A 144179-nucleotide genomic window follows, 5' to 3' on the forward strand; every position below is an offset into this window, starting at 1 on the left:
GCCAGACACTGTTAAAGGGAAAGCTTCACTCCAAAACAGACGTCGACTAAAATATTTTCGTCATTGTAACGTCAAATGTTTTGGTACGAGAACGAAATAAAATGTTTAATCCTGCTAATGAGCAAAACTATGTAGCTTAGCTGAATAGAAATATATTAAGTACAGATATTTTAAAGGGCCCATATTATCCTATTTTCTTTTCCTTATCAAGAACCTACCCGGTGTGGTTTTGTTTCATTCACACATCTTTAACACACAAACCCTGCATATTTACTGAGTTATCCTCCCAGAAAACACTCTTCCACCTTGTGATGTCATTTGGAAATTGCTGGGTTTCAGATGACTAGGGGTGTAACGATATCCAAGTCTCACGATACGATATCATCACAGTATGAACCTCACGGTACGATATTTATTCCGATATCGTGGGAAAGCTCACGATATGGTGGGGAGGCTCACGATCAGGGGTTGTAACAATATCAAAATATCTTGGTACGATATTTTCATGATATACATCGCACGGTACGATATTTATTGCGATATTTTGTGGAGACTAACAAAACTTTTAATATGCTACTTTTCCCCTTAAAATGCCTTGACAAGACTTAATCCAAAGCACTAAGACTTAAAAGTGCTTAGAAAAGTTATTTCTTCATGTAGTCTACACTGAAATGGAGCAAAGGATCATGGTCTATGTAGTTCCTTCTGTCTTTTTTTAGCTATTGCTGCACTATAACTTAAATTCAATATATTGTGATGGTCCAGGATATTATTGTGAGGACTCTGACGATACGATATCACGATATTTCGGTTGTTGTTACATCCCTACAGATGACATCACAAAATGCTATAAGCCAATAATATTTAATACAGATGGGGGGCAGGTAAACTTATTTATATTGTTCAACTGCAGATTTTTGTTGTAATATAGCATGGTCTTGGGTCTAGTCAATAATAGGAATGATCAGGTCTCACAGTAATAAAAGTCTCACAATAATATCGGGGGCTGTCACAATATATCGAATCACAAGTTCCTTTGCTTAAATGCATGGTTTTATAGTAGCAACAGCTTATAAACATGGGGAACTACATATCCCATGATTCATTTCAGTGCAGATAACATGAAGAGATATGTTTTATACTTGAATTCTTGGGATTATGACGGTAATAATTCTCACCAAAGTCTTGTCAAGGTATTTTAAAAGCAAAAAAAGTGTTCCATCTACATTTATGTCAACCTCTTCAAAATATCGCAATAAATATCGTACCGTGAGATGCATATCGTGATAATATTGTACCAGGAGATTTGAATATTGTTACATTGTTGTTCCCTAGAATTGACCAAAATACAATATAATTAATAGGAACAACTGACTCTTGCCCCCACTCTGGAAGAATGACATCACCACATTCTAGAATCTGCTAACCACCGATACCAGAAGTGCTTCACTGTGCTTTAAAACTCCACACACCTTCACTAGAAACATTAGGATCATTTCAGCATTTCAGGCTTGGAATTGCCAATCTCTGAACAAAAGGTAAAAGGTGCTGTTAACTTGAAAACTACCACTTCACAATATCACAAGATGGAACAATTGGAGTATTTTGAGTTTTGACAATGTAGACAGACTAATAATAATGGTTTGCTCAAACGTGCGTGAATGAAACAAAACACAACTCGAGGTAACAACATTCTAAAATGGCCTTAAGCTCAAGAGTCAATTTTGTGTAATTTGAGCTTTAATAAAAACTAAACATAGACTTAAATGAATGAAAAGAACGAGTGGAGAGACTTGATCCAAATTTCACTTTTCAGTCCCAAAGCCCAAACCAAACCATAACTCCAAATAAGAACTAATCTACATCTTTATATATCAGTAATAAAACAGGCTACAATTTATCACAGTTAAAAAAAAAATCTATTATGGACTTTGTTGACAGGGCTGTAGACTGGACTGAAAAGATCCCACACAGCATCAATGTGAGCCAGATCCAGGATCAGTCTAGTTACGTAGTTGACAAATTTTGATTCTTGTGAAAATGAACACCGCCAAAAACTGCTGGTGTGGTGTTGTGTTATGAAAGGAGTTTCAAGTCTGTCTAAATCAAATACAGTTGCGTTGGTAAGCTAACTCCCAACTATTACAAGTATCCAAGTATCCAGTTAGCTTGTAAACTGAGTATCCGATTTCATGACCAGTAAGATTGACATTTAAACCTGCCATTCTACCTACGGCCACTAGGGTCTGACACCTAAATATCTCACCTGTGTCTCTCATCCTTCTGTACAGGCTCCCAAAATAGCATATATGTACGTGGTGTTCATTTTACTGCCCTAAGATGGAGTCAGTATATAAGAGCCGGAGCAAATGTAGTTACAACACAGGAGGCCTCCACCAGCAAATGTTTAGTGTCAACATGGAAATACTTGCACAAAAAAGATCTTTCATTGATTGTGCTAATCAAAGCTTACAAAATGTCTTCTAGTTATGGATCATACAACTATTACTGAAATTCAGATGACCTCTATGGGTGTACAAAAATCTTGAAATGTCGTATATATCATATCGTTTAATGTGATGATACATTATCGCTGCTGCTGTATCGATATATCACCAAGAGTATTTTTTGGTATATTTTACTAAATTATTTTGTTACAGCTACAGTTTTGTTGCTTGTTTAGCTTAAGGAAACTCATTTGAGCAGCACATTTGACATTTTCACAGTTTTGCTGATTGAAATAGCTGTTTTTCATATGAACTTTGCACAAGAAATGGTTTAACAAGGACTTTTAGTATCACAGTCATGATTTGGCCTTTAGTTTTTATTGAACCATATCAAATCGTTTTGAAATATATCATCTCGAATCTAAAGCTCACTGTATCAAGATATGTATCATATTGTGACTTCTGTATCAAGGTATGTATCGTATCGGCAACTTCTTGATGATACCCAAACCTAATGGCCTCACAAAATTTTTTTTAGATATTTCATGTTTTTTGTTGTAACACAGCCTACTCTAGGAGATCGACTGATGTTTTTCTTTTTTCCTGACTGATACAGATTGATTAAAATCCAGAGAAACTATTGGCCGATACGCTCTGCCGATATTTCTGCATTGATATATAGAGCCAATTTTTATAATTCTCCCAAAGTTAAATTTACTGCTAACCCACTGACCTATTGTCTTTACCAGAAACCTGTGTAGTCACGTTTTGTGCAGTCATCTTTTCGCACTGAAGTGTTAATAATAAAATAGACCTGGAGACAATGTAATCAATAGGGAAAACTGACTCTTGTCCCCCATGTAGTGTAGAAGTGTAACATTATCCCATTCTGAAATCTGAAAACCACAAATAAAAACCCTGATTTCATTTTATTACTAAGAAAGTACAGTTAAAGGTGCACCACATAACTTTTTGGTTTGGTCCATCACCTGCTTGTTACTAGTATAGATATGTTATTGCTTTGCCTGGAATGTTGCACAGTGTGACATTAAACAGCTCTACCTTTCATTTAATCAATTACAGATGGTTTTATAGCTCAAAAATGCCTAGAAAAACAGGCATTCTGACTGTCAGCAGGGTCGCCTCTCCACAATTCTGACCTGTAACTTGGTCTGGTTTGGTCTCCATGATGATAAAAAGGTTTAATACCATACTGTGGAACATTCCAGAAAAAGCAATAACATCTCCATGTAGAAAAAACATTTAACAGACCCTCCATCACAAGTTACACAGTGCATCTTTAACGCAAATAGCTCTAAATCACATCTATTTCTGTGTCTATGATCAACCCAAACATGACCGACTGAGGGCATGCTTGCTTCTCCGGCCTCGTCCCTTGGCAACTGATCCCCGGCATGTTTCGGAAATGGGCACATGAGCCTGGGAAACCCTTTTGGGATGGCAGAAGGCAGCTCAAAGACCACAGGAAAGAGAGGGTCCAAAAGGGTGAAAAACGGATGCTTGGTTTGTTGCCACTCTTAGGCTTCCTGTGCCACCCATATTTACCACTTAAGGATCTTTCTCAGTGTCAGTGTTTAATGTAAATACCACTCAGTTCATACCCTGACAGTTCTGCGTATTGTAAAATAAAAAATGTCTACGAAGATGTGGTGGTCAAACAAGTTGTAAAGAGAAAAAGGTGAGACTTGTAATTGGTGGCATAGAGGTTAGTTCTTTTGCCACACAACTGTAGAATCACTGGTTAAATTTTTGTAATGATTGGAGGAATTGTGTGTGAAAAGTGCAGGGTAATACTCAGTGACAGAGTTAGCATTTGTGGGCCCTAGGGAAACCAGAGTTTGGGCCCTCATTATAATGCACTGTTTTGTTGGGGGGGTTGTATTTTTTTTATAAATAATATATATATATATATATATATATATATATATATATATATATATATATATATATATATATATATATATATATATATATATATATTATATTGTCTGTTTTTCCCATTGTTCATGAGGCACATACATCTTTATTTGAATTAGGGATTGGAAACTTGTCTTATTAGTTAAGGTTACCAGATAACCAGAGCTAAAAGTAGTTTTATTTTTTTGCCAGTACAATTTCATTAAATTTTTGTTTACATCCATTACATTTATGATTATGCTATGATTATCTTCAGATCAGGGTCAAGTTGACTTTCCATTCTAACATGAATGGGGGGAATGCTTTGACTGTTAACATAGATTTGACAATCAGATAATATTTTGATGGTGTTTTTTCTTGTTTAAAAAGTAATGTCATATTGAAAGAAAATCAAATAGATCTGAGGCCTCGGCCATTAGTGGCACTGAGGGCAATTGGTTGGGGGCCCTTCCAGTTTCGGGGGCCCTAGGCAGCCGTCTACTGGAGCCTAATAGTAGCGTCGCCTCTGGTAATACTCCATTTACAGTAAATATACCTATGTCAAAAACGTTAGTGTCTGCTTCGAACAGGTCTTTCAAATTGAATTAAATGTCCTATAATATACAAAATTGACTCTTGTGAGCTTTAAACCATGTTAGAATGTTGTTACTTCATCAAAAACATACCTGGAGTTGCATTTTGTTTCCTTCACACCCTTTATTATTACTCTGTATACATCTCCAAAGCTCTAAATGCTCTGTTCCACCTTGTGATGTCATGAAGCGGTAGTTCTGAAGTTAACAAGTACTTTTACCTTTAGTTCAGTAGAGACTGGCAATTCCAGGGCTGAAATTATATAAATGTTTCTAGTGAAGGTGTGTTTAAAAACATAGTGGAGCACTTCCTATATTACATGACATCACAAGGTGGAACATAGCATTTTCTGAACTCGGGCTAAATATGGAGGGTTTGAGTGTTAAACATGTGTGATTGAAACAGAACACAACTCCATGTATGTTTGTGATGAGGAAACATTATAACAGATCAGAAAATAGTGTAATATGGGCCCTTAAAGGTTGTATAGAGGATTTTCGAAGGAACGAGAAATCCAGCGACTTTGTCCTTTTTCAAATGTTGCGCATGCGTGAAACCACCCCCCCCCCCTCCCCTACAGCTCCCTACGTAGAAACGCCTCCTCCCGCCTCCTCTTTACGCCAGAAACAGGTTTGTTTACAGCCGGTGAACTGCACATGACTTGTAAACAACTAACTACAGTGTTGGTTAGGCAAGACGGAGAAGTGAGGAGCGGGGGGAGCGGGTGTGCGGACATTTCGTGAGCGGACGAGAAGTGAGGAGCAGGGAGAAGAGCGGAGCAGGGAGCAGGGAGAGGAGAGAGGAGAGGAGAGAGGAGAGAGAGGAGAGGGGAGCGGTGCGCGGAGATTCCGTGCCCGGAGAAGTGAGGAGCAGAGGGAAGAGCGGAATGGGCAGCGGGGACAGGAGCAGGAAAGGGGAGCAGAGAAGGTTGCGCGGAGATTCCGTGCGAATGAACTAGCTACAACACGCAGCAGCAAGCGGACTCTTTCTTTGCCTTGAAAATTACGTTTTCAGACATAGGATATCGCTTTCGTGTCCTGAAAAACGTTTGACTAGCTCTTGGAAATAAAGTACGTTTTCATAATAAGCAGAAGTTACCTGTCCAGGAGTAATTTGTGGACCAATGCGTCAGTCTTTAGACCCTGCGTCTGCTTCAGTCGCGCCATCGCTGGAATGAATCTTCAAGAATCACCTTAGTTTGGCTTCCCTGCTTTTCCCCTTGTCTTCTTCTTTCAGCGACCTCAAAAACGGACTTTCTTTTGTGGCTAACTGCTCCTGGATTCTTGTCTGCCATTGCAACAAACTTTGTGCTAACTGCGAGGAAGATATAGGTCAAAAAAAGCCGCTAAGAACTGTTGCGTTGGTGGAGTAAACAGCGTCTGTGCGTCTTGCGTCTGTGGACTGCGTGACAGGCGTACATAAGCCACGTACCGGCAGCGCGCAGGCAGGTCAGTTACGCTAGAAACGTAGGGAGTTTGATTGACAGCCTGTCAGCTAACAGATAACGAGGCAGTGTCGTTATCTATTGGCAAATGTTTAGCCCCACCACGTCCAGAGTTGATGAATTTTTATTCTCTTTTTTTTGGTCATCATAATTACAAGGCTACTGCATCTCTATAATGCTATCACTGACAACAATTGACAACTTGAAACAAAAAAAAAATCCTCCATACAACCTTTAAAAGAATCAAAAAAAGTCAAAATGCAGCAGACATCACCTGGGGTACAGAATACAAACTTATCTAGTATATTATTTTGGGCAACAGTGACTTTATATGCTAAATAAACTGCATAAATAATAAACAACTATCTGAAAAGCTACAAGGGCAAGTGAATTCTATTGTAATGAAATGCTTTTGAGCGATCATTGACTGGACCAGAATACGTAATAAATAAGATTGTGAAAGGAGGCTTTGTATTAAATTGCTGGAAGAATGAATTGTGTTAGCATTTGAAACACCGATATAAATTGGAATGCTGTTTGCACAACGTTTGATCTCAACTCTGAATGTTAAAAAGATGTAAACTAAGGTAAGCAATCCACATCACCTCATTCTGATAAAAGGAGAAAAGCAATATTCCAGTTATGGATCATGAAACTATTGCTGAGTTTCACGCTACATCACAGCATTTTTAGATCTATAATGTTTAATTTTTTTGTAGTAATGCACTGCGTTCCTGGGTTTAGTCTAAAGATTGACTGATATGGGTTTTAGTATTTGAAACAGTGCGATATAAATTAGAATGCCGTTTGCGTAAAGTTTGATCTCGACTTTGAATATTAAAGAGATGTAAACTAAGGTAAGCAATCAGCATCACTCTTCATTTTGATAAAAGGAGAAACAAACACTATTGCATTTGGATTAGGCTGTAAAATGCAAGGTACCACTTATGTTTAAAAGGTGCACTGGGTCACATTACTAGTTGAGGGTCCGCCACCTGCTTATCTCCATGGAAATGTTATCGCTTTGTCTAGAATGTTCCACAGTATAGATCAGGGGTCACCAAACTTTTTCCTCTGGGGGCCACATTATCACTCCTGACTGTGATGGGGGCCGGGGTCGGGTCGGCCGTATAACAGAATTGTTTGACCCTGACGATGCAGATTATATTCTTTGAAAACCGCCACACTTTCTTTACATATCATATAAACTGCATGCTCCTTACACTGAACAAAAAATAATTGGTCATCCACTGTTCTTTGAAAACTTGTCACTCTCTATCAACTTTTCATACTTTAACACTCACCATTTTTCTGTCCTTAACTGTACTACAGAACTCTGCATGTGCGTTAACTCTCACTATTTGATCTCGAGCTTGTCAGGTGATGAAAATTCTGTGGTAAATGCGGTGGCAAATGAATATAATAATTTAAATATAAATATTTCATATAAATAGCATTTTTTATTTTAAAAAATCAACAAAATACAAGATGCAGACGTGTTATTATTTGCCAAAAAGTAATTTAAAAAAATAGGCCATGACAACCTTTGAGGATTGCCTCAAAGGGCCAGTTCAAGTGGTGGGGGGCAGAGGGGCTGGGGGGCCAGTCAAAGGGGCATGGAGGACCGGACTCGGCCCGCATGCCTTAGTTTGATGACCCCTGGTATAGATTAAAGCTATTTATCACGAGAGAAAAGCAGGTTACAGCAATACACTATAAGTCGCCCCTATTCACAGAAGGAATTACTGTAATAAATAAATACCAGATAGATATGTTTAATGTCATATCATGGAACATTCCAGACAAAGCAATAACATCTCCATGGAGACAAGCAGGTAACAGACAACCAAACTCCACCAGAAAAGTTGCTCAGAGCACCTTAGTACAACATGGACACGTTACTTCAAACTTCCCCCAGTCTCTTCAACCACAGCCTACAGTAGATTAATTATTATCCCTATAAAAGTTGAGGCAGACGGGCAAGAATTCGCCAGATCAGCATCGGGGTTAGTGATAATAACAGAACTGGACTCCAAACTTTCACTTGAACCCTCCTGATTTGTAAGCACCAGCATGCATTTGTGAAAGAAACTAATATAGAGTGGATGGACATGGATCGATAATGGATCAATAACACTTTTCACATTAACAGTGACAATCTGGCAAAGAGTAATTGCTATTTCACTGGAATTTAAAAGGCCCATTTGATGCTATTTCCTGATCTGTTAGAATCAAAAACTTACCTGGAGTCATGTTTTGTTTCATTCACACATGTTTAACACACAAACCTGCAGAGTTCTAGTTCTTCTCTTAAACAGAAAACACTCTCTTCCACCTTGAGATGCCATGTGGTAATACAAGTGCTCCTCAGTGTTTTTAAACTCCATACACCCTCAGGAGAATCATTTGGATAATTTCAGCCCTGGAATTACCAATTAACTGAACAAAAAGTAAAAAAAAAAAAACAAAAAAAAAAACTACCACTTCATGACATTTCAAGGTGGAATAGGGCATTTTGAGCTTTAGTTGTAGACAAACTAATCATAAAGGATTACTCAAACATGTGTGAAGGAAACAAAACAAAACTCAAGGTATGTTTTTGATGAGGTAACAGTATTATAACATGGCTTAAAGCTCAGAAGAGTCATTTTTATGTAATATGGAGCTTTAAAACTGCTGAAAATGTACAACAAACAGCCTATATGCACTGATGGTCAAATAATAATGAATTAATAGAGCTGGTCACGACAGTCTCCTTCAATGTGACTCTATGATGATCAGACTCGGTACAGAAAGCACCAGCTGGTCTGTTAAGCTGATCACGTGACACTGTACGCGTGACGCCGCCGGTGATGTGACGCTGCGCCATTGGATGAGACCGTTGGAGCTGTTCAGCGAATATGCCTTCCCAGTGATGAAGATTATTTTGATGATTTTGATGTTAAAGATGCATGACAGATATGCACACGTAGGCTTTCTGATACAGTAAAATTTTTTAATAAAATGATACAAACGGATATAATATTTGACGCGCAAAAACTGATCTAGCCTACCGTTACGCGCGGGTCCTTAATTTAAAATCACAATATGAGCACAACAAAATGTATAAAAGCAGCTCACTACGCCACAATCATTCCCTTTTGTGCATACTACGATTATTAAACCAAAGAAAATACTAAAGAACACTGACATTGATGTGTTTTTGCATGTGAACAACACGACTGCCTTTGGATAAATATAAACCTCTAAATATGATGTCATTCGTAGCCTAAAGCTCCGCGCACGCATCTGTCATTCGATGCCATTTGCTCGGAATAAAACTGTAAACATGTAGGCAATTTGATCGTTGGAAAATAAAGACGATTTCACGATGACCGATATGTCCGTGGCTTGATCCGGGTAAGGATGCACTGTGGGGGAAGTGAGAATTTCCTGAGGTAGCTAGTATTATGTAACAAGCATAACCTTACTACCTGCTTAGATACGAGCCGCTACTTGATAAAACATAAAATAAATGGAAATAATGATGATTTACCGTTCAGAGAGTCTTGGGGCATTCTTCCTTGCGCGGTGGAGAGGATGCGCTTTGAACTCCGGCTTCACGCACAGATAGCGACCTTTGATTTGTCATTCGCTGCCAGTCATAGGTCACGTCGTAAAAAAAAAAGAAAAAAAAAAAAAGGAAGAAAGAAAGAAAGAAAAAACGTCCAACGACACACGCGGTGCTTCTAGGATCCCCCGGTAACTCTCTTTTTACACCTGTGCTTTAATCTCACGCACACACGTCACCGCTATGGGGCACCGTTGCTAAATTATACCAGACGAGCTTCCGTGATGGCGATATGGGGAGGTATAGAAGATGTAGCTGAGTGGATGAGAAGGAGAAGCAATGCATCAGTTGTGGAGGGTCCAACCATGAATCAATCCAAGGGAGCTGCGCGCGTCCCTACTGAGTTTTCCGCCTGCCAGGGAAAACCCGGGGTGGAATTTCCTACAATACCTAGAATCCCGTTTAAAACAACTTTATTAATTGATATTTGTAGATGAGCAATGTTTATTTTTGTTTAACATTTCTACTTTGGGCTAGGGTACACGTTGGGCAGCTTTTTGAAGAGCATGTACTAAACTAATATGCGTGAAATCTGTTGTTGTTGTTAGTATTATTTGCGTAAAAATAAATGAAAATACGCATACGTTATTAGACCTGCAGGCTTTATTTCCCTCCATATTGACGTGATAATAGTTAGTCACATGACAAAATCCCAAAGTGGACTGTAGAGGTCCTCCTAACAATGCATATGACAACTTGAAGCAGTTTACAATTAAAGGTCCTATAGCCTATTACACAAAACGAATTGTGGGATTTTTTAATTTGTTTTTTTCACACGTTTGAGTAACCCTTTATTATTAGTCTGTCTACATCTCCAAAGCTCATAATCCTCTCCTCCACCTTGTGATGTCAAGAAGTTGTAGTTTTCAAGTTAACAGCAACATTTTACCTTTTGTCCAGTAAAGATTGGTCATTCCAGGGCTGAAATCATTCAAGTGATTTCATCCAGATGAAACACAGTGGAGCACTTCCTGTGTTACCATGACATCACAAGGTGGAGTGGAGTGTTTTCAGTTTGAGGGAAGAACATAAATGTACCAAATGACTCAACACTACCGAAGAATTAGGATTCTCTCTTTAACCACTTCCTCAGTTTTCTTGTATTGCTTTCTCTGTTTGATTATCGGCCTCAATTTAAGTTTATATGTATGCCAATTTTTTATTGTTTGGCTTTGTTTTTAAGTTATTACCTGTATTAAATGTGTATTACGTCAATTAAAAAAAGAAAAAAAGTTTAAGGGAGGAACTGAGCCTAAATATGCTGGGTTTGTGCTTTAAACATGAGTAAATGAAACAAAACACAACGCCAGGTATGTTTTTTGACGAGGAAACATTATAACATAGATCAGAAAATAGCGTAATATGGGCCCTTTAAAATCTAAGAATTAATACCTACTATAATTTATCAACAACTTGCAAATGAACATCATAGTTTTTTTAATAGAACCCTTTGCATACACTTAATCCTTATCCCATTAGTTCCTCCATTTACCTGGGTCCCTGGGTTTATTTATATTTCAGCGGATTAGTCGAGGAATTAGGATACAAATTAGCCTTATATCAACTTCACTCTAAAGTAGTTATCACATTACAAGTTGGGGCACTGCACTGGAGGAGCATGCTGTTTTCCCAGTGTTCAGTCAGATGATTTTATTGGCTAAGGTCCACGAGGGGGATGGGCTTACATCACCCCCAGTAACCTTTTAGTTTCATAAAAAGTGGCGCGATTGTTATTACAGCCAAATCGTGCTACATAGGCATTCGCTTGCTTGATTGATGCATGGAGATTATTTCTAACACTACTTAATATTACCAGATCATCACAGTATTCAGTGAAGAATAGGAAAAATACCTTTATTGTGCATTCATTGTGGCAGGTTTAGACAGCATCATATAAAAATAGCCCCAAAACAAACAACCACTGTGGCATTACACAACTGCAGCGGGGTGTGTCAGCTACTTTCTTCACAACACGCCCTTTCAGCAGCACTAAGCAGCTCCAGCCATATCACATTTCACTACAGCGCAGCGAACAGTGCAATCCTTCTGTATACGACAACAATGTGTGTATAGGGACCAAATCCACCATCCAGCAAGGCTCAATTTCTTTGGTCCTACGAGTGCATAAAGCTTCATAAAATAGAATTGCACCGAAAAATTGCTTAAAAATGTTAAAGGTCAGATATTACGCAAAATGGATTCTTGTGATACTTGCTTTAGTCATGTTATAATGTTGTTACTCCTCAAAAACGAACCTGGAGTTGTGTTTTACTTGATTCACATGTTTGAGTTTATTGCTGAAGGTGTATGGAGTTTAAAAATACAATCGGGCAATTTCCTGCACATGACATCGCGAAGGTGGGACAGTATTTTTGCTGTTTGAGAGATGAACTCTGCCTAAATATGCAGGGTTTGTCTGTTAAACATTTGTAAATGAAACAAAACACAACTCCAGGTTTGTTTTTGGTAAGGAAACATTATAACATAGATCAGAATACAGCGTAATATGGGCCCTTTAAAGGAGACACGTTACGCTAAATGTAGTTTTTTGGTCATGATTTCAAGGTAAACCATGTAACTTTTCAACTGAGGGGTTCGCTATATGCTCGTCTTCATGGAAATGTTATTGCTCTGCCTGGAAAGTTCCACAGTATGAGATTAAACGTATCCATCTTCCACTGTTCTTGCTCTTGCTTTTATCATGAATGGGGTCCCCTCTCAAAAATCTCAGGTTACAAATCTGACCTGTAACTTCACATGGCGTCACCTGGTTGTCTTCATGGAGATAGAAATGTTAAAACAATACCGGGAAACTTCCGCAGAACTTAAAACTTAAAAATAGCTCTTGTTCTCATTATGAATGTGGTCCCCTCTATACAAACCTAACTTACAACTTCATGTGGCCTCACCAGCTTGTCTCCATGGAGATAGCGACATTAAAACCATTCAAGAGAAGAAATATCTCCATGTAAACAAGCAAATGACAGACCATCCACCACAAAAGTACATAGAGCATTTTTATTATTGCACATGTTTTTTTATTTGTATATGCGTGCATGATTGTCTTATTATCGCAATGAGTAATCTATGTTGTATTCGCCTGCCATACTCCCTGGGGTTATATTCCATTGCTGCACTGTGGGATTTCTTATAACCCCAAAGGCTTTACAGGACAAGACACATTTAAGTGTGAAATGTGGGGGACAAAAACTTGGGAGGGACATTCAGAAAATTACTAGAGCCATAAATCAAACTCCAGACACTGCAGTTGGCGCAGAGGAAGCCCATGATCATAAGTGTTGCCTACACCAGATTAGACTCTTTTGCAGTACTGCTCCAAATAGTCTTTATTATAGCTTTGCAACTCTAACAGTAGTTGTTTATACTTTGAGCTTCATAAAAACTCCTTTGAAACTCCTTTGAAAATACAGTCTTTTGTGTCGTAAGCTGGTCTTTTGTATAGGGATGCACTAAGCTTTTTCTGTTCCGATACTGATGCCGATACTTTGGCTCTAAAGGTGCATTGTGTAACTTTTCTGGTGGAAGGTCCGTCAAATGCTTTTCTCCATGGAGATGTTATTGCTTTCCCTGGAATGTTCCATGGTGTTACTTTAAACATATCCATCGAGCAGGTGTCATTACAGGTGTTTCTATTGCTCAAAAATACAGTAATTCCTTCTATGAATAGGGGCGATTCTCCACAGATCTGAACTGTAATGTGCATAGTGCTGTAAACGGCTCATCTCCCTTTGTGATAGATAGGTTTTATCTATACTGTGGAACATTCTAGGCATTCTAGGGCAAACTTTTTGACTCATGGGCCACAAAGGGTTCTAAAATTTGAAGGAAGGGCCAGAGCAGGAGCAAATGGATGGAGTTTTTTGGTAATCCACCTCATAACAGAAAAAAAAAAAACATGGGATATGTAGAAAACATATCCGATGTTACTGAAATATCCCATAATTGAAAAGCATTATAAAGCATTACAACAAAATATCTGTCTTTCAAGTCCCATGGTATTTACCATTTACTGAAATTACTTTTAAAACACTGAAAATTATTATTATTACTATTATTCAAGTTCAGTGGGTCGGATTAAAAAGATTAAAAGGGCCGCATATGGTCCCCAAGCCGTAGTTTGCCCACCCCTGTTCTAGACAAAGCAACAGCGTTTCTATGGAAACAAGCAGGTAGCAGACCTTCTACCAGAAAACACAGTGCATCTTTAAAGTAGCTACAGAATAACTGAAAATATTGCAAGGTGTTTTGGGCCTACATTGTCCAGTAAATTGTCTTAATACACCAATTTATAGCCCAAAATGTAAGATCAGCTGAATCGATATCATGGAACCGATATCTGAAACCCTCTAAATTTTTTATGTTGGAGCTGATATAAGTATTGTTTTGGTGCATCTCTACTTTAGTATAACACAATTTTCAAGGCATCTAAGACCTGATTGCATTATTTTGGTAGTAGTACAAAAATACAAAGAGTGTACATTACAAGATTGTTTAAAAAGCCTGATTAAAGCGTAACATGTCTCCTTTAACCATTAAGTGCATATAGGATACTTTGTTGTGCAGTTGTGATATGATGCAGCTGCTAAACAATTTACACATGACTAAAACACATTCAAATATTGACCTTTTATACTATATGACCTGTACCTGTATGAACTTAAACAGAAGTAACATTGTCATCCATAAACAACTGTATTTGACTATTGAATGAAATGTTATTGCATATGCTCTCATAGAAAATGCAACCATTAAACAATGCACCGATCAAGCAAAACATTATGACCATTTACCACTAGAGTAAACTTTAAAGCACCAATAGTCTGAGCTACTAATCGTTTGGATCTTCTGTCTGTCTCAAACTACTATTAAGAAATGGCTGCGTATTGCTTTTCTTTTAATCTAACCACAATCTCTTACAGTTTAAGATGAAACTACAGTCATGTCAACATCACTATCAAACCTCATCAGAAAGTACATATAGAAACTAATGGCAGTGTGTGCAGAGCTGTTGCATTTGTTGCTCAGGGCGTCTGGGGTGGGTGGGATTCTGACCGTTGCCCGGGTAACTTAGTGTCCAGAATAGAATTAATAGGAGATAAGAAATTAGGATATTGAGTGTATCAATAAAATGTGCATTGTGTAACTTTTCTGGTGGAGGGTCCATCAAATACTTCTTCATAGAGATATTATTACTTTGTCTGGAATGTTTCACAGTGTGGCTTTAAACCTCTCTCTCTTTATGAAAAGCAACCCAGGCCAACTTACAGGTCAAATCTGTGCAGAGGCAACCCTGCTCACAGTCAGAATGCTTGTTTTTCTAGGTATTTTTGAGCTAAAAAAACACTTGTAATTGAATAAATGCAAAGTAGAGTTGTTTAATGTCATACTGTGGAACATTACAGGCAAAGCAATGGCATATCCACAGAAACAAGCAGATGACGGACACCCAACCAAGAAGTTACACCTTGGTGTAACTTTGATATATGATTTCATTATTTACAAAAAGCAAAACAAAAACAGAACCCATGTCATGTCAGTATCTTATCATGTGAGAATCTGAGTTTAAACCTAATATAACAATATAAAAACACTGTGCTCCTCCAGTGACGGTGCATCTAAGCCTCATTATTTAACTTAGCTCAACTGAGGGTGTAAGCGGTTTTAAATGAGCTTGCAGTGCACCGTTTTGCAGCCCCGTACAGCCGGGACTGTCAGTTACTCCCACTCCGGAAACAAGATTTGCAGATTTATGCAGAATGGAATTATCTGATGATGCCCTAAAAACACCTAATGCAAGCTAGATAAGTTTAATGCTATACTGTGGGACATTAAGAAGCACTCAATTCGTCTTGGACAGATGGGGGGGTTGTGCATGACTGGGAATGCCTCTGTAAACTGACCTCTGTAGACTAGAATACTGTTTTGGAGACACTCTAAACCAGTTCACGCCCCATACACCAGCCACTAACTATAAAAGAAGAAAAGATATTTTATTACTGTTAAAAGGCACTGTTGGCTACCAGATTTTTACCGTTTTAAAAACATGAAGATTTTTACATTTTTTTGCAGTGGTCCCAAGTATCAGAGCATCCTCAATATTCACCACAATAAGCACAACTTTCAGAGGCAAAAGCAGAGTTTACGATCACAGTAAAGCTAACAAGAATTAGCATGCTAACAGCGCACTTCCTGTTATTCGCACAATAAAACACATTATATTTAGATGCATTTTTATCTCAAGAGCTGCTTATACAATACAGGCAAAAGACATGATTTTGCTCAGATACCTGGAAGAAATCAAGTAAAGGGCCTTTAAGGTGCACTTTGTAACTTTTCGGTTAGGGGTCCGTCACCTTCATGTTTCTATGGATATGCTATTGCTCTGCTTAGAATGTTCCACAGTGTGACATTAAACAGATCTACTTTACAGTTCTTCAATTACAGGTGGTTTTATAGTTCAAAAATACCTAGAAAAACAGGCAGTCTGACTGTAAACGAGGTTGCCCTTCCACAGATCTGACCTGTAACTTGTAACTTGGTCTAGTTTGGTCTCCATGAAGATAAAAAGGTTTACTGTGAAACATTCCAGACAAAGCAATAACATTTCCATGGAGAAAAGCATTTGACGGCTCCTCCACCAGAAAAGTTACACAATGCACCTTTAAAGTCATAATATTGTGCTTAATCGGTGCTAAGCAATCTATACAACACTACACTTCGAAGTTTCCACATGGCGTGTTGCAACGTGAGACAAAAAGGCAGTGAAATTTGATATATCAGCAATTATTTGAGACATGCTTGTATGTTTTTGTAGCCAGTCATGATAATACAGACTTCTCATGTTGCTGTCAGTGAGTTCATGTTAATGTTGTATTTACAATGGAGCAGTGGTGGAAGGTTACGAAGTACAAAAGTAAAAGTACAATACTTCAGTACAATTTTTCACTTAAGTAAATTTTACAGTGAGTACTTTTTACTTTTACTTCACTACATTTCAGAGCAGGTATCTGTACTTTCTAATCTACTAATCTACTACATTTTAGATCTGAACTGAAAAGTAAAAAGTACTTTTCTTTATGGTTTGAGACCTGCTGAAATGGCTGAGACTTTATTTTTTGGCACATTTAATTTGAGTTTCCATCTCAACTTTGAGCAAACCAAATGCACAAAAACGGCAAGAAAAAATAAGTCAACTGAATCACTTAAAATCAGCCAAATTATTTATCAAAATCACAACATTTCATTCTTTAACTGTTCTAAAATCTCTGCAAAATACTTTTACTTTTTACGCTTAAAGTACATTTTTAAACAAGTACTTTAATACTTGTTCTTAAGTAGAATTTTTTTCCTGTGATGCTTTTACTTGAGTAACTTCTTGCCCTTGTATCTGTACTTTTACTTAAGTAACAAAACTGAGTACTTCATCCACCACTGCAATGGAGAAGATGTTTGTGTGTTGTATATGTACTGTATGTAAAATGATATAGCAGAGACTGAAAGATGAAAGATGACAATAGAAAAAATGCTATTCTGTTTGTATATAGATATATATATATATATATATAGTAACAATAAATTCACACTATCAAACCTCATCAGAAAGTAGAAATAGAAACTAAAGGCAGTGTGCAGAGCTGTTGCATTTGTCGCTCAGGGCGTCTGGGGTGGGAGGGACTCTGACTGTTGCCCGGGTAACTTAGCGCTCAGAATGGAGTTCATGTACGGCCAGATGCGGTCGGTGTCTGTGCCAGAAAATGAATGCAGGATGCCTTGAGACCTATAAGACAAAAAGAACAGATTAGAAGAAGATATAAGTGATAGAAATACAATAATACAAACATATCTATGATTTTATTTTTACTTGTATGTATACTTTTAAATAATTATGCTTTATTTGACACCAGTCCCTTGCTACTTGTAGAACTTATTTTGAATTTATTACTACCATTTATATTTTTGCTCTTTGTTTTTATCATTTATTGTGATGTGTGAGTTACTGTATCCAAATAATTTCACTTGTGGATCAATAAAGTTTGTCTAAGTCTTAAAGCTACAGTGTGACATTAAAGGGGCACCATGTAACTTTTTGGTTGGGGGTCCATCACCTGCTTGTTTCTATGGATATGTCATTGCTCTGCCTGGAATATTCCACAGTATGACATTAAACAGCTCTGCATTACATTTGTTCAATTACAGGCGGTTTTATAGCTCAAAAATATCAAGAAAAAAGGCATTCTGACTGTGAGCGGGATCGCCTCTCCACAGATCTAACCTGTAACTGTAATTTGGTCTGGTTTGGTCTCCATGAAGATAGAAAGACTTAACACCATACTGTGAAACACTCCAGACAAAGCAATAACATCTCCATGGACAAACCCTCTACCAGAAAAGTTACACAATCCACCTTTAACAGCTACTCAAATGGTGGTGGTAGAATTTAATGTGGTTTGTGACTAATGTGGTTTTGTGATTTTTCTGACATTGTGGCAGTACAGTTTGATGTATTTCTGCATTTCTGATGTATGTTTTGATAATAAGATTCTGTTCAAAGTTCACATTTTAAATCTGTCTGGAATAACTGACAATGGGTGAATACAAACTGACAAACTGATACAAGAATCACCTTTCTGAACATGCTTACACAGATCTAAACTACAGTATTAGCATCTTTTTATGCTGAAAAAGAGAATATTTAGTTGTCTATAGAGGGAATTACAGTATTTAAACTTTGCAGCCTTTGCAATTTGCTGACTTCCTCCGTTCAAACAGCATTTTTGATACTGTTGAGATAAATTTTGCAGGCCTGTATTCAGTCCGTTTTTTTTTTTTTTTTTTTTTTGAGCGATAGCCCAATATTTCTGACACAGGTAGAATAAAAACAAAACAAAAAACGAACTTGACACAGAAAGGCACAGGTGGGAGTTGAACCCAGAATCTTCTTGCTGTGAGGTGAGAGTGCAAGTATTCCAAAAGGTGTGAGATATTAGGATATAAAAGATATGAAATTATGATATTGAGTATATAGTTAAAGGTGCATTGTGCAACTTTTCTGGTGGAGGACTCTTTTTGGTGGAGCGCCTGTTTTTCTAGGTATTTTTGAGCTATAAAACCGCTTATAATTAAATAAATGTAATGTAGAGCTGTGTCATGCCATATTTTGGAACATTCCAGGCCAAGCAGTGACATCTCGATAGAAACAAGCAGGTGACGGACCCCCAACCAAAAAGTTACAAAGTGCACCTTTTAATATATAATTTAGTTGTTTATTATTATTTTTTAATAGTCTTTCAAATAATGTTAACCAGTGAGATTTCAGTGTTGTTGTGTTTGATTCTCAACTTCTGCTATTTAACCTACAGTATTTTGTGCTGAGTTCTGAGTTTTAAATACCCTTGTGGTTTTGCAGTGTTATGTAAATGTGAGCACTGTTCCCTTTTTTGATGAGTACATAAATCCTTATGAATCTGATTTAGTTCTTAAATTCAGTTTTGTTATTTTTATTTTATTTATTTTTCCACAGTAATCTTAATATATTGGAGAGGTTACCTAAAGGTGCATGATTTTGTGGGGGTTGGGGGTCCGTCACCTGGTTGTTTATAAGAATACGGTATGTCACTGGAATGTTCCACAGTACGACTTTAAACAGCTCTACCATTTATTCAATTACAGGTGGTTTTAAAGCTTGAAAAACAGGCATTCTGACATTGAGTGGGGTCGCCTCTCCGCAGATCTGACCCGCAACTTGTTCTGGTTTGGTCTCCACGAAGATACAAAGGTTTAATACCATACTGTGAAACAAATAACAGCTCCATGAACAAGTATTTGATGGATCCTCCTCCAGAAAAGTTACACAATGCACCTTTTAGTCAGTGGTTTAGTCATTTTTCTGTTTAATACATTTTTCCACAGCAGTCTTAATCCATTCATTAAACACAAGTATGTAATGAGGTATTATTATAAGCCACTCTTTTAGACTTTTTAACCCAAAAGTTGGCAGTTTGAGTTGTGTCCTTGGGCAAGACACATTACCCTCCTTGACCATGTATTAGTGTGTGGTATTATGTAAGAATTAGACATACTTTGGGTAGTGTTCTGTATGCTTTGTTTCCTTACTGAAATACATTTAAACTCCAACTGATTTTACAAATAATCAAACCTACTTGTAGAGGTCTAAGACAGGCTTGGCAACATCTTTATAGTGTCTCAGTCTGGCCATGAGCGCTTCTGGTTTGTCATCTTCACTTTGAACGAGTGGCTCTCCAGTGACGTCATCTTTTCCCTGGGATGGACACAACAAAAGGTGACTCCACAATACGAAACATACAGAACATAACATGAATAGATAGAAAGAAAAGGCATCCGGTTTCAGTTGGTATGAACAAAGGTAAAGACCAATGAATCACTGGTCTTAAAGATCGTATTATGCAAAATTGACTTGTGTGAACTCTTAGTCAAAACACAGCTGGAGTTGTGGTTTGTTTCTTTCAGACATGTTTGAGTGATAATGGTTTATTGGTGTGTTTATACCTTGAAAGCCCAAAATGTGTTCAACCTTGTGATGTCATGAAGCGGTAGTTTTTAAGTTAACAGCTCCTTTTACCTTTAGTTCAGTTGAGATTGGCAATTCCAGGGCTGTTATCCATGTGTCTAGTGACAGTGTATAGGGTTTAAAAACACTTCCTGTATTATCACATGACATTACAAGGTCGAACAGTGTCACAGAGTGTTTTCTGTTTTTGAAAAGAACCTCCTAGAAAGACTAAATATGCAGGTTTGTGTGTTAAACATGTGTGTATGGCATGTTTAACACACCAACATGACTCCAGATATGTCTGTGATGAGGAAACAATATTATAACATGGATCAGAAAATACCCTATAGGCCTGTCAATTGTTTTTTTTTTGTTTTTTTTTTCAATTATTATTAAACAAAAATTATTTCAGTAGAAGTAGTGTCAGTTTTACATTAGAAAAGCTGAAATGTTGAAAGAAAAAACAAAACAAAACAAAGTACAGTTCTAAAAAAACAAACAAAAAACAAACAAATTCCATCCAAAATGCAGGCACATTTTACATGCAAGTAACAATTTTCTGATTGTTTAAACATTCAGTTATCAATATAAGGGTATTATCATATATTTTTATTTGTCCAGTGATAACTATTATGTACATTAGACAAGCTATCAGACATAATAACAATGAAAGTATTTGAAAATTGAAAATCAAATATATTGTTTATAATAAGAAAACTCAGAAAACCACAAAAAGAGCTGAGAAAAAATTGATCTCTGTCTTTGTTCGATACTCAACCAAGACATTAAAGGTGCACTATGTAACTTTTTGTGGTCCATTACCTACTTGTTTCTATGGATATGTCATTGCTCTGCCTGGAATGTTCCACAGTATGACATTAAACAATTGTACTTTACCTTTATTTAATTACAAATGGTTTAATAGCTCAAAAATACCTAGAAAAACAAGCATTGAGACTGTGAGCGGGGTTGCCTCTCCACAGATCTGACCTGTACCTTGGTCTCCATAAAGATAGAAAGGTTTAATGTCATACTGTGAAACATTCCAGCCAAAACAATAACATCTCCACGGAGAAAAGCTTTTGACGGACCCTCTACCTGAAAAATTACACAATGCACCTTCAACAGTCACGCTTTAGCACACAAGTTTCAGCCAATTGTAAGAGAGAAAATGTTTAAAAAGTTCAGATATACATTTTTACGGACCACCTCTATTCCCAGAGTGATCTGATTTGCAATAGTGGGACTGACCGTGACTCTTGGGGGGTTAAAGATCATGTTGTAGACCCTGCCGCTGGCCGGGTGGATCCATTTGTCGCTCAGTCTCTCCTTTAGGGTCTCAAAGGGGATGTTCAGACTGATCACCATGTCCAGCTGGTAGCGCGCATTCAGAGCCTGGGCCTGGCCGATGGTACGAGGGAAACCTAGAGATGAAAAAACACACAATGAATAGAGAGATGGAGAGAGAGCGTGAGAGGGATAGATAGAGAGATAGAGACCTTTATTACAAACCCGTGGTCCAGAATAAAAAAACAGACAATCTAAAAAAACAAAAAATAATAAGAGGCTCCTGACCTCTTAGAAAACAACTGTACCAGTGTTTCCACAGCTGATCACTGTATCCAATATGAATCAACAATAACATCATCACTAGTTATTCAGACGGGATAAACATTTACGGGTATATAATATTGATACCGACAGTTCACTGGCACTTGTCCATCTCTGCCTTTTAAACAGAAGTCTAGTGAAGAGCGAGGTGCAGCACTTTTATAAAACTGGTAAGATGAGAATGTTACAGAGAGAGAGAGACAAAGAGAGCAAGAGAGAGGTAAAGAGAGACAGCTTGCAGTGTATTAACTCTTGAGGATACCAGCAAATCAACGATACTGGTTCATCGGGGAATTTTAAACAGAAGCAACATTTAAAGCCACTGTCAGTCTCTGTAGGTAAATTTTTCTATCGTTCACCCAAAAATGTGCAGTTAAGAGCAAGGTGCAGTACATTTGGAAACACTGGTAACATGAGAATGTTACAGAGAGAGAGGGGAGATAGAGATAAAAACAGAGAGAAAAAGAAATAGAGAGGAGGGATACAGAGAGAGAAGGAGGGGCAGTACATTTCTAAACACTGGTAAAATGAGAATGTTGAGATATTTTTTCTACAGTGTCTTAGGGTGCTCCCTGTTGAGTCCTGGTTCGAGTCCAGTTTAGAGCAGATTGTAGACCTGGTTTCATCCGGTTCTAGTCCTGGTTTAATCTGAAACTAGTTCCAGTTTAGTCCCAATTTTGATGTGTAAGCACGAACGTGACTTCATCCAAATAATTCACTGGTAAAGAATTATACATACATTGTACATACATACACAAGATATATCTAGACTTTTGTTTATCTTTACAAGTTCCACCAGATTATTATTTTGTGTTGAAATTCACAGTCTATTTTCTATTATCATTTTGTATCAAATTTGGTGTTAAGTATCAAGCCTATTCCTTGGAAGAAAGTTTATATTTCAGAATCGTAAAAACAACGATGTAACTTTTTTGGTGGTGGGTCCATCAAATACTTTTCTTCATAGAGATGTTATTGTTTTGTCTGAAAGGTTTCTCAGTATGGCATTAAACCTTTCTATAATCATGGAGACCAAACCAGTCCAAGTTACAGGTCAGATCTGTGGAGAGACAACCCCACTCACAGTTAGAATCCTTGTTTCTTGAGCAATAAAACCACCTGCAATTGAATACATGTCAAGTAGATCTGTTTAATGTCATACTGTGGAACATTCTAAGCAGACCAATGACATATCCATTGAAAAAGATGACAGACCCCCAACCAAAATGTTACACAGTGCACCTTTAATGTAATGTAAAATAAAAGGGAAAATCTTTATCTTTTACAACTTCTGCTATTACTCAACTACTGTTTTGCTCTTCCCATTTCTTACCAAACTCAGTCTCTTAAAGCTGCGTGTCACATGGATAACCACTAAAACCACAAATGCAAGTAATGCATGTATGGCTAAGTGCATTTCTAACACTTTTTGTTTGTTTGTTATGTAGTCTGCAGGGTTGTCAAAAGTATCCTAAATCAGATACTAATCAATACTAAAACTGGATACTCCTTTGAGCAGGTATTGATACTAGAAGACTTTTCTAGTCACAGGAGAGAAATTAACCTTTCCTGAATGTCTTTAGAATGATCTTGAGCTGTATCAGAACAAGTATAAGAGCACATAAACTAGTATACGCCCATGGAACACTGTGGAACCTACCTGGACCACTGAGGGAGTACATGGATATAAAATCTCATTGTAAAAAAATATATATAAGAAAGTCCTATGATTTAATATTGAAAATCACATTCTACTGTCTAATTAAAGAGTGTTTTTTTATTGTCATTGTAGTATCAAAATCAGGCTCAAGTTTATTCCTTAGTATCGAAATCGAGTTTGAAATTTCACTATCATGACAACACTAGTTTGTATGCACCACAACACTGCAAATATTCACCAAAAGTTGTTGCTTTAATGTTATGAGTTATGAGTTTTGGTTGGGATAATACCTGCCCATAATATCGAAGATTTATACAGTAACATGGATTACTTGTAAGTAAGTACAAAAGTAAAGGAGTGCCTACAGAATGGGTGTCTTCTTGCATTCCTAGAAGTTTTAATAATTTGTTTAGACGATAATAGCCAGGCGTGTCTTGGTCATACAACAAACTTGAACTTAAGTAAATGAAAACACCCTTTGTTTAGTGTGTAAATATTGGAATACATGTATATGAGTTTCACTACTGAAAACATTACACTTCGTTTTTGCTCATTTTGTTATTTGAATGCACAGTTGACATATTTCAGAGCTAACAACTGCATAAGTGTGTGTATAAATAAACACACAATAAATGGGACAATGATAAAGTCTGTGATGACATTGTAAGATAACGATGCTGGTGAAGATGGCAAGTCAACACAGGGAGTATTTTGGAGTATTTTTGTTTTGAGTAATGTTTGCTTGTGCTATTTGTATTACTTTTTATAGCTCAGAACTGTTTGCAGATCAATACATCAAGGCTAAGATGTATTTGATAATATTGTGTGTTCAAAATTATCAAAAAAAAAAGAAAGAAAAAAAATCAATTTCTTAAATGCAAAATAAAAAAAATTATTAGACATAGAGTTGCAATAACAAATATTTATGAGCTAGTAGCAGTAGAAAGAGAAAAAACTTGTAACTGTATTGTATGTAGCTTGGGGCAATGGACAAAATTACAAACAGATGTTATGGGCTTATATTTTACTTGCTTAATTAGTCTTTTGTATAAGCCTCGACATGTTGCAAAACTTACCATTTATCTAACTTGCCTCCAGAGATTTGGAGGGTGGTGGCGAGTTGGACCAATCAGATTTGAGCCTGACAATAATTACAACTGGCACAAGATTCTCCTTTGAAGTGAACTCATCCAGTACCACAGCTATGCACGCCGTATGATGCTTATATCGTACGGAGGTATTAGGAATGTAAAAGTCTAACTAATGGTGTAAGAATAGACCGTGTCAAGAGACCTGACCTTCCAACAGCCAGCTGTGTCCACTCAGTTGTTCCAGTCTGGGGAGCATAAGCCTGGTCACTACGTGGTCCGGCACCAGCATTCGTTTGTCTATGTAGGATTTCACCAGGACACCTGCCTCTAATGCACAATAAACAAATCAGTAATGCAAAACAACAGTGTAATCTTTATTAAAAAAAGCCAAAAAACAAAAAAGATTATCAGTACAGTAACATTCCTAACCTCAAACGCCCCTGTCCTTAAATGACCTAAGCTCTAAATATACAGTATAGGCATCCTAAATAGCTGGAATCTGTAATAAGGATTTACTAAAGGTTAGACTGGTTTGCCAAAATTATATTTACACGGATGAATTTGGTCATGTGGTTCTGTTTAATTGATCCCAGTTGGTTTGGTTGCTAGAATAAAAATCTTAAAGGGACCTCATCCATTTTTGACAGGAAATAACACTGGAAAATTATACTGTTTGGCAGGAAGATTGGACATTCCTGGTAAAACTGCTCAACTCATGCTTCTCAAGAAAATTCTAGCAAACATAATCGTCAAAAAAAAAACAGATCACAGCGCGCGTGCCTTCCTGTTTCTGTGCCCCATGTTGACACGAACCGCAGACACCCCTCTTTTTCTGTTTGTATCCTACCTGTTTCATTTGCCGCTACGATTTCCTGCAAAAAATGTGCGCACGATAAATATTGGAGCCCGAAGTTCTGCGCGATCCTCTTTGATATGGTTCCTTTGCCTGATCCGGGTGGACCCATGATAACAGCACGGAATAACTTGGCCATGGTTTCCTCAAAAAAAAAAAAAAAAAAACGATTCCAACTATTGCACGCACGCACAGATTTTCACTATTACCGGATTTGGAGAAAAGGAGACACGTTAATTATGCGTTAATGAATTGGCTGAGCGCAAGGATAGTCAAACATTCGTGGTTTCTCAGAGTCAAACCCGGTTGCAACTCGACTCCACAGTTGATAGTTTCACTGTACTGCCACTGCGCCGCTATGAGTCAGTACAGCACCGTTTTTTTTCTTTCCTTTCTTTCCGCGAAGCTCTTTGGATGTAAAAGCGCTTCTCTACGTCTTTAAGAGCACATCGGGCTTCTCAGCGAATGAATGAGGGAGTCTTCACAACGCCCTATTTCTCTCCGCGCATCATCTAGGAAAAATCCGGATAGGCTGTTGACTGTCTCATGTACAAACGCAGCGCTGCCATCTGGTTAATGTAGTTTTTGTCACGTGATTGCTGTAGTCCCAAAGCAATGTGGGTGAACTGAAATGCCTTTTTAATAACAAAAAAAAAAATAAAAAAAAAATACTTGGGTTCGCTGTAACTAGCCTCAAATATTTAGAAAATCCTCGAGTTCAGTTGGTGTCAAATGTTGTAGTCCAATTTCCCACGTTAAAGTTAAAGCATGGTCTTATATGGCTGTTGTTTTTGTGTTTCTATTTATAGCCAGACTGCTTAATATTTCATTACATTGTGTTTGTTTAAATATTTATGTGTTGTTTGACATACCAGGCATATTCTTTGTTGAAATTCAGTAAAGGAATGTACAATAGGGTGGAAAAAGCGTAGTGATTAATGCTGAATTTCCAATGAGGGACAATGCATTTAATATACAGCTAAATATAGAAATTATGACATAGGCTTACTCTAGATTAGCCAAGTTTAAAATAACTGTACCAGTAGCAGTAATAATATTAGATAGCCTTTGGGATAAGTTGTAATTGAATGTAATTAGATCCCTATTAGCAGGTCGGTTAAAATAAATAACAATAATAACAGTCATTAGAATGCAGTTAAAGATACCACAGACCCTATGTTTACTTCTCACTTGCAATAAGAAATCAAGTTTGATTTGCATAATTTGAATTCAGGAAATACATTTGAAGATTCAATACTCTACTTTTTATGTGAAGGGTCTGTCACCTGCTGTCTCCATGGAGATGTTATTCCTTTACCTGGAATGTTCCACAGCATGGCATTTAACATATCTACCTCCCAAAGACAAATACGGTAAGTGACAGATCATATCAGTGGAGAGGCTACACCACTCACAGTAAAAGTACATGTTTTTCAAGGTAATCAAATATAGCCTGAATAGCAAATAATAAAGCTCATATTGAGGATGATACTAACTTAATGTTGTAATTAAGTAAAACATAAATTACAGTATGTGTATCTGTATTTGAATCTGTATCTGTGTCTGATTGTGGACAAGATGTAAATAAATATATATACTGAAAATGGCTCAATTCTGATGGCAGTGTTTTTTGAAGTTTTGCATCGTAATTTTTTTTTGTATTAAATTCCACTTCTGGACTGTAACGGACAGGCACACTGTGTGTCTGTGTGTGAGAACTGAGAACTGCTCTGAGAATCTTGCAAATGAATTGCCCTCTGGGATCAATAAACATTTCTGAAACTGAACTGAAAAACATACTGGGAGGAATCTTGCAAGTTCATTATAGTTCAATAAATAACACTTTTGCATTGGGCAGAACTATGAAAAATTAACCCCCTGGTGTGACAGGTCAGTGAAAAATAATTATTTACTCCTGTGTAGATTATTGTCAAGAAAAAGGTTTCAACAAATAACTTGTAATACAAACAGAAATGTAATACAAATAGCATATAGCAAGTATTGCTATCTATGTCATCACGTCACAAAGTCGTTGCAGATTTTATCATTGTCCCATTAACTGTGTTTATTTAGTCAGACTTGTGTAAATTTGAGCTGTCCCAAATATGTAAAATGTGCCTTAAGATGACAAAATTAGCAAAGACAAGGTGTAATTTTTCAGCAGCCTAATGCCATATTGTGGAACATTTTAGCAATAGAAACAACTCCATAGAATCAAAGAGGTGATGGGCTCCACTATATTACACAAAACTGACTCTTGTGAGCTTTAAGCCATGTTATAATGTTGTTACCTCATCAAAAACATACCTGGAGTTGTGTTTTGTTTCATTCACACGTTTGAGCAACCCTGTATTATTAGTCTGACTACATCTCCAAAGCTTAAAATGCTTCGTTCCAACTTGTGATGTCATGTAGTAATCAGGTTAACAGTTGCCTTTTACCTCAAGTTCAGTAGAGACTAGCAATTCCAGGTCTGAAATTATCCAAATGATTCTAGTGAAGGTGTATGGAGTTTAAAAACACAGTGGAGTACTTCCTGTATTACCACATGACATCACAAGGTGGAACACAGTGTTTTCTGTTTGAGAGAAGAACCCACCCTTGTGGTGTCAAACATGGATGAAACAAAACACAACTCCAGGTATGTTTTTGATGAAACAACATAAAAACATAGATCAGAAAAGAGAGTAACATGGACTCTTTAAACCTTCTCTAATATTTATGGATAAAAACAAAACGATCATCTGCTCGGGCAAGTCACAACGTGTAACATTATTTGAGTCTTGCGCTTAACTGCTGTTACGTTAGGTTTACCCTTCGTGGACCACTTGTTGACAGCAATTTACACAAGGCTTTCTCTCTTTTTATAGCTGATGTGTTTGTTTCTTGCGAATGTGCCGAGTTTGCATTAGGAGCAGTAGCAGATAGACGCTTATGTTGTCACAGCTCGCACGTTGCTTTGAGAACGGGCGGAATTCATATCGGGAGGACTTGTTGCGAGCCAGAGCTGTCAAACATTGCGCACAGCCGTCTCCAGTCAGTAAGTAACCACGTACCAGACTAATCCATCACACAAACAAGTCGGGCAGATTAACCTTTTTCTTTTACAACAGCGTTCAAACTACGCGTATTCTCCGTGCATGTCCGGAAGCTTGTTTTTGTTAAATCATGTGCATTTTTATGTCACATGGCTTTGGAGATTTCAATAACAACAAAAAATGGCGACAATCACGTTGCTCTGTGTGGTCTTGCTGCGTCATTAAAAATATTCATGTAAACACGAGGATTTCAGCGTCCAAATTTCTGGTAAGTCGTCTTCAGATTTGACTTATGTTCAATGCAAGGTGGAATCCGTGCATACGTACTCTATATGTTTGGATCCATTTCAGCATGCTGTTTGTTTTTGCCCAGAAAAGGGGTGTGTATGCAATGCCAAGCTGGGCGTTAACGTTTGGCTTTGCAATATATTTCAATTCTAAGATTTTAACACGAAATCACGTCCTTGAAGCTTAATTTAGGACACGTCAAGCCTTCTTAAACCGTATATAGGTTATATAATGTAACGGCATGTGCGTAAATAGCCATGCGTTTGAGAATTAGCTAACTTTTCTTTATTTGTAGCAACAAGCGAAGGTGCATTTGACTTCCCAACGTGTTCATTCACAAATAAAAGTTTATTCCTTTCTAATTTAAACGTTAAATCTATATATCAGACCACGCCGTGCATTTTAACCCCATGCGTATGTTGACAGATTACGCATTGAATTTAATCGCTTTTTACACACCACGGCCACGAACTATATCCTCAAATACAAACCTAGCTTTAGCTTTGCCACTGTGATGTGTTTTCTGGTGTTTTACATGTGACATGCTCATTTTGCAGCGGGTCTAATGGAGTTGTTTACATCAAGTGCAGAGGGCGGACTGGGCTGCGAGGGCGGAGGAGCGTCTGCCGTGCCAGCGACGCGCGCAGACTGCTCGAGGAGGGGGCGGGGCTCCAGACAATCATAACAAGTCTGACGTCACTCGATCCAACAGAAAATAGAAAGGCAGTAAGCTTTTTATTAGTGTGTCTGTATTCTTTTTATCTTATTCTAATAGTATTTTATTGAATTTTGGATAGATACAATATATAATAATAATGGGTCTACTTAGCCATGGCTATTTTTATAATTACCAAATAATCACAATAGAGCTAGTTGATCCCATATCATGTGATCAAGTTCATACTGAATATCATAGTAATTAATTTTTTGCAGTAGCAGCCTACATTACCAAAACATGAATTACAGTGTCTAAACTTTATTGATCCCAAAGAAAAATCAGTTTTCATCCGCAGTAACAATGAAACAAACATAGCAATAGCAGTCCATTGATTCATCATTATATAGCACTTTTTATAGATAAAAATCACAAAGTAGGGTTTATGTTAATGTATCTGTATTAGACTTGGAACAAGAAAAAAATTATGAAAAATACTTAATACTGAGTTTGTGCTGCGTGCTGTGTATGTGGAAATCTTTGGCAAATTCCTTATAGGTCAATAAATGGCACTGTTGCATTGGGACAAAATGTGAATAATTAACAGGTATGACATGTCAAGTAAAAATAATGATTTACTCCTTTACAAAAGCAAAAGTTTTCAATAAATAACTTGAGAAATGTTCCAGTCTAGTCTGTACCAGGAATGGAGTAGTTAAAATTGCTCATTCTTGGACAGGCGTATTTAAAAGTTGTGTGTGTTAAGTCTATTGCCGAAGGACACAGTGACAATATGCGCACCATTTTTGGGTCATATTATCACTTGATCTGGTCACTAACAAAGAGGAAATAAAGTTGATAAACATTAAAAACTTCAGTGGTTTTGATACACTTAACTACAACATCTCCACCTGCTGCTTTGTTAAAATATTTATGATGTGATTTGCTCATTTGAAATACGATAAATGTCCTTGAAAATGTAATATTCGTATGTTAAATTGCTTGTATGTATGTATGAGTGACTATAATCCCAGTGTTGAAGATACCGGCCTGCTTTGGTGTGGACTGCGTGGACTTGCGGGCTGCCCTGGTTCAGTTATCACAGTGCTGATGCTGTCCCCATCGAAGGTACAGTACTGTGATAACTGAAGGATGGCTGCCAACTGGACCCAAGAGACCCAGGAACCAAAAGACCCAGGAACCCAAGAACCAAGCAGAAAGGAGAACCTACCAAAACCAAGAACTTCACTCGAATGCCACAATAATTACTATATCGACTTATTGTTCAATATATGATAGATGGAACAATATGTTTGGGGCGTGAGTATTTATCATGGGTATTTTTTCTTTGTAATAGTGGGATATTTTTGGTTATTTGTTTGCAGTATGGTAAGATTTGAGCTGTAGAAGGTTGATTAAATAACTTCTATGACTCATCACAGATACACACTAATTACTAAAGGTGCATTGTGTAACTTTTCTCATGGAGGGTGCGTCGAATGTTTTTCTCCATGGAGATTTTATGGCTTTGTCTGGAATGTTTCACAGTATGATATTAAACCTTTCTATCGTCATGGAGACCAAACCAGACCGAGTTACAAGTCAGATTTGTGGAGAGGTGACCCGACTCACAGTCAGAATGTAAATTTTTCTAAGTATTTTTGAGCTATAAAACCAACTGTAATTTAACAAATGTAATTTAGAGCTGTTTAATGTTACACTCAGGTAGAGCGATGACATCCGTAGAAACAAGGTGACGGGCCCTCCACCAGAAAAGTTACACAGTGCACCTTTAAGTAATTAGTATGTATCTGTAATGAGTCATAGAAGTTATTTATTCAATGTTCAAGTGTTACATTCTACTATTTCAGCTCATGTTTTTTAAATATAGCACAGTATGAATAGTTTTCTGGGGGTTAATTTTGCTTCATGGTGTGGTTTTATTATTATGGCTTATCTTCTGTTTTTACTTCAGCAGTACTTCACTTCAAAATATGTTATCGTGACAGGCCTAACAATGCGTCTACAAGCATTCAGCTATGACTATGCGATGTGGTTTAAGGTTCTTACCACTAGACCTTTCATCATAATACTGCATTGACTATTGCTCAATAAATTCAAGATGAGACAACATTCTTTTGGGTTCAGTATTTATTGTGCGTACATTTTGTTTGTAGTCTTGTAGGGAGCTTTTTGTTATTTTTTTCTTAGTACCATAAGTTTTGAGCTGCAGATTCCTAATTGTGTCACTGTCATAAATCATTTTTATTGCAACAGGCCTTTTTGCCATTGTTTTTTCATGGTTTTAATTAAGAGATTTTTTCTTGTATTCATTTATAATAAGTTATTGCAATAACAACAGACGAGTGTTGCAATAGCTTGTGGTAACACTTCTGTGTGTAGATCCAATAGTAAATAAAAGTTGCTCGCTGAACATTTCTTATTCTTGTTTTGGACATATATTTTAAACTAATAATCATAAGACAATCCAAAATGATTATCACTATTTATAGCCATGGTTAATTTGAAAGAAAAAAATATTCAAATGGACTTTTTTGGTGATTTAACAAATTACAATTGCATAAATAGTTGATTTTATAGCACCGTATCGGATAAAAATAAGTAATAAAAGTGCAATAAAAAATGTAAACACTAAGACAGCAGTAAACAGATAGCAGATAGTAAACTTTAAAAATTACACTGGTCTAAGATGTTGTTTTACGTGTAAGAGCCTGTATGCATTACCGAAAGTTGGCAGTAGATGGAGCCAGAGTATTAAAGTGCCCCTTCAGACCATCTCATATAGCAATCCCAGTTTAAGAATAAAATAACACAAATTCAACCTTTTTATGTTATAATAATTGCCACACTGAAATACAAATGCATTCTGGTCACTCTGGCATATTAATGTTTAAAGAGACAGTATGTAACTTTCTGGAGGTGGAGTGCATATCTCCATGGGAAAAAAAGAAGTTAAAGCCATACTTTAGAACTTTTTCCATGGAAATAGATAAGGCCTTACTGTGGAATATTATAACAAAAGGAACCACATTTCTATAGAGACAAGCAGAAAGACAGACGTTTATAAAGTCAGGTTTATGGAGATGTAAGTGCACGCAGTAGGACGCGTGTTTTTCTCATTATTATTATTTTTTTTCAGTCTTAAACAAAAAAGAAACAAATATATAATAATAACAATTTCAGGTGAAAAATGACATGTTGTGGCTTTAAATAATAGCGTGTTTTGGAACAACACCTCATCTGCTGTCCCTTCATTTGTTACCACTGAGCGAAAATAGTGGAAATCCCCCAACATCCTGAGCACATGATAGCTGTGTTTCAAAGCTGCTCTAACCCCAGATTGTCTTTTTGTTTTTATCAGTGTATTTTTGAACTTTCGGTCTCTTCTGTGAGAACTAAAACCTAACGTGACACGAGACTTGGCCTTTGTATGGTCACTTCAACGGCGCTATGGGGAATTTCTGCTCAATTTCCTTTTAATAAACGAGGCAGCGCACTTTGGGGATGCGCCCTGGGAACTCCCTCCCTTAACTGTTAACGTCCCACGGCTTTTGTTGGACGCAATCTATTATATTTTGTATGCAGATGTATTAGGATATCCTCAAATGAATACTTATGAACATACTTGTACAACCCAGGGATATTACTTCCTTGTAGCGTTTTGGTTCCTTATAAATACGCAAATCTAACAAATCTAACAAAAGAGGCTGGTTATGCAGTATTTGAAATCCCTTCCCTACAAGACAAATAAAGACAAGAGGAACAAAAACACAAAAAACACTGCAAAATGAAGCTATGGGCTGTGCTGCTCTCATTAAATTGTCAAAAAAAAAAAAAAAAAACCTAAAATTTCCAACTTGATATCACTGTAAGGGAAGGACTTGATCTATATCACAATGATGACTGAGCAATGATGTGTTATATGATAGAATGTCACAACATGATACACAAACACAAAACTGTTTCTTTAATATAACCATGTGGCCTTTTACTCGTTCTGATGCAGAGTCCAATAGCAGCTACGTGAAAGGTTGAGTTGTTCAGTTTTGAGTGCGTGTAATGAGTCAGCTATCACGGTAATCAGATTACTTTTTTTTAAGTAACGCAGTAATCTGATGTATGGACAATTTGTGATTAGGCTACAGTTATTAGCCCTATGACTTTTAGCTGTGAACCAAAACAAATACAACTTAATATGGAGCACTGTTTGTGTGCGCTTTGCTGACATTTGAAATAAGGTTAAAAACAAGAAGTGCATTTTAGGCATTAGTAATTTATGGTAATCTGTCATTTAGCTTTTGAAATCAAGTAATCTGAGCAGTAATTACTTTAAAATTAGTCATAAGAACTCATTAGTCATAGGCTAATACAGATTTGTACATTGTCTAATTAAGATTTAATAAAGAGCTGCGATGATGAGTGAGTATTTTCATCTTCTTACATAACCTTAATCCTAACACTAAACCTAAAATAACAATATCTATGGGTTGAGTACCCTATTCAAGAAATTCACTAGAATTTATAATTGAAAAATGAACACCACAAGGAAGGTCTATGCTTATAGAAACCCGAGAGGACATGGGAGTGGGGACAGTCCCCTTAACACAGATATGGTCAGTTCTCTGTGAAGCTGAGACTGCATGAATAGGCTACATGAGCCCACATTATCACTCCTGAGTAAATCCACAACACTATCACTATACTATCTATCTATCACTCAACAACAGCAGTAACAGGCATAAGGCAAATGTCATATGTTTAAAGAAGACATATTATGCATTTTAGCAATAAACCATTACATCATAATGTTACATTTTGTTAATTTGAAACAGCAAATTAATCTAAAATGTCTCAGTATAATAAATTGCATTATTGACTTTCTGTTTAAAATAAATAATTGATAAGCCCCGCCTTTTCATGGTTGCATTTAATCAGTAGATGCTAGCCTATTACTTTTGAAAAATGGTCTACACAACATTTTCAACTCTATATGAATTTTAAATGTTGTTTATATTAGTACAGGGAAGTGGACGAAGATGGGTGGTAGGTGAAAACTTCCTGAGCACTCAAGCCCCAAACACAGGACAATAGGGTACACTCAAGCAATCAAAATCCAAAACTCTGATTAAAAATATGATGAGGAAACAGCATTATAACATGTTTTTTTTTTTTAGAAGATTCATTTAGCATATTTCACATAAAGGCCAGCGGCAAAGACAATCCCATATTAACCTTGAACTTAAGCCAGAAAGAATCATTTTCAACTTCAATGAATTACAGCAGTTGTGACGTCACCTTGACTGACAGGCGTCTCGGCCAATCAGAGGCGACGTCGTACAAAAGGCCACTGCGTTGTTTTCGAGAAGGGGCGGGTACTTGTCAGGAAGGGGATCTGTGGGTCCGTCTGTGAGCGAGAAGCGAACCAGGGACTTGTTTGCGGACTTTTACGGCTATTAAACCTGAAAATACATTGCGTCTATATTATTCTGGATGAAAAAAATTGCTTTACACCTTATCGGTTCACAAAATAACACGACAGATCTCTGCAAATAGCACCAGACTGTCTAATGCAAGATCCGAAAGGGAAGTAAGTTGCCAGCAGCTGTCTGGCTCATCTAGCTAGGTAAGTACATGTCGTTTCTTTTTGTTTTCCTTTTGAAAGTGTGTCCATCAGCTGTTATATTTGCATAAACAGATCCATCGTTCGTGTTTTTATTGTGTTTTGTTATTGTCAAATTCAGGATTAGTCTGAGAATCTGAGTTTTTGACCATATGGTTAACATTACGAGCTAACGCAATCCACTTGATATGACATAGTACTTACGCGGATCTTGCCATTCTCCGCCCTATGGTCAGTACCAAAGAGCTGTTTCGGAAATATTATTAAATAAATCATCTTAAATTACTACTTAAACTTTTAATAGTAATGATCCAGAGCTTGGTAAAATTACATAGTTGTTTCAAGAGAGTATTAAGCCTTAATGATGCGATGTTGGTGCGTAAAATGAAAAAATGTGGAGCCTACGAGGGTCTACGTGACAAAATTGACAAGGAATAGGCACAACTCAGTTATTGTGTGGGAACTGTTGTAAAAGAGTAATTACTGTGACAGATAGCTGTATAAATATTAAATCATGTAAATTAAATCATGTTTTTAAATGCTTGTTGTTTTTTGTGTAAATTTATATTTTGGGATTGATTGTTCACAGATGGTAGTCCCATTTTTATTTCTATTAAAATCAATATAATTTTCCCAAAGGAGGTTTTCAATTTCTCTCACATCCATTAACTTTCAGCCACATTTTGTTGCCAGTTTGAGTATGCAATATTTGTCATATTTGTTGCTGTTTTGTTATTGTCATTTTCAGGTAAAAAGTGGCCTAGCATTTCCTCAAATTGCTGGTTGATAATCCAAATTCTGTGGTTTACTAACAAATGTCATTTGATTTTTGTTCTCCAAAAAAAGACACTGATTTTCACTTTCCTTTCCTGTGTACATTACATTGTAACTATGCAGAGGTGAATATCCCTGTAGTGATACTCAGACTATGTAACGTCAGTCCTGCAAAATTCTGTTGAAAGCATGTCTTTAAATGGGTAAATTGAGGTTTAAGTATCAGACAAATGCAGAAAAAAAAATGCATTTTACAGCAACATTTTTTTTAACAATTTAAATTTGTAATCAAAAGTTTCTATTATAAACTATATACTTGATGTTCAAATCCATAATATTTTGAAAATCTCCCCTCTTTGCACTCACACTATGTAAACAAGGAGCTAAAATAAAAAAAAGATGGGCTTAAACACTATATTACACAAAATGGACTTTTGCGAGGTTTTAACCATGTTATAATGTTACCTCCTCCAAAACGTACCTGGAGTTGTTTTTGTTTCATTCACACGTTTGAGTAACCCTTTATTATTAGTCTGTCTACACCTCCAATGCTCCAAATGCTCTGTTCCAACTTGTGATGTCATGAAGTGAAGGTTTTCAAGTTAACAGATACCTTTAGTTCAGTAGCGATTGGCTATTCCAGTGCTGAAATGATCCAAATGATTCTAATGAAGGTGCATGGCGTTTAAAAACACAGTGGAGCACTTTCTGTATATACCACATGACATCACAAGGTGGAATGGAACAGAGTGTTTTCAGTTTTGAGTCTAAATATGCAGAGTTTGTGTGTTAAACATGTGTAAATGAAACAAAACAAAACTCCAGGTATGTTTGTGATGAGGAAACAACAATATACGATAGATGAGAAAACAGTGTAATATGGGCTCTTTAAGGAAGTATGTCATACAAGTTCATTTAAATACTATTATTATTGTTCTTACTTTATGCGTTACCTCAGTCACCATGACCAAGGATGATCTCACAACAGTTAAGAGAAATTATTTGGACATAGTAGCTCACACATCACAATATATTCTAATAACAATGAACAAAATGGCAATGGTAATAATATGATTCTAAATAAGCAGCAAAATAACGATGTTTGTTATTAAAAGTCCCAAACAAAACATACAAATCAAACTTGTCATATCCTATTATACATACAAACATCTCTCTCAGTGCAATGATTCACAGATTTTCTTTGTAACTTGAAAAAGGGGATTTCTATGATAATTCAAATTACATTGCATTCAACCATCTTTCTCAACTTTTTCCTTTGCTAAATGTATCATAAAAAGGTTATAGTCCTCATTTAGTACTTTAGTAGTGCTTTAGCTGTATTATAGACTGGGTTTAGATCTAATAGCTAAATATTTTCTTCAGGGTACTTGATATAAAAGGTTTGAGAGCTGCTCGTCTATGGGGCTCTACAGTTCCCATCTTTCGGGCTCCAGAAGAAAACCCAAGTTAATTAATTATTTAGACCTTTAGAAAATATAAATGATACAATAATATCTGTTTTAAAGTTTAATAGCGATTAACTGGCTATGAATTAAAGGTGCACTGTGTAACTTTTCTGGTGGAGGCTCCGCTTATTACTTGTCTCCATGGGCATGTTATTGCTTTTCCTAAAATGTGCCACAAACGGTACTAGACTTGTCCATTTCCATAAAAACAAGCATGTGACGCCATCAGGCCAAGTTACACATCAGATCTATGGAGAGATAGTCACGCTCAGTAAGCATGTTTGTATTTCAAGGATTTTTCTAGCAATATTAACAACTTTAATTGAATGAGTGCAAGAGGAATGTCATACTGTGGAATATTTTCGAGAAAATAATAACATTACAGAGAAGCAGGTGACACGCTCTCCTCCAGAAAAGTTACGCAATGCACCTTTAAATATTAGATTGATATGACAGTTGGCAAATATATTGGGCCACTATTTACACTTTTCACTGGACCAGCTCTTGTCTTCGATTCTCCAGTCCAGGCCCATAGTGTTGTTTTGTTTTGACCTGCTGCATAAAGAATACAGAGCTTTATTTTTTTTAGAACACTTGCGTGCAAAGAGGGCACTGCCAAAACGTGACTACACTTTGCTCTTGTAGGCTTGTGGTGAAACAGGACTGTTGGTGTATTTGTAGTACATTTAAAGGTGCATAGTGTAACTTTTCTGATGGAGGCTCCGTCAAATGCTTTTTTCCGTGGAAATTGTATCGTTTTGTCTGGAATGTTTCTCAGTGTTTCCCGTTCACAGTCAGAATGCCTGTTTTTCTAGGTATTTTTGAGCTGTAAAACCAACTGTAAATTAATAAATATAAGGTAGACCTAGGGGTGGGCGATATCTCGATATTTTTAATATATCGAGATTTTTTAAAAACTCGATATGAATTCTGACATATCTTATATATCGATATAATGCTTATATTCAATTTAGATTTCGCCGCTTTGCTTGTTTGTTTCTCTGTCGCCGCCCGCGCGCCCCCGCCTCCCTGATTTTGTTCGCTGTGTCTCCTTCACTCGTCACTATCACCGTGAACGCCGAAAGTTGCTGCCAGTGAAAAGCTTCTAGCGCCACGAAACTTTTCCACCATTTACAGACAAGAACATCAGCAGCACATCCTCATGTTCCACCGAGTCATGTCCTTTAGTCCAAAAGAAGTTGAACGCAAGAGCGGCACGTGGAGTGCGCTGTTTATGCAAATTAGCCATGCGCTTTTTAAGTTTCGTTTCTGTAAAACGTAAACAAGTCTGCGCAAAGCTGCAAAAAAAAATAAATAAATAAATATAAAAATAACATAAAATAAAATAATTAACACTATAATCTCAAACGGGCTGATGTGGCTCTATAGTCGTTATGCTGTATATCTTGTAAAGTTTAGTAATGTAAATTCTATTTATGCAGAAGATTTTAATTAATAATCTGTTGCAGTGTCACTTGTACAAAAGTGTTTGGAATCGTTGGGTTTGATCTGCAGTGGATTGTGGGAAACCTCATAGCTCCTTACTGCTGGATAGGAACATGGATCTGTTAAAATAAGGAACATCCTGAGCTTCTTCTGTTAAAAGAGCTCAGGTTCTGGTTCTGGTCTGGATAACAGAGTTAATGCAAAGATGAGCTTGAGTTGAGTTGAGTTGTTTTATTTATGAATGAAACAAAGGAAATATGTTTTATTTCTTTTATTTGACAGTTAAATTATTATTTATGTAATTAGCGTTTTTTGTAATCTTAAATGTTCCTATATGAACTGCCGACCTCTTACACTTAAATTTTTAAAAAAAGGACCTTGTGGAATTTGGCATATTTGTTTTTGCAGTTTTCCGTTTTAGGGGGTTATTTTTTCCTGTACAGATATCGAGATATATATCGTATATCGAGATATAGCAAAATATATCGAGATATATTTTTTGATCCATATCGCCCAGCCCTAGGTAGACCTGTGTAATGCCATACTGTGGAACATTTCAGGCAGAGCAATGGCATATCCGTAGAAACAAGCAGGTGGTGGACCCTCTAGAAAAGTTACACAATGCGCCTTTAAGTGACGAGGCGAAATTATCAAAATAGTTTCTACATATCGACCCAGAGCTTATTGGCCACCTGTTTCTCTATTCTCTCTTCTAAACAATCATCATTTGCATTGACTGTGGAATAAAAAAAATATTGGTTTGGTTGGTGTGTAGTGGCATCTAGTGTTAAAGGACCTATTTTGCGCTATTTTCTGATCTAGGTGTGTTGTGTCCTCATCACAAACATACCTGGAATTGTGTTTTGTTTCATTCACACATGTTTATCTTGCACATTTTGGTTGAATCTTCTCTCAAACACTCCAACTTGTGATGTCATGTGGTGATACAGGAAGTGCTGTATTGTTTTTTTAAACTCCATACACCCTTAGTAGAATCATGGGTAATTTCATCTCTGGAATTTACAATCTCTACTTAACAAAAGGTAAAACGTACTAGGTTAACTGGAAAACTACCACTACTATGACATCACAAGGAGGAAGCATTTTGAGCATTTGAAATGTAGACAGAGTAATAATAAAGTTACTCAAATGTGCGAATGAAGCAAAACTTCTGGGATGCTTTTAATGAAGTAACATTCTCAGAAGTTGTTGGCAAAGGTTGAATTTGTCCAGTACTATGAGCCCCCTGTATATTTTAACTGTGATGTAGGACAGCTATGAATCATCAGATCAGAACAGTGGATATTGAACCATTGAACCAGGGCCGTGATGAACTTGGGTGCGTTCATCAGGGGCTGGTGAGTCACTCTTCTACAGAACTGTGGATTTCAGCTGAAACAATAGAGCCAACTTGCACCTCAGCTATCACAGATTTAATTACTCTTCATTTACAAGATGAACTATGTAACATTTCTTCGGGGGGTTTGGCATAGGGTGAATGACTTGTCAAAAATATCAAATTGCATTCAGAAAAAGGGGCAAATAGAGATATGAGAAATATGAACTGACAAACTAAAGCAAGAATCACATTTCGGAGCATATTTGTACAGATCAAAACTAAAGATAGCAGGAATAAGACAGGGTATTTGATTGTTTGTGGGAGAATTGTTGTACTTCAAAAATTGCGGCCTTTGTGATTTGAGAATTTTATTGCATAATTTTGATTCTACTGTATGGGATTAGACCTGCATTCTTACTGTGAGCGAGCACGCCTCTCTACACGTCCGCACGTCTGACAGGGGTTTGATTGATTCGCTATAAAGCTGTTTGATTAGTGACAACATTTCAAACTATTATTTTCATTTGCTATGAGCTCTTTACAAGTAAAACTGAGTGACTCTTATCTGCAAAGACAGTTGTGGACAGTATTAGTTTTTTTCTCTCATCGCATTCATTTCTGAGGTAGTTTTAATGTTGACCTATTTTGATTTTACATTTTAAACAAACATGACCTAACAGTGTACCCAGATACAAAGTGTATGTTCAAAATCAAAAACCTGGTAACAGTTCTGATGATGATTTATTCTTACATAAACAATGAACATAATGTCCCATTTATTTATGTTATAACTTGGTGTTTTGGTTCTCAGTACGGTTATCTAATCAGGAAGCACATGCGTCTCTCATTAGGCTTTCAAAGCTGAAATCCAGTTGGTTTAAACCTAAAAGAAGCCTCTCTAATCTGAATCCTTGCTACCTAAACCCCAGCACCTGCAGCCAGGCATTACTCAGTGCTAGTGCTAGTGTATCCTAAATGTAGGTTAAGTTAAAGCACTAGCAACTATCAGTGTAATGATATCCAATTCTCACGATACAATATCATCATGGTATGATATTTATTGTGATATCGTGGGAAAGCTCACAATATGGAGGGGAGGCTCATGATTAGAGATGTAACGATATCCAATTCTCTGTACGATATTTTCACGATATACATCTCACGGTACGATATTTATTGCAATATTTTGTGGAGGTTAACAAAACTGTTAATACGCTACTTTTTCCTCTTAAAATGCCTTGACAAGACTTAATCCAAATAACTAAGGCTTAAAAGTGCTTAGAACTGTTATTTCTTCTTGTAGTCTACCCTGAAATGGTATATGTAGTTCCCTCTTTTCCCTCCCCTCTTTTTAGCTATTGCTGCACCATAACTCTTAATTTAAAAAGAGACTTGTAATTCGATATATTGTGATGGTTCACGATATTATTGTGAGAACTTTGACGATATGATATCACAATATTTCGGTTCTTGTCATATCCCTAGTAGCAACCCATTTTCAGGGCATTACTCCTCTGCCCTTTCCTCTGCTAATCCTTCACTCCTCTGCCCCCTCCTCTGCTCATCCTTCACTCCTGTGACCTCTCTCCCCTGCTCATCTGTCACTCCTCTGCTCATCCTTCACTCCTCTGCCCCCTCCTCTACTCATCCTTCACTCCTCTGCCCCCTCCTCTACTCATCCTTCACTCCTGTGACCTCTCTCCCCTGCTCATCTGTCACTGCTCTGCTCATCCTTCACTCCTCTGCCCCCTCCTCTGCTCATCCTTCACTCCTCTGCCCCCTCCTCTACTCATCCTTCACTCCTGTGACCTCTCTCCCCTGCTCATCCTTCACTCCTCTGCTCATCCTACACTCCTCTGCCCCCTTCTCTGCTCATCCTTCACTGCTCTGCTCTCTTCTCTGCTCATCCTTCACTGCTCTGCCCTCTTCTCTTGCTCATCCTTCACTGCTCTGCCCTCTTCTTTGCTCATCCTTCACTGCTCTGCCCTCTTCTCTGCTCATCCTTCACTGCTCTGCCCTCTTCTCTGCTCATCCTACACTCCTCTGCCCCCTCCTCTGCTCATCCTTCACTCCTCTGCTCTCTTCTCTGCTCATCCTACACTCCTCTGCCCCCTCCTCTGCTCATCCTTCACTGCTCTGCCCTCTTCTTTGCTCATCCTTCACTGCTCTGCTCTCTTCTCTGCTCATCCTTCACTGCTCTGCCCTCTTCTCTGCTCATCCTTCACTCCTCTGCCCTCTTCTCTGCTCATCCTTCACTCCTTTGCCCTCTCCTCTACTCATCCTTCTCTCCCCTGCGCCCTCCTCTGCTCATCCTTCACTCCTGTGACCTCTCTCCCCTGCTCATCTGTCACTCCTCTGCTCATCCTTCACTGCTCTGCCCTCTTCTCTGCTTATCCCTCTCTCCTCTGCCCTCTCTGCTGCCTATCCTTCACTGCTCTGCCCTCTCCTCTGCTCATCCTTCACTCCTCTGCCCTCTCTCCCCTGCTCATCTGTCACTCCTCTGCTCATCCTTCACTCCTCTTCCCTCTCCTCTGCTCTGCTGTTCTTTGTAAATCCACAAGTCAACTTTCTCTTGCTCTTGTTTTCTCTTCTCAGGATTGTGAAGTGCTCCACAATCACACGTTGTAAAGTGAAAGTAAACTAAAGCCAAGCGCTGGTAGAGGCGATGTGCGCTGGCTTTTGTAAACAGCTCACAAATTTAGTTTATGCCGTAAATCCAGAATATGTGCAGGAGAGTTGCGTGCAAAACTGAAATCCTGTTACAGATAAAATTTTGTCAAACTAAGCTGGCCAGAATTGACATCTGTCTTTGTTTTTAGTCTACCAGAAACAAGGAAATGAAACTTGATACAGTAAAGTCTAATTGAAAATGACCTGTTTTCTCATGTTTATCTTCTCTCAGTGCCTGATGTTGATGTAGCCTAATTGAGGCGCTATGGAGGTTAGGCAATAGAAGGAGTGGGCATCTCTGTGTTTGAGCATAAAACTGCATTAAAAAGAAAACCACACTATGGAAATTCCACCAGAATAACAGATTGTCACAGGTATCAGATAACAATTAGATTTTTATCTCTATACCCCCCTAACCTTGCACAGCAAGAAGGATTCTCACGATATTTGTGAGTTCACAAACTCACGAGAATCCATCTCAGTGAGCACCCGCTGTAACGATAACCGGGGAGCAGACCAATCACAGAGCAGCATTAAGTTGTGTGCGGAAGCCAAATGTCAGATGGCCAAATGAATAAACATTTTAACTTTGTTTGTATTTGTGGACTGGGAAGATGTCTGTGCTTCTCTCTCAGTTGGATTTAGCAAAACTTAGATTTTTTGACTTGTTCCACTGTTGTGACACTTTGACCAATCAGATTCAATCAACTGCCAGGATGCTCTGTGTTTTCCGTTCACTTTGAGTGAAAGCCATTCCATATTGATAATATGTAGAACTCAATTCAGAGTGCTCCAAAAATCAATTTGGTGTGAACCAGGTTAATATCCAGCCCTGCTTTAGATCACAGTGCCAAACATAGACTGAATAGAAGTGGATTAAGTGAGTGTGACGTCCCCCTTAACATTCAGCGCCACTCAAATGAATCTCGCGATGCTAGCAGTTACGGGGGTGAATTTGAAGCCAGGCTCTATATTATGAATAGGAATAGGATATAATAGAGACAAACAAAACAAAACAAAACAAAAAAACAGCATGCTGTAGAGCGGGTTAATGTGAAAATTTTAAGACCAAAATACCAAAATGACAAAGTTCACTGCAGCAATCACAGAGAGGGGCCTCAATATTCTAATGTAAGCCAATGGGAGCCAGGGTCAGTAGGAGCCGGAAGAGTGCACGTGTGAACGTTGGAGCGCGGGGGCTATCTTGTTAGCTAAGTCCATTTACAGTGTATGGTGCTGACACAGCCCTTGTTTATGTTTATTCAAAGTCTCATTTCAATTTGGGGTCACTTTTGTCACAACCTTTAAAACTGCTGTGTTGAGGAAATAAAATATTGAACACCAGTGTAACTTTGTGTCCTGTGTCTGCTGCAGTGTCTGAATGCCAACTCTGAGGGCTATGGAGTTGAGTCGGCAACTGTGTGGGAAGATGAGGAGGTCCAGACGATCGCAGGCATATTCTCCCCCCAGCACCCCGCCCGGTCTGCACATCCACCTGTACATCCCTGACACACAGCCCCTCCACTACAAAAGCAACTGCTACACCGCAGAGGAGCTCTGTGTCGAAGCCGCCAAGAAGTGCTGTAAGTTAAAGCAACCTATTCTGCAAAATTGACTTTTTAGAGCTTTAATCCATGTTATAATTGTTTGCCCTCACTGTTTACTCACCTGGAGTTTTATTTGGAGTGATTTGTGTATGTTTGAGCAATCTTTAATTGCTTATTTTCAAGACACCATATCGCAGATCAACCACCAGCATTCGCCGACTGCTCTCTACTCTTAATCAGTGATACATGTAGGATTGAACTGTGTCTTGTACTCATTTTGGTACAAATGAAAAGAAATATGTTACTCGTTAGCCTGATCTGTAGCTATTAGGGATGGGCATGATTAGTCGATTAATCGATAATTGATCATTAAGAATTTCATCGATTACGTAAATTTTAATCGACAAACCGAATGCAGGTTGCTGTGCGCAGCGTGACCAAACAGGGGTCTGTACATGTAGCTCTCTGCACTCAGAAGGAGCGAGCAGACACAAACAGTCGGTCAGTTTGCAACGAAGTGCATATGCGTATTTAACGATGATTTGTATAAGAAATTCCACGCTTTCCGTTCCGGTCGGGACAAGTGTGAGGCCATGTGCACAGTGTACAAAGCAGCTCATATGTTTCGGTGTCCAGTGGGAAAAAGCTTTGCCAAGTGAGAGAAGCGCTTAAATTACTTAAAGTGAGTAACGTAATCTGATTACTTTGGATTACTTGATATTGTCATGTTTTTTTAAACGACATGAATGTAGCAACCACATCCTGAAAATTCTTGTTTGTTGTCTTCAAATTGTTTGAGCCCAAATCTCCATGAATAAGCAACTGTTTGCTGTAGAGAAACAAAGACCACGATATCTTAATATGAGAGGTTTTGTCTGTTAAAAGACAGTAACAAGATCAGCCTTTCCTTCACCAGATTAAAAAATATTACTGATAGAGAAATTATTTTTTATATGAGATCACCTTAAATTATGTCAACCTATTGTTAGGTGTCATGTTGTTTCGACCTGGTTTAGTCCTGGTTTAGTCCTGATTTTTAGACCTGGTTTACTCCTGATTTTAGACCAGGTCTAGACCAGGTCTTTAGTTCTGGTTTAGTCGTGGTTTAGTCCTAGTTTAAACCTGGTTCAGTCCTACTTTAGTCCTGGTTTAGTCTTGGTTTAGTCCTGGGTTAGTCCTGGTTTAGTCCTGGTGTTAGTTCTGGTTTAGAGGCGCACAGGAGGAAGCGCGGTTTACGCGAGAAAACACGTTCCACACGCGGCGCACGAGACGGCGGTGTTCGTGCTGTAACTACGGAAGGAGACGTGGTCCGCGGGTTCTCAGGTTGATGACGATGATGAAGGTGTGTGTTTGTGTGTGTTTGTGTGTGTTTGTGTGCACGTCCACTCATGTCGCAGGTCACTATAGGACAGTAGTGCAGATTTAATGAGTCTATGCAGGTTGTTTTCACCGGTGCCAGTAGCTCCTGTTTCACATTTAAGTTGTAGGCAATTTTATATTAGTTTTTTTATATATATATCTCACATCGGGAGAAGAATTTCCAAGACACAAATGCGTTTTTACCAATGCACTGCTGCTTCCACTGTGTGACTGACATCGCCAACTTTAACATGACGTTTACGTCGCTCTTATTGCGCGCGTTCTGTTTGGGTTTCCAGCAATGAGTGAAATTACCGAAATAAAAAAATAAATAAATGGGATGTAGCACAAAATGTGAAAACAGGAAAATACCGCCTTGTAATCCACTTATTTCAGCAAAGTAACTGTAATCCAATTACCACTCATTGAAACAGTAACTGTAACGGAATACAGTTACTCATAATTTGTACTCTGATTACGTAACGGCGGTACATGTAATCCGTTACTCCCCAACACTGCAGGCTGATCAGAGCAAACGCGAGAATTTCAAAAGTAAATTTTAAAGCACTTACTAACAGTCAGTCTGTCGGTGGAGCCGCCTTTGCGTTGATACGTGGCTGTGGTTTCACGAGGTTACTTGCGTAAACGCTGATGCGTGCAGTGGAGTCAGGCCCTAAGTCTGTAGGTCATACGCATAGACTGTACAGCGGTGCGGCTTTGTAGCTTACCAAAGCTGTACTAAAACATTTTGGTAATACGGTAATACCGTATACCCCGGTAAAATCCTGAGACGGTTTCATTGTATCAAAATTTGGATACCGCCCAACCCTAATCCACAAGTGTCGTATATTGTATGCAGCAGACATGAAAACAATAGGTCTTCTTTAAGAATGTGTGGGTTTGGGTGTGTCATCATAACTCATTTTGAAGTGTGATACACTGCTACAAAAAATGTAATGATAAATGATACTATTGAAACTACTGCCACTGGCACAGTAACTCAGGAGAATCCCAGTAAAGTTTCAGTCTCTAAATGTAAAGTATTGGCAGAATGAAACCCTCAAATAAAATAGCACAAAAAAACTACAAAATCCATACTAGAGCAAAGAAATAGTGGCCAAAATGTATACTGTGCTCCAAAAATATTGATCCAAGACGTAAATATTATCTGCTTCTTCTGAAAATTCATACTTCACTGTGATTGGTTGAATCCAGCTGTTATCACTCACAGTATTACAGAGGCTGACCAACAGGAGTTGTGGATGAGAAATTGTGTCTTTGAGCACAGAGCTGCATTCAAGAGAAAATTTGTCAGTCATGATATGCTGATTTTATCATACTAACATATTGCCACAGGATTGAAATCATAATTCTGTTTTAATGACCATATCGCCCAGTCCTGTTTTAAAGGTCAGAGATTATGCAAACTTGACTTGTTGTAATGTTGTTACCTCATCACAAATGTAAGAGGTGCTGGTCAGGTTTGAGTAATCCTTTGTTATTAGTCTGTCTTCGTATCCAAAGATCAAAATGCTCTGTTTCAGCTTGTGATGTCATGAAGCAATAGCAACCTTTTACCTTTTGTTCACTAGGAACTGGCAATTCCAGGGATGAAATTAGCCAAATGTTTGTAGTGAAGGTGACACCGTGTTGTCTGTTTGGAAGAAGAACAGAGCCAAAATATGCAGGGTTTGTGTGTTAAACATACGTGAGTGAAACAAAATACAACTCCAGGTTTGTTTGTGATGAGGAAACAACATTATAATAGAACATAGTGTAATATGGGTCCTTTTAAACATGTCACTTTGATGTTCCTTCATCCAAAACATAGGACATTTCAGGATGGACTCTGGGGGTTTATTTTGATAATGAATTTTTTGCAATTTATCAGAATTGTGCTAAAATTTGCCCTTTAAATTGTTTGCAAAGAACTTCTTTTTTATCTGAATTGTCTGTGTTGTTGCACACAAAGAGACTATTTTTAACTGTTTTGTTGCTTGTTTCTGGCAGCGATCTCTCCTTTATGCTTCAACCTGTTTTCCCTGTACAATGAAGAGAGTCGTCTGTGGTACCCTCCCAACCATGAGTTCAAGATCACAGATGACACCAGTCTCAAGTTGCATTATCGCATGAGGTAAGACCGTGAGCACACCAGCCTTCCTCTATCTTATATCTTAGCACACTTGGTTTAATATAATGTTAATGCGGCAGTTACTTCATCTATATTGCATTATTGACTGTTGCATTAATTGATATCGCAAGAAAATAAATCTAACTCAACAATACCGAGTTCTCCATTTTACAGAAGTGCACTGTTTATGTAAAGTAAAATGGACAAAAACGTACATTTTATTTTTATTTATTTTATTAATTAAATTATTTTATTTTATTTTGACCCAGTTTTTCTAGTAAATGAAGGCATTTATGTTTTTTGTTTTAAACGAATGGAACTTGTTGTGATAAAAACTTGAGTAAAATATCGCTATGGCAATACACTATAGAATATTGGATCTTTTGGTCATCTTGTGCAGCCCTACAGAAAGGGAGACATACAAGGCACAAAAGTAATTGTCATGTGTGAATCCTTGAAACTGTCATTGAAATAATATGAGCCATTTTAGACCAATCTTCAGATATTGCTATTTTTAACTAGGTCTAAAAACTCAGACATTATAATTATTATTTTCATGCATATAATACAACCACAAGTGTACTAACATGTTTTTAACCTTCTCTGCTTTTGACAGGTTTTACTTTAAGAACTGGCATGGCACTACAGAGGGGGAGTCTCCTGTGTGGAGGCACTGCATCAGTAAACTCAGAGGAGGCCTGAGCCCTCAGAAAAATCCAGAAGGAACTCCTCTGCTGGATGGTGCCTCTCTGGAGTACCTGTTTGCCCAGGTGAGTGCCCACTACCCAGATGTGTGCCCATTGCCCATGATTTTTACAAGGACTAGGGCTGCACATTAAATGACAAATTTATAGTTAAATCAACAATCATACTTTGAGTTAGTGCAATTTTCATATCACAAAAGCTGCAAGATAATATTTGTTGTTGATTGTTTTCTGCAAAGAACATAATATTCAGTTTTTATATAGTGAAATCTTGCACCTGTATTTTATTCTAGATTCAGGGGATTCTTGTATTAGTTTAGGAGTTCATTTTAGGTCTTCATTCAGATATGCTCCTGAAGTATCTTGCAGTATAAACTGTGTAAAGTATTAAAATGTCCTAATTCCTAATTCTTAAGTTTTAATTATGTACTGAATAAGCCCTGTTTTATGTTAACAGGCACATCAAAATCAGATTATAAATTGTTTTCTTGGTCTTTAAGATTATTTAAATTACATGTAAACTGTGTCAAAGGGATCATGATCAGAAAGACATCCAATGATTTTGCTGTTTACATGTTATTTTAATAAACCTATAACTCCAAAAATCTGTTAATAACTGGATTTTGAGTGCACATGTAACTGCAGTATTTCTTCTTTCAGCTTTACATAACCATTATTTTTGTGTGTGTTTTTGTTTATGTTGGCAGGGCCTTCATGACTTCCACACAGGCCTGATCCCTCTGAGACAGTCTCACTCAGATTCAGAGCAACATGAGATAGAGAATGAGTGTTTGGGCATGGCTGTTCTGGCCATTACTCATCATTCACTCACTAAAGAGATCCCGCTCACCACTGTTTCTCAAGAAATGAGGTACTATAGTGCACATGGCCCATCCCTGCTCTACTACTGCTTTTCTGACCTCTCTCTGACTACAAAAACATCTTTAAGGTCCTATATTGCGCAATATTTACTGTGAGCTTTAAGTCATGTTATAATCTTGTTACCTCATCAAAAACATATGTGGAGTGTTTTGTTTCAGTCATACGTGTTTGAGTAATCCTTTATTATTAGTCTGTCTACATGTCCTAAGTGCAAAATGCTCTTTTCCATCTTGCGATGACATGAAATTGTAGTTTAAAACACAACTCCAGGTATGTTTTTGATGAGGAAAGAACATAATAACAGAGATCAAAAAAGAGCGTATTGTAGGCCCTTTAAAGTGCATTTGGCAGACTTTTGTGTTTTTCTAATTATTACCTGGTTTGGTGGGATAGTACTTGCGGAAAGTATTTATTATAGTTTTGCATCAGTTAACTGTCAGTTTGTGGAAAAAAGTTTAGAAGGAAGGAAGAAGGAAGTAGTGGAGAGTTAAGCAGAATACTGCTATGTATCTGATCATCACTGGAAATTATAATTCAAAATGCTGGGAACATTTATGCACAAGTAAGGCATTTCTTTTGGCAATTAAAATCTTAATTTAACAAAACAAACTGCTGCATTTATTTTTATTAGACTAGTCATATCAGTTATGTAATTTAGACTAGTTTGAGCTTGTTACTGTATTATGGTTTCTAGATAATAGTTATGGGATTGCCTCTGGTGTTAACTGTACACTAGATCACAATTTAAGTGATTGAAGACCGTTTAGAAATCAATCATGAAGGATTTTTCATTAGTTATTGTAACCCTGTTTGTTATACAGCAGTGCCCTTGTCCACATGCACACCAAAATCTGATTATAATCTAATTTCTGGACCTTTTAAAATGGCCTAAATGTAAATGTAAACATAAATGTAAGTGTAAGTGTAAATGTAAATGTAAATCCAATGTCAGTAATCAAAGGGACCATGATCTTAAAGTAATTAGATGATTTTGCTGTTTACATTGATTTTTAATCATTTTAAAACTCCAAAAATCTGCCAGTGCTCTGTTAGCATGTGAGGAAAAATTTAAAGGAGATAAATGTTAAAATATACATTTGTTTTCGGCTTCTTGTTGGACCTTTTATCATTCATAGGATGTTTTGTTGTCAATTGCAATAACAACAGTCCTTATTGGTCATCATTATGAAACCTGTAGTCAAAAGGAAAGTAACGCATTACCAGTGACAACACATTGTACATGTAAATAAAAGCTACTGTCAAATGTGTGTATCATTTAATATTTTTGTTATTTTAATTATGTTTATTTTAGACTTCATTGATCCACAAGGGAAATTATTTGGACCCAGTAGCTCACACATCACAATACAGTACAATAACAAAGAACAAAAAAATATAAATTGCAATAATAAATTCAAAATAAGGCAAAAATAGCAAGACTCTGTTTTCTAATGTAATGAAAACATGACTGATTTTACATTATATTCATTGATTTTAATGTGAAGTGCTTTGGTCATCTTGAGTGTTGTAAAGGGTTTATAAATAAAGTTTGAATGATTGATAAAGAATATAACTAAAGCTCTGTAAGATCTGTTATCCTATATATATTTAGTCATTTATAATAATACTGTCTTTGTGATATTATCTTTTATTTACAGTTACAAGCGCTTCATTCCTGAGTCCCTGAACCGTAACATAAAACAGCGGAATATTTTGACCCGAATCCGAATCAACAACGTGTTTAAGAAGTTCCTGAGCGAGTTTAATCAGCGCACGGTGAGAGACAGTCACATTGCGCCCTACGACCTCAAGATCAAGTTCCTGGCCACTCTGGAGGGTTTGACCACGGGGCTGGGCACGGAGCTGCTGGAGCCGAAGTCTGTTTGCATAAAGCACGAGGGAGAGCTGTGCAATGGAGAGTCTCATGGTAAGAACCATATAGCATATGATACCGGAACTGCTCCACTGTGTTTTTAAACTCCATGCACCTTCACTAGAATCATTAGGATGATTTCACTCCTGGAATTGCCAATCTCTACTAAACAAAAGTTATAAGGTGGCATCACAAGGCATGACATCACAATGTGAATCAGAACATTTTCAGCTTGGAGATGAAGACAGAATAATAAACCAGTAATATTCAAACATGTGTGAACTCCAAAGATGTCTTATAACTTATGGTTATATGGCTTAAAGCTCACAATATTGTGTAATCTAAGACCTTTAACTTTGCTTCTTGAGAAGCAGCAATGTTGTAATAACAGCCAAATTGTGAAACTGAACCCTATACTACACAAAACTGAATCTAAATCTTCTCCTTGTGGATCGAGTCTCATGACATGTCTCGTCTTGTGGATATTGTGTCTCATTCCATTCCTATTTATCGCTGACACAAATGTAATGCAGTGACGTTTTACTGTTAAATTGGGGCACTATGTGATGTATGGTATTATGATTGGAATCAAAATGAAACCTGAATACCTGTACTCTCTTAAACACTTGAGAAACTAAACTAGTTTATTTTAAATTCTTTGCAGTGAAGTCATTCCTCACTTACCTCATGCATTCAGAGCATCCTCATTAGTTAATAGTTTATATGTGCGTTTGACATCATTCAAAGGCCAGAGCGGTATTTACTGTCATGTAAAACTAACAAGTAGCATTTTAACTGTGCATTTCCCACTTCTAAACGGCTTTATAATTAGATGCAGACAGCACACAGTGGATTTATTTGATTTTCAAGCACTGCCTATATAATATATCTGTACTGGGACAAGACACATTTTCATAATACATGGAAAAAATAAAGCTCTGTACAAGCCCTTTAAGCTCCACAAAAAACAGTGGGATTATATATTGAAAAATTGATTATATAGTAAATTCGCACTTGTTGTTTTGGAGACATGTGAAATTAGAAAATCAAATGTATAGTCTTTATTTTTTCAAGATATGATTTAAAATAAATTAAACATGCCTGGTTATTCTTTTCAAATAGGTTTTACACCATTTTCTTGATTAATTTATACTGTACAGCAGTGTTGTCACGATACAAAAATTTCAAACTTTTTTCATTATGATTTCAAAGGATAGACTCAATGCTCTTTTCCAATTTTGATCCCCAAATGTTCATTTTAAAAGCTCTTTTTTACACACTGTTGTAATTATCAACACAAAATAATAGTGTTTGTTTATTATACCATGTGATCTTACACTCGCTCAGGTAAAACTCAAGAGCGAGAAAAGTCTTTTTTTTTCTAGTTTCAATACTAGCTTTACTATTAATTTGTATCAGCTTTGCAATACTTTTAACAACCCTACTATACATAACAAAAGTCTATGATTGGTTTCTCCTCCTGACGACTTTACGATCACTGAAATGAAACTTTGCTGGCCTATTGCAGCATTATTTGAAACCCAGCAATTAAATTATCCTCGTGGGAAACCGACTACAAAAAATACTATATGATGATATTCTCTACAAACCGAAATCAATGGATAATCTCTACTCAAAACTTCAGCAGCTGTTTTGAGTCATAGTATTTATTGTTGACATAGTTTTCAGATAACCTGAGTCGCACCCAGCTAGCCCTCACTTGACTTTTCCTCTGAAGTTGTTTGGGGAGGAAGTGAAAATAGACTGAATGTAGACACTCCTCTTTTGAAAGACAATGTTTCATAATACATTGTGAAAATGATATAAGTATAATGCATTACTATGTGTAACTTTTCTGATGGAGAGTTCATCACCTGCTTGTTTCTATGGAGACGTTATTGCTTTGCCTGGAATGTTCCACAACATGGCATTAAACATGTCTATCTACGTGGAGACAAGACAGTGATGCCATTAGTCCAAGTTACAAGTCAGACCTGTGGAGAGGCGAGCCCAGTTACAGTAAGAATGCATGATACTTTTGAGCAATAAAAACTGTTAGGTTAATATCACACTGTGGAACATTTTAAGCAAAGCAGCACCCTCTCTACGGAGACAAGACAACCAGACGTTAAAACACCCGCCATGAACGTTACATAGTGAACCTTTAGTTGGTTATAATTGCTTGTATGGGAAATAACTCTATAATATAACATGCTTTTTTGTTGTCTTTTAAGGGTACTACAATCAGAAGTACAACCAAACACCAAATCAGACCTTAGAACCAAGCAATGACATCCAGGTTTTGGTCACTGGTACCACTGGGATTTCCTGGAGAAAAAAGCCTGCATCAGTAAGTCCAACTGTACATAGTTTTAAATGCATATACCGGTAACAGATTTTTATGTTTTTTCTAATTATTACTTGGTGGAATAGTACCTGTGCTGAATATTTATCATAGTTTTGCACCAGTTAAGAGACACTTTATGGAAAAAAGGTGGGAAGAAAAGTACAAAAATACAGGAAATAGTACCTCAACCTATGTCATCAACTGTCATCTATTCCACCCAAACTGCAGAGACAGTTTACGCACAAAGGGGGCATTTTTCTGACAGTTTAAACCTTTATTTAAGTGTTGTCATTTTCTTATTTGTCATAACTATAATGCAATTTAGTCAAGCTTCGACATGTTAACATAATTTTTGCTAGGTAACAGCTATTGTATTACATCTACATAGGCCTATCTTACATCTGCTGCCCATTTTCAACCAGGGCATAAAGTTATAAACTTCACCAGAATTTAAAAGCTTGAAAAACAAGATTATTACTAAAATTTGGTTTACAATGTTTTGGTGAAATAATAAAATTAGTAGTCATGTGCACTTTTACTAGACATAACGGATGTAACTAACTGTGTATGCTTAATCACAGACCAGCACTGTGTCCAAGGAAAAGGGGAAGTCAAGGAAGAACAAGCATGATGGAAGGCAGAAAAATGACCCAAAGAGAGAGGATGCGGGCTGGGAGGTGTTCTGTGATTTCTATGAGATCACACACACTGTCATCAAGGAGTCAACGGTCACCATCAAGAGACAGGACAACAAGAAAATGGTGAGAAAATGCTCAATATATATGGAAATTTCTAGGGCTGTAGTATTTAAAGCTCCTATATTATGCAAAATCGACTCTTGTAAGCTTTAAGGCATGTTAGAATGTTGTTACCTCCTCAGAAACATACCCAGAGTTGTGTTTTATTTCATTCACACATGTATTATTAGTCAGTTTATATCTCCAAAGCTCAAAATGCTCTGTTCCACCTTGTAATGTCAGGAAGCAGTAGTTTTCAAGTTAATGACTCCCTTTCCATATGATTTTAATGGTTTATGGGGTTTAAAAACACTGTGGAGCACTTCCTGTGTGCAGTGTTTTCCATTTGAAAGAAGAACTCGGCCTAAATATGCAGGATTTGTGTGTTAAATAGGTGTGAATGAAACAAAACACAACTCAAGGTCTGTTTTTGCTGAGAAAACAGCATTATAACAGTTCAGAAAATAGTGTCCCTTTTTATTCATTCTTGTTTGTTTCTATCTCTACGATCTGGCCATATATGACCCAAAGTGCACTCACAAGACCACAAGCTCACAGGGCTTCACACAAAAACAACCATGTATTCACTAAGCTTGTCAAAAGTACTAATACCCATATACTAATGATATCAGACCATGTCCATTCATCATATTAAAAATGGGAGCAAACCAGGACTAAAGATGAAACTGAACCAGGATCTCTTCTAACCAAGGATCAAACCAAGTCCACATCTGGAGAAAACCTGGCTCAGATGAGGCGAATAAGTGTAAACGCACCCTAAAAACTATTATCAAAACTAAGTATCAATGCAAAAAAATCACAGAAATAAAACATTTTGAACCTTTCTTAAATACCTAAGATAATATTAAAGAAACTACAATTATATTATATTTAGATATTTCATAGCTGTAGTTAGCACAGAAAGTCTCATAATATTTCAACCTTTATTTATTCAAAGCTGTAGCTGTAGTTATGGAGTTACAAGTGGGAAAACTAACAGCTACATAACCCATTTGGAGCAGTTTTGTCTTATTTTATTTTTGTCTAAAGGAATTAAATGCTGTTTTCAGTCTCTGCACTATTGGTTGACATCGGGTATCACCAGCTACTTTCATTCTAAAGCAATGGTATCCAAATACCGAAACTTTAAAAAGCTGGATGTATACCTGGATCGTTTCTGTTATGATCCTGGTTTAGTCCTGGTCTAGCACAGGTTTAGTCCCTATTTGTCCCAGTTTGCTGAGTGAATGCATCCTAGGACACCAACCTCCAATCAAACCAACATATTCTAACACAGTCCTAATGAACCTTCGAATGTAATAGTTAACTTACATCATCATTTGTATTATTTTTAGGAGTTAGAAATGGTGTCCCGGGCAGAGGCTCAGGCATTCGCTGCTCTGGTGGACGGATACTTCAGACTCACAGTGGACGCTCATCACTACCTGTGCAAAGAGGTGGCTCCTGCTTCAGTGGTCCATGACATTGAGAACGGCTGCCACGGACCCATCTGGTAATAAATAATGCAAACTTGAATCTTTTCTATTAATTTGATGTAAAAGTCTTGATTTTATTGGTGTTATATAGTTAAAGGCCCTACATTAGGCAGATTTTTGATCTGTATTATAATGTTTCCTCATCAGAAACTTACCTGGAGTTGCGTTTTGTTTTGTGATTAACACACAAATATAATTCAGCCTGTATTCTTCCCTCAAACCATAAACGCTCATCCACCTTGTGATGTCATTAAGTGGTCATACTTGAAGGATAATTTCAGCCCTGGATTTGACTAACTTTGAAACTACAGCTATTATTTTAGTCTTGTTCAAATGTCTTCCTTTCTTGCTTCACCAGAAGATATTGGAGACTTTGGTTATCTCAACTGAACACATTTTTACAAAACAAAACTAACTGAAAGAGAAAGCAACTATCTAGTGTACTGTATAATAAAACAGTTCAGTTGAGGCAAAAAAAATCTTGTCAGCCTTAAAACTACATCTTGATCACATCACGAGGTGGAACAGAGCATTCTGAGCTGTGGAGATATAGACAGACTAATAATAAATGGTTACTCAAATGTGTGAATGAAACAAAACACAACTCTGGTTATGTTTTTGAGGAGTTAACAGCTTTCTAATATGAGTAAAATTTCACAAGAGTCAGTTTTGTATAATCCTTTACTTTTGTGTTTTTTTTTCTCTGTAGTACGGAATATGCCATCCACAAACTCCGTCAAGAGGGCAACGAAGAGGGCACCTACGTCCTGCGCTGGAGCTGTACTGACTATCATTACATCATCATTACAGTCGTGTGCCTTGAGGTGAGGGGTTTTGGGTTTTTATTTTTCATAATTTGGATATTGGATTAATCATACATTTAGGGTACAGGTGACAAGCTTTTAGTTTAATAATGAAAAAATATTGTGTATTTTAAGCAAATTAGAAGTCACGATTTGTGAACTGAACTTTATTTAGGAGTTTAAAGGGCCTTTATTACGCTGTTTTCTAATCTATGTTATAAGACTGTTTTGTTTCATTAAGACACGTTTAACATACAAACCCTGCATACTTAGGCTGAGTACTTCTCTCAAACAGAAAACGTTCCACCTTGTGATGTCATGTGGTGATACAAGAAGTGCTCCATTGTGTTTTTAAACTTTGCTAGAATCACTTGGATAATTTCATCTCTGGAATGGCAAATCTCCACTGAATAGAAGGTAAAAGGTAACTTGAAAACCACAGCTCCATGACATCACAAAGTGAAACAGAGCATTTTGAGCTTTGGAGATGTAGACAGATTAATAATAAAGGATTACACAACGCAACTCCAGGTATGTTTTTGATGCAGTAACAACATTCTAACATATCTTAAAGCTCACTGGTGAATTGACAAAGGTATGAAAAACAAGATGATGGTACATTATCTTATTTTGTATCACATATTATTGCATTCTGGTGTGAGGAAACATACCAAAGTTCTTTTTGTTTTTTATTTTCTGAACACAAGGGTAGCAGTCTCAGTTCACCTTCTAACTGACCAGTAACTGACAATAGAACCTTCCCAACAACTTGTCAACGTAGAAACCAAGAGTCACATACAAAAGCCGTTACCATTGTGTAACTTTTCTAGTGGAGGATCTGTCAAATGCTTGTCTCCATGGTGATGTTATTGCTTTGGCTCGAATGTTTCACAGTATGGGATTAAACTTTTTTATCATCATGGAGACCAAACCAGATCAAGTTACAGGTCAGATCTGTGGAGAGACAACCCCGCTCAAAGTCAGAATGCCTTTTATTTGTAGGTATTTTTGAGCTGTAACATTCCAGGCAGAGCAGTGACATATCCATAGAAACAAGCAGGTGACGGACTCCCAGTCAAAAAGTTACACAATGCACCTTTAACAACAACACATTAACAGTTACGAGAACAACAAAAGGCAGTGTCAACACTGAACTAAACACAAAATATCAGATTATTAAAATATAAACAACTACACTACTACTACTGGCAAAGTTGTATGATAATTGGTTAAAAAGAAGTCTTAGTGCTGAAGTGCGTATGATAGATTTGGATGATTCTCTAATTTTGTGTTATTTTGGTTGGATAAAACTTGTTGTAAATATAAATTATAGTTTATACCAATCAAGAAGCAATTTGTGAAGAAAAGTTGAAAAATATGTGGAAAATTAGGAAGGGAGAATTCTGTCCAAAGGTTCAGTGCAATTTATGGTAACTCTTTTTGGTTATTTGTATTTGTCAGATAATAATTTCTATGTACATTAGGGTAGTTTTGGAGTGCCTAGTGTGATGTTATGACCAGAAAGTAAAATTTTAAACCTAAAAAAACAGCCAAAATGGAAAAACGAGTGTGAATGTTTTTTTTGTTTTTTTTTTGCAAAATTCTTAAATAAAACGATGTTACCGTAACTGTTTTAGTAAAATGAGTAGTCTAACCTGTCATAGGCACTTTAAAGGTTCACCATTTAAGTTTTCTGGTCATTGCTTTGCCTGCATGTGCCACAGTATACTATTACATTTACCTCTTATCTCTTATCTGGCAACCAGGCTGGGCAAGAGGTCAGCTCTGTGGCAATAAACTTCTATTATTGGATTAAGTACAAGCTAGATAAGTGTGGCACATTCCAGGCAACGCAAAACATCTCCATGGAGACAACCACCACCATAAAAGTTACAAAGAAATAAATCTTTCAAATATCAGTTATTTCAATGTTTTAAATTAAGCTAGTTCCTACTTTCTACTCACAGCAGTTGAGCTTTTCTTTACCCGTTGCTATGGTGATGTCATACAGATGGCAGCAGAAGAGTGATACAGAATGTGATTTAACTGTTGCCGGACTACTTATGCGTTATGCAGTATTAAAGGTGCGTTGTGTAACTTTTCTAGTGGAGGTTCCGTCACATGCTATTCTCCATAGAGATGTTATTGCTTTGTCTGGAATGTTTCACAGTATGGCATTAAACCTTTCTGTCTTCATGGAGACCAAACCTGACCAACTTACAGGTCAGATTTGTGGAGAGGTGACCCCACTTTCTAGGTATTTTTGAGCTATAAAACCTCCTGGAATTGAGTAAATGTAAGGTAGAGATGTTTAATGCTATACTGTGGAATATTCCTAGCCAGGCTGGTCCCACCTAGTGCTTCCAATCAATTTCATTTCTCTCCAGCGACTAGGTCAGGAATCGGAATACACTAGACGGTTCACAAAAACCCTGTAAGTGCGAGTTCGGGCACCAGCCAATCAGCCAAGAGCCATACATTCTGTGTTGGCAACGATTCCCGAGATCGAGGATTTAAAGCCGGAACAAAGAGAATGTTTGGTGAATTTTATCAAGAGGATTTGGGAAAAGCTTAATATACCAGTTAGCCTCGTTGGCAGCGTATTAGTACATCACGACCAAATAGCAGCGATTGGTTAAATGAAAAAAATTACCCACCTACCGTTGAGCAAATGAATTCTAACGCTGCGAGGTCAGACGGTTTTCACGAAGTGAAACTGGCTGATGAATCAGGCTAGTCAACATTCCAGGCAGAGCAATGACATATCCATAGAAAAAGCAGGTGATGGACCCCCAACCAAAAAGTTACATAATGCGCCTTTAACGCACACCAGTTGGACATTGGAATTTGTCCTCACTGTGGTATAAAGTTTATTAATGAAATATTGTTAAATGGGTTTTTAAAATTTTTATTATTTTTTTTTCCAGTCCAAGGAGGACCATCTCATGTGCCAATATAAAAACTTCCAGATTGAGCAGCTGTCCCCTAGTGGTTTCCGTCTGTATGGCACCAGCACAGAGTGCCCCACCCTCAAGGAGCTGCTGGAGCATCTGGAAGGGCAAAGTCTAAGAACAGACAATGTGCATTTCCGCCTGACCCGCTGCTGCCCCCCACAGCCAAGAGGTAGGTCTGCACACAATCACACTTTTGTTTCGAAGAACCCATATTAGGCTATTTTCTGATTTATCTTATAAAGTTGTTTCCTCATCAAAATCATAGCCGGATTTTTGTTTTGTTTCATTCACACATGTTTAACACACAAACCCTGCATATTTAGGGTGAGTTTTTCTCTCAAACAGAAAACACTAATACAGCAAGTGCTCTACTGTGTTTTTAAACTCCATACTCCTTTCCTGCTGAAATCGTTTGGCTAATTTCAGCCCTGGAATCGCCATTCTCTGCTGTACTAAAAGGTAGAAAGGAAGCTGTTAACTTAAAATTTCATTGCATCACAAGGTGGAACAGAGCATTTTGAGCTTTAGAAATAATGCAGGATTACTGAAACGCACATGAATGAAACTAAACACAACTCTGGCTATGTTTTTGATGACGTAACAACATTAAAACAAGGCACAAGAGGCAATTTTGCGTAATATAGTACCTTTAAGTACTTATTGACTGTCTGTTGATGTCTTCGGTTGTATTCAGTGTCTAATATACTCCTGAATCATAGTGCAGAGGGTTTAAATGTTTATCTGATTTATGTGTACTCCAAAGGGCTGTGCGATATGCTAAAAGAATATGTTCCTGAATGTAAACAAAACAGAATCTGAATGTGTGCCATGAAAATAGTCAAATTTCTTCCTGCTCCATTCAAATCACATGTGCTTAGTGACAAAGGATTCTCTCTAGACCTCTTGCTCTATCAGTCTATTTATTTAGACAACACTCAAGCTGCCCAAAGCGCTTTTCCAATCAAATAAACAGTATAGGAACATGCAAAACATTTAAAACAACAGACACTTGGATTCAAACAAGCCAAAAGCTGTAATGATGGGGCAGTATGTTCCAGATTCAGATTTTCCCTGATTTGCGACGGAGTGAATCTTAGTCTAACTCTTATATTATTATTATTTATTGAACCCCTCTCATTCAGTATACACCTATTTACTTGTATTTATGCCAGTGTTTGAGTTTTATCCATCAGTGTAATGGAACCCTAACCCTAACCCTAAACCCCAGAAGTGCGAGAAGAGCCATACATTCTGTGTTGGCAACCCCGCATTCCCGAGATCGAGGATTTAAAGCTGGAATAAAGGGAATGTTTGGTGAATTTTATAAAGTGGGAAGACGTTATTGCCCATCTTCCTACGGGATATGGGAAAAGCTTAATATACCAGGTAGCCCTGTTTGTGGCACATTACATAAGTCACAACCAAATAGCTGCGATTGGTTAAATAAAAAACGTACCCGCCTACCGTCGAGCGAACGAATTCTAATGCTGCGAGGTCAGAAGTGAAACCGGCTGATGAAACAGAATCCGTGTATCATTCGTTCATTCGTTTTTCAATATAAAACCAAAAATAAGAAAACGAAAAAACAACAGTTTTCTTCGTTATTTGTCTCCAAAACCAAAATGAAAAAACGGATAACGATTCGTTTTTTCAGTTTTCGATTTTGTGTTTAAATGAAGAATGGAAAAAACGGATAACGGCCGTTTCCCGTTTACGTGACTTCCGTGATTGCGATGCCGGACTTTTGCACCGCATACGAACTGAACCGGGACTGATTCAGGTCCGAGACCAGACCGAGACCAGAGCGGGACTGAGACCGGGACCAGACCGGGACCAGAGCGGGACTGAGACCGGGACCAGACCGGGACCAGACCGGGACTGAGACCGGGACCAGACCGGGACCAGAGCGGGACTGAGACCGGGACCAGACCGGGACCAGACCGGACTCCGAGCTTTCACCCCAACGAAAACAAACCGAACTAAGAGCTTTTGGTTCAGATGGACCAGGTCCGGGACCAGACCGGGACCAGAGCGCTACTGAGACCCAGTCCCGCTCTGGCCCGGTCTGGTCCCGGTCTGGTCCCTGTCTGGTCCCGGTCTCAGTCCCGCTCTGGTCTCGGTCTGGTCTCGGACCTGAATCAGTCCTGGTTCAGTCCGTATACGGTGCAAAAGTCCGGCATCGCAGTCACGGAAGTCACGTAAACGGGAAACGGCCGTTATCCGTTTTTTCCATTCTTCATTTAAACACAAAATCGAAAACTGAAAAAACGAATCGTTATCCGTTTTTTCATTTTGGTTTTGGAGACAAATAACGAAGAAAACAGTTGTTTTTTCGTTTTCTTATTTTTGGTTTTATATTGAAAAACGAATGAACGAATGATACACGGATTAAACAGGCTGCCACCACCTGCTTGTCTCCCTGGAAATGTTATTGCTTTGTCTAGAATGTTCCACAGTTCAGATCTGTGGAGAGTCACCCCTTTACAGAAGGAGTTATTTTATTTTTGAGCAGTAGAAACACCTGTAATGAATAAATGCTAGATGGAAATGTTTAATGCCATACCATGGAACATTCCAGGCAAAGCAGTAACATCTCCATGGAAACAAGCAGATAATGGACACTGCAGCAGAAAAGTTGCGTTTTGCACCTTTAAAGAAAAAGATTACTCTGTACGTTTGTCTTTTCATCTGATATTTCTGCAGCTTTTTATGACTCAAATTATAGCCATCACTCTGTATTTTAAATTTGCAGGAATCAAAAAACGTTAAATGTTATCTTTCTAAATTACTCATTATCATTTTTTATTGGCTTTCATTGTGGCTTTTGGGGCCATCTACTGTTTTGAAAGCACCTGGCGGACATTCAAATAGGTTAAAGAGTGTCCATCTGCGTCTCCGCGTTTCTTTCAGTTCATTTGTTAATAAAAGTTCAGGGATCAGGGTTGAACTAAGATTTGGTTCCACGGTACTGACAGTTTAAGGATCATAAAGATGCACTATGTAAATTCTCACATAAGAGTCCAGCACCTGGTTGTGTCCATGGAAATATGCTATGGACACAGTATGGCATTAAACTTGCTTGTTAGTAATTATAGGTTTTTAAAAAAAATAAAACTATATCTTGAAAAATATGTATTCTAGTTGAAGTGGCCCACCTCTCCATAAATCAGACCTGTAAATTGGACTTGGTGCTTGTCTCCATGGAAATAGATACGTTTAATACCGTGAAAAATTCCAGGCAAAGCAGCAACATCTCCACGGTGACCCTCCACCCAAAAAGTTGCACAGTGCACCTTTAACTGGGCCTTGTATGAAAGCCAAAGCCCTAAATGAACTTAAACTCATAAAAAAAAAAAAACCACACGCACACAAATTGATTGCTTCCAAATTGCCTCTTCACAAGCCTAGAAACATTTTAACTGTTAATCTGTTGATAATGTTTTATGTGAGGTCTGGGTGTGTGGGGAATGTTTGGAGTCCACACAGGGCTGTAAAGTCAGAGAGGTCAGGAATGCAGTGGACCAGTGCATAAACAAGCTACAGCGTCCCGGAGCTGAATACTTTTCCTCAACATCTCTGTTTCCCACCAACGAAGAGCGGAGCAGGCTGACATATTACTAGGGCAAAGCAAAATAAATTCAATAGTAGAACTGTGACTTGTCGTTAATTTATTCGCAATTGTATTTTGTCCTTTATTGTTATTTGGTCTATTCAAAAACACATGGCAAATGATAGGAGAAAAGAAGTCAATATGTGATAAAAGGATACTACATTTGAATTTTTTTAATCAATATGCACCTTATTTGTAAATATTCCTTTAGAAGCATTCAGTCACCATACTTCAGCCTTTAATTGTTTAAAGCAGACCTGTTATACAAAATCAACTGTTTAGAGCTTTTAACCCATGTTATAGCTGTTTCCCCTCATTATTTACTCACCTGAAGTTGTATTTGGAGTGATTCGTGCGTGTGTGAGCAGTCTTTAATCGCTTATTTTCAAGACGATTTTGCATCTCAATACCTGTTTTCACTACCACCAGTACATGCCCACTGCTCTCTACTTACTTTACTTACTTCGTTCTTTCATTTTATTTTCTTAATCGGTGATGCTTGTAGGATTCAGTAACGTTGTGTTGTCATTTTGGTACAAATAAAAAAAAAAAAATCTGCTAATTGCAACTATCTGTCGGTTACCTGAGCAGCCAGAACCACACGCTTTGACAAAACTTTACAAAGACGAGTGGATCTGGAGCCATATCCTATTTCCCCGATTTTTTTTTTACATGCTCCATTCACGTCAGAAACTTTTTTGCCAGTGTTTGCTAATGTGTGCATTGTGCCACCATGGTAACTCCTAAACATTCCTCCATTAGAGATACATGTAGAACACCCCCAGCCTGATGTGACTGGAAAGTATCAATTTTCCGGTTCCTCGAACAGAATGTAGAAGGGACTAGCTGGTCAGGCAAGTTTATCAGAGGTGCAGATTCTTTGTTGTGATGTCTTTTTAAACTAATATTTGTATATAAAATGTCCAAATGATAACATGATCATCCATAGATTATAGATATATATCAAACACAAACACATTATGCCTTCCTTAAAATTTCTCTCAATGACTAGTCAACTAACTGAATAAAATAACTGCTGACTACTAAAATATTGTTGTAATGACTTCTTTTTACCATCCTAAAAGCGTAAAGTACCAATAAATTCTAAGCTACTGTAGAAACCCAAACTCCTCACTTTGTTAATGCATTCATAGCATCCTAATGATTCAAAACGATGAGCTCAAAAGTACATTTCTAACTCACAAGGTGTAAAGCGGAGATAAAGCCACTGTTCACAGCTACTGCTCTGCTAACGGTGCATGAAAAAACACCTTTATTATTAGATTCAGACAGTGCAAAAATGTCTGTCCAAATGTTATGTTCACTGGAGTAAAACATATTTTACTACATACAAAATCACGTATAACCAATTCAGAACCAACCATTTCTGCTTCGACGTTTTTTTTTCTGTCATTATTGGTTCTTCTGTAGAGTCTCCATCTCTAAGACACAAAGCGTTAGCAGTAGCAGTGGGCACTATGTTTAGGTCTGTCATGATAATTACTTTATTGACTAGCAATATACCGATATATATTGGTCCGATATTTGTCCTTTTTAGCGCCTTGGCCTTAAATTTTCAGCACAAACCGATATTTTGTTTTGACGACCTGTAACACTTTAATGCAAAGAGATACCCAGCCCTTCTATAGATTTGTTATAAAAAAAAAGTACTGCGGGTGAGTTTGAAGTAAATTGAAATGACATAATTAGTGGAAAATTATCAAAATTGGCCCTACCTATCAGCTCAAAAATATCGGCAGAGATTATTGGTCATTAGTTTGACTGGATTCTAAACCAACTGTTTGATTGTTTGGTTATGTTTTGGTGATATGATAAGATTTAATCCGTAAAAGTTTGAATTATTAACTTGTATTGCTCTTTACAGATGCAAATCATGTACTAAAGTGTCTGATTTGGCTTCTTATTTATTGTAGCCCATGTTTTTTAACAATATTGTAGATTTAATGTAGAATAGTTTTTGTGGTTTCAATGTTATCATTTATTGTCTATATTTAATTCAGCACTAATATCGTAATTTGTTATTGTGACAGGCCTATCATCGGACATGAAAAAAACATTTGTAGATCTTTAATAGTGATTTATTGTTCAGTATATGAAAGCAGGAACTATATATTTTATGGTCAGTATTTATCATGGGGACTTTTTGTTACTAGTGGGGAACTTTTTGTTATTTTTCTGTTCTACAAAAAGATTTAAAGATTTCTGTTCTACAAAAATATAACCTCTATGACTCATTATAGATACAGACTAACTACTCAATCATTTATTTCTGCTGTTTATTTAGTGCAGTTCCTGTTTTTTAAATATTTTGAATCATTTTGGGGTGAATAATGTACTTAAAGAGGTAGCTTTTTTGGTGGAGGGTCTGCCTACATTTCTGTTTCCATGATGATGTAATTGCTTTGCTTGGAAAGTGTCACAGTGTGGTATTAAACTTAACTATCTCCATGGAAACAAGCAGGAGATACCACCAGACCAAGATACTGGTCAGATCTGTGCAGAGGATGGCCCGCTAACTGTAGGTGTGCATTTTGAGCAATAACTGAATGAATTATAGATGGATAAGTTTAATGCCGCACTTTGAAACATTTCAGACAAAGTAATACCATCTCCTTTGAGACAAGCAGGTGGTGGACCATCTGCCGAAAAGTTACACAATGCACCTTTAACGAAATAATTCTGTGTCATAAACTATTTTCAATATTTTTGTTTATCATCTGTATTTACTTAAAGGTGCATTGTGTAACTTTTCTTTTATGAAGATGTTATCGCTTTGTCTGAAATATTTCACAGTATGGCATTAAACCTTTCTATCTTCATTGAGACCAAACCAGACCAAGTTACAGGTCAGATCTGTGGAGAGGCAACCCCGCTCACAGTCAAAATACCTGTTTATATGGGTATTTTTGAGCCGTAGAATGACCTGCAATTGAATAAATGTAAAGTAGAGCTGTTTAATGTCATACTGTGGAACATTCCATAGAAACAAGCAGGTGACGGATCCTGCCCCAGAAAAGTTACACAATGCACCTTTAAGCCTAACTTTGTCAGCATTTTATTAGCTAAATAAATACGACTTTTGGAATAATGCTGACTATGTCCATTCAAATAGTGATTTCCTTTTGCATGCGATAACTCTTGTTGAGCCTTGTGTTTATAGCAAGTATCTGTTCAGAGTCTTTGTGAAACAGTGTCTGGAGGAAGAGAGTTGTAAATGTGGGTTTCCGGAGCCTGAGCAGAGCTGGTCTGTTTACCTCTCTCAGGGAAGCGAGGAGCTCTGAGCACGAGTGGGTGCAGCTTTCAAAATATGTTTTCATCAACACACGTTACATAATGAAGGCAGGTTTATATGTGATAGTGTTTTATACAGGTATTGTCAAGGGAAAGGGACAGTCTGCTTAGATTTAGACTTAGACTTTAAACAAGATACTCATTTGAGCTATAAAAATGACCAACACGGCACCACCTGTCCAATATTTTCTAATCTGTTATAATGTTGTTTCCTCATAACAAACACACCTGGCGTTGTGTTTCACTTCATTCACTTTCACGCACGAACCCTGCAAATTTAGCCTGAGGTCTCTCAAACAGAAACCACTATTCGACCTTGTGTGCTCCACTGTGTTTTTAAACATACACACACACTGCCATACACCTTCCCTAGAATCATCTGAAATTTCCAACCTCTAATAAACAAACGGTAGCTGTTAACTTGAAAACTATTGCAAAATTTTCAGCACAAACTGATATTTTGTTTTCGCTGACCTGCTGCATAAAGAATATGTAACATTTTAGTTCAAAGAGATGTACAGCTCGTTTATAGGTTTGTAGTAAATTTTGTAAATTTAAATGACATAAGAAATTTAAATGACAAAAGAAAATTATCAAAATTAGCCCTACATATCAGCTCTAAAATATCGGTAGAGATTATCGGTCATTGGTTTTACTGGATTCTAAACCAGCTGTTTGGTTGTTTGCTTATGTTTTGGCGATATGATAAGATCTAAGCCATAAAAGTTTGAATTAATAACTTGTATTACTCTTTACAGATGCAAATCAAGTACAAAAGTGTTTGATTTGGCTATTTATTTATTGTAGCTCATGTTTTTTTGTTTTTTTTGAACAATATTGTAGATTTAGAATAGTTTTTGTGGTTTCGTTTATAATCTAGATTTACTTCAGCAAAATATCGTAAATTTGTTATTGTGACAGGCCTAGCATCGGCCACGAAAACTAAAAATACCGCTGGAACAGAGCATTTTGAGCTACATATACTAATAAATCAGCATTACTCAAACTTGTGTGAATGAAACAAAACACAACCAGGTTTTTGATGAGGTAACATGAGTCAGTTTTGCATAACATAGAACCTTTAAGGAATATTATTATGTATCTATATATTTGGTATAGCATCAGCCTCAAACCTCCTTAATACTGTGACTACACTAGACTCCAGCCTAGACTAGTATTTTGTTTGTATTATGAATTATGACTTTATGGGGCTGTTAGCCTTTGTAATAATGCAAAACAATAGGACTTAGTGTGTGTTCCTGAGCTACTGTTTGTTTACATCTCAAAAGAGGAAGTGGGAATATAGCATGGTTATATCACAGATGAGAAGATTAGAGTGCATTGTTTTTGTTGTAAATGCAAATGGCTGTTCTATATGGCGGCGTGTTGTTTTTGTTGTAAATGCAAATGGCGCTGTGTGGTGATATGATATAATGATGTAGCTGCCTTCTCCCTGTCAGACCACAGCGTTCTAGTTCTGTCACAGCTTTAGTTTTGTGGCCAACACAAACCTGCAGGGCCCCATAGGTACATAGGTAGGTACACAATGTTCTCCCACACACAAACACACACACACACACACGCACAGAGCACATAAATACGGCAACGCAGCCTCATTCGCTATTCACAGCCACATTGACGTCACTGTTTATGTAGGGCTGAAAGATTTTGGTAAAAATACAATTGCAGTTTTGGTTAGATCTGCAGTTTATGCTTCAAAATTACAATGCGGTTCATACCTAGCTGAATTTGTGCACAATTTCAAATTCAAAGGTGCATTGTGTAACTTTTCTGGTGGAGTGTCCGTCAAATGCTTTTCTTCACGGAGAGAATAATAATAATAATAATAAATCTTTATTGATAAAGCACTTTTAAAAACAAGGTTACAAAGTGCTTTACAAGCCGCAAAGAACAATACAAAAAGCATAAAAATACAGAAGGCATACAAAAACAGACAGCGATGCAAACAATGTTATTGCTTTGTCTGGAATGTTCCACAATAGAGATTAAACCTATCTATCTCAAGGGAAACAATGACAGGCTACATTACAGGTCAGATCTGTGGAGAGGCGACCCCGTTCACATTCAGAATGCCTGTATTTTTGAGCTATAAAATGACCTATAATTGAATAACTATAAGGTAGAGTTGTTTAATGCCATATAGTGGAACATTCGAAGCAGAGCAATGACAGTTCCATAGCAACAAGGAGGTGATGGGCTCCCAACCAAAAAGTTACAAGATTTTCTACTGGTTTTATTGTTTTAGGACTAGTATCACCACATTTTAGCAGTTATACCTTTTGTTGTTTTCTTTTCATGGTCTCTGTGCAGCACTTTGGAATCTATTTTGTTTATAAAATGTGTTATGAAAATTAAGTGGAATTTAATTTAAATTTAAATTATTTGTGTAGTGCATATTTAAAATAGTCTTTAAAAAAACATAATCATTTGTGAGAAGGATGATTTATGAAGCGCTAAACTAATACAAGAAACTTACAAGAATGTCAGATGTTATTGCTCTGCTTAGAATGTTCCACAGTCTGACATTAAACAGATCTACCATTTAATTACAGGTGGGTTTATAGCTCAAAAATACCTAGAAAAGTTCTGACTGCGAGCGGGGTTGCCTCTCCACAGATCTGACCTGTAACTGGGTCTGGTTTGGTCTCCATGAAGATAGAAAGGTTTAATGCCATACTGTGAAATATTCCAGACAAAGCAATAACATCTCCATGGAGAAAAGCATTTGATGAACCCTCCACTAGAAAAGCTTCACAGTGCACCTTTAAACTACACGCTTAACTGTTTACTAAGACTAAGATATTTTGTTGTAGGCTGAAAATATTTTAATATGCTAAAAAATGTTTTAGTTGCAGCCTTTGCGGTTTGGGAATTGCAGCCTAAATTGCCATTAATTATATACGGTTTTACAACATTTAGCAACTGCTTTCAACAACACCAGATCCACTGACCCACAGGTTTGCGGTGTGATTCCAGCTCCCACAGATGAATGCTATCATTATGTCCTTGGGCAAGACACTTAACCTACCTCACCCCCACTGTCTGTGTGGTGTACGTGTGTGTTAGTGTGTGTGAATGGGTGAGTGGTTCTTGATGTAAAACACTTTGAGTGCATTAGAAGTGGAAAAGCGCATTAAGGATGTAACAATAACCGAAATATCGTGATATCATATTGTCAAAAGTCTCACAATAATATCGTGGGCCCTCACAATATGAACTTGAATTACTTACTCTTTGCTTAAAGGTGCATTGTGCAACTTTTCTTGTAGAGAGTCAATCAAATGCTTCCATGGAGATGTTATTGCTTTGTCTGGAGTGTTTCACAGTATGGCATTAAACCTTTCAATCTTCATGGAAACCAAACTAGACTAGAAGTTACAGGTCAGATCTGTGGAGAGGCAACCCTACTCACAGTCAGAATGCCTTTCTTTGGTAGATATTTTTGAGATTCAAAACCACCTGTAACTGAATAAATATAAATTAGAGATGTTTAATGTCACACTGTGAGACATTCCAGGCAGAGCAATGACATATCCGTAAAAACAAACAGACCCCCAACAAAAGTTACTTTGTCCACCTTTAAATGAATAGTTATTGTGCAGCAATAGCAACAGACAGAAGGAACTACACAGACCATGTTCCTTTGCTGCTTTTCAGTGCAGACTACATGAAGAAATAATTATAATAAATTGTAGTTCTTTGGGTTAAGTCTTGTCAAGAAATTTAATGGGGACAAAGTAGCGTATTTACAAGTTTGTTGTGCCTCCAAATATCTCAATAAATATTCCATTGTCAGATTTGGGTATCGTTAAATCCCTGATAAAAATGTGACCATAACCATAGCAAGATTGTTGTAAAATGTGGAAAAAAAGTGTAAAAATAGAAAAGTAATAATGCAATAATAAAATAAGAATAACCATAACCAAGATAATAATATTAATAATAAAAATGTTAATAAAAAATGTAAGTAATGTATGTATTGTTTCTAATTCACAGAGGTCTCTAATCTTCTGGTGATCACCAAAGACCGGGTGCAACAGAACCCACACCCTCCGGAGAGCCAGCTCAGCTTCCACCGCATCCTGAAAGACGAGCTAGAGCAGGTACAGAATCAACATTTTTTTGCATTTTTAAATTTGAATATGTGTTATCTCTTCTCCAACAAAAAGACAAAACACAAACCCATGTTTTGCCACGGCATTTGCATCTTGTTTATGCGTTCTTCATTCACACAGATGCTGATAAAAACGTCTGACCTATTCATTGATGACCACAACATTACTTTCTTATCTGTTTCTTATCTGTTTCCCAATCATTTGTCTGGAAAACGTCTGACCTATTGATGACCACAACATTACTTTCTTATCTGTTTCCCAATCATTTGTCTATATATAACAGAACCTTTGTTTTTTGTGTAATGGGGAAATTTCAACTTCAAATTCAGAGTACAAAAGCAGTAGTGGAATAACATGTACACTGAATAATCTTTAGATTCTAAATGCAATAAAATATTCAGAATAAAATGAAACAGAAAACTAAACCTACAAAACTATTTATGTTAATTTATAATTATAAAATTGTACATATTATTATATAGATACTTGGTTTCAATATTAAAGTTTATCAGCTATATTTCAATAGTAGGGATAGTACAAGATCTTGCTCACGTGACAAAAAGGATCTCATGAGATTTTTTTTTCAAGTGTTTACATTTGGATTGTATGGAAAAGGGTTACACGTTCATGAGTTATATCTCTTACAGTTCTGAAAAGCAGCACTACAATGGAAGCAAAAATATGAAATCAAATAAATTAAACAACTGGAAATTGAATTGAGAAATGTATATATTAGGAATTGTGTATTAGGAATCTTGTCTTTTCTTATTCTCTTGGACCCAATCCGTCTCATCTTTTGGAAATTGTGTCTCAACAATACATCATGCTTCAAAATTTTTAATCGTGACTGCCTTAAATTTATGTCTTCCGGGCTGCATTCACACTTGCTTCATTTCAAGAGTCATATGTCAGTCTTTGTACAGATCTAAACTACAGGGTTAACACTTTTTTTATTGTTTTGTTTTATTTCTAGGGTGACCACTTGGGCCAAGGAACCAAAACCAACATCTACTCTGGCACTCTGAAGGTGAAGAGTGATGACGATGGAGAGGGAGGGTACTTCTCACCACAGGAGATGAAGGTGGTCCTAAAGGTGCTGGGAGCTGGACACAGGGACATCTCTTTGGTAAGATTTAATAAGACTTAATAGACATAGTTGGTAAGACATGGATTTAAGGGTGCATTGTGTAACTTTTTTGGTGGAGGGTCTGTCAAAGGCTTTTCTCCACAGGGATGTTTTTGCTTTGTCTCACTTTATGTTATTAACCCTTTCTATCTTCATGGAGACCCAACCAGACCAATTTGCAGCTCAGATATGTGGAGAGGCGACCCCACGCTTACAGTCAGAATGCCTGTTTTTTTAAGCATTGTTAAGCTATAAAACCAACTGTAATTGAATAAATGTAAGGTAGAGCTGTTCAGTGCCCTACTGTGGAACATTCCATACAGAGTAATGACATTTCCATAGAAACAAATCATCAAGTAATCAAGTATCCCGGAGTCTTATCGCGGTTATGACTTACCTAACCAGCCAGAATCACATGCTTTGACAGAACTTCACAAAGATGAGTGGATCTGGAGCCGTATAGTAGCTCCCTGATTTCAGAGGGCATGATTGACAGGCGGATTAACCAAACAGAGAAACGCGTGCTTTGTTTGCGTCAAAAACATGGCTGCTTACAAGGGGTGTATCAATATCCAAGTCTCACGATACAATATCGTCACAGTATGAACCTCACGGTACGATATTTATTGCAATATCATGGGAAAGCACTCGATACGGTGGGGAGGCTCACAATGTAACTGTATCCAAATTTCTCTGTATGATATTTTCACGATATACATCTCACGGTACGATATTTATTGCGATACTTTATGGAAGCTAACAAAACTCTGAATATGCTACTTTTTCCTCTTAAAATGCATTGACAAGACTTATTTTAAAGAACTAAGACTTAAAAGTGGTCAGAACTGTTATTCTTCTTGTAGTCTACACTGAAATGGAGCAAAGGATCATGGTCTATGTAGTCTCTGTCTTTTTTTTAGCTATTGCTGCACCATAACTCTTAATTTAAACAAAGAGACTTGTAATTCGATATATTGTGATGGTCCACGATATTATTGTGAGAACTTTGACGATACAATGTAATGATATTTCGGTTAGTGTTACATCCCTACTGCTTCTCCAAAAAAAGGAGAAAAAAATACAAACAAGACTGAGCATGGATTCTATCAGAATCAACAATAGAGGCACCAAACAATTACTTATCTCAAGTAAAAGAAGTTTTATGTTTTGTTCTGACTATTAAGAGAATTTTCACTAGGAGAAGTCTTCCAAAGGATCATCTCAAATCTGGATGGAGGTTTTTCATGCTCTTTGGTCTGGTTCAAGTCCCTTCTGGATTTGAAAAGAATGTAGGAGGTTATGACAGTAATCTAGATATGACGTTTACATGTCCCCAGAGAAACCAGGATGCTCGTATCTCTGTAAACATGAGGAGTCACAGTATCATAAATATTTAAAGTGATAACTATGGAAACTGTGGCATAGATATGGCAAGGAGCTTCACATGTTGGCAGCTCTGTGAATTTTATGTTTTTAACAACAAAGAAAGAAGATACACATAAAAATATAAGATCGTGAAACACTGTCTCAGCTTCAGTAAAAGGTGTTATTAACAGTTTAAAAATACTCAAGACCAACACAGACAGCCACAAAGGTTAGCCAGGCTTTATTTTGTTTCTAATTAAGTATTACTTAAAAAGTCCTGGTAGACGTTTGAGTCCAATTCCATTATTAATTCCAAAGACATGTCCTGCTGATTGATTAGTCGACTAAAAGGGGGCCTGGCAAAAGTTTGTCAAACTATACCTCTGTGTTTCTGACCCAAACTGTACTCACAAGACTTCAACAATAACAACTGCACAGGAGTTCATGCAAAAATAACTATTAATGCAGAAAAAAGTACAAGGAAACAATGTATTTATATAAAGACAGATTAAACTTGTTTATTGTGAGTTTACCTTTAACTTAATGTAATCAATTTGTTTGGCTCTAGGTTTAAGATAAGAATTGTTATTTCAAACTTTTATTATTATGCAGTGTCACTAAAGAAGGATATTAGTAAATATTTTTTGTAGGGCTTGGCGATATGGCAAATAAAACAAAACCTAAATTGGGACTTTGCTGTGATGTAGCGGCACAATGCACACATTAGCAAATACTGTCAAAAATTTTTAAGATCGAGATTTTAAAATATACAAAATGGATTTAAACAACACATTTTCAGGAGCCTGTGATGAATACAAGTGTTAGTTGCACTGTTTAGGTGTTTGATGTTCAACAAAAGTGGTGAGAGTGACTAACTGAAAAACTGTTGGTTAAGGCTAGTTCACTTGTATTTCTAATTTATGTGTGGGAGACTTGTGTAACAGCACAAATCAAGTCACCAGTTGACTCTCCACCACTAAATCAGCTCTTTCTGGTCACGTAGTGTTAAAACAAAGCTCAGATTAATGTCTAACTTGAGTAACACAGTTCCAGACAGAGCAGTGCCTACAGTTAGCATCACACCCCAGGGAACATTGATGACCCTACCTGCAAAGTAGTATCAAAGAAATTACAATTTAAAATTGTATGTATTTTCCTTAAAACTAGTAAAAACAACAACAATAAAGCAGTCTGTTGAATCCTCCAAAGTCTAAACAGCATCATTAATTGCACATTATTACCGTATTTTCCGGACTATTGAGCGCACCTGAATATAAGCCGCATCAACGAAATTTTAACAAAATTTTTAATGAAATTGTACATATATAGGCCGCACCTGAATATAAGCTGCAGGTGTTCACGTCTTCAAGAACGTTTTCAAGGGCCACCTGCTTTTATCGCCTCAAAGCTTGTGTCATCTTTTTGCATTGAGTCAGTTCATTATGCTGCCATCGCCAAAATCTCACCATCGACTCACTGATGCCGAGCTCACGTGCAGCAGCTCTGTTTCCTTGTTCGACAGCCACATCAATCACCTTTAACTTAAAAGCTGTATCATCTGCATTTCTTCATGTTTTCCATGAAGAGGGTATGTGTATGAAGCACAAAATAACTGTTCAAAACTTCCTCAGTGCATCACCCCAGTCTCTCCCCACGCTCTACTGCGCATGTCTCCTGTAAGAGACTGTCCTGAAAGTCCTATCTGGTGTCATGTCAGTGTCTTGGAGGATTTTAGCAGATTTCAGACTCTCTTGGGGGCGGGACTAGTTCTATCAATCAGGTATGAGTGGATGTCCAGCTACTGAAGTTTGAGACATTTCTTCTCGTCATTTATGCATACGGGTAAGATGTATCCCCCTCACATGTTAATTTAGCATCATAACTTATTTTATCACACGGCGATAAACTATTTGAGTGCGCTGACAATGTCACTATCTAGTGTAGCACAGACAGTGGCGTTTTCTGCATGCAGGCTGTGCATATCTGCTGTGTTGCCAAATCATAGATCGTATATATGAAAGGACAATGTGTCAAACAATGTCCTAAACAAAGAATCCGTTCATATATTAACCGCATATTTTTATTAGCTGCAGGGTTCAAAGTGTGAGAAAAAAGTAGCGGCTTATAGTCTGGAATTTACGTTAATTAGGGCTATAGTAGTTGACTAAAGAAACTCTTGTCTAAAGTCAACTAAAACGGGCTGATGGGGCGTGGCAAAAGTTCTTTGTGTCTAACCCCATATTGCACTCTCAAGACTACTACTGCATCGGAGTTCATGCAAAAACAACCATTTATGCTGTAAAATTATACAATGAAGCAGTTTTATTTACAGTATTTACCGTTATATAAAGACAGATAAAAACTTGTGAGTCATGAAGAAAGAACACAAAATCTTCAGATAACTCACTCCATGCCTTCTCTGTTCTGCTGTTGTCCCATATAAATATTTGAATAAAAATATTATTCGATTAATACAAATTTTGGAAACAATTAGTCAGCTAAAGAAATCGACCAGTATGCATTTGTTTCATTGGCAACACCGATATTGATTGTTTAGAATTCAGAGGAACTGATGGCCGATGACTTCTGCCGATATTTCTGGACGATATGTAGAGATGATTTAGGTACTTTTTCAAAAATTTTTGAAAAACTAAATCCAATGACGCCAGAAAAAGTAAATTCCACATGAGGAAAAGTATATTTAAAAGGCCTTTATTGAAATGGCCATAGTCAACATGTTTCAGCCATACACGGACGTCTTCAGGGCTTAGTTACAAAAAACGTTGTACAAACTCACCCACAACCTTTTTTTATGACTACTGCAGTTTAGTCACATTTTTGCAGTTCCCTCTTTGGACTAAAATGTTTTAATAAATGTTATGCATATATTTTTCACACGTATTTGGGCAGCTGGTTGGGCCTAACAAAATATCAGGGATAGTCCATCACCTGCTTGTTTCTACAGATATGTCATTGTTCTGCCCAGAATGTTCCACAGTATGACATTAAACATCTCTACCTTACATTTATTCAATTACAGGTGGTTTTATAGCTCCAAAAAACGCAGCAAATACCAGGCATTCTGACCGTGATACTGTGAAACATTCCAGACAAAGCAATATGGAGAAATGCAGCTGATGGAAAGGTTACACAATGCACCTTTAAGGCCTATATCTGATACGTTAAAAGGGTAAATATCGGCCAACTGATAAATCGGTCTATTTCTGTAAATGACTAAAGGTGTACAGCCCTAGAATTCACTTTACTCTTATTATAGGTTTGTAGATTTGATTGATTCATTACTGAATTGTGTCCATATTTGTTTTTCAGGCTTTCTTCGAAACAGCCAGTATGATGCGACAAGTCTCACATAAACACATTGTGCTCCTCTACGGCGTCTGTGTCCGCAACCAGGAGAGTGAGTGGTTTTTGACATCTTCTCTTCTATTTTTACTGTAGAATTTTTTTTTTAAATGTCCATGGCGTGACCTTTTTCAAAAGTCTATTATTAAAAAGTGCCTAAATAAAAATACAACAGTAGGTACCAAATGGAAACTGCTGATTTAGTCAGATGTCAGTTGGCTAAGGTCATTTAAGTGTTTTAGTCCTGTGAGTAATCCAACCTGAAATAGTTACTGTCTCTCTAGATTGCCATCTGTTTTAAAATAAGGAAGTAAAGATAACTTAGATAAATTATTGTTTAGATTAAGCAATATAACCTGAACTCTTTTGACATTTTCAGTGACTTTTTTACATTTTAATTGGTCATTTCAAAAGGTTAAAGATCCTCTACTTGATTTTTGATGATGTATTTGAATGTCTTGCCCAAGACCTTGAGGTCAAAATAAGTTTAATGAGATGCACACTCTCTGCATTTAACTAGACATTTTCTAGTAATCAGGAAGTGTGAAGCATGCTAGTTCCTGTTGGCTTTACTGTTAATTAGGATGCTCTGTCAGAATGCATAAGGTAAATGAGGAATAACCTTGAACTGCTGCAACCATTTAAAATTAACTAGTTGTGTTTTTCAAGTTTTTGAGACGGTAAAAATTAATGTTTTTTTATTTTAAAACATTATTATAACTTTCTTTGTTACAGATATCATGGTGGAGGAGTTCGTGCAACATGGCCCATTGGATCTGTTCATGAATAATAACTCTCCTCTCAGCACATCCTGGAAGTTTCAGGTGGCCAAACAGCTTGCCTCTGCTCTCAGCTACCTGGTAAGTTAACTAAAATATACATATCTTAAATATAACTCATAGGGGTGTAATAATATCGTGGGAAAGCTCACGATATGGTGGGGAGGCTCACGATTAGGGATGGAACAATGTCCAAATCTCTCTGTACCATATTTTCACCATATACATCTCACGGTACAATATTTATTGCGATATTTTAATATGTTGTTAATATGCTACTTTTTCCTCTTAAAATGCCTTGACAAGAGTTATTCCAAAGAACTAAGACGTAAAAGTGCTTAGAACTGTTATTTCTTCTTGTAGTCTACACTGAAATGGAGCAAAGGATCATGGTCTATGTCTTTTTTTTAGCTATTGCTGCACCATAACTCTTAATTTAAGCAAAGAGACTTGTAATTCAATATGTTGTGATGGTCCAGGATATTATTGTGAGAACTTTGACAATACAATATCACGATATTTCAGTTATTGTTACATCCCTAATATCTTATAATTTATTCGTAGGTTTCAGATTCTTGAATGTGATAATGTCATACTCTCAGTTGGGGGGAAGAGACAGTTTTTCCTGTTAAATTACATTGTACGTTGCAATGAAATTTCTAACAGGTAAATTCACAAATGTTGAATCTGATCAGCCTATTGAGCAATTAAGTTATAGGTCTAGAATTTTGGACTTTTTAAAATATGTATGTTTTTTGTTTCAAGCTAAATGAGTTTTCCGTGGTGAGCCTGGTGATTGGTCTCTGGATTAGCCAATCAGAGAATTGCAAAGTTTCAAAATGTTTAAAATTATTAAATTAAAGAAACACACTGCATTATTAAAGTGGGAGAGAAATGAGAGAGATTTGACTTTGTTTTAAATGATCTAAAATAAATAAACTTGATTTCACGACTCTCAAAAATAAATAAATAAATAAAAGATCATAATGCATATACTCTGAAACCAACCAACAAACTTTAAGGTGCACGATATCACTTTTCTGTTGGAGGTTCTGTCTTGATGGAGAGATTATTGCTTTGACTGTAAATTTCCACATGGCATGGCAATAAACTTACACCAGGGAACATTACAGGTCAGAACTTTACACAGTGCACCTTTACTAAAAATAAAATAATCATAACTATTCAAACTAAGATTCTGAAAGGTAGTCATTTCAACTTTTGCACTTGCTGTGAGTGCCGCCATCATCTTTGCGTTGTGTTATTTTGTATGTGGCTGCTGATTTTAACAGCAAATAAGTTCAAAACAGGCTGTAAAGCTGTTTTAAAGCCTCACAGAGAATCGGTGCAGTGTGACTGGTTGGTGCACATACTTCTTGTCATATTTAAGATGCAATACTTTTCACAAATTCACTACTGACATGAATGGGATTCCCGTTTAACAAGACAGCGCAGTTTTAGAAGCATTTAGAGACAAAAGTGGGCGTGGCGGAATTAGGTGAATAGATATGTTTTCAACGTATTCCCACAAGTCTAGTACTGAAAGACATTTGTTACTGTATTTCAGGAGGACAAGAGGCTCGTCCATGGCTTTGTTTGTGCCAAAAACATCCTGCTGGCCAGAGAGGGGCTGGCTAAAGACGAAGAGGGACCCTTCATTAAACTGAGTGACCCAGGCATACCCATAACAGTGCTGTCCAGAGAGGGTGAGTACCAGACACATGGCTTCAAAGTGAGAAAGCGTGATAATGAAGTCTTAAAAAAGCCACACAATGGAAATTTCTCTGTAACTTCCGCTTTCTGAAATGAAATGAAACCAAAAATAATTCAGTGGCATGTCACATTTTTTGTACATTCATCTAAAATTAGATTAGAGTTGTCTGTTCTGTGGAGAGTCAGCTCATGCCCACAGAAATTCAAAATAGATAAGTTAGATATCATAGTGTGAAACATTTCAGACAAAGCAATAACATCTCCATAGAGACAAGTAGGTAGCATAAGCATGTGTATAGTAAGTTTAAATAAAGCTATGTAACTTAGCAAACTTGCATTTACTCAGTTACAGGCACATCTACTGTAAAAAAAAAAAAAATAAATAAATACTTGGCATTTCTTGCTTGTCACCAAGGAGATCAGTGTTTCATAAACTTTTTTTCTGGGGACACATATTTAAAAAGCCACATATCTTCGAGACCCAAGTCAATAGACATTATTTGTAAATCACAAAATAAACTGATTGAACATTAATGAGGATATTTTATTGATGACTGAGTGATCGTGTCTCTCTGAACAATTAGTATTACCGTATTTTTCGGACTATAAGGCGCACCGGATTATAAGGCACAATATCAGTAATGTTGAATTCTCTTGTCTGTTTTCATACACAAGGCGCACTGGATTATACTTTTTTTATTTTCAAATATACACTGAGTAATAATGTGTTTAATGCAGCTTTGCCACATCTGTTGTTACATTTCACAGAAATTAAACTTAAAACCACATGGCTAATTTGCATCAACTATAAGCGATAAAAAAACAGCTTGCTCCTTGTGTGCTGATGTGGTCAGCTTCTGTCGGACTAATGGACATGACTCAGTGGAATGTATGTGAAAATATACTTTGAGGTCAGTAAGAACAACCAGAATTAATACATAAGGTGCACCAGATTATAAGGAGCGCTGTCGATTTATGAGAAAATTATGTGATTTATAATCAGAAAAATACGATACTCAAGATTTAAACAAGGAAAAACAGTAATCAGTGTTTCCCACAGAAAATTGGTTAGGCAAGGCGGAGCTGCTGAAAAAGTGAGGAGCGGGGGGTGCGTGGAGATTTCATGCACGGGGAAAAAGTAAGGAGCGGGAGGACCTACATGCGGATCGTGACAAGGCGACCCAAAAAATATCTCTTGCAACCCACTTGAGGATCGTAATCCAGTCTTTGGGAAACAATGGGTTAGATTAATACTATACTGTGAAACATTCTAGGCAAGGACCATCCAGACTAATGAATTACATGTCTATGCAGACAAGCAGTTGGCAGAACCCTCATGGGACAGAACCCTCATGGGACAATAAAAGTAAATTGGTTGGAATAGACCATTTTCAGTTCTTGAGAAGGACGCTGTCATGTAATGCAGAATGACTCAAACATGCATGAAACAAAACCATAGTCTGTATAAAGAAGTGGACTGAGGGAGTGTGACGTCACCTATAGCGCTCAGCTCCAGTCAAATGAAGCTCACTGAGGCTTGCAGTTAGGGACGAGTTTGGAGCCAGTTCCATATTAGGGATAGCAATTAATTTATGGACAAAATAGTGAAATAAAAACATCAGGATCATGTACAGCAGGTTAACACAAACATTTTAAGTCCAAAATGATGTAAAGTGAATTGGAGCCAGAGTCAATGGAGCCAGAAACGCCCTCATGCTCTCTTCTTATTTGTAATGCAGAGGCTAGTGGGTTAGCTATGTCCATTTATATTTACAGTCTATGGACAAAACGCAAGACTCTTGATTATGAAAAAGTCACTTTAGCTTAAAATACGGTCTTTAACTTTCAACTTGACATGCTGTGCTCTTTCTGACCGCTGTTTTTTCAAATAAACCCACAAATAACGTTTCAGCTGGAGCACACGGTCAGTAAAAGGATCATATTTGTCATAATCGATTCACTCTGGCCCGACCACATTTCCCACTCCCTCTAATTTGGTTTGTGTAAAAGCAAATTCTCTGTTCACTAAAGATGTGGGCATTCGTCACAGCACAAATGACAGCTTCTTGTTCCTGCTTGTCTGTTTGAGATGTTTTTGTTTGTCGAGCATTCCAATCACAATCAGATATGTAATTTAAATCTAGGGGTGTTACATTTGAGAGAATTTTGGAATATGAACTGCGTACTTACTGTTATACAAGAATTACATGGGTTTTATTACGTCTTTGTAGAAGTTGAAACTATGGAGTTTGTTTTGTTTAGTTTTTTTGTGATAGAACATAAACAAACTGACTATTATAGATGCACTACGTGAGATTTTAGAGATTTTATTTCTTTGCCTGGCATCTGGGTTGTATTCATGCAATTGTGGTCTTACTGTTCCAAAATTCTTCGAAAAACATGCATTCTTACTTTAAGTGGGGTCGCCTCTCCGTAGATCTGACCTGCAACTTGGTCTGATGGTGTCACTTGCTTCTCTGCATCATGCATAGATATCTTTAATGCCATATTATGGAATATTCTAGGCAAATTAATTACAACTTAATGCACACAAGATGGTGGTAGACTTTCCACCAGAAATGTTCCACGGTGCACCTTTAAAGGGCTCATATGTTCTGATCTATGTTATAATGTTTCTTCATCACAAACGTACCTGGTGTTTTGTTTAACACACAAATACAAGATTTTCTCTCAAAAAGAAAACACCTTGTTCCAACTTGTGATGTCATACGGTAATACAGGAAGTACTCCACTGTGTTTTTAAACTCCATACACTTGAAGTTTGACGTTCTGGCTTCACAGCTGTTCGCTGATTGGCCAGTGTATGGTCTACAACTTCCAGGATTCTTGCAAACCATCTAGTGTATTCCGATTCCTGTCCTAGTCGCTGGAGAGAAATGAAACTGAGTGGAACAGACCATTTGAGGTTTGGGGGTGTGGCCAGACTTATAAAGATTACTCAGACATGTATGAAACAAAGCACAACTCCAGGTATGTTTTTGATGAGGTAACATTCTAGCATGGCTTAAGTCTCACAAGAGTAAATTTTGCGTAATATACAACATTTAAATAATTGCGGTCTTTGCATTCAAATAATAATTCACTTGTGTTATAGTTTACAGCCTTAATGTGTAGACTCAAACAGACAAATGGAAACCTCAAGCAAGACTGGAAATGTTTGTGTACAAATCTCCACTACTCCTGGGGGAACAGCCCTCCCCCCTCTTGTTTTCCCAGAACCCCTTGCATTTCTTTTTCAATGTCCATTATTACTTTGCTGTGCTGTATTCCAGTTACAGTTGTGTCCTTGTGCATAGATTTGATTGAGCTCGTAGTGGCTATAGGCTGAGTGCTGCTGACTCCCTGGGGAGCGTTGGCCTTCTTCCGAGCATTATCCCGTACATTTGGTTGGTTACGATCTAATTTATTTACTGCTTCCTCACTTTCTGTCCTCATTTGGATCTTATCTTTCACACACAGACAGTATCTCCTCATTGTAACTACCTCGCCATGATTTAGTATTCTGCCAGTTGAACGTGCTTGTTGCGTTAAAGGCGCACTGTGTAACTTTTTGGCTGAGGGTCTATCACAGGGGTCTCCAACATTTTTCCTCTGGTGAGCTACCTTTATAAAATGAAAATGCCAGAGAGCTACTAGTTTTAGCGGTCACAAGAAATTAAAGAGTAAATGTAAGAGCCACAGCCTTAGATCAGGTACAATCAGATGCCTATAAATATAAACCGTTATCCATAGGAGTGTACAAAGTTAGGCTTCAAAATGATACATGCATAATGGTAATATGCATTTAATTAATCAAATTTTGCTTATTCAGCACAGTACATCTAATTTAGATTTCCCTTGGTGAGCTACTTGGAATGGGGTTAAGAGCTACTGGTAGCTCCCGAGCTACAGGTTGGAGACCCCTGGTCTATCACCTGCTTGTTTCTATGGATATGTGATTGCTCTGCCTGGAATGTTACAAAATATGACATTAAACAAGTCTTCTTCAAATGTATTAAATTACAGGTGGTTTTATAGCTCAGAAATACCTAAAAACATACATTCTGACTGTGAGTGGGATTGTCTCTCCACAGATCTGACCTGTTAATTGGTCTGGTATGGTCTCAATGATGATAGAAAGTTTTAATGCCATATTGGGAAACATTCCAGACAAAGCAATAACATTTCCATGGAGAAAAACATTTGCCTGACCCTCCACAGAAAGGTTACACAATGCACCTTTAAGTGTGATTGAGGCTTTTTACTAAAACTTCAGATTCAATTTTGATACTGAGGAAAATTCCTGATACTGATTTTGATACCACGGTGAGGTAGATATGTCATAATAAAATATAATTTAATTTTATAATAATGACAAATCATGATTTTACGATATTTAACTGTCTAGTTGATTATCACTGTTCTAATAAGTAACTAGCCAAATCTAACTTAATGTACACTTAATGTCTTGTTTTACTTTTTTACTGTATAGATTGAATTATTAACACCATGACCAAACCCTGAAATACCCAAATCATTTTCATTCACATTGTGTAGTCAATTACCCCTCCTCTAATATGTGTCCAACTTTATGTAATTATTGTATTTTAAGGTGACATTAATGAGCAGATGAAAGACTGATATTTTTGTTAGAATGAATTGACATTACTTGATTCTACTTCTAAAATTCCCATCATTGTCCTATGTATTTGGTTGGTCAGGTCAAAATCTAATCTCTGCCTCGCTTCCTCACTTTCTCCATTTCCCCATTTGTGTTTTATCTTTCACACACAGACAGTACCTCCACATTGTAATCATCTTTCCATGATTCTGCGAGTATTCTGCGAGCTGAGCGCGCTTGTTACTTTAAAGGTGCATTGTGTAACTTTTCTGATGGAGGGTCCGTCTTATGCTTTAAGATGTTCCTTCCTTCACTTGAAATGTTTCACAGTATGGCATTAAAACATTGTATCATAGTTGTGATCAAACCAGACCAAGTTACAGGTCAGATCTGTGGAGAGACAGCCCGCTCACAGACAAAATGCCTGTTTTTTCTTGGTATTTTTGATCTATAAAACCTCCTGTACATTTAATACATTTGAAGAAGAGCTGTTTAATGTCATACTGTGGAACATTACGGGCAGAGCAGTGACATGCAGGTGACAGAAGCCCAAACAAAACGTTACACAGTGCACCTTTAAGTAAGAAAATTGAGTACTTCATCCATCGCTGCATAGACTGTTCCTATCACCGCTAGCATCTGTGAGCTTCATTTGGCTGGATCTGAACGTTATGAATGACGTCAATATCCCTTTGTTTACTTCTTTTTACAGTCTATGGGAGGTACACAAAGTTATAGTGTTGATTTATTTTAGTGTTACTGATAAATGGTGCAGTCCTATTTTATACCTAGTTTTGTCCTTGTTTAGACCTGGCTTAGTCTTGTTGTAGATCTTGTTTGGATCTGGTGGTACTCGAAGGACTAAATATTGTCTCAGGCTGTATTTGATGTGAGAAGTTCAAGAACCACTGCTCTGTAGGCTTTGATTAAATATTAGAAGTCTTTTCAACCCTGCTTTATATTGGCAAAAAGGGAGAATTTGCTACTTTTGCATTATCTCGATAAGACAATATTTTAACAGTGGATCAGGAATGTGTGAAAACGTGCCTGTAAATGCCTTGGTTCAGGTTCAAGAATTAAGGTACGCAAAACATAAACGCACCATAAAACTCATCACTTAAACCCAAATATAACTTTATACCCTTGTTTGGGAGCAAAGACCTTTTTAAGTATAGACATAAAAATATAAAATTACTGCGCATGGGTTTCAGAAAGATGACTTATTAGGACTGTTGCCATAACGATTCACAATTTAAAACAAATATATCTTGTCTTTTGAATGGGAAAAAAATCCTCAAAATGTTGCATATACCAAGAAGTTGAAGCCCATGAATAGGTAGAAAGCGTAGGTATGTAACGATATGCAAATCTATAAACTACAAAATTACTGCGCACGTCGTTTTTTTTTAAATTGATTTATTTTCTGTACAAATCTTTTTGATTTCCCGAGGATGGAGTCAGTAACACCTACGAATGCTGCAGGGTATTTGACCAAAAAAAAATTTACTTTTGGTATTTTGCTTAACAAAACATCAATAGCGGTATTACCTATTTCTTTATGCATCTCCCTCCTCTTGAGCAAACAGATAGAATTGTCAAAATGTGGGCCGGGGTTGGTTCAGCCCTGTCTGTGCGTTGGTCCATGTCTTGATGGGAACATTTTTGATACTGGTTTTGGCATCAATGGTCACGCGGGTATCTTAATAAAGGACAAACGTTATTGATCCACAAGGGAATTTTTTTAGACACAGTAGCTCTCACATCACAATATAACATAATAACAAAGAGTAAAAATATAAATGGTAATATAAATTTACTCACAGCACTACTAGAGTCTAAACTAAGTGATATTTCTGCAGTTTTGTGTTAAATTGTCATATGTTTGTTTACAGAGTGTGTGCATCGTATTCCCTGGATCGCTCCCGAGTGTGTGAAGAACTCGTCCTCTCTGAGTGTGGCTGCAGATAAGTGGGGCTTTGGGACCACTCTATGGGAGATCTGCTACGACGGAGAAGTGCCACTCAAAGACAAAAGACTCACCGAGGTAAAACTATTCTACAGCATCTCCTCAGACATGTCAGTTATTCTGTTCTCTTCAAAGGTTTATATTGAATAGCTGCAAATTGACTACGTTAATAAAATGAAATTAAATAAAAAATGAAATTAAATGAGAGGAAAAGAAACAAAAACATGATCACCTCTTAATCATTTTGCCTCCCATCTTAATATGAAACATTTGTACTGAGATCCATGGGTTTCAGAATGATGAATTATTAAGACCGTTGCCATAGTGAATCACAATCTTATTTTAACTAAATATTATATCTTTTGAATGGAAAAAAAGGTCCTCAAAATGTGCCAAAAAGGAAGCTGAATTCCATGAATAGGTAGAAAGAATGTATGATTAATAAAAAACTAATCATACATTCTTAAAAACTGAGAAAAAAATGTAACAAAAAAACAAAAAAATTAGAAATCTAATAAACTGGTGCATTGAACATGTGTTAATATATGCACTGTATTCTCTTTGGGGTGGCACATTAAAATTGGGACAAAACTGTGCTGTAATTATAAGTGTGTGCTTTTTTTAAATGTGTTTTAAGCTTTTGTTGCATCTCTTGACTTCCTGGTCAGTGAAAGGTGATATATATAAACAAACTTTGCATGCTTCCGTGCTTGTAAATTAAGACTAAGCCTGTAACTAAACCTGAGCTAGACCAGGACTAAACCGGAGCCAAGTCCACATTTAAACTTCATATAACCCTTCAACCCTGAAATTACCAATCTCTACTGAACTAAAGGTAAAAAGAAGCGGCTAACTTGAAAAAACTACCGCTTCGTGACATCTCAAGATGGAACAGAGCTTTGGAGATGTAGATGTAGACAGACTAATAATAAACGATTATGCAAACATATGTAAATGAAACAAAACAAAGCTCCAGGTATGTTATGACAAGTGTGAACGTGCCCTGTAAAGATTATAGATATCAATGTCCCACATCACAACAGTTGAGAACCACTTTAGACCTTTCATTTTTGATTCCTGCAGCATAATAAATAATCGGTAACACTTTATTTTAGGGTACGCTTATTAACATTAGTGCTGTCATGCAATTAAAAAAATTGAGAGATTAATTAATTATGATCTGTAATTAATTAATCTAATTAATCTATTTTTAATCTCACCTAAAAATTGCTGAGAAAAGCCTTCAATTTGAGGTATTTTCATTTAAATTCATTATTACATTATTGTGGCAGATCAAAAGACTGATATAGAACAAAAAAAAGTGACTTTATAAAGTCATTTATTGTTTAACAAATCTCTTCAAATTGGCTGTTGAGCCCAAGTCTCCAAAACTGTTTGCTGTAAAGTAGCAAAGACGAGGAAATCTGAACATAATAACTTTTGTCTACTTAAAGACAATAAAAAGTCCAGTCTTTCCTTAACCATATTAAAAATATTATTGATAGAGAAATGCTTTATATATGAGATCACTGGTTTTAGTCCTTGTTTTAGTCCTGTTTTAGTCCTACTTTAGTCCTAGTTTAGTCCTGGAATGGGTTAATCCTGGTTTTAGTCCTGGTGTTAGTTCTGGTTTAGTTCTGGTTTAGTTCTGGTTTAGTCCTGGTTTAGACCTGGTTTTAGTTCTGGTTTTAGTTCTGGTTTTAGTCCTGGTTTAGTCCTGGTTTAGTCCTGGTTTAGACCTGGTTTAGACCTGGTTTAGACCTGGTTTTAGTTCTGGTTTTAGTTCTGGTTTTAGTTTTGGTTTAGTCCTGGTTTAGACCTGGTTTTAGTCCTGGTTTAGTCCTGGACTGGGTTAGTCCCGGTTTTAGTCTTGGTGTTAGTTCTGGTTTAGAGGCGCACAGGAGGAAGCACGGTTTACGCAGCGTATGCGAGAAAACGTACGAGGCGCACGGGAGGACAGCGGTGTCCGCGCAGTAACTACGGAAGGAAACGTGGTCTGCGCGTTCTCAGGTTAATGACGATGATGAAGGTGTGTGTTTGTGTTTGTTTGTGTTTTGTGTTGTGTGTTTGTGTTTGTGTTTGTGTGTGTTTGTGTTTGTGTGTGTTTGTGTGCGTGTCCCCTCATGTGGCAGGTCACTATAGGACAGTAGTGCAGACATCATGAGCCTATGCAGGTTGTTTTCACCAGTGACATTTAAGTTGTAGGCGATATTATATTTGTTATTTTCTTTTATATTTCATGTCGGGAGAAGAATTTCCAAGACACGAATGTGTTTTTACCTGTGCACTGCTGCCTCTGTTCTACTGGCTCTTCAACCTCGTCCATTGTGTGACTGACGCCGTCAACGTTAACATGACGTCACTCTTACTGCGCACGTTTTGTGTGGGTTTCCGGCAATGAGTGGAATTACTGAAATAAAAAAAATTATAAATGTGTTTTTTTGGAGTGTGTTGTTGGCCCAACAACACATAAAAACAGGTTTTATAATAAAGCAACTCGCATACAGAAACAGTAAAGTTAGAGATTAAAAATGAGATTAACGCGATTAAAAAACATAACGCGCTAAATATGACTGTAATTAATTAATCGCAATTAACGCGATAATTTGACACCCCTAATTAACATCTAACTACCTCTTAATTAACATAGTTGTAGATGGTTAATTTGTAATTAATTGGTATTTATCTAGCCCTTATTAATGTCTAATTCTCCATAAGCTTATTCTGATATTAGTGAGACATTTACAAACACTTTCCTATTAATACATTCCTTATTACTGCTTATTATTAGTATGCCTTTTTTGTCCATGAATTATTTTTCTAACAAGCTTTTGGTAGTAACCATGTTGTTAAGGGCTAGTAGCACAAGAAATGTAGTTTTTACTTATTTGCACTTGATAATTTTAGCTTACTTAATTCATGGCTAGTTGGACTCTATTAACACTACTAGAGAGTGTTTTTTTTAAGGGTTTTTTAGGGTTTTTAGAGTAAGCTAAAATTATTAAGTACAAATAAGTAAAAACTACATTTCTTGTGCTTCTAGTCCTTAACAATACGCTTATTACCAAAAGCTTATTAGAATCATAATTCATGGACAAAAATGGCTTAGTATCAGACTAATAAGCAGGAATAAGGAGTGTATTAATAGGAAAGTGTTTGCAAATGTCTAACTAATAGCAGAATAAGATTATGGGGAATTAGACATTAATAAGGGCTGAATAAATACTAATAATGGCAAATTAACCATCTACAACTATGCTAATTAGCAGGTAGTTAGATGTTAATAAGTGTACCCGAAAATAAAGTGTTACCAAATAATCAAATAAAGCATTCTAAATGTGATAATATTTTGCTTTGTTTGAGCAGAAGGAGAGGTTCTATGAGACCGAGTGCCAGCTGGCCACACCAGACTACCAGGAGCTGGCCAAACTCATGACCCACTGCATGAACTACGACCCCAAGAAGAGGCCTTTCTTCAGGGCCATCGTGAGGGACCTGGACATGCTGGAGGAGAATAGTAAGTACCATAATGCAAATCAAATAATGTGCAACTTTTACTTTACCTCTTTGAGAAAGGGCCATGAGATCTAATATTAATAACAATATTAGAGGTGCACTATGTATGCTAGTTACAATATCATGAAAAAGGTTGATTTTTTTGTCACTCATTCCGAGACACAGATTTTTGGAGTTTTCATTATCTATAAGCCATAATCATCAAAATGTCAAGAAATAAAGGCTTGAAAGCATCACTCTATGTGTCATGAGTCTATATTAGTGGTGGGAAGTTGCACAATTTTCACCACTAAGACACACCACAAGATTGGGTCCATGAGAACAAGACAAGACGAGATTTGTGCATCATTTATAATAAATAAGTAGTGCAATCCATTTCACAATTTTGGCTCCACTATTCTTATTTATTTTATGTAATGCTTTAGCCGTCATTGTGGTTCTGCTTTTTGGATCTACAACTTCTCAAATTATGTAACTCACCAGCTCTTAACTCTTTTTTGTCCAAGGTAAAGGTAAATTCAGGGGGAAAAAATCTCACGAGATCACTTTTCTCGTGATCTTGTGGTACGAGATCTTGTCCCATCCCAAGTCTATATAATATTAGTTTGACTTTCTGAAATAAGTGACACAAAATATTGAACTGTTTCATTATATTATTTTAGTTTGAGATGGTCTTTTTATGGCAGGACTATTAAACAATTCACAAAATGCCCTGTTTAGTTCCGTGTGTGCGTATGTTTTTTAGTTTTAGTATTATTGAATAGTATCTTCATCTGTCTATCTCTTATTGATTTTCAGATTTTTTTTTACTCTAGCAAGTGGTTCAAATGAATAAAGCATAATATCAGACCTTGAAACACATTGCAAAACGTATGTCCCCCAGCCTGCTGTTTTTGTCTTGTATTACATTTTATCTAACATCTTGAATAGTTAGAAACCATTTCGAAAGTAATCATTTGGACACATCTGTTTTTGACTCAAATTCTGAATAGTAAAATTGCATATTGTTGACATAGTTATAGTAGATATGTAGTAATACTTAGACAAACATTACTGATCCACAAGGGAAATAATTTGGACGCAGTAGTTCACACATCATAATATAATATAATAACAAAGAGCAAAATATGTGTGGTATGGTACTAATAATTAAAAAAAATAGAAAAAATAGCATGAGACTTGTGTTAATAAGTAAATAAATTATAAAATGTATGTGTACAAGTACAAATAAAACAGTAAACATAATATTACAAATATTTCTCAGCTATATACAGTAGGTCGTAAGGAAAAACAGTGAAATAATGACTGACAGGACATAAGGTTATCTGTTACATAAGGGTGAGTTGTTGGTGTAGTTGTATGGAGTTGCGTTGCGCTGTTTTCACATATTGTGTGTTTTTTGAGTGGATTGTGGCCTGGGGGCTGTGCATGGCTCACCTCTGCTGTCTGTGGCCTCAGCAGCAGAAGCAGCAGCAGAAGAAGAAGAGGCATGTTGTTTACACAGAACAGGAGGAAGTTCACTGGGTGCACTATCACCGATCCACCCCCATCAGGGCCTCCAGCGTGCTCACATGCGCACTCTAGTGGACACGCTTAGGCACGGCAGTCAGTCCAGCAGCATGGAAGAATTAGAGTTGTAAAATCACATTGCATGACACATATAATACATTTAAATAGATGTTTTTTGCTTTCAGATGATTTTAGTGAATGAGTTAGCTGATGATTTTGTATGTTTTGTTATTTATATGTAAAGGCAAATTAAATTCATGATTCACAAGTTTATCGATATAAATACAATGTTTCCTAAAATTTTTTGTGCCGGTGTAATCCTGTGAGTGCAGTTTGGGTCAGATGCACGTGGATATGTAATAACTATGTCACTACTCCGCTTTTCTAGCCAGTGAATTAGTCTGCAGGACATGTTGACCAAGAATTTGACACCTACGGTTACTAATTAATACAAAAACAAGTATCAAAACTAGATACTTTAAACCTGATGTTGAAAAAAAAAAAGCCAAAAAATAAAAAATATTGTTGGGGCATTGAATTTGGTTTAAAATATCAATGTATTGTCTTCATAGTTGTCTGTTTTCAGCTTAACTATAATGGCAAATTCAAAACGTGCAGTGTGGTCTGTTTTTACATTTGTCACTTCTCTTTTGGCAATTTCCTTTGAAAATACAACATGACAAGTCTCTTTTCCCCCTCCTGAGTGCGCAGCATCATTTCATTCTAGAAACATCCAGCAAACCTTGGCCCATCCGTAGTTAGAAGTCTGTTTAAAAGTGTTATTTATTCATCTTCTGTTTTTGTTTTTCTCTAGACCCCGGCTTCAAACCCCTCAAGACAAACAGTGTCGATCCAACCATATTTGAAAAGCGATTCCTGAAAAAGATTCGAGAACTGGGAGAGGTACTTTTTGTTTCACTTTCAGTATTACAAACTTGGCAACACTTAAATAAAAATATGAACAAAGACTTAATCCATTATAAACAAAGAGCTTATTAAGAATGCTCAGTGGTGGATGAAGTACTAAAAATGTCATACTTAAATAAAAAGTACAGTAAAAGTATCACATGAAAACTAAAGTTAAAGTACTGCTTAAAAATTTACTTAAAGAGTAAAAAGTAAAAGTATTTTGCAGAGATTTTTAGAACAATTAAAGGATGAAATTAATTTAGCTGATTTTAAGTGATTCAGTTGACGTATTCTTTTTTCTAGACATTTTTATCTTTTTGTGTATTTGTTTTGCTCAAAATTGGGATGGAAACTGAAATTAAATGTGCTAAAGAAAAGTCTCGGCCATTTCAGCAGGTCTCAAACTTTAAAAAAAAGTACTTTTTTACTTTACAGTCCAGATTTAAAATATAGTGGAGTAGAAAGTACAGATACTTGCTCTCAAATGTAATAAAATAAAAGTAAAAAGTATCTACTGTAAAATTTAAGCGAAGTACAGATACCAAAGATTTTTACTTATACTTTTGTACTTTGTTACCTTCCACCACTGAGAATGATTCAGGTTTCTAAATGTTTTATTAATACTCTTAACCTTACTAATGCTGAACCATTGTTTATGTAGGCTAATTAAGTTATAGTTATTATAAAGTGGTACCTAAATTCTGTATGTTGTGCAGTTGGTGTTTGACAAATCGGGGTATGTTTGATTTGTGTTCTAGGGTCACTTTGGAAAGGTGGAGCTGTGCCGGTATGATCCACGTGGAGACAAAACTGGAGAACTGGTGGCTGTGAAGTCTCTGAAACCTGAAAACCGCGAGGAGCAGGGCAACAATCTGTCCACAGAGATAGACATCCTCAAGGCTCTGTACCATGACAACATAGTGAAATACAAAGGCATCTGTTTGGACGAGAGTGAGTGGAGAATACCTATCCGTGGATTTCAGAATTATAAAATAAATATTTCGTCATTGCTATAGGAATTGACAGTCTTAAACAAAGTATCTTATCTCTTGAATGGTGTAAAGTTCTCAAAATAAGGGATGCACCAATACGATACTGACATTGAAAATTTACTGGTTCCAAAATACAGTTTCAGCCAATATCCAAGTTTCGTTTTTAAGTGGATGTAATTAGAGTTTTTTTACTGACTGATGTAAGGCAAAGCAAGTTTATTTGTATAGCACAATTCATAGACACAAAATAATTCAAAGTGCTTTACAGAATAAGAAATACATTAAAATCACAACACATACAATAACAATCACATAATCATCATCATAAAATTTAAAAAAAGAGAGAGGCATTAAATGTAGGCTCATTACATCTCAAAATATCTGAACATTAATTCATACAAAGCTGATGTGTAGTTACTTGTAGGATAAATAAGTTACATAACACAAGTAGATCAAATTTTTTAACTGTGTTTTGAAAGAGAAAAAAAAAAATCAATCCCTACACTGGTATCAGCTTCTATCAGGTATCAGCAAATACTTAAAGTCATAGTGTTTATATCGGTATCTGAACTGAAAAAGATGGATCAGTAAATCCCTACTCAAGGCTACAGACTATCACAATACTTATTTATACCAAAGATGGATAATCATAAATATCTGAAAGTGGGTGTACTTTTTGTTAATTTTCACGTTTTATGAATAATTTGGTGCGTTGTTGCTCATTATTAAAACTCTTTTTATGTAGCTAAATCTGTCCTGTGTCTACGAAGCTTTTTATCTGGTTTTGTCTATGCCAAATTTGACTTCTTTTACAAGTGTAAGAATTGTATTATGATTCCTTGAAATGCCATTATATCTTGTTTCATTCTGGGTAATCCTAAACTACCGCGCTGATTTGTTCGTGTCCAAACCAACAAAACAAAACGCACAGCACTACAGATGAGCAGCTGATATTGACTGCCTAAAGTGAGGGTTGTGAGCCTTTAATATGAGTCAACGTGTACTTTTTGTAATTTAATGTTTCATTTTCTTGTGCTGAAAATTGCAGGTGGCCAGGCAATCAAACTGATCATGGAGTATTTACCACTGGGAAGTTTGAAGGAGCACCTGCCCAAATCCAGAAGAACGACAAGCCTTGGCACGCTGCTCAGCTACGCCACGCAGATATGCATGGTACAGTTTTATTTGTTATTTATTATATTTATTTATATAAGGGATGTCACTATATTTTACAAGTATTTGGAAAAGAAACATCAGTAGCGAAAGTAGCTCAGTTCGTAGAGTAACATAAAACTTGAAGTAAATATCATTGCTTGAGCGATCAGATCCAATGATGGCAGTGTGATTCCAGCTTATACAGATGAATATTGTCCTTGTGTCCTTGGGCTAGACACTTAACCCACCTCATCCCAGCGTCTGCGTACACTGGTGTATGAATGTGTGCGTGAGTTGGTGAGTGGTTCTGTGCTGTAAAGAGCTTTGAGTGCCTTGAAGGTGGGAAAGTACTATGTAAAAATCATCACAATTTAAGGTTACTTTAAGATTACTTTTTAGAATATGTAAATTTGAATAACTGAACAACTGTGATCTGAATAATTTACCTGATTAAAGGTACAGGGGCTCTATCAAATCTGAATGACTCGCTAGATTGACTATGGTTCAAAAATGTTTAAATATGCGTGTGCAAAAAAGTGAAAAGTTCGGACCCCCCTGGTTTAGATATAACAGTCCAATTTTGTTTTATTTTTCTGTACACCTCTTCCTCAAACCACTTACAACACACATAGCGGACTCAACTATATTCAAAAACTGATTCTTGAAAAGTCTATTAACATAGTGTGGCTTTAAGTTTGCTTGTGTGATTATAGATTAAATATTCTTGACATGCCTAATTTCTACACACTCCTACGTCACATTGTTTGTTAATATTTTTTGTTATATTCTTCAACAGGGAATGGATTATCTGGGGTCTAAGAATTACATCCATAGAGATTTAGCAGCTCGTAATGTGCTCCTGGAGAACGACGAGACGGTGAAGATCGGAGACTTCGGCCTCACCAAAAGCATCAAAGAAAACGACGGATATTACATCGTGAAAGACGAGAACGAAAGCCCTGTTTTCTGGTCAGTTTAGCAGGAAATTAAAGAAGGAGTATTATGCAAAATCGACTTAACTCCGCTTTCTAACATGCTATAATGTTTTTACATCAAAAACATGCCTGAAGAGGGTTTTGATGTTATCCATGCCTATTTGAGTAATCTGGCGGTCTCTCCCAGGCCCTATTTGAGCTCTCCATCATTAGCTGGAAGATTCTGTCCAGTGCTCAGTCCACAAATAAACATAAGCATGATATAATGATATAATGATATAATGAAGCATGATATACACTACAACTTCACAAACCTCAGCATCTCCATGTGGCGGAGTAGCGGACCCTCCACCTTAGAAGTTGCATAGTGCACCTTTAAAACCCTACAAAATTTAAATACCCCATCTTTAAAGTTCATTTTTTGGACTTAACTTTCTACAATTCTAATCTGTAATGTTTGGTTTTGTGCAGGTATGCTCCAGAGTGCCTGACCCACTGTAAATTCTACCGCTCCTCAGACGTCTGGTCTTTTGGAGTGACCATGTACGAGCTGATCACCTACTGCGACTCCTCCAAGAGCCCCATGAATGTAAGATCAAACACACTGTGAGGGAAATAGCACACACAACTGTCCCCACCTACAGGAAACTGTGTGGTGTCTTAGCTGTCCTCAGAAGTATGTTAAGTTGGTGAGCAAAAGCCTGTGAAACTAAAGTCATTCAGCTTTGATATGTATGTAACTTGTATTTCTGTATAAATACTCAAAGCTCAAATGCTCTGGGGCAGGGACTCTGGGCAGGGACTTAGAGCTCAGATGCTCTGAGGGGAGATGCTCTGGGGGGGGAGACTCAGAGCTGAGATGCTCTGAGGGGATGCTCAGTAGAGATGGTCAGGGGCAGAGACTCTGGGGCAGGGACTCTGGGGCAGGGACTCTGGGGCAGGGACTCAGAGCTCAGATGCTCTGAGGGGAGATGCTCTGGGGGCAGACTCAGGGAAAATGTGGTAGGGACATATTGCTGGTGAGGATGTTAGTCTCTGGCTGGGGCAGGCCTAGGTCTTCGCAAATGGATTAATTATTTTTTCAAGAGATCTAATTTTTTTTCCACCGTAAATACACTTTATACACACTTTATATATACTTTATTAGGGCGCCATGCATGTAAAACCACAAACACACTCTTTATATTTATATCCTGTCAGATCTCAGAAGTGAAGCAGGGCCGGGCCTGGTTAGTTCTTGGATGGGAGACCACTGGGAACACCAGGTGCCTCAGTTGGCCGCCACTCATAAAACTGTCATTGTGTCCTTAGGCAAGACACTTCACCCACATTGCCTAGTATGAAAGTGGTGTGTGCGTGAGTGATGGTGGTGGTCAGAGGGATCGATGGCACCGATTGGCATGGCAGCCTCACTTCAGTCAGTCTGCCCCAGGGCAGCTGTGGCTACAATAGTAGCTTACCACCTCTGGGACTGGAGTGAATGAATAATGCTCTGTAAAGCGTCTTTGTGACATATGTCTGTGAAAAGTGCTATATAAATAAATACTTACATACTTACTTACAGGTTATTAGAGCCCCATGTACAAAAGACCACAACCACACACTTTATATACAGGTTATTAGAGCTGGACATCCTTAATCATTCAGTAGATTAATCGGTCAGTGGTGCATAAATATTTGCATGAACTCTATCCGCAGGTGCAGTCTTGTGAGTGCGGTTTGGGTCACTTGCAGAGATAGTAACAGTGAGAGCTTGAGAGCTTTTACCACACCCTCTTTTTAAGCGACTAAGCCATCAGTTGGCCATGTTTTTAGATTAGTTGCAGTTTACATTCTATTATTTATTCACTACTCATAATGATATAATGCAAGGAAAACTTCTGTGTTTAGTCCCTTTTGTACAATTTCTTTTTTTTTTTTATTAAGATCAACTCTTAACTGTTTCTGTTCTCAGTAAGAGTCATTAGCTGTATACTGGGGTGGGGTTACATTATTTGAAATATAGATGCACTTCTGATTTTATATTGCTTATTGTTAAATAAAATGATTATTATTTATTTTTGACACAAGAATTTGTGCTTCTGCCACCATTAATTGAAGCATTATAATGTCTGCATTGTGGTTTGAACAAAAGCCAAAGCTCAGGGGGTCAACTAAACCAAAACAAAATGTCAACACGGATGGACCTGGGGTCATTTTTAACGGAAATACAGACCACTTAGTTCTAAAAAAAGAGGAGAGGAAATGCTTTGTGCATTTGTGTACAGGAAAGGTGGCTGTCCATATTTCCAATCAGCCCAGCCTCTGTCAGCTTGAGTAACGGAGTAGCTTATTTCATTTCGTGCACGTAAAGCATTTCTAAAAGATCAAATTACGGGGACAAATTGATCTGTCTCGGTTTACTGCCCAGGCCACACTGATCTATAACTTCTCCTTCACATGAACTGAAAATATAGCGTTTGATTTCCTGACACTGTAACTCTCCATGTGCCCACAGCTGTTCCTCAGTATGATTGGTCCCACTCAAGGCCAGATGACGGTGGTGCGGTTAGTGAACGCGCTCAAAGAGGGAAAGAGGCTGCCACGCCCAGAAAACTGCCCCGAGCCAGTAAGAACCGCTTTTACTTTGCACTATCATTGTTTTTTTCTAGTTACACAATAACATGCTTTTTTTTCAGCATCACTTGTAGTTGTTTTATCAAAGTATGCACTCAGTTCCACATACAGAATTTTCAATAGTTGCAGTTTGAGTGTTTTTATATTGCATTTTCTCATTTAATTGTTGATTAAACCCTTTTTTAGACTGAAAAACAAAGTCCAGAGTTATTCCTCACTTACCTTATGCATTTAGAGCATCTTCATTATTCACTGCAGTGAGTTTTTAAACTCGTTTCACAGCTTTCAGGGACCAGAGCAGACTTTAGCCGTCATGGAAGTGCTTACAACAAGAAGGATGCTAACAACCCACTTCCTGATTCTCTGAGGATACACTTAATTAGATAGACAGACTTTATTGATCCCGAAATAAATTCATTTTAATTGGACATGACATTAACATCCAAATAAAAATAAAAAGGAGCATAACATTTCACAGGTTTACCCCCTAATGGATATACACTTTTACAAAAATCAATACACCAATCATAATAAAAGAAAGACAAGAATGAAGTAATCAATTGTAGCTATATCTCTAGCGTGTATTTACTTGGAAAATACGTTTAACTCACTCACCTTTATCCGGTGCTGTTTTTTCTTGCTTAATTTTTCTTTTTTCATCCTTCAGTCCCACTCTTAAATGTTCTTAAAGCAATTTTTTTTTGCAAAATCAACTTTTCATTGCTTTTAATCATGTTATAAATGTGTTTTTGTAATTTTTAATCTCAATATTTTCATAATGTCTTATAGCAGGTCAATTCCCATTTTCCATTCCCATTGCTCTGTAGTAAATTGGTTCTCCCGTTTTTTTTTTTCTTAATTTGTGATAAATATAAGATTTGGCAGCATTGCATAGACATTAAGTCATTTAAGTCGTTTTAGTTTTATAATACAATTTAAAATGTGCAAACTATAAAATAATGATCCATGCGTGTCAGAGATTATAACGATACAGGAGACAAAAGCACAATATATGTTTTCTTCTTCAATTTATTTATTTGATGACACTGATACAATGTTAAATCACAAAGCTTTTTTTCCTCCTATTTCTAGTGTGTGCAGTGTGCATCAGAATTAACTGAAATACATTTAGTCAGTTCACTACAGTTCTCTCTGAGGATGTGGCTCCTCCTAGTGGTTGTGGCCCTAAACAACAGCTTTAGAACGTTTATGCCACAGCTGGCCCTGTTCAGTAGGGGTGTGCAAAAATATAAAAACTGTATATCTGTACATCGTGATACTGCATTTATTGATACGGTATCATCGATATATCGGCAAGCGCACTACAATTTTGTTGCTTATTTAGTGGAAGGAAACCTGTTTATGCAGTACACTTCTAATCACTGTTTTGAGGATTAAAATAGATCTTTTTCATATTAACTTTGCACAAGAGCGATATCTAAGTCTCACAATACGATATTGTCATAGTATGAACCTCATAGTACGATATTTATTTATTAATATCATGGGAAAGCTCACGATATGGTGGGGAGGCTCACGATTAGGGATGTAAACATATCCAATTTCTCGGTACAATATTTTCACAATATACATCTCACAGTACGATGTTTATTACGATATTTTGTGGAGGTTAAACAGTTAAAACTGTTAATACGCTACTTTTTCATCTTAAAATGCCTTGACAAGACTTAATCCAAAGAACTAAGACTCAAAAGTGCTTAGAACTGTTATTTCTTCTTGTAGCCTGCACTGAAATGGAGCAAAGGATCATGGTCTATGTAGTTCCCTCTGTGCTTTTTTTTTAGCTATTGCTGCACCAAAACTCTTAATTTAAGCAAAGAGACTTCTAATTCGAGATATTGTGATGGTCCACGATGTTACTGTGAGAACTTTGACAATATGATATCATGATATTTTGGTTATTGTTACATCCTTAACAGGAAGTGATTTAATAAAGAAATATTGTTGCTAAATTGTATTTGGTCTTTAAAAAAACTGCATTATATCACAAAGTACCATGTGCATTATATCAGTTACCACATGTATCGCCATATCGGGATCATATTATTATCATAATATTGTATTGAATCATGAGGGACCCTGCGATTCCCAGCCACTTTAACAAGATCCCTTTATAATTCTTTGTTTTTTTTCCGCAGGTTTACGAGCTGATGCGCAGATGTTGGGAACAAGCCCCGGAGAAAAGAATCACCTTCAAATCCCTGATCCAGGAGCTGACCACCATGCAGAGGCAGCTCCCCGGGCACCGTGACCTTTGCCCCTAAACAAGTCAAAACCTGCATCGCCGCTCGCTCTCTGAGACTGAACTTTGGACCTAAATAAAAAAAAAAAAAAAAAAACCTGCCTCCATCCCAGACTGATACGTAGAAGGATCTCCGTACCCTTTGCATGTTTCCACAAAAGACTTGACTCCTCATTTACTTTAATTACGTTGGAGTTATTTTTTTAATCGAGATTTTAAAACGTTATTGCATTTAGCTGGTATCGGCCAATAGTTAGTTCACTTCCCCGTAGCTTATGCCTGGCCTAAATGTGACGATGTTATATATTCTGTATATTTAGCTGCCATGGAAACGGTGCAAAATGCCATTAAGTAAAAGGTGATTGTTGTCGTGACGATGGGAGCGTCAGATTTTAAGTGGGTGGAATTACTTTACAGATGAAATGTGGAGAAATAGTTTAGGAGTTTTAAGTGTAGCAAACAAACCAGAAAGTATATACATAGAGAAAAACATATAGCAAAACCAGCTTGAACCAGTAGAGGAAAGCTAAAATAACGCAAATCCAAAATTATTTCCAGGGTCGACACAATATTTACTTAAAGCCGCACTAACTTTTCTGAAATGGGTGCGCCACTTGCTTGTCTCTCTGTGAAGATGTTATTGCTTTGTCTGGAATGCTCCACCATAATTAATCTTGCATTTATTTACTACAACTCTATTCATTGTTCATAAATAAATTGAATAACAAGTATTTCTTACACCTCTCCGCAGATCTGACCTGATTAATGCCAGGCAGTGGTACATTCAAGGCAAAGTCATAACTTCATGGAGAAAAGCAAATGGCAGAGTCTCCATCAGAAAAGTTAAGCAGTACACTTCTAAATGTAGGAATAGTGTTGGATTAGTTATGAAGTTTTTTTTAATTTCACTTCACTTTCAGATGTTCTGGTGTAAACTTAAAAACGAAGAGTGCTTTTTGAAATAATGCAATGTTTGGAAAAGCTGTAATCACTAACTTTGGTTCTTTTCAAAGACTTAAAGGGCCCGCGTTAGATTATTTTCTGATCTATGTTATAATGTTTCCTGGAGTTGTGATTTTTTTTTTTTCCTTCACGTGCTGAATACACAAACCTGCATATTTAGAATGATTATCAACAATCATTTCAGCTTTGGAATTGCCTCTACTGAACTAAAGGTTAAACGTAGCTGTTAACTGCAAAACTAACGCTTCATGACATCACAAGGTGGAACAGAGCATTTGGAGCTTTGAAGATATAGACAGAGTATAGGGATGTAAGAATAAGCAAAATATCGTGATATCGTATCGTCAAAGTTCTCACAATAATATCCTGGACCATCACAATATATCGAATTACAAGTCTCTGCTTAAATTAAAAGTTATGGTGAGAACTACATAGACCATGATCCTTTGCTCCATTTTAGTGTAGACTAGATGAAGAAATAACAGTTCTAAACACTTTTAAGTCTTTGGATTAAGTCTCATCCAGGCATTTTAAGAGGAAAAAGTATCATATTAATAGTTTTAGCTGTTTAGCCTCCACAGAGTATCACAATAAATATTGTACCGTGAGATGTATATCGTGAAAATATCGTACGAAAGATTTGGATATTGTTATATCCTTAATCGTGAACTTTGACACAATATCGGAATAAATATCGTACCGTGAGGTTCATACCGTGACGATATTGTATCGTGAGACTTGGATATTATTACATAAAGAATTGCTCAAATATGTGAATGAAAAACGCAACTCTGGGTACGTTTTTGATATAATAACAACATTATAACATGGCTTAAAGCTCACAAGAGTCGATTTCGCATAATACGGGACATTTAAATACATTTAGGAGATTAGACATTACCCATGTAACATGTCTTGACTGCTCGCTACAGGCCTTGGTCACTTCACTTTGTGTTATATTTGAAAAGAACCAAATTAGTGAATATATAAGAGAAAATGATCGTTTTTGGACTAAAAGTTGTCATGTTTACTCGTCTATTCTGTTATTGAACATGGAGCACTGGTTTTAAAGGACAATACTTGTAGCAGTCACTTGGGGGCAGCAGAACTTCACTTTTCTGCCACTATTCTTGGCGCCACGCTTCATTATAAGGCCTCAAACGCTGTACAAACTGTCCATTCTCGACGATACATATATTGACTCTTGCAACTTCACAAGCCATTTGCCATCGACGGAGCATGTGAAAGGACAATGTTTTTGCAATGTGTTTGGACAAATTATAACAAATGGCATTTCATGTTAATTACGTTTAAAAAAAAAACATTTTAATCATTTTATTTTTAATATGTTATTGCATTTTATTCACAATACTCACCTGGTTTATAACATTGTATTCTGCTGTTGTAACGTGATTTGAGCAGAGGGTTTTCCAGATAAGATTGATTTTAAAGGGCCCATATTACGCTGTTTTCTGAGCTGTTATTATGTGGTTTCCTCATCACAAACAGACCTGGAGCTGTGTTTTGTTTCATTCACACGTTTAACTCTGCATATTTAGGCTGAGTTCTTCTCTCACACAGAAAACTCTCTTCTGACTTGTGATGTCATCTAATACAAAACATGCGCCACTGTCTTTTTAAAGTACATTTTTTAAAGTACATACAGCTTCACTAGAATCATTTGGAGAATTTCAGTCCTGGAATTGCCAATCTTTACTTAACAAAAGGTAACACGCAGCTGTAACTACAACTTCATGACATCACAAGGTGGAACAGTGTGTTTTGAGCTTTGGCGATGTAGACTGACACGCGTGAACGAAACAAAACACAACTCCAGGTCTGTTTTTGATGAGGTAACAGCATTTTAACACGACTAAACGCTCACAAGAGTCAGTTTTGCGTAATATGGGACCTTTAGTATCTGAACTGTTATTGAATTGCATTTACTGTGAATGTTGTTTAAAAAAAATAGCCAAGAAACAAGTTGCGTCAGTCCACGTTTTATTAAGGAATGTAAAAGACAATTCCTTCTGCTCAAAATAAGCCAAAAGAAATCTATTTTTCAAAAAGTAAGAGAAAGTATCCATAAATACACGTTGGAAAAATAAATAAAATCACTGTCCGCTGTGTTATGTATCAGCCCCAATGCAATATTATTATGAACAGCTGAAAAACAGGACTATATATTACAATTAGCATGCTAAAATTGCTCTAGAAATACTTTATTCACATGAAACAATACCAATTTATATAAAATTTTGCAAAGTCTACAGTATATTTCAGGTCAGAAAAAAATATCCACAATTTTAAAGCAAAGCGTATAAGCACGGCAAATTTCAACTACCACTTTTTAAAAATTTCAAAATAAAAATCAGATATATTTTGTATTGCAAAGCTTAAATATTGGATCACTCAAACAGTCACACGCTATTGCCAGTCTTTATTGACGTACTGTACACACCGGTGCCATGGCAACAAGAAACAAAAAAAGTCAAATGTGAATGGGTTACCTGAAGTTTATCCAATAGGTTACAACACTAAAAAAGTACTATAGAAATGAAGTAGTAGTACACACAACAGATTAAAATGCCAGTTGTGCTATGTTCAATTTCAGGGAACAGGATCCCTTAAAATACAATCATTAGAAACTTATGTAACGTCAGATGTTATTTAGTGGCAAACAGGCACAGAAAAGAGGATTTTTTTCAGTCATGGCAACCCACATTTCAGATTTGGGTAGACAAAAACTGTACCCAAGTGAGTACCATTACTTCAAAATAGTCTTACCCAAGTAGAAGTACCAAGTAGTGGTAAAAGAAGTCAAAAAAGTAATTGTCGTCTGAAAGTAAAGTTAAAAGTGCACTACGTAACTTTTCTAGTAGACCTGCTTGACTCCACGTAGCTGTTACTGTTTTCTTACAGTATGACATTTAATTTGACTGTTTCTATGGCGACACGCAGGTCACATCACCAGGACAAGTAACAGGTCAGAAGAAAAAGTGGAGAAGTTTGCCGCCGTCTTTGCGCAGTTTTAAGAAACAAAACCACCTGTAAATGAATAAATAGAAGATATATTTGTATAATGCCATGCTGTGGAACATTTCAGGCAAAGAAATGACATCACCGCGAAAGCAGACGGCAAACCCTCCACCGGAAAAGTTACACAGTGCGCCTTTTTGATACAACAGCACAGACAAAACCATAAATAATGCATAAGTAAGATTTTGGTATTTACAAAGGATTGACCACACAAGAATGAGGAACACGTAAACTCCGTGGGTTTCAGAACTGTCGCCATAGCAATAGGCAACTTAAAACAATATTCTGAATACTGAAAATCCTCAAAATGTCACCTGTAACAAGAAGCTGGGACCTATAAATATCATAAGTTCAAATCATTTCGTATTGTCAACGTCGAGCTTTTGTCACTTGTAGACTTACTCACAGTGGGAAGAGGAACAGAAATTTTACAGTTTTGAAAGTTACACAGCAAAAAATAATACTATGGTGTCTTAAAACTCTTCTAAATAAACATACTAACAGAGTAAATACATGTCTTTAGTATCACAGGTTATAAAATGTGTAGAATAGACTATGTGTTTTGTCGAGGAAACCCAACACTTTGAACGACTGCGTTGAAAATAACGCACAGATTACAAATCGAAACGGTCGTAGGTGACGTGACGCAAACAGGAACCCTCTGCCAAGGCACTGACGCTATCTTGCAATGGTAAAGAAATCAATTTAAACAAGCTTGGGATGTATTTTTGGCCCTACTTGCAATGGTACTTTGAATAATGGAGTCAGATTGCGCCAACTAACTAGAATGTTTGAAACTACTCCGACCAGATCATTTAGTCACGTACCGGCTTTGTTACGACGCTCCAACGTCACACGCTCCATGCGCAATTTGTACATCGCGTCGGGGGAGGGCATCCAGTGTAAAAAAACATTCATCAGTTATCATTACCGTTACCTCAAATGACAGACACATGTACGAAAAGTATGTTTTTTTGCGTAATTTGTGAGGCAAACTATTGAAACTTCGCCGTGACATCATGCCGGGGGTGCTCTACATGTTTGTTGTATCGATATTGGAATGTTCGGTAGTTACCATGGTGACACAATGCAGACATTAGAACAAAAAAGAATAGAACACAAAATACACAATTTGTACATCGCGTCGGGGAGGGCATCCAGTGTAAAAAACATCCATCAGTTATCATTACTGTTATGTTAAAATGACAGAAACATGTACGAAAATTATGTTTTTTTGCGTAATTTGTGAGGCAAACTATTGATACTTCGCCGTGACATCATGCCGGGGGTGCTTTACATGTTTGTTGTATCGATATTAGAATGCTCGGTAGTTACCATGGTGACACAATGCACACATTACAGCAAACACTGCAGAAAAAGAAAAGAATACAAAATGGAATTAAACATTTTACCTATGGGAGACTCTCAGCAGTTGTAGTTTCAACCAAATCTACTTTTTCTGGTCAGATTGTGTAAAAAAAAAACGGAAATTTAGTCTTGAGCTTCTGACAGAGCAGTGCTTTCAGTTAGCTTCACACGTCAGCTGTAAAGTATCAATACGGGACATTGAACAAACCCGGCAAGATTTCCTTTTGGACTCAGAATCTGCAGTGCACTCGCGAACCACTAGCCCAGAGTAGAAGTGAGAGAGTGTGTCCCCTGATGCATTCTGGGTAAAAACAGATCATGTTGACAAGTGACTCAGTAAACTTCATGTCGTGTTGTGGTTATTAGTAGTAACACGAGGCCGTTGTGACCTGATTGAAATGCAAACTTGATTGGAACACACTGCTGCTGTTAATAATGCATGATCATAATGCAGAAACCACTGAAGCTAATCGAGTACAAATGAAAAGAGGAGAAGAGCCGGGGCAGATCTCTTAATAAAAAAAGGCCGTGTCAGATTTGGACGTGGACTGAGGGAGCGTGACATCAGCCATAGCGTTCACGTCCAGTCAAATGAGGCTCACCGAGGCTATTGGTTATAGGACGAATTTTTTTGAGTCAATTTCATATTTGGAATAGGAATTTATTTACGTACAAAGTCTTTGTTTTGCAAGTCTCAAGTCTTTAACCTCAAGTCCGAGTCAGGTCCCAAGTCAAATACAGGAAAGTCGAGTCTCAAGTCACTGGCTCATAAAACCAGGTCAAATCCAAGTCTTCTGCTTTGAGCTTCAAGTCATTTCAAGTCTTTGAACCAAGATTTTTGCAATTTATTTGACTTTTAAGATAAATTGTACTTTAAAAAATCATAGTATATTTATAGTATATATGAGTATTTATAGAGTACATAAGAGTTGTAGAAATTAATTTAGTTATTTTTTTCCTTTTTAAATGTCTTAACAAGATCTTAGAGTGAATCATTACGGTCAGAATAAAAAGAATTCAGATTTAAAAGTGTTTCTCAAGTCACAGGCCAAGTCCGAGTCAAGTCAAGTTTTAATCTATTTTCTCAAGTCAAGTTTCAAGTCCTAAAAACAGTGACTCAAGTCTGACCCGAGTCCCAAGTCCTTGCAAGTCCCACCTCTGGTAAAAACACCAGGATCAGGGGTTAATATGAACATTTTAAGACTAAAATGACGAGGCTCACTGCAGCAGTTACAGAGAGGGGTGACAATTTTTCAATGTAAAGTGAAATGGAGCCACCGTCGACGGAGCCGGAAGCGTCACCATGTTCACTTCCTGTTTGGAACGCGGCGGCTGGCGGGTTAGTATGTCTATTTATATACACATATTTTTTCTTAGTTGGATTGTGGACAGTACAAGGAAGTCATAGCTGTTCATAGACATGGGTTTAAGCTTCTTAATAAATGCAACATTTTTAGGATTTTTTTCCCAATTAAAAGACATACTATTTGTTTTAAATTGTTAATCGCTATGGCAACCCTATTTTCTTATCACTCTGAAGCCCATGTATATTCATGTGCAGTTGTTCATCAAGTGCATTTTTATATTAGAATATATGTGAATCATTTTGTAACATCACTTTTGAAGAAACATTAGGAGCTTTACCAAGAATGAAATCTGTGATAACAACAGGTTTTACTGTTTGAAAAAGGTTAAATAAATACATAGAAACAAGCAGTGGATGCAGTGGTAGTATAATTGAAGTAACTGTAGTATTTGTAGCAATAGAAGTAGTAGTAGTAGTAGTAGTAGTATTAGTAATAGTAGTAGAGTAGTAGTATTAGAAGTAGTAGTAGTTGTAGATAGATGACCTGCTGTTGTTTCAGGTTCTCAATAGGATTTTCCTGTTTAAATAGTAGTAGTACTAGTAGTAGTAGTAGTAGTAGTAGTAGAAGTAGTCGTAGTAGTAGTAGTAGTAGTAGTAGATCAGTAGATCATCAATAGTAGGATTTTCTTGTTTAAATAGTAGTATAATAGAACTGTAGCAGTAGTAATAGCAGTAGTAGTAGTTAGTAGTAATAGTAGTAGTAGAAGTAGTAGTAGAAGCAGGAGTGGTAGATTGATGATATGAGTAATGTACTTACTGTTGTTTCAGGTTCTCAATAGTATTTTCCTTTTTAAATAGTAGTATAATAGATTTAGTAGTAGTAGTAGTAGTAGTAGTAGTAGTAGTAGTAGTAGTAGAAGTAGCAGTAGTAGTCGTAGTAGTAGAAGCAGTAGTAGTAGTAGTAGTAGTAGAAGTAGAAGCAGTAGTAGTAGTAGTAGTAGTAGTAGTAGTAGTAGTAGTAGTAGTAGTAGAAGTAGTAGTAGTAGTTGTAGTAGTAGAAGCAGTTGTAGTAGTAGTAGTAGTGGTGGTAGAAGTAGTAGTAGAAGGAGTAGTAGTAGTAGTAGCAGTAGTAGATCAGTAGATCATCAGTAGCTCAGTAGGATTTTCTTGTTTAAATAGTAGTATAATAGAACTGTAGCAGTAGTAATAGCAGCAGTAGTAGTTAGTAGTAATAGTAGTAGTAGAAGTAGTAGTAGTAGAAGCAGTAGTGGTAGATTGATGATATGAGTGACATATTTACTGTTTCAGGTTCTCAGTAGTATTTTCCTGTTTAAATAGTAGTATAATAGATCTAGTAGCAGTAGTAGTAGTGGTAGTAGTAGTTAGTAGTAGTAGTAGTAGTAGTAGTAGTAGATAGATGTTAGATGAGTACTTGATGTACTTCCTGATATCTCAAGTTCTCAATAGTTTGAATAGAAGTATAATAGATCTAGTAGTAGTAGCAGGAGTAGGTAGTAGAAGGAGTAATACTTGCAGCAGTAGTAGTAGAAGTAGTAGTAGTAGTAGTAGCAGTAGTAATAGTAGTAGTAGTAATAGTAGTAGTAGTAGTACACAGAGACTAGTTCAAATTCAAATTATTTTAATGAATGATCATGTAACGTAAAATAAAGGTTTTCAAGCTCTGTGGTCGAATTATATCCTCATGTTTTGTGTCATTTTGTGCCCAACCAATTTTCCTCTTTGAATAATTTAAAAGCTTCCAGCTGTTACGAGCCGATGCTGAACACATAAACACAGGAGCAGTTTGGGATTTCACGCCACATTTTAAACATAAGGAAAGATGCTGGGCTGCTGAGACTGACACGTGTCCAAATGAAGACGAGCACAAACTGGACCAAAAGGAAGTGTGCGGTGTATTCAGAATGATAATGTTTTTAATGTATTCAGCAGGATTTGAATCACAGCAGGAGAGCCGCCATGGGACTTCGGTAAATGCCAGGATGTGCTTGTGTGTGCGGACTAAAATCTGTATACGCTCTCGCATCACGGGGGTCCGGCTACTTTATTGGGACACAAATTAGTTATGTAAATTCATTATTAGATTAAAAACATGTTCGAAAAGCACAGATATGGGTTAAAATAGGTTAAGGTTAGGTAAGTAGTGATTATAGATAAAGGTGCATGATATAACTTTTTAGTTGGGGGTCCGTCACTGACTTGTTTCTATGGATATGTCATTGATCTGCTCCGAATGTTCCACAGTATGACATTAAACAGCTCTACCTTACATTTATACAGTGGCGGAGTTAGCGATTTGGGGGCCCTAGGCGAACTAGTTGGGGGGTCCTCATTATAATGAACCGTGTTATTTATTCATTTATTTAAATTTGTTGTCTATTTTTTCCCATTGTTCTTGAGACATGTACTATTATTTAGTTTTTTTAAATGTTTTTTTTTTTGTTTTGTTTTGTTTTCTATTTTTTCCCATTGTTCTTGAGACGTGTACTGTTTTTATTTTATTTTATTTATTTATTTAAATTTGTTGTCTGTTTATCCTCATTGTTCTTGAGACATGTGCATCTCTATTTATTGGAATTATGGTGGATTGGAAACTTGTCTTAATATTTAGGTAGCCTATTAGATAACCAGAACTGAAAGTACTTTTATTTTTTTGCTGAAACAATTACATTCAATTACAAAATCATATGTTTTTTTTTCTTATGATTTATTGTTTAAAAGTAAACTACTCTCAGTTAATGTCATACTGAGAGAAAATCTAATTGCTCTGAGGCCTTGGCCATTAGTGGCACTGAGGGCAATTGGCTGGGGGCCCCTCCAGGTTTGGGGGCCCTAAGCAACTGCCTGCTTTTGCCAAATGGTAGCGCCGCCCCTGCTTATTGAATTATAGGCGGTTTTAAAGCTCAAAAATGCTTTGAAAAACAGGTATACTGACTGTAAAATGGGGTCGCCTCTCCACAGATCTAACCTGTAACTTGGTATGGTTTGGTCTGCATGAAGATAGAAAGGTTTAATGCCATACTGTGAAACATTCCAGACAAGACAAGAACATCTTCATGGAGAAAAACACCCCATGGACTCTCCCAACAGAAAAGCTACAAAATGCACTTTCAAAAAGTACTTACAAATACCTCAAATGTATACTTTTACTTTGAAACATTCCAGGCCAAGCTATAACATCTCCATGGAGACAAAAAGCAGATGACAGACCCTCCGCCGGGAAAGTGACACGGAGCAGCTTTAAATACCAACTGTACTATAAAAACCCGAAGTTCACAAAGTTCACACGGGCTCTGGTGGGCTTCTCTCTCTGTAAAACCTCTCGTAGCATATGCAGCGAGTAGTTTAGTGCTAACTCAGCCATGCCGCACAAACTCCACATCAGCAGACTGCGCTACTGTAACGCACATATACAGTGAATGGGACTTTACAGCAGCTGACACCAGTGTTAAAATAAGCCCGACCTGACAGACTGGGCGGGCTCAGTGTGGGACGGGAGACTGGGAACAAACACAGGGGCAGGCTCATTGTCTGTACAGCTCAATGCCTATGCACAGATACACAGACAAGAGCACCTAGTCCTCTCTGTCCCTCTACTCCACTGTTTTTATGTCACAGTTACACAGATTTCTATATTTTAACTTGTACATTTATGTAATTATGCTTTATTTGACACCAGTCTTTTGTTACTTTGAATTGAGTTTGCATTTATTATTACCATTTATATGTTGTTGCTTTTTTGTTATTATAAAATACTGTGATGTGTGAGCTACTGTGTCCATATAATTTCCCTTGTGGATCAGTAAAGTTTCTCCAAGTCTAAGCCAGTAATAGAAATAACCATTTGCACATTTACTTTTAAGATATTTCAAGACAAAGTACAATGTAATCAAAAGGAAAATTTGTCCTCTTGTTTATTACTTTTGAGGTAATGGATTTACAGTAGGGGTCTCCAAAATTTTTCTTCTGTTGAGCTACCTTTACAAAAAAAAATAAAATAAATAGCAGTAAAAAGTTGAGCATAGGAAAGCCTATACCAGTTATACCTATAAAACATAAATATTTGTCGATTTATTAGTGCACAAAGTTACATTTACAATGGCAGTTCATTACATCTGAGCCACCCAGCACAATATGTATAATTCAGAACAGTGGCGGAGTTAATAATCTGGGGGCCCTAGGCGAACGTTTGGGGCCCTCGCTATAATGCACTTTTTTTTTTTTTTTTTTTTTTAATTTATTTTCTGTTTTATCCCATTGTTCATGGGACACTCTCATCTCTATTTAAATTAGGGTGGACTGGAAACTTGTCTTATATTAGTTAGTTCGCCTACTAGATAACCAGAGCTGAAAGTAGTTTTTTTTTTTTTTTTTGCTAGTACAATTAAATTTTTGTTTACATTCATTATATATGATTCTGCTATGATTCTGTTCAAATCAGGGTCAAGCTGACTAGTCCATTCTAAAAAGGGGGAATGCTTTGAGAGTTAAAATAGATTTGACAATCAGATGCAATTTTGATGGTGTTTTTTTTTTTCAAAGTAAAGCTACTTATTAATGTTATACTGAGAGAAAATCAAATTGCTCTGAGGCCTCAGCCATTAGTGGTAATGGCAAGGGCAATTGTTTGGGGGCCCCTCCAGTTTCGGGGGCCCTAAGCGGCTGCCTACTTTTGTGAAATGGTAGCGCTGCCACTTATTCAGAAATGATTTGGTGAGCTACTTGGAAGGGGTGGAGAGCCCTCTGGTTTAGAATAACTTTATCCTGCAGTCACTTATATTGACTGTGGTGCATGTGGTTTGGAGCAGAGTTCAGGAGGAATAAATGTAACTTTTTTTTTTTTTGATTAATTTTTTAGTCAAAAACAAATAGACTAACAATAAAATCATGTTTCTCATTCCAGTTGTGTAAAAACATGTGTCCTTAGTCTGAGCGGGCTTGCATCTCCACAAACCTGACTCATTTGGCTTGCTCACTGCCATGAAAATGTTGTTCTTTTAGCTATAATCTTCCACATTATGGCATAAAGCTTATCTCTCTCCACGGAGAATGTTCCAAAGTATTTAATCTTCAGGTTTTAATTTCTATTTCCATGGAATCATAGTTGATGCGCCACCTCCAGATTGTTACTGTACCTTTAAATTGCACAGATTCAATGTAAGTAAAAATATGTCAAGTTCACAGCTAAAGAATTTTATAGTAATAGTATAATATAGTAAAAAAATGGATAATTGAATATGAGGGGGAAAAAAAAGTGATTATTGCCCATTCGTAAAATTATATCCCTATAGCTTGAATTTCCGTCCAGAGGCTGCAGGTGGAAATCAGAATTTGGCTCGAACCTGGCACAAACAGACCTCATTTTTGTAGGTCAGTATGGTTATGTGCAATGTCCCGGATAAACAAACAGTCTAAATTAAACCAAAGTGCTTTCTTAGACACTATCTCCTGCCTTTGTGGTTTAATAGCTGCTGCATTTACTCCTTAATAGCTCCTTCGTTTTGGTCCAGTCTCGGTCATTAATTTATTGCACCTTCACCGGACTTCAGTGAAGGTCGGAGCAGCCTGTAAAGCGGAGGTGAGAGCAGACACCTGGCACCCGCTCAACATCGCCTCCAGCTGGACACTTTCATCCACTCACCCCCTCCACCTCTCCACCCCTCTGCCCCTCTCCACCCCTCCTCCTCTGTGGCACCGGGCCAGTCCAGAGAACACAGAGCTGATGGAGCAGAGTCACAACAGGATTAAGAGTCGCATAACAGGGCCAGATTTGGGGGAGGACTTTTTAACACAAATTGGTTTAACAGTCGACTGAGGAGCAGAGTGCAATTTCAATTAGAATTTTTACAATATGAAGCATAAGCAACAAAAAAGGTGATGAAAATACAAGCGTGTTTTAGCAGATTTCTTGTGTAAGAACTGAAAACAACCGAGGGTGGGAAGTACTGAATTACATTTACTCACGTTACTGTAATTGAGTCGTTTTTATGAGTAATTTGTAAGTACATTTTGACCCAAGTATTTTAATTCATTACATTGGAACCCATCCTCGTTACTGAGTAAAATCAGATTGATAGAGAAAAAAAACTGACATGTGAAAAAGGCCAGAAATGAAAAGAAATTGTGGGCTTGTACGTGCCGTCAATTTTCACTATAGAATGTACAGTCATTGTGCATAACCGTCTATCTTGGATCAACGTGGATGATGCTGGTGCCGAGCCAGAGATAGAGGTCAACATGGATGATATTCAAGTAGAAGGTGCATTGAGTAATTCACGAGAGGAAAATGAAGGATGGAAGAGAAGGCAGCATGGCACTCTTTCATTTCTTATATCAGCAATCAGTGTGCAATGTGTGAAACATTTGTTAAATTATTCATTTGTTTATTTTTTAAAAATAATAATAAATAAAACAAGCAGATTTTTAGATGGTTACTTTTTACTTTTACTTGAGTAGGAATTAAGCAAAGTAAAGACACTTTTACTTACTTTACTTACACTTTTACTTAATTCAAAATTGTCTGTAATTTTCCACCTCTGAAAGCAACAATGATAAAAAAAGATCTAGAACTAAACCAAGACTAAACCAGAGCTAGAACGATCTAAACCAGGACCAATATTTAGGTTTGATATGAATAATCAATCAAATCATATCAAACAATCGATGCATAGTCAGGTTTTAAATAGAACAACTCCATGACTAAAAAAAGGACTTCAAATCTGGACTGGAATACAGCTGACCAGATTAATCTCTATAAAAGTATCCAGTGAAGAAATAAATACATGAACAACCCCGATCACTCACCCAGTTATACAGTAGTTAACACAGAGAGGGAATGTCTTGCTCAAGGACAAAATGACAGGTACAAGATCAAACTGACAACCTTAAGCCTCTAAATGAGATCCTTATATTTTAGCAGAATAGAGTAGAATTTTCAGCACTTACAATCTTCAGACTATCTTAACACTTTTTGGCTGTGTTCGCAGATGTGTGCATTGTGTCACCATGGCAACTGCTGAACATTCCGCCATAAGGATACACGCAGAACACCCCCAACGCGATGTCACCGCAAAGTATGAGTATAAATCTATAACAACATAACAATTTATACCCAGGCTGTTCGCAAAATTGTCATGTTCAGGTTCTTGTGGGTTTGTAGGATTTTGTGCTAAGAGAAGCTGAACAGTGAGAGCTGATGTTAACAAGGAGCAGTGTCTCTGTCACCTCACAGCCCAACGTGCCAAACTCACTGTGTGTGTCACCCATTTCTGCGCCACGGGCTATATTACAGGACCTTTCACTAATATAGACAACCTGCAACAAAATATGGTGTTGAAATGTATTTTGGTCAAACAATATTAAAAAAACACATCTCCACTGTCAGGGTTTTCATATCTAGTTAGTGTCTGTGGGGAGAAGTGTGTAAAAATATCAAAATATCAATATATCATGGTACTAAATTGGTGATACAGTATTCTTATCGTGGACTGCTGTATCAACATATCACCAAGAGTATTTTTTTTGTATCTTTTAGCATTGTTTTTCATGACTGCATTACAATTTGTTGCTTATTTAGTGGAAGGAAACTGGATATATTCACTGTTTTGATGATTAAAATAGTTGTATTTCCTTTTAAATTTGCACATGTGGTGGTTTAACAAAGAAATATTGTTGCTAAAATGTATTTGGTTCTTAAAAACAGATCAGATTATCACATATATCGCCATATCGTGGGCCACATATCGAGTATCGTATCCAATTGTGAGGGACCCTGCGATTCCACGCTCTAATGGTGTGATAAAGAAACAGGAAATATTCATTACCGTATTTTTCAGACTATAAGATGCACTTAAAATCCTTTAATTTTTCTCAAAAACTGACAGTGCGCCTTACAATCCATTGCGCTTATGTATTAATTCTGGTTGTGCTTACTGACCTCAATCCGATTTTATGTGGTACATGGAGCTCAAAAATCTGTCAAAATTGCAGTTTTATTGGCGCTTATAGTTTATGCAAATGAGTCATGTGGTTTTAAGTTCATTTTAAATAAACAAATGAGTGCAAAGCTGCATTAGACACATTATTACTTAATGTATATTTGAGTTAAATGATCCACCCACATTCACATTCATAATTCACATTCACCAAGACAGGGAGGCGACGCCGGGAGAGTTACGCCACGATCTGCCAATGGATCGTGGACGCCTGGGCTAAGGGATCCGTCTCGGGTTTCGTCCGTTTGTTTCTCTTAATGCACCTTATGTATGAAAATAGACGAGAATTCAACATTATTGATACTGCGCCTTATAATCCGGTGCACCTTATAGTCCAATAAATACGGTACTATGACTTTATTTAACTTCAAGACATTAACATGATTTCAAAGACGCGCTATGCAGCTTTTCTGGTGTGGGATTCACAGCTCGCTTGTCTCCATGGAGATAACATTGCTTTGCTTAGAATGCGCTACTGTATAGCTTTAAACATACTGTATCTCTCTCAATGGAAAAAAGCAAGTGACTCCACCAAGCCGAGTTACAGGTTGGATCTGTGGATAGGCGACACCACTGACAGCAATAAAGAACGTTTTTGTACACTAGATACAGTATGTTTAATGCCACACTATGGAACCTACATCACCCTCACATTACGCTGTACTGTTTTGCATCGGAGGGTAATTTTTTGGAAACCGGCAAGAGATTTTTGATGTACATCTTCAAACATCTATGCGTAGAAAAATAAATAACCTTACAAGTTAGGGCCAAGATACTGTAGTTGAATCTTTACCATTGCAAGTAATCGTCTTTAACCGTCTGCAGAGACAAAAACATGGCGCCAAAATGACCACGTACAGCATGAGTAATGATTATATGGTAAAAAGTAAAAGCTAAAAAGTACTAGTATATTGCCTTTAGTTGTCAGTTACGCGTACTGGACGTAGGACTGCCCAAAAAGTAATGTAAATGATGATTATTTGAAACCATTGCTTATGTAGAGAACATACAAATGAAGGGATAATTATTAGTAATGTTTGGTAACCACGTTTTTAAATCCACTTTCGACAGACAAGTAATATCACGACATGAAATACATTTTTTACTACACCATTGGGCCTATAGTTGCAATAGTACCACTTCAGAATAACGATTTTAATTAGAGTTAAAGGTGCATTGTGTAACTTTTCTGGGGTCCGTCAAATGCTTTACTCCGTTGAGATGTTATTGCGTTGTCTGGAATGTTTCACAGTGTGGTTTTACAGTTTTTCTAGACATTTTTGAGCTATAAAACCACCTATAATTACATCAATATAAGGTAGAACTGTTTAATGTCATACTGCGGAACATTCCAGGCAGAGCGATATCACAAATATCCATAGAAACAAGCAGGTGACGTAGCTCTCGACGAAAAGTTACAAACAGTAGTCCACCTTTAAGTCTATTTAAAGCAAAATACATACAAAATTGTACAAACAAGCTTTCTCTCACCTGCCCATGGATTTCACAGTGTCCAAGCTAGGTTGCCATGGCGATGCAAATAATGTTCAGCACAATGAAATAAAACCAGTAAAGCTGACAGCAAACACACACACACAGTAAGAGAAACCTTGTGAAGGCTTTAAAATAGTGACTTATTGCAATCTTCAGAACATAAGACTGTGCACACTGCAAACCAAATATCTGTCAAATAACATCAACATCGCTTTTGTACTACTGGTAAAAACGTACATTGTTTCTTAATAATAAAAGGAGAAGTAAGAGTGGAGATGTGATTAAAACTGTAAATTCAAAGTAATTATAGGGAGATGTTAAGAAATCATGTTAAGAGCGAAGGAAAGACAAATTGCAGACGAGTTAATGTGTGCACTGTCAAGTAAAGCCTTAATGTCACAAAAGAAGGAAATGGTAAATGTATGATGTCACCTTTTCAGTGTACCGTATTTCTCGGACTAGAAGGCGCACTTAAAATCCTTTAATTTTCTCAAAAGTCGACAGTGCGCTTTATAATCTGGTGTGGTTTATGTATTAATTCTGGTTGTGTTTACTGACCTCGAACTGATTTTATGTGGTACACGGCGCTCAAAAATCTGTCAAAAAGTTTTAGTTCGACTTTGATAAACTACAAAACTGCACCGCTTATTGGATTGTTGCATTACGGCCACTGTAGTCGGGAGCCTCGCGGATTTAGTCTAACAGAAGCTGAACTGCACCAGCGACACAAGAAGGGAGCTGTTTTTTTCAGCGCTTATCGTTTATGCCAACGAGGTGTGCGGATTTAAGTTTCATCTCTGTAAAACGTAAACAAATGTGCGCAAAGCTGCATTAAACACATGTATATTTCAGTCGTCCTCGTAGGAAATAAAAAAAACAAAAACAAATTTAAAGTGTTGTCCGTTTGTTTCTCTTAATGCGTCTTATAATCTGGTGTGTCTTATGTTTGAAAATAGACGAGAGAATTCAACATTATTGTTATTGCGCCTTATAATCTGATGCGCATTATAGTCTGACAAATACAAATACGGTAAATGTTTTTTTTTTTTGTTATGATAAATGAATGTATGTATTTTAAGTAGATGAAACTTAATTTGTTTGCTTTGGATCAACTTAAAACAACTAAATTACAACTAAATTCATTTTTGTGTGTTTGTGTGCCAACTGTATTATTATTGATATTTTGCAGCTGATGTTATCAAGATTCACTGTGGGTGTGATGCTAACTGCAGGCACTGCTCTGTCTGGACTTTAATCTGAGTTTTGTTTTAACACTATGACCCAAAAAGAACTGAAGTCTCTCTCAAATTACATTAGTCACAATTTCACCGTTTTTGTTGAATATCAAACTCCAAAACAGAACCGTGAATATTGATCACAGGCTCCTGAAAACGTGCTGTTGAAATCCATTTTGTATTTTTCCTTATCGTAAAACCTTTTGACGGTGTTAAACGTGTGCGTTGTGTCACCATGGTAACTGCTGCAAAGTATCAATACGGCTATAATCCATGGGTTTCAGATGGATGAAACTGTTGGGACTGTCGCCATAGTAATTGACAACTGAAATAAAAAATGGATGTGTTTTTGAATGGGCAGAAGTCCTTGAAAAGTCGTGACTCATGTGACTGAAAGCATAAATATTCAATGGAGACCAGAGCCAGTATTATGCAAATTCTTGTGGTAAAAGCAAGTTTAATGGCCTAGTCACTGATCTAATTCAACATTTATGGATTTTCAATTTTCTGCTTCCTGTTACGCCATTTTGTTTTGAATCGCTATGGCAACAGTCCAATTACTTCATCAATCTGAAACCACAAAAATTGGCCAATCTCATAATTAGAGTTTTAAAGGAATTTGATCAAGAAGGGAAAGAAAACACTGTGAACCTTTGCACCAAGATAACTGAATTTTGTCTATTACAGCGATATTGCTTTGTTTGTTATAAACCCTTTAAAAACTGAACAAAAACTTAAAAAATTTCAAAATGGAGACAACTGGAGGCAAAAGTGAACTGGAACATAATGTGATTTCAGTGTGACTGAAATTGGAAAAACCTCAGATTATCAACAGTTATGAAAAATCCACAAACATTTGGCAAATGAAAACCACTCAGACACATGTGAGCGACATCAGAGCCTGGTTTAAAAACATGTGGTTTTACTGGATAAATCCTCAAAGAAAAGTTGCACCCTCTACAGTTTTTTGCTTCATCTACTAATATATTACACATTTCATCACAAATTACCGTAATTTCTGGACTATAGAGCACACTTGAATATAAGCCAGATAAGCAAAATTGTAACTAAATTTTAAAATTGTACATATATAGGCCGCACCTGAATATAAGCCGTAGGTGTCCACGTCTTCAAGAACGTTTTCAAGTTCGGGCCATCAACTTTTAGCCAGGCTGGCGCCACCTAGTGCCTCTGCTCAATTTCATTCATTTGCAAGTTCAGGCACCAACCAATCAGCGAAGAGTGATATATTCAGTGCTGTCAATGATTCCTGAGGATTTAAAGCCAGAATAAAGAGCATGTTTGGTGAATTTCCTCAAGGGGAACGACGTTATTGCCCTTCTTCCTATGGGATTTGGGAAAAGCTTAAAATACCATTTAAATAAGTTAAATAAAAAAAGTACCTGCCTACTGTAAAGCGAACGAAATCTAACGCTGTGTGGTCAGATGGTTTGTATGAAGTGAAATGAAGTAAAACTGTCTGATGAATCAGGCTAGTCAATTTTTATCACCTCTTAACGATTTTGTCATCTTTTTTGCTTTGAGTCAGTTCGTCACGCTGCCGTTGCCAAAAACCTCACCATCGACTCACTGATGCCGAGCTCACGTACAGCAGCTCTCTTTCGTTCTTCTACAGTCACATCAATTGCCGTTAACTTAAAAGCTGCATTATCTGCATATCTTTATATGTTTCTCACGAGGAAGGTCGAGGGTGTGTGCATGAAGCGCAAAATAACTGTTCAAAACACAATCAAATGAGAATCTTCCTCGGTGCATCACCTCCATCTCTATCTGAGCTACTACTGTGCATGTCTCCTGCAGAAAGAGTCTCTGTCCTGTCTGTATCATGTCAGTGTTCTGCTCCGAATCCATGCGTCAGTGTCTCGTAGGATTTCAGCAGATTTCAGGATCTCTCGAGGGCGGGGTTAGTTGTATCGATCAGGTATGAGTGGATGTCCAGCTACTGAAGTTTGAGACATTTCTTCTCGTCATTTACGCACTCACCTGCATTTAACGCATTAGAGTAAGATGTATCACACTCACTAATGTTAATTTAGCATCATAACTTATTTTATCACACTGCAACTTCATGTTAACCCTAGATCCATGTGTTAACCGCACAGACAGCAGCACTTTCTGCACTCAGGCCGCGCACGCATTTGCTTTGTTACCAAATCATAGATCGTATATATGAATAGACAATGTGCCAAACAAAGAATCCATCCATATATTCGCCGCATCGTTGTATAAGACGCAGGATTCAAAGTGTGAGAAAAAAGTAGCGGCTTATAGTCCGGAAATTACGGTATACTTTTTGTGAAGCTCAAACACAATTTTGAGGGTAGAAAATTTTACTTTTTTCATCCAGAAGTAAATGAACTAATATGTGAACCTTGGAAATTCAAAATAGTTGTTTATTTTTTGTTATAATGTCATAAAAGCAATAGCATTTACATCTGTTAATCAGTTAATCAGTTGAAATTACAATACATCAGCTTCATTTCGCTTCCAGTTGTTTCCACTTCATCATTTTGAATATTCTGATGACACAGGATTTTAAAAGGACTATTTCTCCAGGACTTACTTCTCCTTTAAACAGAATAAGCAGACCCCCATTCAAATGTAGCCGCTGAATGAAATAAATACAATACAATCAAAGGAGGCCACAGCTCAAACATTATATTGACCAAAATGAAACAGCATCTCTCGATATTAAACCCTGCAGTCTCTTATTAATAAAAAGAGCTAAAAAGGAAAGCAGTCATTACATTCAGAACTCCCAGCGCCCCATTTGGCCAAACCAACTATAATTACATTTGAGAATACATCTACGAATCTGAATTGCCTTAAATATTATTACATTACAAACACATTATGTAACTGTTAAAGATAGAAAAAGGAAATAGACGACACACATTCATGAGAGCTTAAAATCAGGTTAGATCTGGTATTGTCTGATCCGCATGGCTTCATAGAATTTATAGTTATGTACACCTCCATTGTTAAAAGCACGACTGAGGGAAGCTATTGTAACTGAACACGGTTAAAGATGCACTATGGAACTTTTCTGGTGGAGGGATTGGTGCTTGCTTGTTGCCACGGAGACGTTATGAACGCATGGGTTTCAGCGTTCCGTTATAGGCAACAGTTTAAAGGTGGGATTTCTGGGATTAAATTAATTGCTGTTGTAGTGTTTAGGGATGTAACAATAACCGAAATATCGTGATATCGTATCGTTAGAAGTCTCACAACAATATCGAGAGCTGTCACAATATATCGAATAATACGTTTCTTTGCTTAAATGTATTGTTAGCTAATAAACATAGGGAACTACATATCCCATGATTCATTTAAGCACAGACAACATGGAGAAATATGTTTTTTACTTGATTACTTGCATACCAAATTTTGGACTTCCGGTCATTGCGCAATGCATACTGGGAAGGGTCCTCCGAAAAACTGAGCATCATACCGCCATGTTTGATTTTACAGTGGGATGCGTCTATTGACAAAGCCGATCTTTTCAAGTCTTTTGAACCATATCGATTTTGTTTCGAGTTCTGATATTGTCATATTTTAGTTATGGGATTCGGACATCGTAATTGTGTGGTTGTTGGATGTTTTAACAGCGGAAATCGGGCTTCAGAAGTTTGCAAACTCCATAACTGTAAAAGGGAATCTGTGTGACTGCAAACCTCCATTCAAACTGTTTCCCTTCCCAAAAATAGTGAAAGGCGAAGGCGATGGGCAGGATTGATCCACAGGAAGGACCAAAATGGAAACCTTTGGTTGCTGAAGAAATCATCCTGAGTTTGCAGCGACCATTTTGTATGTGGACCACCAACAAAGCAAAATCCCGTTTGTTAAGCGAGAGGTGCAGAAGACAAACAGGCTGAGCTCGCATTTTCTTGTTCTTGTGGTTTTACAGCAACATTACGTCTTAGTCGCTTTGCAAGGGAAGGTGTTTCTTGGTGAACAGTTGGAGCCTTTCGCTTTGGCGTTGACTTTTTAAATTCATAAACCAAGGTTTAGCGAGGGATCTGGATTTTGTTTGTTGGCGCTCCACATACAAAATGTTCGCTGCAAACTCGGGATTTCTTAAGCAGCCATAGGTTTCCTTTTAGGTCCTTCCTGTGTATCAATCCTTCGCCTTTCACTATTTTTCAATTCCGTTGGGAAGGGAAACAGTTTGAACGGAGGTTTGCAGTTACACAGATCTGATTCCCTTTTGCAGTTATGGAGTTTGGACACTTCCGAACCCCATTTCTCGAGCTGTTTTCTGCTGTTAGGACATCCAACAACCACACAATTACGATGTCTGAATCCCAAAACTAAAACATGACTATATCAGAACCAGAAACGAAAGCGATATGGTTCAAAAGACTAGAAAAGATCGGCTTTGTCAATAGACACATCCCACTGGGAAATCAAACATGGCGATTTGATGCTCACTTTTTCAGAGGACCCTTCCCAGTATGCATTGCACGATGACTGGAAGTCCGAAATTCAGGATGCATGTATTCTTGGGATTCTGACAGTAATACTTCACATCAAAATCTCATCAAGATATTTTAAAAGCCAAAAAGCGTCCTATCTATAATTATATCAGTCTCTCCAGAATATCGCAGTAAATATCGAACCATGAGATGCATATCGTGACAATGCCATACCGAGAGATTTGGATATCGTTACATCCCTAGTAGCATTCAAAAAATGTCATCAATCTGAAACCCATGAGTTGCTTGGAAAGAACATCTGTGGAGAGGCGACCCCACTCACACACAGTCAGTCAGTTTTTCAAAATATTTCTTAAACAATAAAACTGTGAGTGAACTGAGTCAAATTGAAGGTAGTTACATTTAATGCCATACTACCAAACATTCTAGACAAAGCAATAACATGGACAAAAGCGAAGTTACAAGTCGGATCTACAGAAAGGCGACTCAAATCAGAGTCAGAATCCATGTTTTCAAAATATTTCTTAATAACTGCGTAAAATGGAAGGTAGTTACATTTAATACCATACTAGTACAATGGAACATTCAAGGTAAAGTGGTAACATCTCACACCCGCTGCCAGAAAAGTTCCACAGTGCAGCTTTAAGGGCTTCGATTGGTTCAGGGCCCTGTTTTCCTGATGTGCTCCCGTGTTTGGGATTGAAATGGCTGACACTTCCTATCCACAGAGACGCACATAAACACACACACACACACACACACACACACACACACACACACACACACACGAACACACACACAAACAGATATAAAAGACAAGGTGCAATCAAGGTGGAATCACAGGGAGACATTAAAGACACAACAAACAACGGAGAATCAAAGGCACAGACACACACTGACACACACACTAGACACACACACTGACACACACAGACGCCACACAGACTTTGTTTTTCAAATTGAACGACACACGGCTGCTCTCACACTGGGCGGAAAACTGTCTCATGTCTCGTATGTTTAACAGGTGAACTTTGAATATATATTTGTATTTCATATTTTACATAGATATGGTGTGCAGCAAACCTCACAAAAGAAACATTTATTCAGGAAACGGGCAGACCAGTTTCACTCTAAAACCTCGCTGTGGTAGAAAGTAACATTCAAAAGTAAAAGTACAATTTTTAGGTACCTGTATTTCACTTAAGTCAATTTTACACTGGATACTTTTTACTTTTACTTCACTACATTTGAGAGCAGGTATCTGTACTTTCTACTCCACTATATTTTAGATCTGGACTGAAAAATAAAAAGTACTTTTCTGTATGGTTTCTGTCAGAGATTCTGTCCCAACTTTGAACAAACCAAATATACAAAAAAATAAAAAGATAGAAAAATTAAGGAATCAGTTAAATCACTTAAAAACAGAAAAATTCTTTTTCAAAATATACAACATTTGATGCTTTAATTGTTAAAAAAAAAAATGTTGTAGAATACTTTTACTGTTTACTCTTAAAGTACAATAAACCGGTACTTTTACTTAAGTAGATTTTTTCATGTGGTGCTTTTACTCGAGTAATCTTTTGCACTTGTATCTTTACTTTTACTTAAGTAGATTTTTTCATCTAGTACTTTTACTTAAGTAATCTTTTGCGCCTGTATCTGTACTTTTACTTCAGTACATTTTTTCATCTAGTACTTTTACTTGAGTAATCTTTGTCCCTGTATCTGTACTTTTACTTAAGTAGATTTTTTCATCTAGTACTTTTACTTAAGTAATCTTTTGCGCCTGTATCTGTACTTTTACTTCAGTACATTTTTTCATCTAGTTCTTTTACTTGAGTAATCTTTTGCACCTTTATTTGTACTTTTACTTGTACTTGTACTTGTACTCCACCGCTGAAAACCAGTACCATCAAATAAAAAGTGGATTCAGGAGTCGAAACATTTCCAGAAACCATTCAAACCTTTTCTACATTAATTCAGGATAGTTCAGACTTTATTGGAAATATGTCAAAAGTAGAATAATGGAAAATAGTACTTTTTTGAAGTATAATTATATATGTATTTACTTGACTATACATAACATGCTTTGTGGCCTTCTACAGTATTTTCAGTGTGTATTTTAATATATTTTTCTATTTAAATCAGAATATTTGAGTTCAACTAGGTCATATAACATAACATACTACACAGATAAACACAAATCAACCTGAAATTATGAAAATTATGATTTAATTTCGCAATAAGAATCTCGAGTTGGTTGCATGGTCATGATTTAAAAATACGAAACCCCTGCGTTAAACCAAGAATAAAATTTTGAAATACTTTTAATTTTGGTTTATAGTCAGATATTTCCACTATTTTGTCAGTATTGTTTCTGATTTTGCGATTTCCTCTGCAGTGTGAACGCAGCCAAACGGACGGGACATTGAGACAGAACAGCTTCTTATGTACAGACAGATATACAGCGTTCTAACATATCTTACACTACATTACATTACAAAAATCAAACAGCTCAAACGGCGACTGAAAGACAACATTTGAGTTCAAGATTTAAGGCTTAAACAGGACAGATCCACCGTACAATTTACATAAGTGCCAATATTAAAGAGCACTATGGCTTTGTGTTTCACGTGAGCCATGAGCAACCCAAACCTCTCCACGCCGCACACACCTACTTGTTGGGATGCAAACATGACAGCCAGAGAAAGGCCACTAGGGGGAGCTGTGACACGCGTTAGGCTTCTCGGTGGTTTGGTTCGTATTAGAGCCTCTTCCTCTTGAAGTAGTCGGCGTACTGACCGCCCAGGCCTTGGGAGTGCTGCCCGATGTAGGCGCCTTCTGACGGGGCGACCTCGGGCACCGCCAGCTGGGGGTACTCCCGCTTGTGCCCGCGGGCCTGGTTCTGAGGGAAGAGAGAGAGAGAGAGTTAGACTAAACGGCGAGGTGAATGAAAGACAGAGGAGGAGGAGAGGTGGAGGAGGTGAGAGACGAGGAGGAGGGAGTCAGAGAGAAGAAGGGATGAGGGGTGAGAGACGGATGGGAGAGAGGAATGAGAAAGAATAGATGTATCTGTGTGTATGTGGGGGGGGTGAAAGAGAGGGGGGTGAGAGGAGAGAGAAGAGGGGAGAGAGAGAGAGAGAGAGAGAGAAAAGGTGTGAGGAGAGAGAAGGGGGGGAGAGAAAGGGCATGAGGGGAGAGAGAAAGAGGGAGAGAGAAGGCGTGTGAGAAGAGAGAGAAAGAGGGGGAAGGAGAGAGAGAAAGGGTGTGAGAGGAGAGAGAGAAAGGGGGGAGAGAAAGGGCATGAGAGGAGAGAGAAAGAGGGGGAGAGGAGAGAAAGAGAGAAAGAGAAAAAGGGTGTGAGAGGAGAGAGAGAAAGGGGGGAGAGAAAGGGCATGAGGGGAGAGAGAAAGAGGCAGAGAGGAGAGAAAGAGAGAAAGGGTGTGAGAGGAGAGAGGGAAAGGGGGGAGAGAAAGAGTGTGACGGGAGAGAGCAAGAGGGGGAGAGAGAAAGGGCATGAGAGGAGAGAGAAGACATATAGAGAGAGACAGAGAGAGAGAAAGAGAGCGGGAGGAAGGGAGGGAGGAACTATAAAGAGAGTGTGTGAGAGAGAAAGAGAGAGGGGAGTAGGGGTTAGAGAACAGCAACAAACAGTAACAAAGAGAACAGCAGAGGAGAGAGAGGAGAAGAAAAGACAGAGAGAAAGAGAGAAGGATGTAAAAGGGAAATATATATATAAATACACACACACACACAGAAAGAGAGAAACCTGCCTAAGAGACAGAAGGTAAAAAAAAAAAAAAAAAAGATATGGAAAGACAAAGAGAGAGAGAGAGAATAAGAGAAACCTACAGCAGCAGTCACATCACAGAGAGAGAGAGAGAGAGTCCATAGTTTACATGTGTCATTTGAAAATAGATTGTAAACCAAGAGGCACTTCAAATGGACCCTCTTGAGCTGTGTCCACTCTCTCTCCGTCTCTGTCTCTCTCGTTCTTTCTCTCTCTTTGTGTGTGTGTGTGTGTGTGTGTGTGTGTGCAGTGTGCAGTCTGTGTGAGAAGGACACAGGGTTGATCTAAACAAACTCGTGTCAGTGGGTTGTGAACAGACCTTAAGCCTGTGTCTGTGCACCATCACTGTCTCGCCCTTGCCCTTTTTTCATTTCTTTTCTTTTCTTTTCTTTTTTTTTTACATCTCTCTCTCTCTCTCTCTCTGGGTCTGTCTCAACCTTCTCTTTCTACCCCTCTTTTTCCATCTCTCTCTCTGTAGCTTTCTCTCTTCATTTTCTCTTTCTACCTGTCTTCGCTCTCTCTGTCTTCAATCTATTTTTCTCTCTTCATCTTCTCTTTCCGCTCATCCTTTCTCTCTCTCTCTCTCTCTCTCCCCTATTCTCTCCGTTATCACCTCTACTCCCCTCTGTCACACACACACACTCTCTCTCTCTCTATCGCCCTCACCCTCTCTCTTCTTCTCGCCCACACACACGCTCTATATTTCCTCCATCTCCCTCATTCTCTCTCTCTCTCTCTCTCTCTCACGCACACACACATACACACACTCAATCACTCTCTCCCTCCTTCTCTCTCCTCTCACGTCCTTCCTCTCTCTCTCCTACTCTCCTCTATCCCTCTTTCTCTCTCCTCTACACCTCTTTCTCTCTCCTCTCTCGCCCTTTCTCTCGCCCTTTCTCTCTCTCCTCTGCCCGTCTTTCTCTCTCCTCTCACGTCCTTCCTCTCTCTCTCTTTCTCTCTCTCCCCCTCTTTCTCTCTCCTCTGCCCGTCTTTCTCTCTCCTCTCAGGCCCTTTCTCTCTCTCTCCTACTCTCCTCTATCCCTCTTTCTCTCTCCTCTACCTCTCCTTCTCTCTCGCTTTCTCTCTCCTCTCGCACCCTTCTCTCTCTCTCTCTCTCTCTCTCTCTCTCTCCTCTATCCCTCTTTTTCTCTCCTCTCACGCCCGTTCTCTCGCTTTCTCTCCTCTACCCATCTTTCTCTCTCCGCTCTCACCCTTTTTTTTCTCTCTTTCTTTCTCTCCTCTACCCCTCTTTCTTTCTTTCAGGCCCTTTCTCGCTCTCTCCTACTCTCCTCTATCCCTCTTCTCTCTCCTCTACCCCTCCTTCTCTCTCGCTTTCTCTCTTCTCTCTCGCCCTTCCTCTCTCTTTCCGCTCACACCCTTTCTCTCTCTCTCCCTTTCTCACTCTCCCCCTCTTTCTCTCCTCTCTCCCTCTTTCTCTCTCCTCTCTCGCCCTTCCTCTCTCTTTCCGCTCACACCCTTTCTCTCTCTCTCCCTTTCTCACTCTCCCCCTCTTTCTCTCCTCTCTCCCTCTTTCTCTCTCCTCTCTCGCCCTTCCTCTCTCTCGCTTTCTCTCCTCTCTCCCTTTCTCTCTCTCTCTCTCGCTTTCTCTCCTGTCTCCCTTTCTCTTTCTCCCCTCTACCCCTTTTTCTCTCTCCTCTCTCGCCTTTCCTCTCTCTCACTTTCTCTCTCTTTCTCTCCTCTCGCCTTTTCTCTCTCGCTTTCTCTCCTCTCTCCCTCTTTCTCTCTCCTCTCACACCCTTTCTCTCTCTCTCTTTCTCTCCTCTACCCCTCTTTCTTTCCCTTCCTCTCTTTCTCCTCTCATCCCCTTTCCCTCTCTCTCTCTTTCTCTCTCCTCTCACCCTCTTTCTCTCTCCTCTCTCACCCTTCCTCTCTCTTTTCTCTCACGCCCTTTCTCTCTCTCTTTCTCTCCTCCACCCCTCTTTCTCTCTCCTCTCTCCCCTTCCACTCTCTCGCTTTCTCTCTCCTCTCACCCTTTCTCTCTCTCTCTCTCTCCTCTACCCCTCTTTCTCTCTCCTCTCTCACCCTTTCTCTCTCTCTCTTTCTCTCCTCTACTCCTCTCTCCTCTTCCCCTCTTTCTCTCCTCCTCCCTCTCTCTCTCTCTCTCTCTCCTCCCTCTCTCTTCTCTTCTCCTCTCTTCTCTCTCTCTCTTTCTCTCCTCTACTCCTCTCTCTCCTCTTCTCCCTCTCTCTCTCTCTCTCCTCTCCCCCTCCTCTTCTCTTCTCCTCTCTCTCTCTCTCTCTCCTCACCCGTCTTCTCTCTCCTCTCTCACCCTTCTCTCTCTCTCTCTCTCTCTCTCTGTCCTCCACCCCTCTTTCTCTCTCCTCTCTCACCCTTTCTCTCTCTCTCTTTCTCTCTCCTCTCTCCTCTCTCCTCTCTCCTCCTCTCTCTCTCTCTCTCTCTCCTCTCTCTCTCTCTCTCTCTCTCTCCTCCTCTCTCTCTCTCTCTCTCTCTCTCTCTCTCTCTCTCTCTCTCTCTCTCTCTCTCTCTCTCTCTCTCCTCTCTCTTCTCTCTCTCTCTCTCTCTCTCTCTCTCTCTCTCCTCTCTCTCTCTCTCTCTCTCTCTCTCTCTCTCTCTCTCTCTCTCTCTCTCTCTCTCTCTCTCTCGTGGACAAAAGCTCTGTGGATGAAACGTGCTGAATAAACGGATAGAGCTCAGTGATCAATGACAAAGCGAGAGAGTGGTGTTTTTAAAGCCAAACTCGGGGCACAGCGGAGTGGCGTTACGCTCGGGTTTGAAATGATCACCGCGGAAACAAATTAAAATGAAAAGATAAAAAATGTTCACAGAAATCTGACTAAAATATGATAAAATATGCCCCGTTCATTAAAAGCTGCTGCGTGTCTGGGGCGGCGAGGTGTGTCATTTCATTTTGTAGATAACATCTCAAGAAGACAAGATCAGGAATTATTCTTTTTATTCTTCAAATCGCTCCCTTTTCTAGCTTTTTAAAGACGCGCTGTGTAACTTTACGGTAGAGAGTCCGCCATCTGCTTGTCTCCATGGTGATGTGTTTGTTTTGCCTGGTTTATTTCAGTACACGTGTTTTTATAGCTCAAAACAAACAAACAAACAAACAAAAAAAACAATTCTTTCAGTGAGCGGGCTTGCCTCTACAGAGATCTGACCTGATTATTACTTCACTTGCTCTGATCAGTTTAATGTCATAGTGTGGAACATTCCAGGCAAAGCGATAACATCTCTGGAGACAAGCAGAATGCAAACTACCACCAGAAAAGTTTCGCATTGTCTCTTTAAACTGCACATTTGCTTTAATTTGCTTTGTGTAATCAGTATTTAATGAACCATAAAATGTGAAATGTTGATTCCTCGTCCAAAAAATACCAGGAGTTGTGTTTTGTTTCATTCACACATCTACCCGAAAACACTCTGTGACACCTTGTGATGTCATGTGCTAATAAAGGAAGTGCTCCACTGTGTTTTTAAACTCCACACACCTTCACTAGAATCATGTGGATCATTTAAAAGCCTGTTTACACGTAAAAACGACGAAATATTTTATCGGAAGTGCCTTTCGTTTAGACGGTGATGGCGTTTTTGGGGCTTAAAAACGCAAAAATCTGAAACCACCCTCCAGAGCAGAAAAGTTGAATACGCTCCGCCATAGCGTTTCTGTCTACACTGCCCAAGACGCAAAACTCTGTTCAGATCTACTCACGTCGCATACACGTTTACGTCACAGACATACAGAACACAGAAACAACCATGTCGGATCATTTCCATGTGTTTGACTGTCGTGGCAAAAATAATATATCTCTTGAAGATAAATAATGAATCCATTTGCAAAGCCCGATGAGTTTTTGGAATATAGACCAAGGTTTATTCTTGTTACAGCAGATATGGACAGGGCCTAGGACAGCCTCTCCCCACCGGCAGTATGTTCCTACTACATCTCCCACCACATCTCCCGAGCATTTGAGCTCTGAGTATTTATACAGAAATACAAGTTACATACATATCAAAGCAGAGTGACTTTGGTTTCAGAGGCTGGTGCTAAATGAACATACAGTTGATGATAACAAAAGGCTTCCTGAAGGCGGAGACAGTTGTGCCTGATGAACCTTTACACATGTTAATGACTGGTCTGGGTTTCAGGTAGAAATCACATTCATTTACACAAAGACAGATTGAGAGAAATCTTTCCACAATCAAAATTTCTATCACAGGACCTTCAAGCTGCTCTATTAAACTTACAAGAGACATTCCAACAAATGTACAGAATCTGCAGAGACACTATTACTGAAAAGAGAAGAATCTGCAATCACTTCTGTCAAATTGTGGATGCACCAGTTCGTCGCAGGTGAGCCCAGCGGTTATGGACGAGACCTGGAGAACCAGTCGATGGTGGAACAACTTTGTGGAAATGTGTGGCGTGAAAACTTCCATATGTCCAAAGTTGCCATTGCCACTTTAATTACAAGCATATTCAATTGAATTTCACACACTTTGCGTCACCGTATTCACGTACATTTCCTCCCGAAAACACTCGTCTAAAAGCGGAATAAAAAGTGAAGACGCGACGCCACTTTTGCGTCTTCTGTTCAGACCAACGTCATATAAACTTAGCCTTAGTCTTGGAATTGCCAATGTCTACTGAACAAAAGGTGGTTGTTACTTCATATCTGTCACATGACATCACAAGGTGGAACAGTGCATTTTAAGCTTTGGAGGATGTAGACAGACTAATAATAAAGGATTACTCAAACATGTGTGAATGAAACAAAACACAACTCCAGGTCTGTTTTTGAGAAGGAAACAATATTCTAACATGACTTAAAGCTCACAAGAGTCAGTTTTGTGTAATATAAGACCTTTAATGGTTTTAATTCTAAACAATATATTATGCAAATCTCCATATCAACAAAGAGATTCTTAAAAAATTCTGTATTATAGCTCTGTATTGTTTTCTTTCGTGGTCAATAAAATGTTTTACAATTAGATAAAGACAGAATGAAGTGATCAGATTTTATTACTAAATATAGACTATGATTGAAAAACAACTTACTAATGTACAAGAATAAAGTCGAGAGCCTTAGCTGTAACAAGGAATTGGAAAGGAAATTAAGTTAGCTGAAAGCACACTTCACAAACTGTTCTTATCTGAATGTTACACTAGTTTAAAATAGAACCCATAACACAGCAGTGGCTCAGTGTGATGCCTTCAGTGTGGCGCCTTCAGTGTGGAGCACAGAGTGTATAAAGAAGTGGACTAAGGGAGTGTGACGTCATCCGCAGCATCACGCTCCAGTCAGATGAAGCTCACGATGGTTCCATTTTAGGATTTTTTTTTTTTTTTTATGGGCAAACTAGTGAAATTAAAACCCTAAAATCATGTAGAGCGGGACAATATAAACATTTTAAGACCAGATGAAGAGGCTCACTGCATTTTTATATCCAGTATACGGTGTGGTGCAATCAGTGCAGTGACTTTTTATTTATGTTTTTTTTATTTATTTGACAGGGACAGTGCAGTCATACATAATCACAGGCAGAGCATGCATATAGAGTGTGTAGCTAGTGTAGATTTTGAAAATAAAATACTGGGACATCACTGGTTTGTCTTAGCCTGATTCATCAGCCAGTTTCACTTTGTGGAAACTGTCTGACCTTGCAGCATTAGGATTTGTTCACTCAACAGTAGGCAGGTGCTTTTTTTATTTAACCAATCACTGCTATTTGGTCATGACACATGTAAATGGTCACATTTTCTACTCACCCATTCACACACACATTCACAAGGTGGGCTAAGTGTCTTGCCCTAGGACACAACAACAGCATTCATCTGTGGGAGCTGGAATCACACCAGCCAACCTGTGGGTTAGTGGATCTGACCACTCAACCTGTGATGTTTATGTTGAGAGCTGGATTCAAACCCCCAACCTTTAGATCAGTGGGCGAATGCTCCACCAACTGAGCTACTGCCGCCCATGTAATGCACCAAATCCCGTAGGAAGAAGGACAATAACGTCTTTCCCCTTGATAAAATTGACCAAAATTTCTCTTTGTTCCAGCTTTAAATCCTCAATCTCAGGAATCGTTGCCAACACAGAATGTATGACTTTATCTGCATCCATCTCGACTACTTTGTTTACTGTTGCGCTGTACCACAAAAGGGACTCAGACAGACGCTTGAGTTTGACGTCATGGTTTCACAGAGCTTTACTGATTGGCCGGTGCGTGGTCTACAACTTCCGAGGTTCTTACAAACTGTTTAGTGTATTCCGATTCCTGACCTAGTCTCTTGAGAGAAATGAAACTGAGGGGAGGCACTAGGTGGCACCAGCCTGACTAGGTGTGGGTTGGTTGGTAATAATAAAATTGTGAAACGAGGAACTGACCCAAATTGTACTCTTTGCCATACAAATTCATTAGGTACCTATTTCCACATGGTATGGGAGTGCCCAGGTGTTTTTTACTTTTGGAAGGTGATAAGCAATAGTCTGTCTCTTCTACTATCTACCAATATTCCCTGTTCATCTTGGGTTTGATTCTTAATGATATGTCTCTGCTTGGCTTGAGTAAAGAGCAAGAAAAGTTTTTTTTGGCGGGCCTTACAGCTGCTAAAAAAATGGTTGCCGTTAGATGGAAACCCCCTCATTCTTTATCACATCGCCAATGGGTACTTTCATTTATGGACATTGTTTATTCAGAATTGTCCACAGCGCGTATCCATAATGCAAAAGAAAAAACTATTCAGTTCTGGAGCCAAACAATATCTGATCTTAAAACCTCCTTGTTATGAGGTATATATTAGACCACTGAGCGGCTAAGTGATATTGTTGTTTTAAGTTTGTCTAAGTTTAATTTCGTAGATATTGATGAGCACTAATCTTTCATATATTTAAATTTGTCCTGGACCTGTTATGTTGGTTTGTGTATTGTTTGTTTGTTATATTAAAAACTAATAAACATTTGGTAACAGAAAAAAAAATTGTGAAACGAGTGCGTGATTAAGGAAAATATAGTCTTATGTTCTTTGTGTTTTGGTCATTTTTAAGCAGCTTTTCTGTATTTTACCTAAAAAAATGACAATGTATTTCTCTCTTTACTGTTGGCAGGGATCAGATTGGTCAAAAATAGGGACAACTGGATTTGTTTTTGTTAATTCGTTTTGTCAGTTTTGTTTTATCTGCAGAAAAATGAAAAAAGTGTGTGTGTACATGTGTTGTTTGAATGACATATATATCTGTTTACACACACAATAAAAACCGAAAAATAGGGACACCTGGGTTATTTGTTGTAAAAAACTGGGACGAATCAGTGGTTTTGGATAAATCTGCTGGGACAAGGGACACAGAGCTCAAAACTGGGACTGTCCTGGGTAAATAGGAATGTCTGATCACCTTAAACTAGTGCTAATTCTCAACAAAACAGTTTAAAAGCACAATATTTAAACACATTTTTACAACAACCGTGCAATTTCAGACATTCCCACATTCAAACACACACATACATGATATATGACTTGTGGTGTTGCTTGTTTGTCTCTGAATAAATGTACTTAGTGGCTCTGGTTCTAGATGATGAATGCATTTGTCTGTTCGTTTAAGAGAATATCATTTATCGTAGCCTGTATCTGTGTCGTACTCACGTAGTAGTAGGAGCTCCAGTCGGGGGCGGTGGGGTGGTGTGGGCGACGGGGGCGGGTGGGGCCGCGGCGGGGTGGGGGGGTCCGAGGAAGCCGGGCACCAGGGGCAGGGTGCTGTACGCCGGCAGCACCGCGGCGGCAGGGAGCACGGCGGGGGGAGGGGCGGCGCCGTTACTCACCGCGTGGAGAGACACGCCCAGAGGTTTGCACACGTCCACCTCCTGGAACAAAGATCAGCACGCATTTGTATAGAGCATAGGGCGTGTTTATACATAAAGGTGCACTGTGTAACTTTTCTGAGTGAGGGTGCGCCACCTGCTCTTCTTCATGTTACTGTTATGTGATCTTATTTCTTTGCGCAGAATGATCCACAGCAAATAAACTCAGCAATAAAGAAACAGGTCAGATTTGCTCATAGTCAGAGTGCACCTTTTACAAGCAAGTTTTAGCAATTAAATCACCTCTAATTGAATAAATATACGATAGATGCCATACTTAAATACCATACTGTTGACAAGCCCACCAGAAACCACCTTTAAAGTTTCAATTTTGTGCACAGCTGTTGTGATATTGGACTGTGTATAAAGAAATCAAATAAAATGTTCAGATATAATGCTCTTTTCAGGCTGTACAAAATACATTTGGAGCCCGTACGGCATATGCTGTGTGATTTTTGGCCCGTTTTGAGCCAATTTTTCACTCATGAGTCTGTTTTTGGGATCAGGCCGAGTTTTGGCTTAATTGTGTGTCGTGCTTCGCGTAGTATACAGGGGGTAATGAGAACCGATGAATACCTCATACCAGCCCCTGATCGGCAATCGTAGGTCTCAGGAATATCAAACTGTTTGAAATCTAGTCACCTATTGTAAGGGTTTCGCACTGTTGAAGTAGTCTGAAATTTTACGATTTAGTCGACCTTTACACTTAGAAAATCATGTTCAAAGTAAACAATAATCTCTTGTCAAAATCACTACAGAATATGTTAAAAATCCGAAATATCCAATATGAGCTCAGAGGTATGACCACGTTTATCAAAAAGAAAATCAGAACAAACATTATGAAATTTTGCAAATCTGTTAAAGGGTTGGAGCTCTGGAACAATTGTACAGAAAACCTAAAACTGTGCACCACACTCTTCTATTGTATAAAGAAGTTTAAAGGTTTAATTCTGGGCAGGTACATGAATGATGATACTTAGTTTGTGCTACAGTACCGTATTTTCCGGGCTATTAGACTCACTGTCATTAAATGGTCTATTTTCAAACTTTTTTCACAGATAAACCACACCGGACTTTAAACAAAACACAACAGTTGGATGGGTCAGTGGGACTTTGTTTGGCGCGTTGACGGTGACTCTGGGCTTTGTTCAGTTGTGGCGTGTAGGGAGGGTGCTGTCTGGGACCAACGGATTGTCGGCGTGTTCGCAGTGACTCAGTTGTTCAGTTGTGGCTCAGAGTGGCACATTGGACTTTTTCGGTTCGTTCCTCCGTTCCGTTCCTCGTCGGCGTGGAGTGATGAGTGTGTTTTTCTCTGTGCGGTCGCTGTCTGCTCTGTGTGTGTTTGCGTGTTCTGCGGGTGGTGCGGCTTTGTAGTTTACTGAAGTCGTGCTGGGACACCTGAGTGGATTCATGTATAGGGCGCTCTGGATTGCAAGGCGCACGGACGTTTTTTGATGGGATTAGAGGGTTAAGAGCGCACCTATAGCCCAGAAAATACGGTATTGTGTTGTACTGTTACTGATTTGTTTGTTTCCTCTTGCTGTATTTATGAATGAAGTGGTGTCAGTATGACGCTCTGACAAAGGAATAAAGGGTAAAGGAAGAATAAGCTCAAGTTTCAGCCTACACCTTTTCGGTCTATGTATGTTAAATATGACCGAAATCAATCAATCAATCAATAGTTTGTATAGTGTGAGAACATGAAACATTAGCTGTGAACTTTTAAACCCTGCGATTTGTTCATACACTTTGAGCTGGGGCTGAGAGAAGCGATCGAAAATATCGCACAGTCTATGTCCAACATTAGTGCTTGTATTTTTCAACTAATAATTTCATCCCTGATTACGGTGCATAGAAAATGTCACCAGCAGCTGCTTCCACCTGTGTTGGTTATGAGCCAGATGTGCATGTTCAAGACTCCCACTGACCAGAGGGTAAACTGCTCAAGTCTTCACACTGCCCACTTCATTCACAGTTATGAAGCTGGTTGGGATGAGAAAGACATGTGGGTTTAAAAAGCTTTTTCTGATTCCAGTGAAAACCTGAACTTTGATTTGATATATTATTATCAAAATGGGCCACTATCATCTACTACTAGGATGTAACAATAACTGAAATATTGTGATATCGTATCGTCAAAGTTCTAACAATAGCATCGTGGACCATCACAATATATCGAATTATTAAGTCTCTGTGCTTAAGTAAAGAGTTATGGTGCAGCAATAGCTAAAAAAAAGACAGAGAACTACAAAGACCATGATCCTTTGCTCCATTTCAGTGTAGAGTGTAACAGTTCTAAACACTTTTAAGTCTTAGTTCTTTGGATTAAGTCTTGTCAAGGCATTTTAAGAGGAAAAAGTAGCGTATTAACAGTTTTGTTAACCTCCACAAAATAGTGCAATAAATATTGTACTGTGAGACAGAGGTGGGACCAAGTCGTTGTTTTGCAAGTCTCAAGTCTTTGACCTCAAGTCCAAGTCAAGTCCAAATATAAGTTAAATACAGGCAAGTCCAAGTTGAGTGTCGAGTCACTGGCCCATATGTCCAAGTCAAGTCCAAGTCATCTGCTTTGAGCTTCAAGTCATTTCAAGTCTTTAAACCAAAATACCGGATTTTTGCAATTTATATGAATTTTAAACTAAATTGTACATAAATGTCATGGTATATTTATATATGAGTATTTACATAAGAGTTGTAGAAATGCAAATTTTTTCTTTTTAAATGTCTTGACAAGATCTAAGTATGAATCATTTCGGTCACAATAGAAAGAATTCAGATTTAAAAGTGCTTAATAACATTTATTTTGTCATGTATTCTGCACTGAAATGGAAGAATCATGTTTTTTGTAGTTCCTTGTTTTACTGTATTGTACTGTATTGTTCTGTATATTACTGCAGTACGTTTGAGGATACCATCTCACAGTACTTCAGTTACATCCATTACAAGTACAAGTTACAAGTGACTCCAGTTTTTTCCTGTAAAATTCAGCATAGAAAAGTATTTTCTAAAAACTTATATTTTTAGGAGAAGCATCAAGTTTTCTTAAGTTACAGGCCTCAAGTCCGAGTCAAGTCCCAAGTCATTGACCTTCAAGTCCAAGTCAAGTCCCAAGCCTTAGTCCATTTTATCAAGTCAAGTCTCAAGTCCTAAAAATTGTGACTCAAGTCTGACTCAAACTTGCAACCCACCTCTGCCGTGCGATGTATATCATGAAAATATCGTACCGAGAGATTTCGATATTGTTACATCCCTAATCGTGAGCTTTCCCATGAAATCGCAATAAATATTGTAGCGTGAGGTTCATTCGTGTGACGATTTTGTATCATGACACTTGGATATTGTTACACCCCTAAATACTACCCTTTTCTTTCAGCACAAAGACATTGAGTGATAAGTGGAAGTGGTCTACCAGTAAATTTAAAATGTACCTACTATAATGATCTTGATGATAATGACAAATGTACTGCTATTAACAAGTACCCTTGCCGTCCGGGGATAAGTAGTAGTGTGCCAGGCCTGAGGTATGTGGAGATGATATCAGCTGCTGGGTGTGGAGAGACGCGCCCCCTCTAAACCCAGTATCAGTGTCTTAGGTCACATCCTCAAATAAATACCAGTACGGCGCTCATATACTTCACACTGCGGTCAAAACACAGGAAGTGGTTTCGTTTTAACAGCTTTAGGTCTCACATATCTCATCGTTAGTAATGACATTAATTGCTTTCAGCGTAACTCATTTGTTATGCTTGACTAAGGTTTATAATGCTATAGATTTATGTATAAGACAGTGCACTTGAGGTCACGACTTTCTCATAAACTCTGGCAGATTTGGAATGTGAGAGGAGGCCTATACGGTTATCAATAAATAAATAAATAAATAAATAAATAAATAAAATAATAATAATAATAATAGATACAATTACTATTTTAATAACTATTCAATCTCATTTGAGCAAAAGAATCAGTATTAATTGTTCAGAAAGAAATCACATGTGTTCTGCAAAGTTGGACATTGTTTATAATGATTTTGAGCTATATCAGAAGTAGTAGTAGTAGTAGTAGTAGTAGTAGTAGTTAGTAGTAGTAGTAGTAGTAGTAGTAGTTTTATTTGGTCATTTTGCAGCACTACAAAACAAAACAAAACAAAACAAAACAAAACAATAGACTACGACCCCATGGATCATGACTGAAAGTGTTAAGGCTGAAGTAAAAAGTACTTATAACGCCTAACTCGATTAAATAATGACAGAATTCCAAGAAAGAAAAGCAGCATATGAACAGCAAGTTTACATTTTACTTTCTCTTATGATTCTTAGACCATATATATGAATATATTCTAGCTTCTTAGCGTTTTGGCGGTGAATTAGCAACGTCGTGGTGCATAGACCTACGTCAGTGTATCAGTGTTTTGAGGCGTCCACACAGTGCCAGATCAGATTCGTACTCAGATGAATTCGTGGGAGTTGGCGGCACCAGATTGTTCCATCTCTGGAGCCGTTTTCAATCGGATTAGTGTGAACGAACACTGTATCCACAACGAAAACGATTGGAATACGTACCGGTGTAGACGGGGGCCCTTTTTTTTTATATATTTTTTTTAATCATCACTCAGGTTGTTCCATATACTCATCCTTTGAACAGAAATACAATCATTTTTTTTCTTAGTTCTTGTCTTGAAAAAATGTAAGGATCGTTTGTATTAATGTTAAAAAAAAAGTTTTTTAAGAAAAGTAGTCATGGTTTACTAGTGAAGACAGTAGATCTAGTCTTCTGGGGATTCTGTAAGATTTGATTTTTATATTGTTTTTTGAAGTGCACCAAGTTAGTACAGTCTTTGGTCATCGAAGCTCTTCCATAAGTCTACTCCATGTCTGGTAAGGCACAAGCTTTTGAGAGTGGTTTGAGAGAATTGCTTTTTTTTAAATTCATTTGACATCTCAGGTTGTATTTGAATTTAAAGTTTAAAGTTTTAAATTTTAGATGTCCTCAAATTTCAGTATCTTTAATTGGCAAAAAAGTGCATTCATATGTTCTCTACAAACGACTAAGTGAGCTATTTGGACTGCTTTTTTTTTTTTTGTAATTTAAACAATTAGTATGAAATAAACTACTATTATTTGGAGTTTAACATTGCACTATTGTCTAAAAGAGTGTGTTATCACTTTTAAAAATGTAACTTTTCTGGTGCTTGTCTGTTGCTTTGCCAGAAATGTTCCACAGTATTTTATAACTTATTTATCTTCCATTTTTCCAATCACTGGTGTTTTTATTGCTCCAAAATACCATGAAAAACATGCACTCCTACTGTGAGCTGGGTCACCTCTAAAAGATTTGACCTGCATTTTAACCTTCTAAGCGTGTCACCGTGTGTGTCAGATCACCTTAATGCCATAGTGTGGAGCATTCCGAGCCAAACAATAACACGACCGCGGAGAAGCAGGGGGCAGACGCTGTAGCAGAAAGGTTTCACAGTGCACATTTAATAGTGCTATACAGCCCAGCGTAAGAAAATATATTTGAAATGTAATCTCGGACATAACCTTTGGCAGCTGCAGAGATTAAAGGTTGCCTGTTGAAGTAACTTAACCTGCACCTTCTTTTGAATGTCACTCGGAGGAAGTTTTATTAAAGGCCAGTGGTCCTCGTGAGCCGTACCTTGGTGGCATAGGCCTGTGTGGCAGTAGCAGGCTGGGAGTAGTACTGAGTCACCGCCTGCATGTAGGAATTATAGTCAGCATAGGAAGACACCGGAGGAGCCTGGGACAAAAAAAGAAAGAACACGTCATGTATCATTTGGAACATGAAGTCATAGGTTTGGTGGCGTTGAGGTAAAGCTCAAACGTGGAACCTGTGTGTGGTCCTTGTAGTCTGTCGCCGTGGCGTCCGGAGGGGCAGTGTTGTAGGTGTGAGCCTGGGCCGCAGCCTGGTAGTGCTGGTACCACTGCTGCATGGCTTCCTGTGAGAAACAAAAGAAAAAAAAAGGGAAAGATTTTATTTATAGCACAGTTCATGAACAAAACTGTAAACAAAGTGTGCACTGTGCATAAAATACATTCAATACAAAAAATACAAGTAGTACAATGTAAATTTAAACTAGATATCTATTAACTCTACTAGTGTTCATTTATAAAACTAGTAAAAGTCAAAAAGAGCACTTGGTAAAGGGCTAAACTACTCTATTCTTGCTTACTTCCTGACCCACCACATCTGAAAAGTTGTGTAAAATTGGCAAACAAAGTAGCACAATACATGGAAAAGTGCAAATTTTTGCTGTCAGTGGGATTGTATTTGTGTTATATAAAATATTAAATAATTCTGTCATTAAATTAAAATAAACTCAGGGGTCTCCAACCTTTTTTTCCCAGTGAGCTACTTTTACAAAAAGAAAAAGGTGAATAGCTCCTCATTTTTGCGGGCACAAGAAACTGAGCATATAAAGCCTTAGATGGGGACCAGGTAGATACCTATAAAACATAAACCTTTATCCATTTATTAGTGCACAAAGTTTGGCATCAAAGTGACACATTTACAATGACTTTGTTCAGTTGACACCACAGAACTATAATAAAAAATAGTTTTTTATTATAGATCCATGGTTGAGCAACAGAACTTCTGGGGTAAAAAACCAGAAAGAATAAAATATGAAAATGAATAGTCACTAAGACTTTAAACTTTAAATTAAATATTGTAAATAGAGGTTGAAATCTGTTTTTTTGTTTGACACTAAAATGGAATAATGAAACAAAACTTAAAACCACATGGCTAATTTGTAAAAAACTATTGTGTCGCTGATGTGGTTCAGCTTCTGTCAGACTAAAGGACACAACTCAGTGGAATATGAGTGTTCTTTCTGTGACAGAGGGATGTTCTGCTGATGGTGAGTCTGTTCTGTTGTTCTATTGCATTAAAAGAGATAATTCATGTCATACGCATAGACCAGGGGTGTTAAACATACGGCCCGGGGGCTGGATCTGGCCCTCCAAGACCTTCAATCTGGCCCTTGGCTGATTTTCTACTAAAATATTTTAATTATATTTTCTATTTAAATCTTGTAAATTTTCTGCGACGCTTAGCATAGCAGCGTCTCCAGCATCTCTGTGCGTGGCCCCTCCCACCAGAGCAGCACAAATGAAGACTTGTCTCTTTCCAAATGCTCTTAAAGGACGATCGTTTTGACTGTTGACCATGACACCCTCATCAAAAAAATGTCAAAAATGAGAAAAGTGGAGCGAGTGCAGGATTTTCAAAATGGACTTATTCCTAAAACAAGTTAATGTTAAAACTTTGTGTTGAAATTAGGTTGTTCATAAGTAAAAGAAAGAGTTCATCAGTTAAAATACATTTCTGTAATAGATTTGTGTTTCTCTGCACAAATATTTGAACTTATTACTATTTTTGGGGTTTATATGCCATGAGTTTTCTGATCCGGCCCCTTTGGGATCAAAGTAGGTTGGATACGGCCCCCGGACCAAAATGAGTTTGACACCCCTGACATAGACAGTGTATATGAATGGACATATATTCTAGCTTCTTAGCTTTTTGGCGTTGAATTAGCCTACTGTGCGGTGCATAGAACTACATCAGCATATCAGTGTTTTCAGGCGTCCACACGGTGCTGGATCAGAGTCGTACTCAGATGAATTTGTGGGAGCTGGCGGCACCAGATCATTCCTTCTCTTTCAGTCGGATTAGTGTGGACAAACACTGCATCCACAACGAAAACAGCTCGAATACATACTAGTGTGGACGGGGCCTTAGTAGTGCACCCTGTACTAAAATCACATTTTTCAACATCTCCCATTTGTGAATTTTGAACACTATCCACCCGTGAGTTTCAGAATGATGAGAAATTACGACAGCTGTCATAGAGATTAACAATTTAAAACAAAATATTATATCTCTGACTGGAAAAAGTCCTCGAAATGTTAACAGGAAGGTGAAACCCTTGAAAAGAGACAGCTCCAGACTAATAGAAGGCCCAAGGAGACACAAATCTGCACAACTCCCTTCTAATGAAAACATGGCTCCGTCCTTCCCCCTTTGAACCTGCTCTCCACTTGTTTGCATGGGACTTTGTTTGTGCTGACAGCTCTCCTTTCCCATTCTTCTGTTTCTCCACAAATTAAACTGGCTGTTTTATTGCTTATCTAATCATGACTCATTTGTTTGGGAGCATTAGATTGCAATTAACATTTAGAATTGGGTTTGGATCCTGCTGCAGTTTCAGAGATGGCACTTACTGCTGTGTGGAGCCCAACATGACTCAAACGGAAGAGAAATGCCACCAAAAGAAGACAAGAAAAAAGGAAAAAGAAAGTAAAAGTACATTTGGAAGGTCGATAATGCACTCGGTTACAAGTCTGCAGCCAGACTTAAAGGCGCTGTATCAGATTTTGACCTTAATAGAAGCTTCTAGCCTAAAATATCTGTACTGGAGTAAGACTAAATTTGTGCAAATATGTTTTAAAAAAAAAGGTTCAGGATATTTAAGTAAAAGTAAAAAGTACACATGAAAAATGCTACTTATTTACTGCTTTTTAACACAATTATAGTAATATTTTTAGACTGAATCAACCAATTTTAGTAGCGTTAAGACATTTTACTCAACCTAGAATTATACTCAGTTACAAATACAAGTACAGGTTTAAAACTCTACTCAAACAAAGTACAATTAATACAAAAATCTACTCAAAAAAGTACACGGTTATTATAAAAATATACTTAAAATTACAATAACTTAAGTATTAGTTAGTTTTCTCTCTACAGACAAAAAGGAAGCAGTTTTCTGGAGCGCAGCGATCGAAGGAAAGAACAAGGGAAAGGAGGAAGGACAGGAGGAGAAAGATGAGGAGAGGAAGAAGGAAAGGAGGGAGAAGAGATGGAAGGGGAGGAGGAAAAAGGAGGGAGATTAGGAAGGAGAGAAGGAGGGAGAAGAGGAAGGAAAGGAGGAAGAAAAGGCAGAAGGAGAAGCAAAAGGAGAGGAGGAAATAGGAGGGAGAGGAGAAAAGAGAGGAGAAAAAAGAGGGAGAGAAGGAAGGAGAGGAGGCAGAAGAGGTCCTCCTCATCTGCCTCCACTCTCTCAGAAGAGGGAGAGGAGGAAGGAGAAGAGGAGGGAGAGGAAGAGGGAAACGAGGAGGTAAAGGAATAGGGAGAGGAGAAAGGACAGGAGTAAAGAGAGGAGGAGGGAGAAGCGGAAGGAGAGGAGGAGGGAGAGGAGAACGAAGAGGAGAAGGGAGAGGAAGAAGAAGAAGAGGAGGAAGAGGGAGAGGAGGAAAGAGAGGAGAAAGGAGAGGAGGGAAAGGAGGAAGGAGATGAAGAAAAAGGAGGGTGAGGAAAAAGGACAGGAGGAGAAAAGAGAGGAGGAAAAAGGAAGGAGAGTAGGAGGGAGTGGAAGAAGGACGGGAGGAGAAGAGGAGGAGGGAGAGGAAGAAGGAGAGGAGAAAAAAGGAGAGAGAAGAGGAAGAAGGATGAGAAAAAGAGTAGGGTGAGGAGAAAGGAGAGGAGGAGAGAGAACAGGAAGGAGATGAGGAAGGAGAAGAGGAAGGAGATGAGGACGGAGAGACGTATTCTCTCGTCTTTGCCAAATGTGGCTGGTGTCTGTCCAAATATCTCCACTCGTCTGTTTGGTGCAGTTTCAGCTCCTTCTCTCACCGCTCCATTGTCTCATTATGAATCTATCTCTCCGTCCGCCGCTCCAACTCCCTGTCACAGCTTTTAACACTTTTATGAGACGCCACAGAAGACGAGTATATCTGTATTTAGAATGATAAGCGCACACATAGATCACAATTTATCATTTTGTTAATCTATATATATGCATTTTATTTTATATTTTGTTCCATGTTCCTTAAAGTCTTACCCCAGCTTTACTTTCACCGCAAAACTCTGCTCTGGTCTCAAAGCCTTCATCACAGTGAAGAATTACGATGTTCAAAATGCAGAAAATTAGTGAGGAATAACTTTGGGCCACTGCAAACTCTTTAAAATGATCTAGTTCTGTTTTCACAATCCGGTACAGCACCTTTAATAACACTTGAGAACTCAGACGGGCCTGATTGATACCGGATTAATTAATCAGAGAAATTAATGGTCCTTCCGTATCTTATAACTAAAAAAAGAGAAATAAAATACACTGAAAAGCATAGTGTCCATCTGCAAAATCAATGATATTTTACAATGTTAAACGAGCAGTGTTCTTGTCCGTTTCCCGTGTGTCACTGAAATAAACCAACCTGACCGGACGGCTCTGTATGAGGATTTCAGTCTGGATTTACAAGGCTTACTTTTTGTCTTGACCCAGTTTTGGATGGAATATTCTGAATATTCTACACAACATTATCCCACCGTACTCCAGAAGTTGCCGTGGGCGATGCCATCATCATTTGAGATGTATTATTTAGCATGGGACTGCCAGTCTTTGACAAATAAGCAAATGAGTTCTATACAGATTGCAAAGCTGCTTTAAAGCCTCACAGAGAATCGGTGCAGTGTTGACTTGTTGGTGCACGTGAACGTTGACCATTTTACACAAATCAACCTACTTTATATCATATTATAACGTCAAAACTTTTCTCAAATTCTCTATTGAAACTAACGGGATTTCCACTTAAAGGTCTTTTATTACACAAAATTGTCTCTTGTGAGCTTTAAGTCAGGTCATAACGCTGTTACCTCATCAAAAACATACCTGGAGTTGTGTTTTGTTTTATTCACATCCGTCTGAGTCAATCGCTCTGTTCCACCTTGCAGAAGTGGGGACGTGCAAATTGTGACTTGAACTCGAATCAGACTTGAGTCACAATTTTTAGGACTTGAGACTTTGACTTGATAAAATGGACTAAGACTTGGGACTCGA

The 144179-nt window shown here is 37.6% G+C and overlaps 3 protein-coding genes and 1 long non-coding RNA gene across 5 annotated transcripts in view; 2 read left to right on the plus strand and 2 right to left on the minus strand.

Annotated features, from left to right (window-relative positions):
- Window positions 1–11840: 11840 nt before the first annotated feature.
- Window positions 11841–26360, minus strand: ak4 (adenylate kinase 4). The gene is made up of 5 exons (XM_020933391.2): window positions 25774–26360; window positions 25134–25253; window positions 21816–21988; window positions 20194–20312; window positions 11841–17810 (listed from the first exon to the last, which is right to left on the minus strand). Exons 1-5 carry the CDS (start codon window positions 25916–25918, stop codon window positions 17684–17686), a joined length of 684 nt encoding a protein of 227 aa, XP_020789050.1. The 5' UTR covers window positions 25919–26360; the 3' UTR covers window positions 11841–17683.
- Window positions 26361–28430: 2070 nt separating this feature from the next.
- Window positions 28431–32199, plus strand: LOC129412015 (uncharacterized). 2 transcript variants are annotated; one of them, XR_008633539.1, is made up of 3 exons: window positions 28431–28819; window positions 28893–29085; window positions 29663–32199. It is a non-coding gene; the product is annotated as an uncharacterized LOC129412015 (long non-coding RNA). The 2 variants fall into 2 exon arrangements; XR_008633538.1 differs by having other exon boundaries at window positions 28431–29085.
- Window positions 32200–35158: 2959 nt separating this feature from the next.
- On the plus strand, window positions 35159–102910 carry jak1 (Janus kinase 1). The gene is made up of 25 exons (XM_055164700.1): window positions 35159–35404; window positions 44471–44679; window positions 48013–48136; window positions 48750–48903; window positions 49545–49708; window positions 51378–51646; window positions 53827–53942; window positions 54521–54700; window positions 56032–56189; window positions 56882–56996; window positions 59903–60098; window positions 70869–70975; window positions 71961–72113; window positions 76809–76896; window positions 77577–77701; window positions 79188–79326; window positions 85847–85998; window positions 89287–89437; window positions 91760–91848; window positions 92613–92805; window positions 93895–94019; window positions 94798–94970; window positions 95408–95525; window positions 97434–97544; window positions 99712–102910. The coding sequence occupies exons 2-25, from the start codon at window positions 44478–44480 to the stop codon at window positions 99835–99837; spliced, it is 3528 nt and encodes a 1175-aa protein (XP_055020675.1). The 5' UTR covers window positions 35159–35404; window positions 44471–44477; the 3' UTR covers window positions 99838–102910.
- A 20757-nt stretch (window positions 102911–123667) lies between these two features.
- Window positions 123668–144179, minus strand: part of raver2 (ribonucleoprotein, PTB-binding 2) — a 249941-nt gene continuing 229429 nt past the window's right edge. Inside the window, 5 exon segments of the mRNA XM_055164999.1 lie at window positions 123668–124594; window positions 133110–133147; window positions 133150–133327; window positions 138980–139081; window positions 139173–139280. Coding sequence (XP_055020974.1) covers window positions 124454–124594; window positions 133110–133147; window positions 133150–133327; window positions 138980–139081; window positions 139173–139280 — 567 coding nt within the window. The 3' untranslated portion in view covers window positions 123668–124453.

This window comes from Boleophthalmus pectinirostris, unplaced genomic scaffold, assembly GCF_026225935.1.
Source record: "Boleophthalmus pectinirostris isolate CB_2022bp ecotype Guang Dong unplaced genomic scaffold, ASM2622593v1 HiC_scaffold_7, whole genome shotgun sequence".
NCBI lineage: Eukaryota > Metazoa > Chordata > Actinopteri > Gobiiformes > Gobiidae > Boleophthalmus > Boleophthalmus pectinirostris.

Excerpts from the sequence above, each read along its gene's own strand:
- jak1 (XM_055164700.1), top strand. The coding sequence starts at position 44,478 with ATGCCAACTCTGAGGGCTATGGAGTTGAGTCGGCAACTGTGTGGGAAG. Across the intron at positions 44,680-48,012 it reads CGAAGCCGCCAAGAAGTGCT|CGATCTCTCCTTTATGCTTC; the intron begins GTAAGTTAAAGC and ends TGTTTCTGGCAG. Across the intron at positions 94,971-95,407 it reads AACGAAAGCCCTGTTTTCTG|GTATGCTCCAGAGTGCCTGA; the intron begins GTCAGTTTAGCA and ends GGTTTTGTGCAG.
- ak4 (XM_020933391.2), bottom strand. The coding sequence starts at position 25,918 with ATGGCCAAGTTATTCCGTGCTGTTATCATGGGTCCACCCGGATCAGGC. Across the intron at positions 25,254-25,773 it reads CGTAGCGGCAAATGAAACAG|AGGCAGGTGTCCTGGTGAAA; the intron begins GTAGGATACAAA and ends ATTGTGCATTAG. Across the intron at positions 20,313-21,815 it reads TTAACCCCCCAAGAGTCACG|GGAAAAGATGACGTCACTGG; the intron begins GTCAGTCCCACT and ends TGTCCATCCCAG.